The 104,324-nt window shown below is 43.3% G+C and overlaps 3 protein-coding genes across 7 annotated transcripts; 1 reads left to right on the forward strand and 2 right to left on the reverse strand.

Moving 5' to 3' along the window:
• Positions 1 to 3,798: 3,798 nt before the first annotated feature.
• Positions 3,799 to 23,930, reverse strand: APTX (aprataxin). Of its 4 annotated transcripts, none has more exons than XM_066615326.1 (9): positions 23,835 to 23,930; positions 20,728 to 20,844; positions 20,087 to 20,220; positions 18,142 to 18,188; positions 10,052 to 10,375; positions 8,225 to 8,284; positions 7,893 to 8,119; positions 4,735 to 4,838; positions 3,799 to 4,009 (listed from the first exon to the last, which is right to left on the reverse strand). In XM_066615326.1, exons 1-9 carry the CDS (start codon positions 23,846 to 23,848, stop codon positions 3,855 to 3,857), a joined length of 1,182 nt encoding a protein of 393 aa, XP_066471423.1. In that variant the 5' UTR covers positions 23,849 to 23,930; the 3' UTR covers positions 3,799 to 3,854. The 4 variants fall into 4 exon arrangements, with proteins under 4 accessions (XP_066471423.1, XP_066471424.1, XP_066471425.1 ...); XM_066615327.1 differs by lacking the exon at positions 23,835 to 23,930 and adding an exon at positions 21,855 to 21,946; XM_066615328.1 differs by lacking the exon at positions 20,728 to 20,844.
• Positions 23,931 to 24,128: 198 nt separating this feature from the next.
• On the forward strand, positions 24,129 to 39,227 carry DNAJA1 (DnaJ heat shock protein family (Hsp40) member A1). 2 transcript variants are annotated; one of them, XM_066614084.1, is made up of 9 exons: positions 24,129 to 24,261; positions 25,841 to 25,986; positions 29,045 to 29,222; positions 29,875 to 29,979; positions 31,626 to 31,853; positions 36,228 to 36,342; positions 36,762 to 36,877; positions 37,181 to 37,281; positions 37,533 to 39,227. In XM_066614084.1, exons 1-9 carry the CDS (start codon positions 24,141 to 24,143, stop codon positions 37,749 to 37,751), a joined length of 1,329 nt encoding a protein of 442 aa, XP_066470181.1. In that variant the 5' UTR covers positions 24,129 to 24,140; the 3' UTR covers positions 37,752 to 39,227. The 2 variants fall into 2 exon arrangements, with proteins under 2 accessions (XP_066470181.1, XP_066470182.1); XM_066614085.1 differs by having other exon boundaries at positions 24,169 to 24,308.
• Positions 39,228 to 39,970: 743 nt separating this feature from the next.
• On the reverse strand, positions 39,971 to 57,983 carry SMU1 (SMU1 DNA replication regulator and spliceosomal factor). Its single transcript, XM_066617216.1, has 12 exons — positions 57,757 to 57,983; positions 53,977 to 54,187; positions 52,200 to 52,352; positions 50,068 to 50,178; positions 49,081 to 49,209; positions 48,128 to 48,247; positions 46,029 to 46,145; positions 45,572 to 45,699; positions 45,356 to 45,482; positions 44,567 to 44,734; positions 42,376 to 42,528; positions 39,971 to 40,819 (listed from the first exon to the last, which is right to left on the reverse strand). Exons 1-12 carry the CDS (start codon positions 57,780 to 57,782, stop codon positions 40,721 to 40,723), a joined length of 1,542 nt encoding a protein of 513 aa, XP_066473313.1. The 5' UTR covers positions 57,783 to 57,983; the 3' UTR covers positions 39,971 to 40,720.
• Between the last annotated feature and the right edge of the window lie 46,341 nt (positions 57,984 to 104,324).

Raw genomic sequence — 104,324 nt, forward strand, 5'->3', positions numbered from 1 at the left:
TCCTTAATAACCCTTGGGTGGATGCCATCAGGGCCGGTGACTTATTGATCTTTAATTTATCAATGAGGTCTGAAACATCTTCTCTTTTAACCTCTATCTGACAACTCCTCGGTCAGGAGGGACCGTTCTGGCAGCGGTATCTGCCCGAGGTCTTCTGCCGTGAAGACAGATGCAAAGAACTCATTTAATTTCTCTGCCATCTCTAAGTCTCCTTTTATCTCCCCTTTCCCTCCCTCACCATCCAGAGGGCCAACCGCTTCTCTGGCGGGTTTCCTGCTTCTAACATATTTGAAGAAGCTTTTATTATTCCCCTTAATGTTGCCGGCCATGCGTTCCTCATAGTCTCGCTTGGCCTCCAGTATCACCTTCTTACATTTCTTTTGCCACAGTTTATGTTCCTTTTTATTCTCCTCATTAGGGCAAGACTTCCATTTATGGAAGGAAGCTTCCTTGCCCTTCACAGCCTCTCTAACTTGGCTGGTTAGCCATGCGGGCACCCTCCTGGATTTAGTGGAACCCTTCTTTCTTTGCGGTATACACCTCTGCTGGGCCTCTATTACTGTTGTTTTAAGCAGCCTCCATGCACTCTGGAGAGACTGGACTCTTTTTACCCTCCCTTTCAACCTCCTTCTAACCAGCCTCCTCATTTGAGGGAAGTCCGCCCGTCGGAAGTCAAGGGTTTTTGTTAGAGATTTGCCTGGTATTCTTCCCCCAACGTGCACGTCAAAACGGATCGCAGCATGATCACTGTTCCCCAATGGCTCAGTAACGTTTACATCTCTAACCAGGTCCTGCGAACCGCACAATATTAAATCCATTTGACTTGATGCTGCCATGTTATGTGACTGCATTTGGGGAACTGAACTTTTAACAGGCTACTACATGTACGCTTTTAACAATGATAGTCAATGGGACTTACCGCTGGGAAAATGTGGGTAGGATTGCTAAAAATTTTCCTGCTTGATAATGTCACTTCTGGTCATGACATTACTTCTGGTGGGTCCTGACAGATTCTCATTCTAGAAAGTGGGTCCCAGTGCTACATGTGTGAAAACCACTGCTTTATTGCATTACAAATAGCCTTTTGCATACAAACTGCATACAAAGGCCTTTTCTTTGATTAACCAACTAATGACAAAAGCCTTATTTATAATTCAACATGCTTATGTAATGAATGAGAATTGTTCAAGACATGTTTTTTTAATTTTTTTTGGAAGAACAAATGTTTATTTGCAGTTATAGTGCTAACTGTAAGCATGCAAATTGTCTCTTTGTCCAACCAAGTTACCAAAGAACTAGAAGGCTGCTAATGCAGCACACATTTTTAATACACAAAAATGCCCCACACAGCTTTATGAAGATGCTGTTATCACTGCAGCAGAAAGACCCAGACAGGATAATATCTTTAAAGATGAAGTCAAGACAGTGCAAGAGTGCAGGACTTGAATCTCAGAATTGTAAGGGTGAGCTGATGGGGCAATCCAAGTTGACCTTTATAGTCCCTTGGCTGAGCTTGTATGTAGATGTACATGTATGTACATGAAATGTATGTAGACATTTCAAGAAGCCAGATCTAACACAGGAAAGCCAAATGACACTTCAGACCCACGTTTGCACATGCAAATGCCTATGTGCACAAAAACCACATTGCGCCCTGGAGGGAAGTCTTTCACCTTCCAGCAAGGCATTTTGCCCTGGCACAGAGATTATGTGCAGCCAGACCACACACAAGATCCAGCCAGAACAATTAAGCAACAGATTATCATTCAGAAGTGTGTGCATGCAGCTCCTGGGACTGAAGCTCTTAACAGGTTATGCTACTTAAACTTCAGTGCCTGGGAGAAAAGATCCAGCCTTCCACAACCTACAAGAGCTGGATCTGGAGAAGCCAGAGCATGCTGGTTTGCCCAGCTCCTGCCTCTTCCCTCCCTGACTGCCAACAGCTGTTAATAGCCTGTTCTGGTGCACTGACTCATATTCCAGCCACCTAGCTCATGAGTGGATTGTGCCCTCTCTTGCAAGCTTGATAGTTAATTAACACTAAGGCTTAAAGACTGAAGTACCATTTAACTCAGGCAAGAGGAAATATGCAATTCTGTGAAAAGCTGCCTCCTTGTCTGACTCAGGACTTCAGGGACTGTTACGTGAAAATCCCCTTTTCCTTAGTTGTGATTTTATATCTGGTTGCAGGCCAAACTTCTCACAGGCCAAACTTCCAAAATCTGGTCAAGCTACAAGCTCATGGCTTACACAACCTCCACTTCCATGTGGTCACTGTATCCATTGTATTGTTTTAACCCAATCACTGTTTATGCAAAAGTGTCTTCTAATCCAATCACTGTTTATGCAAATGCATTAAACCTCAACACACAGGTCACAATCAGGTCAAGCCACAAGCTCATGGTTACAACAGCCACCTCTCTAGGAGGAAGAACATCCACCTCTCTAGGAGGAAGAAGTCTGGCATAGTAAATCATTGTTTAAGTGTCTCCTATTCATTGTATTGTTTTAACTCAATCACTGCTTAAGTACTCTATGCAAATTTGAACTGCTTTCCTGGGTTACTGTATTGTGTAAGTTCCCCCAGCTAGGAAGACAGTCATTTGACCCTATTGAATTTTGCTGATAATCCTTTCAATGTTTTACATATTCCAAATACCCCACTGTGTGTAGTAAGCAAGCACATTCAGGTCATCCAGGTCAGCTCCAGGTCTGGAAAAAACCCCTTTTAAGAGAGGGCTTCTGCCCACATGCTCTCTCTCTGGCTCTCCCTCAGCATCAGAGGGTCCTCCACAGGACTCTCCCTCCCCCCCATCCAACTGCTCTACAAGTCAGGTAACTATCTCGCGTCTGGGACTTTTTCCTTTCTTTCCCCCCTTTTTTTTCTCCCCTTCTCTCCCCATCTTTAGTTAGCAACTGGGTTTCGCAGACCAGGGACCCCTACAACTGTTCCCTTTCTAATTTCCTTGGATGCACCAAATTCTTTTCACATGCAACCACCATAAAGCTAGGTACACTAGATGCAAGTACTAGGACCAAGACTCATCATTTTTCATGTGCATTATGTTTACCTGTGTGCTTTTGTAAAAAAAAAATAATTTTATTAAAAGTTTTCTTTCAGTCTCCTCCTTAAGCTAAAAGGGAATTTCTCTGCATTATGCCATCTTGTTATCCAGCCTATGGTCCTGAAGTTTCCCATAAGGGCAGTGTAATTATTCCCCTATACAAAACAGCCCTTTTGGTAACAGGACAACATTAGATCCCAATATTAACTCAGTAACTTTTTCAAGAGAATCTATCTGCTATCTTTTCAGTCTGTTCTCACCTATACAATGAAATTACAGTGATGGAGCTCAATAATCACTTTTTTCCCCCTGACTGCTATGGATTTCGGCAACTCATGTCAAGGATGGAGGGGGAAGGCAATTACAGTAAGTCAAATGACAGAAGCAATCATTTAATTTCCATCTCCATACCCCAAATCCAGTTAAATTCCCTTTTAAAAATTTCCTCCTTTGGAGAGAGAGAGAAAAAAAAAATTGAGACTATTCCTTTTTGTTACTCCTCTCCATACACAAGCAACTGAGTCTTTTGTGTTCTGCTGAAAATGGTCAAGGGCATTGCAACATATGAAAGATTCTCCTATGTATTATATTTCTCCTCTGTGTAATATCCATGTCAAAATAGCCACCTGCAATCTATCACCCTAAGAAGAACTCAAATTTTAAATACATTCTGATACTTTTTTTAAAGTCAAGGTGTGATCTTTTTAATCCACATGTTAACAATGGAATTCAGTTGACCCTATAATCAGTAAAATTTTAATGAGCGTATTAGAACAGATATCCCACAAATCATTTTGGCCAATGTGTCCTAAGATGTTCCTTTAACTTAGGGATAGTCGGTTGCTGCTGTTTGCACACATGGCATTTCAGAGGCAATTTCAGGAGTTCAGAAATGTTGCTGCCCACATTTACCCTTCCTTTCTTCTTTATCATCTCAATCACCACTAAAGGGAAAGGGGAAAAGACAACGTATTTGAGAACAAACATTCAATAATACGCACATGGTCAAGCTTATTAAACACTGAAGAAATAAAAAGGCAAGAAAAATGCAGCTCCCCTCACTGGTGTGCCTTCCTGATGTTACCAGCAGATTCAGTGGCATAACTTGGATGGAGCCTGAGGGGCACATGTCCCAGACACTACGATGGGGGGCATGACTGTCCCCCAGGTTCCACCTTTGTTCAGTTCAGTAGGACCTTTATTGGCATAAAATACAGAGAAAGAACAAAACAAAACAAAAATATACATCCACCTTTGTTATGGAGGAGGTGCTGGTGGCTTTGCAAGCCCCATTTATTCTCCTGTGGAGGCTTCCAACCTCCACAAGAAGGAAGAACAGGAGAAGAAGAACAGGAAGGAGAAGGAACAGGGCGTGCGAAACTGCAGCAGCGAGTGCCCCGCCTTTGGGGAGAACCTGGAAATGACATCATGATGTCACATGATATTGTGCTACCACTGCCCAAGCGCCAGGGCAGTACGGTATGCCTCTGAGCAGAACTCACCCATTCCCTTATATGCGGACAGTGCACAGACAGGTGATTAAAATACACATGGCTGCTACCATCAGGGCTAGTTTGACCCTAATCCACATTTAGCAAACTAAAACTCCAAAAATAGATAATAGACAATCAGCAGTATGAGAAATCTGAGAGACAGCACAGAGTGTTACCTTGAGAGTCTACAAAGTATTCTGTTGTAAAAGAATTCCAGTTCCTCTTAGTTTTGAGCCACTCAGAATCAAAGTCCTGGCTGATGACATGAAGATGTAGGTGGCTGAGAAAACCAAGCAAAACATTAGAAGATGGCCTTTTCTTCTGATAATGGGCAACTTTAAATCACTGCAGATGCTTGCCTATAAGCTGACCCCACAGATAAGTCGAGGGCAGGTTTTGAGTCAACAATCATGGAATTTTCTATGACCCTCGGATAAGTCGGGGGTGGTGGTTTTAAACTTAGGGGGTGTCTGACTATAGTTTTGACTGGTTTTACCTGAGGCCAGATCCTGAAAAATAACCTACCACTAATTGTTACCTAAGAACTGTAGTCTCTAATTTATTAAAAACATAGTAAAAGATCATAAGATTCATTTTTATTCTTTTTAAATTCTGGTCTTCACCACCTTTTTGTAAACACTATCAAAGTAAGTGCACTGTAAACTACATACCAGTAAAATAGTGGTTCCCAACCTGGGATTCATGTACTCCCAGGGACACCCAACAGGATCTTTAGGAGTACTTGAAAAAGAATGGAATAATGGCAGAAAAAGGCAGGTTGTGCTCCAGAATGCCTTGCAAGACAGGAATGCCTTGCAAGGACCAGCAAGGCAGGAAGGGATGTAGCTAGTTGACTGTGAAAGCCCCACCAGTAGCTAGTTTTTGGTCATCAATTCATGTATGAACCAGTGATTGAAAACCAGCACAGTAAAAAAGCTGAAACATAATATGGAAAGTGATCAATCACCCAGAATTTCTCAGCACACTTCTGGTGCAAAACAGTGCAAAGGCAGAGTCTTCTGTTCTTCAAACAGATGAAAAGAGAAAACACAGTGATAAACACATGAAGTCTGGGCTTTCATATAGAGGAGATGAGGGCTTGTATTATTAATTACAAACATTTTACTAATATGAAGGGTACAATTTATGGAAATGGGCTGCCAAGGGATATGCAAGTGAAAAAGGTTGGGAACCACTGCAGGAGAACCATGAATCAAATCCACCTTTAAGGTGTCTGGCGTGTTAAGCCAGAAGCTCTACATACAACATACAACCCATAACACATAACTGGGAGTGTGCAATTCAATTCACAGTGGAGAGACAAGATATTTGCAACCCTTTTTACTCAGAAGTAGACCCACTGCTTTCCATGGGTGTTATTCTTAAGTAATGGTGCACTGAATTGTAGCCTGGGAAGGAGGATCCCATCCTGGTGTTTCAAAAAACAGACCTGCTTTGCAAGCATTTGCCAAGCAGAACCACTGCAGCAGAAGGAAGGAGAATAAAAGGTTAACTTTGGCTGGAATGTCCCAGGAAAATTACTATAGCAACTAAGGAGGTGCCGGCCTGAGCTGAGCCAAGAAATGAAACTTTTCAGAGTTGAAAGGCTCTGCCCTCTGATTGACCCGCAGATAAGGCAAAGTGATAATTGGACCTTGATTACTTGGCAAAAATTTCACATACTATATGTAAGTATCAACTCACTATATGTACTAATCTCATACTTACTACCATTTCTTAATAGAAACCCATCTTGAGGCTTTGGTAGCATGCAAACTCATTTAGGAAGATGTGTGGTGATCATAATTAAACTACCTGAGTTTATCTAGCTTAAGAAAAAATGCTGTTGGGATGAAATCAGTAAGCTCATGGCTCAAGACAGATCTAGATCTTCTGGATCACAATAGCACCAATGGTTTGGGGGCTCAAATTCCCCAACACAATAAGGGCCACGCCCATTATTATTATTCAATTTTTAATTGTTCCAGTAATTCTAGCATGGATAGTGGAACAAAAAGGAAACATGCCTACCCACAGTCATACTCATTTATTCTGCCTAAGGGGCAGAATTCTGAAAATTTCCTATTTTGTTCCACTGTCCTATATTTGCTACTGAGTTCTGCTAGTACACTCCTACCATTTTCCCCATAGATAGGTGAATAGTTTATGTAAGTGAATTTATTCCTACGTGGATCAGTAGATTGCCAAACACCATCATGGTGAAAGCCTATGCTTGATCCACAAATTGGGTGGTTGGGTCTGCAGTGGGCAAGACTCTGCAGGGTATCCTTGTGTAGATGGAAGATCCTTGCAATACACAAGCCTTTCCATCATAAAGCCAAGCACCACACTGATATGTTTCATAACAAAGAGTTTTCAAAATCTTGGGCTCATCCACAACATTATGGTAGAATCTATGCACAGAACTGAACTCTCATGGAGATAGTGGGTTTAAATAAATACAGGATCTCCAGTGTTCCCCCCTCTCTACAGGGAAAAGGTAAGAGCCCAAGGCTCATTCCCAACCCTACCCAGATAGAACACTGAGAGCCCACTACCCTCTGAACAGGCCCAGTCTGTTCCCAAGGTGAAAACTGCAACAGGTCTTTTCCTCCTGTTTTGAAACACAGTATATAAAAATATGTGGGGTGGTTTTTGACGAGACTCATGTAAGGTATGTCTTTAATTGTACCAATTGCCATTTTGAGGGCTTAAACCCTGATCATACACATACATAGTTTAGAATTGAGCTTTGCCGATTATAGTTGAATAACATCACATGAGCATTCCCCACTGCAGCAGACAGGCAGCAAACAAGACTATTCTGTCAAGTGTGAATTTACTGTAATTACAGCTTTGAATGTCAGTCTTGGGTACTCTTGGGTAGAGTCTTGAGACTCTACGTTCTGAATCAAAAGGGCCATTCAAGTACATTGCTTAAGCAACAGGGCAGAGCGTCAGCAGTAAACAACAACAATTAAAACTTCAGAGCATTCATTAAACTTAGAATAGTTACTCAAATTCACAGCAAAGGCAAAAATATAGTTTACGCCCCAGAGGTCCACAAAGTTTGATTGTGCTTGGTTGATGTGAATTCTTTTGGGGCACCTCTGCTACACTCCATTCCCCTTAGGGAAGCTGTGTAGGACAAAATAGGAGACCTCAAAGTAACAGAATATCCACAAGTGAGGCAGGCATTCTCTCATGTGGGCATGTGATGCCCACTGGCATTCTTGCCAGTTTCAAGGTTGCCACTGGTGACCAGATGGCCACATCTGTGGACCCCTGGTGTTTTACATAGCACAAAACAGTTCTGAACACAATCATGCATTACCTAAAGCTGGGAATGGCATGGTAGCCTAGTCTGAAATGCAAGGTGTCTTTTTCAGGGCACTGCTGGACCATCTTTTCCCCAGTGGCATGCAGGTGTTCCAGAAGTTCAAGGTGCTCCTGAGTCACAGCTTTCAAGCTGGAGATGGACTCCCATGGCAACACTAGCCAGTGATAGCGAGCTTTTGGATACTTATCCTTTATAACTACAGCCCTGTCATCTTTATAAACCTAGTAGAGACACAAAACAGCTTATGTCCACACTACAATTTTAAGGTCACATAGCATACAATTGCATACTGAAAGCTTCACTGTAACCCAAGATGAGATTTTTACCTGCATTTTTGGATCTTGCATAGAAACCTTTAGACCTTGACTCCAGTGCCCCAAGTATTCCTAAAGGAATAAACAAGAGGGTAATTTTAAAGGAACAACTAAGAGACTAAAAGCCAAATCCTACAGATATTTTGTATTCTTAGAAAAACAACTTCATTAGTTCAATGCAACACAATTCCAAATATGCATGCTTAAAACTGTGGCCTAGATATGGGGTGCTCAAACCCCAGCCCAGGGGCCACTTGTGGCCCTTGGGAACTCACAATCTGGCCTACAGGGAGCCCCCAGTCTCCAATGAGCCTCTGGCCCTCCGGAGACTTGCTGGAGCCTGCACTGACCAACAACTGCTCTCAGTGTGAGGGCGACTGTTCAACCTCTTGTGTGAGCTGTGGGACGAGGATGCCCTCCATTGCTTGCTCTTTTACATCTGTGATGCAGCAGTGGTGGTGAAGGAAAGGCTGGCCTTGCTTTGGGCAAGGTCTTTTATAGGCCTTGAGCTATTGCAAGACCTTCATTCATTCAAGTTCCATCTCTTAATATATTCATTTATGTAAATTTATTCAAATTTGAAATGTAAATTAATTCTTTTTTATCCTGCCCCCAGCACAATGTCAGAGAGATGATGTGGCCCACCTGCCAAAAAATTTGTACACCCCTGGCCTAGATCAACAAAACCATATAGCAAAAACGTTTTAGGAAGCACTCGGAGTTATGGATGCCTTCTGGAAGTAGACAAAACTACAACAGCAGCGGACCTCCCATAGACAAGATGGGGCAAAAGCCCTAGGCGCCAGCCAGTAGGACCCCGCAGAAGCCTCTCTGAGACCCCCGATGGCAGCAGAAACTGCTTCCCGTTTTCCGGAAGCACAGTATAAAGCATCGGGGAACTTCACAGAGGTTTCTCCAACGCAGGTGGAGATCACACGAGGCTCCATGAGCTTGAGGTGATTGGGGGGTGGTTTTTCGAGCGAGGGGGGCAGCGACAGCTCACGGGGGGTGCCATCACAGACCTTTGCCCCACGCACAGGGCTGGGGAGGTCCACTGTTGAACTGCAACATGTTTGCAACTCTGAAGTCACTTCCAGCTGTTGCTCCTGGGAACAACTGTAGTGAGGACATAAAAAGAGCCTTCCTGGATCAGGCCAAGTGCCCACCTGGTCCAGCTTCCTGTATCTGGCAGTGGTCCACCAGGACGAAGTACTCAAGACAAAAGATATTCCTGTCCTGTTGCCACTCTCTTGCATCTGGCATTCAGAAACAGGCTAGCTCTTAAACTCAGAGGTTGCATATGATCATCATGGCTTGTAACGTGCGGTGATGGACATTTCCTCCATGAATCTGTCCATCCAGCCTTTAAAGACATCTAGGCTAGGCTCTGCAAAGATACCTGTACTGGCTATTTCATGGTTTCTCTCATTAAAGATTAGAAACAATTGGTATGGTGCCTGATCCCTTTTCCATCCTGAACATGTGACTTGCAGACCCTAATTCAGAATGTCAGTTACTGAACCCACATTTTATAAGGTTTGGAAGAACAAAAAGGAGTTGAAACCCAACAGTCAGCCACCTATAGTAAGCTCTTTCTACAGATCCCTTCTTACAAATACCCAACTACAAATACTGAGAACATATCCACAGTACAAGCATATCAGTGTTGTCTCAGTCTTGCTATTATGGCTCCCCCCAAAGAATACTGGAAATTTTTCATGAGGGCACTGTTAAAGATATCTAGTACTAGATCTCAGAGAACTACATTTCCCAGGGGAGCAGAAATTGCTTTGCTTACTGTATTCATCCACCAGTTGACGCTAGTGTTTGTCTACTCACCTTTTTGCTGGAAGCGCTTTCATGCAAAGATGCAGAACAATTGCTGTCACTGAGCATGGAACATGAACTGCTGCCTTGGGTCTCCGTTTTTACATGTTTTCCATGCATGCTTGCCATATTGTTGTTTGCAGATTCGTCCGAAGGCCTTTTTTCACTTTTTGATTTCATTGGGTTCCCACTAATGCAGCTTCCCATTTCCTCTAGAAACTGCACTCTGTACGGGTACAGGTTATTAACAATATGGAGGATTTGTCCTGGCTTCAATTTTGTTTCCTGGTCCTTGCCAATGTTCACTAGATCAATACTGGTTGGATTGACTCCTATCTTCAAAGCAAAAAAAAAAAAAAAAAAAGACCAACAAAAAACATCAGCATCTGTCTCCGTTCATTACAGGTATAGAACACATCTAGGAAGTTTGAATCCAAGCATTTCTCCTACACACAGAGTTTTGCTAAAGAACTTGGATTTGTAAACCATTTTAGGTAATACAGACACATGGCTGAAATTGCCCCAATAAGGCAGAAAGAGCTGTAGAAGAAGAATGAGAACTTTATAAATTTCAAGATACAATATTACAGAAAAAGAATAGGGTTAGAGGAATGCCTTATTTCAATATTGCTGAATTAGGCATTTTGTACTATAAAAGACAAGTCTGAACAAATTTATAGCACTGACATTATCCAAACAGCAAATCTTACTGAAACCTTGACTAAAAGTCTATGTTTCTAAAATATATTCAATTTTCATAAGCCTCAATGAGGAAGGCTATTGTGTAGCAATGAGATAAAGAACTTAGTACCATATAAGAGCATTTCTGGCAATAGGTATGAAAAATAGGTTATGTTTTTCCTGTATGTTTAACACTGAAACCCAAACCAAGGTTGTATCAAGGTGCTACTTCACCCTGTGCTGGTTGAAAAATGTTAGTGGTGTAAGGACGGGTCTGATGCAGCTGCATCCAGCATGAGGACTGCTGAAATGTAGGTGCCATGGGCATCTAGTTACACATTTAGCAGGGTTACATATAAAGGAGAAAAATTGGCTGGCAAATTTATGAATACTATGTGATATCCCTGGATATAAGATACTAGATGCCCCAGAGGAATTAACACTTGGGTATATGATCTTTTTGCAATATGCAAGGATGATGACTAAATTCAGCTTATGATTACAGTACCTCAAATATGGGTTAATAATTGTGGAAGGATTTCATACAGAAATGTGAAAAAGCTGGTTGATTAGATTAGGGAGTGGCAGTAATTGAGAAAAATAAGCTAGCTAACCACTTTTCCAAATAAATGGCATTTATTTACTAATATCCACTGAAGTCATGGACAGGCCTATGGTTCTGAAAGTGCTGTGCAGAAGCAGAAAAATATTTTGGTTTGTTCCAGTCAAGAAAGAGAAGTAGACACTGCATTGTTTAACTGTTTCTTGCATTTATAGCTCTTTACATTTTTCTTACTCATGCAAACTGGGCAAGAGGTCTGGTCTAGAGGGTAGAGCCTCCGTCTGCCTGAAGATAACATCCACAAGGTTGCCAGTTCGAGGCCACCGGCACCGTGTGACCTTGAAGCAGCTGACAAGCTGAAGCCGAGCTATTCCATCTGCTCTGAGTGTGGGAGGATGGAGGCCAGAATGTGAAGCCAGATCGGAATAAAACACCTGAATGTAGTGGTTCTTGAAAGAGAGAACCTTCTTTCAAATTGTAAAAATCCCTATTTAATAAGGGATTTAGATAAAGCCTGCCTATGTAAACCGCCTTGAATAAAGTCTTGAATAAAGACCAAGAAAGGCGGTATATAAATACCTATTATTATTATTATTATTATTATTATTATTATTATTATTATTATTAAATGATTTTTTTTTTTACGTGAGAGGTGTGGTATTTCCTGCATTTTCAAGAGCCCACAAATCATGCTCTTCTAGCAGCACATTATAACCAGAGTAGGATACTGTATTCAACACATTCTCTACATCAACATGAAATCTCAGGTAGGAACGCAATGGTTGAAATATAATATTGGTCAGTTCACACATGTACATTCATCACATCATGACTGCAGCTTCAAGTGATGAAGTATATCTCTGCAGTTATACTTTATACGCTGCCCTTTCTTTTCTCAGAAAGTACAGAGAGGCTCTTGGGAGCCTTCCATTCAGGCACTGATGGCAGCTACAGCTACTACACTTCAGTAACTCTACAGCAGTGGGTGGTACAGCTGAGAGCAGACTACCTTCCTCATACTTCTGTAATTATTTATGAATACAGTTGTATGTACATGGCACATTACAAAAGATGAGAGAACAGGCCCCTATTCTGAAAGTCTTACAATCTAGAAAATACACAGAATGGAGAAGCAGAATGGAGATTAGAAAAGGGAAAAAGAGGCAGGAGTAAACAGAGGAAAAATACATACCACAGGGGACAAATTTTTGCCAAGTAATCAATCAGCAGGCAGAGTTTTTTCAATTCCTGTTTCCTCAGGAACAGTCCTGAGTTTGGTTTCAAGGGGCAGGCACCATGATCATTATAAGCAATGCAGAGATCATTAGAGGGCTGTTAATTTCTATGGTAACTGCCCTGGGAAATTCCAGCCAAAGTTAACCTTTTATCCTCCTCCAGAGAAAAGGGCTCAACCTCCTTCTGTTTTGAAAATGCTTGCATTAGGCAGAGGTCTGTTATTTTTCAACACCAGGATGTCTTTTCCATTTGAAACAAAGTCCCAGATTACAATTCAGTGCACCATTACTTAAGAATAACACTCATGGAAAGCAGTGCATCTGCTTCTGAGTAAGAAGTGTTGCTACTATGTGCAGCTGCACTTGCTCATCTCTCTGCTGTGAACTGAATTGCACACTCCCAGTTATGTGTTATAAGTTGTATGTTGTATGTAGACCTTCTGGTTTAACAAACCAGACACCTTAAAGGTGGATTTGATTCATGGATCTCCTGCAGTGGTTCCCAACCTTTTTCACTTGCATATCCCTTGGCAGCCCATTTTCATAAATTGTACTCTTCATATTAGCAAAATGTTCGTAATTAATAATATAAGCCTTCATCTCCTCTATATGAAAACCCAGACTTCATGTATTCATCACATATTCTTCACAACTAGCTACCCCCTTCCTGCCTTGCTGGCCCTGCAAGGCATTCTGGAGCACTACCTGCCTTTTTCTGCCATTATTCCATTCTTTAGGTCCTGTTGAGTGTCCCTGGGGGTACATGAACCCCAGATTGGGAACCACTGTTTTACTGGTATGTTGTTTACAGTGCACTTACTATGATAGTGTTTACAAAAACATGGTGAAGACCAGAATGTAAAGAGAATAAAAATGTATCTTATGATCTTTTACCATGTTTTTAATAAATTAGAGACTGTACAGTTCTTAGACAACAATTACTAGTAAGTTATTTTTCAGAATCTGGGATAAAATCAGACAAAACTATAGTCAGACACCCCCCGAAGTTTAGCCACCAACTTATCCAAGGGTCAGAGACAATCCCATGATTTTGGCTCAAAACCTGCCTTCAACTTATCTGTGAGACTGACTTATAGGTGAGTATCTGCAGTAATTATTTCAGCCATGCATACTTAAAGTAGAATATGGAGGCTAACATATGGAGGTGTTATGAATAAAGTAGAATATGGAGGTGTAACAAAAAAATAAAAAACAAAACAAAAAAAAGGAGTATTTTGAGAAGGGATTTGATGGGACAAGAGAAGTGGCATCATGAGGGTGTTCTGGGAAGCAGTTCCTTTAAGCCATTTCTGCCCAACATTGCATATACAAAACAGGGGTCAAATGCGTACACCTATGGGCATGGCAAAAATGAGTTAATAAGGGAGCACAAGGGAGAAAGGCCTAAGGAGCAAGGACGAGCAAGGACAGATCTGGCATCAGAATGCCAGGAGCAGCAATTAGGGCCCTAGCACCCTGGCAGAGCCCATCAAGGTTGGGCCTCCCCTGGGAAGGACTGGGCCTAGACCTGCTCTTGGAAGGGCAACTGAGTAACAACCTCTAATGCAATGGGAGGAGCCAATGGGTCAGGAAGCCCACAAGAGAGCCTCAAGGTAGTAGCAGCTGGCCCAAACATTGTGGGCAGCCAAAGCCCCATCTCTAAGACAAATGGGATGCAGACAACAACCCCAGAGGCTCTTCATGTCTTAGGACAGCTTGGAGGCCCTCGATATGCCCTTCCTCATCTGAAGCAAGGAAAGAGATAAAAGCATAGCACAGGCCCTTCTTCTCTTCTTCTACCCATTAAGAGCCCAAAGACCTGTCTGAGAGAGAGGGTGCCATGATTCTCTCCACATTTATAAGACCTGCTTCTGTCACCACCAAAATGCCACCTTCCTGAACTTTAAGAGAGCCTAATGCAAGGCACTTTGCTGAGCGCCCTGTCAAATCAGGAGCAACTTTTGATCAATGATCACAGGCAGGGATATGCTGGGATGGAAAAGTAAAGAAATAAGCAATAGAGAAATACCTTGGAAGATTTTGAAGATAAGGACAAGTGCAACATTTGGGACTGGACAGGAAGTCAGACTAGAAATATCATGGGATCAGAGGAAATAAGGTAGAAAAGGATTTTGGCAGACAAGTTCTTGATAGAAGTGTGGGGAGACCAGGGTCAGCCCATCCATGAGGCCAATTGAGGCACTAATCTGAGGCAGCAAATTGGCAGGGGCATAAATCTTGATATATCTACTCACCTCCACTACTTCTCCTCCTCTCGCTCTCTGGACTAGAAAAAGAAGAGCGGGATGGACAAAAGAGGGATGGATTCTTTAGCCCACCACTCTCATCACTCCACTTCTGCTCCATCCATACCAATCCAGGGAGTAGAAGGAGCAGAGGCAGGTTCATCATCAGAAAAGGGGGACAGAATTTAACACATTGCCTCAGGTGCTGTCTTGGCCCAGTCCTGGGGGAGATGTGAAAGACGAGAGAGGAGACTGCAGTAGTTAAGGTGAAAAACAACCAGCGCATCAAGAATTCTAGGGTAGAGTGGCAGAGCTGGATGACCAATACACAATTTATGAAGTACTGAAGGACAAAGGATGTGATGAGATCATCCTAGGACAGAGAAAAGCAGAGGCCAAACAGAGAATCCTGAGGGACCACAACAGAGAAATAGAAAGCAGAAGTAAGACTTCCCCTATGGCAGGGATAGGTAAACATTTTAGCGGGAGGGCCACATCATCCCTCTGACACTGTGTTGGGGGTCGGGGAAAAATAAATTAATTTGCATTTCAAATTTGAATAAATGTACATAAATGAATATATTACAGACATAATTTATATGAGCGAATGAATTTTACTGAGCTTATTTATAATACACATAACTATAATACAAGCATGTAGAATCACACAAGAATTATGAACTGTTTGCCACACACCTCTTGCACAGTGAAAACATACAGAACAAGTCAGAAACACATGGAGACATAAGTTGTTCAGAGACAGGGGGGGACAATAATGCCCAGGGAAAAGCAGAATACACACAGAGATTATAAAAGGCCTTGCTCTTACTCAACCCACAGCTCGCGTTTGGCAGTCATGATCAGCAGTTGAGGGTCAGCACGGGCTCCAACAATCTCCAAGGGTCCAGAGGCTCATTGAAGACTGGGGACTCCCTATAGGCCAGATTGGGGGACCTCAAGGGCCACAAATGGCCCTCGGGCAAGGGTTTGCCCACCCCTGTTCTAGATGCTTAAAGCAACTCAGTTTTTCTCTTTCAAAAAAAGGCACTGGGGTTTCATTATATGCATTTGTGAGTGATGTTTAGATAGGACTGAGTCAGAAGGCTGAGTTTGACATGACAACTCTTTTTGGCAATTGCTGTGTGGCAGTGGTCTTGTGAATTTGCCTCTGCAGGATGAGATTATGTTACAAGACATAATCAGTGGCTTTCTATACACAAGTTTTCTGAAACATGGTAAATAGGAAACTCACCATGTGGGAATAAATTCACAATAATAATCTTGCCATCTAAAGCAGGGGTTTCTAACTTTTAGGCCAGAGGGCCACATCAAATATCTGGCACGGTGTCGAGGGATAGAAAAATAAATAAATTTTAAATATAAAATTTAAATAAATATATTAGAAAGCCTCAGAAAGCCTAAGGCCTTCAATGGTGCAAAAACATCACTTCTGGTTTTTCAGGAAAACCAGGAAGTGATATTTTTAGGCTTTTAGAAGGCATTCTGAGGGGAGGCATTTGGCCTGCCCAGCCCAGCCCTCAGAACACACCCCAGACACAATTGGAGTACAGCTCTGGTCACATGTGGTTGAGCACACCAGAGGTTTGCAGGGGACCAGAGGCTTTCCACGGACCAGATAGAGGCTTGTTGCGGGCCACATCTGGCCCCTGGGCTGGGGTTTGGAGAACCCTGCGCTATGGGAAGAAAAATTAGAGAGGCAGAAAGTGAATTAATTGAGGAAGGAATCAAAGAGACACAGAGCAAAAAACAAGTCAAGAAGGAAAAATAAATTGAGGGGAGTTTTGTTTCCCCACTCAAAAATATAATCCTGCACCTGCTGCCTAAAATGGTAAATTCCTACAACAATTTTTATCATATGTTGAACTAAACCTCATTGGGAGCAAAGAAATTAGATAAATTCATCTCACTTTGGCTGCACTTCCTAGACTACTCAACAATTCTGCTGGACTGAGCTGGTCTTAGCAGTGATTAGGCAAAGGGAAACACTATTAAACTCTCTGTTACTTAGCAAGTCAGTAAAATAGAAGCAAACACACACAATGGGCTCCAGATGGCACAGGTTATTTCCACTCAATGGGAGGCAACTTCCATTTCCTGACATGTCAGACCAACTCATCACTTGCAAATGGCAAAGAGTCACGCAAGAAAAATCATCTTTGCTTATTTGAAATATTGCCTCCTCATTGAAATCATATGTTGGTCACAGAAGGTAAGGTTCTCCCTTGAACATTGGCTTCAACGACTCCCTTGTCAGCCTTTGGAAAACTTATTTTAGCCTGACTTACACATACATAACAAGAAAAAGGAGCCCCTCAGAGAAAAAGAACTCCATGGACTGTAATTGAAAAAGAAGCAAATCTTCCATTCCTCAGAGGCTTCTTCCTTCAGGTCAAGTGGCATATGGTTCTCTCGCTACCTTGGTTGCCTAGGCAATGACCTAGCAGAGTTGTGAGAATGGCAGAGAAATCTAAGCCAACGAAGGGAACAAGCCCAGCAACAGTAGATTTTTCTAACATTTGCCAATTGGTGGAATTTAGCTGACTAAAAGGATGTTTCATCCTTGCAGTGCCTGGTGCAAATCTTTCAAAACACAGGAATGAGCCAAGATGCACCATCCAATTTCCCACACGTTGTCAGGGGTAAATATAGCATTCACTTGCAGTTGCAGCCATTCCTACACTGTTTTCTCAAAGTGGGTGGGGAATGGGTAAAACAGCCCAACTGGTAAAATTCACTGAAGTACTGCCCTTCTCTGAGATAGGGCTATGTGAATTTTACAACAGCAATTAAAAAACCCAATGTATGTCCTCAGTATAATGCAAAATCAAGTAAATGTGAATATATTTGCAGGCTTGTATCATTTCCCAAAGTCTGTTTCTTTTTCAGTAGAATGTATCAGCAAAAGTTGTGACTGAACAGAGAAAGTACAGAAGCAGGAAAGTTAGTGACGGCTGAGGTAGAGATAAACTAGCTTCTGTCTCTGAAAGCCACATCCAAAGCTCTGTTAGATTTCCAAAAGCATAGCTACATTATACATTTAAACCAGCATCAAATTAGTTGAACTAGGAACTGTAATTTTGTGAAGAAACCAATAATTGCTTGTTAGAGGCAACTTGCTCCTTCACCAATGCATAGTTCCTAGGGAACCTTGGTTGGAAGGCATGACAGTTCAACTAGTTAGGGACTGCCTTAAATTCACTGCACAGACATGCCCTTAAGTCTTCAGCAGCCAGCCCAAAACCACAAAAAAGAGAAAAAGCAGAGACTGTGGACACAAGCATTTTATCCTTCTATTCAAGCTTTATGCCGAATGCCAATAAGAGTTCTAAGGGGACTAAGGGGAAAAAAAGAACATACCTGTTTAACCTTGACATAGCCTTTGTTGCAATCTGCTTTTAGCTGCACTGAAGAGAAAAGTGGCAAAAAACAAACAAACCTGTATTAGACCCACCTTGTGGTGTTGGGGGCAAAAGGGTATACTTGTAGGGGGTACTAAAAATCAGCACAAAAGAACAAAACCTGAAGTACAATTTAATTTTAAAATATAAAAGCACCAGGCGCCTGTCAATTTGTTCTCAATCCAGGAAATTCAATGTGACCCTTGCAGGCCTGGAAAATAAATGCAGCCAAGAATGAAACTATAACTAAGTGGAACAAATGATTGCTATATTTTACTGCTTTAATTATATCATACTCGCCAACTGTCCCAATTTACCAGGGAACAGTCCTTATTTTATAGTATGGTACCTGTTTGTGGAAAATCTATTTATCTGTCAGTAATAAAACCCTTTTTGCAGGTACCTCTCCATGACAAAACTATCCCCAGCTTGCCTTTGAGGGTGCCCTTTCAAAATACTATGAGAACACATGTGCACTAGAATTCTCCAGACTTCAGCCTCTCCCACAAACTTATGTGTATAAATGAATGCATACAGACACAAAATACCAGTGTATCACTTCCATTCTTCTCCACAGCAAATGTTGCTAACCACACTGAAATTGCAGCTACAGGTTATCCTCATTATCCACTGGAATTCTGTTCTAGAACTCCCAGTGGATTAAAAAAAAAATCAGTGGATACCAAATCAGTGGAAAAACAGCTTTAAAGACCCATTTCCTGGTTTCTTGCTCCTCTTGTCCTATTGGACCCACATTGAGCCAGACTTGGTCCCACCTGAACTCTCTGAAGGGAACCAGAGCTCTGCTCCCATCACCTCCAGAGGGCTTTCTGAAGCCTGCAGAGGCCGCGTGCATCCTCCTGCAGCATCTGCAGGCTTCAGAATGGCCTTTACAGCTGAAAAAACCACCCCTCCAGGCTTCTCTGGGACTCCCAATGCCTCGTAGGGCATTAAAAACATCCCTCTGGAAACTGGAAGTAGCATTTTTCAGCCGTAAAGACCATTATGAAGCCTAAAGAGGCCATGGACAGATGCATGTAGTCTTTAGGAGCTTCAGAAAGCCCTCTGGAGGCAACCAGAGCAGAGCTCCGGTACCCTTTGGAGGGTTTAAGTGGTCAAAAACAGCAGATTTACTTATCCGTGGTTTTTGGTATGGGGGGGGCACCCTGACTCACAAGCTAATGCAGGAGAGGCAAATGCAGAGTAAATGAATGTAACATTCAGCAGATAGAGAAGACTTTTCAGCAATATGTAAGGCAGCCCAGACAATGTTGTGAGAATAGATATTACAAATATGCAAGAGTATCTACAGTATTTCCAACTGGAAAACGCTGGAGGATATGATAGAATACTATTGTTTTAGCATTTGTATAGCAGTTGGGAGTGCAAACATATTATTGTAACCCACGCAACAACCTTATATTATCCTGATGTTATAAATTAGGAAGAGAGGTACTGCAGCGGAGAAGCTAGTGGCTTGTTTAAGGGTACCAAGCAAGTTCATGGCAGTGATGAAACACAAACTATAATGTCCTGCTTCAAAGTTTAGTCTCTTAACTACCCCTGATTTACCCCAGTATACTAGCCTTTCCAATGGCTATTTGCTGGCACTTCTTCTGCATCTTTTCCAGTTGTGAGCCCTTTGGGGTCAGGAAACCATTTATCTAGCTACTTTGTGAACTTGTTTTTTGTTGAAAATGGTACATAAACATTCTTGCTATTACAGTAATAATATCCCAGCAATCTGTCTGGCACCCGAGCATTTATGTCATCAGGCCAAAAAAAAAGGCAGAAATAGATTTACAGTGCAATTCTAAGCATACTTACTCAGAAGTAGGACAACTGAGCAAAATAGTACTTACTCCCTCATTTGTTTAAGATTGCAGCCTTAACCTCCACTTTACCTTGTCTTCGTGAACACTTCTTGTCTGTTATCTCTGTCTCCGGGCCACGCCCTATCACCACCACTTCTAAGTGTGGAAGCTTAATCCGCTGACAGCTTCTATCTTTGCTCACTAACCAGCATACAGGCATTGTGCTCAGGTAAACAACAAAACAAAAACAAAAAACATGCAGTTTAACTAATTAATCTTAGATTCTACTAGACAGAATGATCCAGAGGTTACAAAGGAAAAAATGTCTTTTATTCCAGCACAGTCATTAGATGTACTATAGTCTCAGTTTCAGTGCAAGACATCTTTAAAATTCAATCTCTTCACTTACAAATGGAAGAAAACAGCAACTTACAGATCACAAATATTCATGAGGTCAGAAACTGAATTAAGATACAAAATGTTTTAAAATATGATATACACTAAAACCTTATCAAAGCACTACTATCATTTATCTGGTAATAAATTATGACCTACCATTGAAACTAGTAGGTCAAAATAACAAGTAAATATGGTTAGAATCAGGCTGTAAACTGAAAATGCCCAATTCCATATCCTGCAACCACATAAAACATGAGTTTGGTAAAACAAAACATTTGTTTATATGCATCTATATTTGCATGAAACCCCCTAGAAAAATTGAATCAACTTACAGTTGTAGAATGTAAAGCGTTATGTACTGTAGTACAAGAAGCTGAGAGCCTGCTTCCCTGTGATAAGCATGAAAGTGCTGGTATCTCATACATGCACATTTAGGATTACTTGGAGCTCTAGGGGGAAAAAGAATAGATTGTTCTCTCCTAAACCAAGTTTAGTCCCTAGCTGTGAGCCATGGAGTAGAACTCCTTGTGTAATGAGTGCGTGTACTCCAGTAGTACAACATCCAAGCTACAAGTGTTTGTAGGAACCACTCTTTTGGTGGTCACCGTGGCCCAAAAATGATGGAGGGGTATCACTGATCAACTGGTTCCTCTTCTGTAACGGTGTCGCAAATAGGAGAGGTAGGGGAAGCAAGCTTAAAAGTGTGTTTACGTGCAGCTAGAATTTTGGACCAACTATCAGCAAACAACTGCTCCCAAAAGGAATTGGCTTACAATTTAAGATTATTCAAAGTTTATTCTGGAGCATAGGCATTGGTCCACCTGATCCTACACATGTTTGTTTACTCAGAAGTAAATCGTACCAAGGTCAGTGTACAAAGAACTGCCACCTGAATTGAATAAGAAACTAGAGAAACTCAGTCAGGCTTGAACCATAAGAAGAAACCTGCTGGATCAGACCAAAGGCCCATCTAGTTCAGCTTCCTGTATCTCACAGTTGCCTTAGGGAGCCCACAAGAGACCTGCATCCTGGGGCCATTCCCTTTCCCCTGGCCTTCTCAGGTAGCCTACTTCCAAAACCAAGAGGTTGCATGTACCCATCATGGCTTGGAATCTGCGATGGACTTTTCTTCCAGAAATTTGTCCAATCCCCTTTCAAAGACATCCAGGCCAGATGCCATCACCACATCCTGTGGCAAGGAGTTCCACAGACCATAAAATCAGCCCTAGTTTGCATGTATATAAAAAAATATATGCACATTAGAAAAAGTTAAAAAAAGACTAAATACTTTGTAAAAGAATTTTCACAGAAAAGTACACTGATGATGCAATTATGAGTTGTCATTTCCCCCTATTATCTCTTCACCCCTTTGATAAACCCACAATCATTTGTAAACTCAGGCTACAATCCTATCCACACTTTCCTGAGCATAAGCCCCACTGGCCACAATAGGACTTACATAGGATTGTGCTGCTAATCAGTTTGGGGCGTCACTGAATCTGAGCAGTGATAAACTCTACCAGCGGCTCCTTTCCATCTCTTGCAGCAACCCGCTTCCGCTCACCTGCACGCTGCCGCGACCGCCCGCCTCGTCTAAACATCTGTAGCCAATCGTTGCTCTCTTTGCTGCCCTGCGACCAATCAGATGCAGCCTATGGGTTCCATGTAACCACTGTAGCACTGGTCGGAATTAATCCCCAGTCTCCAATGAGAAAGAGGCTCTTTTGAGCTTCTAGTGCTTGACCTGAGTTTGTTTTCCAGGAGAGCATTCAAGGGAACGGGTGGCTATTTATTGCCTGGGGCTGGAAACCCATACTTTCCTGGGATCAAGTCTCATTGAACACAGTGCGACTTACTTCTGAGTAGACATGAATAGGCTTAGGCTGTGAAGCTCCCTTAGCTTATTATTTCAGTGTTTTAATTTAGATGCTCTCATAAAAATCTGAAGTAGGTCTCAAGCAAATTTGTTTGAAGGGTCTATTCTTATAATATCAATGTCATCCTTAAGCACTTTGTATTATGAATTTTTGAAGCTAAGCAGGGTCAGGTCTGGTTAATACTTGGATGGGAGACTGCCTGAGAATACCGGGTGCTGTAGGCTTATACCATAGTCTTTCAAGACTGAAGGTTGCCAGCCAATAGTGTAGTACTGGTAGAACATTTTAATTAAGGGTGCAATTCTATGTGCTCTTACAGCCCAATCCTAGGCATGTCTACTTGGAACTAAGTTCCATTATAGTCAGTGAGACTTACTCCCAGGTAAGTGTGGATCAGACTGCAGCCTTGTATAAGAGTCAGCTTGCATGAAACACTGGTGGATTCAGTTTTCAGGAAACATGTTTAGGATTGGGCTGTAAAATTATGTGTTGGCATCCTTCAGTCTCAGAAGACTGGTATCGCACTCTGAACAGTGGTTCTGGAACAGAGTGTCCTCTCTGGTGCACGAAGCCTGGGTAAAGTAGATATGGAGGACAGACTGTTTCCCATGCAGCAAATCCCCGCTCTCCATGTCACTGAAATGGTCCAATGGAAATGCAGAGGCCGATAAGGTTGGTTGGTTCCAGCAGGAGTTGCCAGAATGTGACTGTGTTCTGCCATGAACTGCCTCAGGGACTCTGGCTCTGGACTTCTTACTGAAGTAAGATCTTACATCATGAAGATCTTATATCATCTTATATCATGATATTAAGTAAGACCTTAAATGATATTAAGTAAGATCTATAATATTAAATGATAGATTACTTAAATGATATTAAGTAAGATCTTAATATCATGCAAAGGTCCTCCAGCTAGGTAGGCAGGGTGACCAGGCAGAGTACAATGAAGGGCAGAGTACCTATACCTTTAAGTATAAAGGAGGGAATTTTGGCAGGTGCTGAGCTTCCATGCTGAACTGCACCTGTTAAAATTCCCTCTTCCATACAATGGTTAAAGGTATGGCAATCTGTCCTCCATTGTATCTGGTCATCCTGTTTGTAGGTGACATCTTCAACCTAGTTTGTTAGAGCCCAATCAGCCAATGCATGTCTACTCAGAAATAAGTACCATTATAGCCAATGGCATTTATACCCAATAGGTGTAGAGAGTATTGCAGTCTTAGAGCCCAGTCATTCTATGAACATAAGAGCCCCACAGGATCAAGCCAAAGGCCCATCTAATCCAGCTTCCTGTATCTCATTACAGCACATAAAGAGCACATAAGACAGAAAGACACAACCTGCAAAACATCCTAGACATGTCTATTCAGAAATAAATACCATGATAGCTAATGGGGTTTACTCCCAGATAGGTGCAAATAGAATTTCACTCTCAGAATCCAAGCCTACGCATGTTTATTCAGAAGTAAGTCCCATTATAGTCAATGGGGCTTACTCTCAGGTAAGTGTGGCTACTCCCAGGACAGTCGTGTCCTATGCACAATGAACACAATGGGACTTACTTCTGAGTAGACATACTTAGGACTGCAGCCTTAAGGCATTCTTTCCCACACAGTAAGGAAACTACAGCTCCTTTGTGCGCTCCAGTCTAGCCTTCTTCTCGTTGCATTCTGGGAGTTGTAGGCTTTCCCTCCGCGCCGAAAAGGGGGCCGCGCGCGGCGCATGATGGGACTTGTAGTGCCCGGCGATGACGTCACTGCGCGAAAGGCGATTGGAGGGAACGCGGTGGACGTCACCGTTTCCAGAAAGCCGGCGAACGCCGATCAGAAAAGAGGCGGCGCTTCCGGGAATGGGCGGCGCGTTCTTGAATGAGAAAACTCCCCGGATGCTGCCTAGCCTGCCTGAGACCGGCTCGGAACTTTCCAGAAAAGTCGAGATCGCCTCGTGAGGGGACGCGGCCGGCGAGAGCTTTCCCGGGCGGCTGTGAGGGTAGATTCGTCCTGAGCCTTTTCCTCGGTCGACGGCGCGAGCGCGCGGTGAGGAGGGAAGGACAGGACAGCGCCCCCCCCTTCTTCCCGCCCGTACCTGCCGACGGTTGCGCGCGCGCGCCAGGCGGGGGGGAAATAAGCGGGGGGGGGGATGTGGCGCGCGCCTTGTCAGCTGATGAAGGGGGGGAGGAAGAGATGTGGCTGTACAGGCGGAACCTTCGTGAGGGGGGACGTGTGAGGCCGCAGAGCGAGGAAGGGAGCTGGGGGGGCGCCTCTGAGGGCTTCCAGGAAGGGAGTCTCCCCAGCGCGGGGGGGCTGTGAAGGTGTCGCGGGCACCGCAGTCTGCGGAGCAGGTAGTGCCAGGGCGCCCTCTTTGTGTTCTGCAGGACAAAGGTGGGGGAGGCGTGAGGGCTCCCCCTGCCATAAGGCCCATCTGTGGGGCCGTGTGGGGCCTAGGCAGACAAGGGGCCTTGTTGGGTCAATGAGGTGGAGGTTGTTCAACAATGAAGTTTTCAGAGGCGTTTCTTTTTTAAGGGCATGGAAATCCCAAGCATCCAAAAGCACACTGCCCTGGGAGCATGCCCCGTTGAACACAAGAGGACTTACTTCAGAGTAGACATGCTTAGGATTGCAGCCTTAGACGCTGCAGGGAGCTTCCTGTTCTTATAAGGCAGTGGTTCCCAAACTTCCTCTACTGGCTCCTCTCTTGTCCTATGGGCTGTTGGCTGCAGCTCCCCATTAGGGCTACAGTCCTATACACCAGTGGTTCTCAAACCTCTGGCACCAAGACCCACTTTTTAGAATGAGAATTGGTCAGGACCCACTGGAAGTGACCAGCGACCATTGTCATCGAGCAGGACAATTTTTAACAATCCTAGGCTGCAATCCTGCCCATACTTATCCAGGAGTAAGTTCCATTGACTATCATTGTTAAAAGCATATACAGAGTGGCCTGTTAAAAGTACAGATTGTAACATTTCCCCAAATGCAGTCACATACCATAGTAGCATCAAGTCTAATATATTAAAAATAAAATATTAAAACGAATAGGGTCTCACCTGAAATTGGCTCATGACCCACCTAGTTGTCTCAGCCCACAGTTTGAGAAACACTGCTATACATTGTATGACTGGCTGCTAAGGAAGCCACAGCTCACAGTTTGGGAACCACTATTGTAAGGGATCTGGATTAAGTGGGGTCTGTATGTCCCTTTTTAAGGACACCTGGCTGGCAATCCTGTAGGGCAGTGATTTTCAACCAGTATGCCATAGCACATGAGTGTGCTGTGAATGGGCTGCAGGTGTGCCATGGGAGTTTGGGGGAAGGGTCATTTATTAGTAGGGCCAATGGGGGTTTGAACCACCCACCATCAGCATGGTGTGCCTTGTCAATTGCCCAAAAACTGATGGTGTGTCTTGACAATTTTAGCACCTTGTCAGTGTACCATGAGATGAAAAAGGTTGAAAATCACTACTGTAGGAAATGCCTTTGTTTGGGAAACAGAACTCTGGGGTTTCAGTGATATGCTCTTCTTATTTTTATTGTTATCATTGCTCACATATGTTTCCCCCACCCTACAGATTTCAGTAGCAGCATGGTGAAGGAGACCACATACTATGATGTTCTTGGGGTAAAACCCAATGCCTCTCAAGAGGAACTGAAGAAAGCTTATAGGAAATTGGCATTGAAATATCATCCTGATAAGAATCCTAATGAAGGTGAAAAGGCAAGTATGCAAGCCCACACCACACCGAGAACATGCTGCTAACAGGCCTTGTGGAGGGTGCTAAATGTCACATGCTTACTTCCCTCGTGCTGTCATGGTTGTGAATCTAGAATTCTAGTTACCTCTAAACAATGTTTAACTGTTGCTTTTTTCAAATAAGAGTTGTTAAGGAGTGTTAAAAAGTTGGACTCATTCAGCTGTTCATTTTACGTTTATGGGCTGAATATTCCAGTCCCCATTAGTGATTGTGAGTACACTACATAGGAAGATGGGAATACTTTTTTATAGATGAAGAAGAGGAGCAAGGGTGTAATTCTGCCTAAAGTTCAAAGTGGTAGAGTCTCTCCACTGAAGCCTTCTGTTTCCTGCTATTTAAAGAACTGAATAGATGTTGAAATAGTTATTAGTGTGTAGATCAGAGGTTTTCAAACAATGTGCTACAAATGGGCCCTTCAAGTGTGTTGCAGGGCCAGAAGAGACGGATAGCAGCAGCATGGGAGAAGTGGCCACTTGAAACCTTTTGCAGCAGCACAAATAAAGCAGCCAATGAAAGAGCCACTTTGAGTCTCACGCTGGGCTTAGTGGTATGCTTGGCACATACCTGCACCTCATTCCTACAGTTCTCACCAGAAGCAGTGCAGTTCATGTAGCAATGGGCAGGAGGTCTGGTCTAGAGGGTAGAGCCTCCATTTGCCTGAAGATTAACATCCACAAGGTCGCCAGTTCGAGGCCACCGGCACTGTGCGACCTTGAAGCAGCTGGCAAGCTGCAGCTGAGCTGTTCCATCTGCTCGGAGCGTGGGAGGATGGAGGCCAGAATGTTAAACCAGATCGGAGTGTAACACCTTGAATATGTAGTGGTTCTTGAAAGAAAGAACCTTCTTTCAATTTGTAAAAATCCCTGCGTGGATTTAATAAGCCTGCCTATGTAAACCGCCTTGAATAAAGTCTTGAATAAAGACCAAGAAAGGCGGTATATAAATACTGTATATTATTATATTATTATCTCTTGGAGATCTGAGAGCAGAGTGCCTGATGTTCTTTGTGCTCAGTGCATGCAAGTGAATCGCATCCCTGAGGGGACCCCTAGGTTTATTAGATGTGGATAGATCTGTAATTTAAAAATGCAAGTTAGATGATAACGAATCATTTAATTACATTAAATGATTCATTGTCATGTAGTAATTGCATTAATTAAATTAATTTATTAATTGTAATGTAGTTGTTTCATATAACAAACACTGGCCTTGACAGTCTAGGTGGTTCAAGCAAGGTGGTTCATTACCATGTGACGGTACCATTCATGTTTTCCTCGTGCACAAGTATATTCAAGGAAGTACCACTCATGTTTTCTCACTGACAAGTATATTCATGGAAGTACCACAGAGGCTATTCACAGGGTGAGGGTGATGTTGTTGGCACTCTGCTCTTTCCTTGCCATATATACCTCTCCCCCACCAGCAAATTTAAATTAAACTGTGGCAGCAAGACCTGCATCAGCTGTCAACTGAGCTCAAGCTTTAAGCTGGAAATGGAAGCAAATAGCAAGAAAGACTTCTTTCCTTGCTTTTTATTTAAGCTTTGCTGAGTTCATCTTATGTGAACCCAGTTCGGAAGTTGTATGATTGTAATTATGCCGTAATTAAAAGTGGTATCATTAGTAGGAACCACTAGCACTGCTGGCCTCGTCCCCAGAGCTGATTGTCTTCTCTGGGCTCAATTCTTGTTGCTAGTGCTTAATATGTATCTCCCCAACATGTAATTAAACTGAATGTCTTTGATATTTCTTCGTTATGTAGGTGTATTGTTACTTGACTACCAGTGTTTAGCATGTGACATGTATTTTGAAATAGTCAGGTCATTAGTTGCTAATATGGAAAGGAAGGGCGGTGAGCTAATATAGCTAAATGGGGGGGGCATATCCATGGTTTCAGTTAACCCATGTGGCACCCTGTGGCACCCTCCCACATCTCCTCCAAAGGGTATTCTGAGCCCCACAGAGGCTGTGCGCATCCACCGTGGCTTCTGTGTGCCTCAGAACAACAGTTTAAAAGGGCTCCCCTGGTCCTCATAATGCTTTATAAAGGCATAAAAACATCACTTCCGGTTTTGACAAAAAACCGGAAGTTGCATTTTTATTGCGAGGCCCGCAGAAACTGCAGGTGGATGTTCACAGCCTTTGCAGGGCTCAGAATACACTTCAGAGGCGAGGGGAGCACAGCTCCCCTTGCCCTCACAGGGTGGGGGTAGGATGTCCCTTGTATCCGTGGTTTCAAGTAACGGTGAAGGGTTCTGGAATGGCACCTGCAGGGATGCTGGGGCATGCCTGTACAATGGGCCCTCAGTATCCATAGGGCATCTGTTGAACCCCCCCCCCCCCACGGATAATTCCATGGATAGTTAAATAGACAGGGAAGGGCTGCATGGCACCTCAGTTCTTACCTGGAGGCTGTGCCTGGCCCTCTTGAGGTTGCACCTGGCTTCCTTGGAAGCCTTCCAGATGTGAATGGAAGGCACTTAATGGTTCCTGCTGGCATACTAGAAGCTTTGTGTTCAGGAGGTCCTTTGAGGCCCTGCACTGTGGGCTTGGCATCCAAGGAGTTCCTGCTGTAATAAATGGCAAGTACCTGACTTCAACTTCCATTTATAATACTCTACTTCTTATTTATGATTAAGAATCCCCTTGCACAGTGTAAAAGGGAAATCAAAGCAGTGATACAGCTCCGTACAAAGTTTCTTCAAGGTGGTCTTTGCTTGTGAGAAGCTTTGTAAAACTTGAAACTCTGACTTTGAAATTGAGAAATTCAACAGCATGTCTGCAGCTTATGCTGAAAGCTTGTAAGGAGGCTGAAACTTAAAACTCCCACATTGAGGCCACTAGTAATTTAAAAGGGTCGGTCTTGTTCTTAAACTCCCTCCAGGGGATGCTAGAATATTTTCTGTCCGTTAAAGTTGATTATCCTAAAATTGATAATTGTGCAGTATTTGACACTTACTTGTGACTAGCTAGGCAAAGTATAATTTCATAAAAGTTTTGCTTCTTGATTTTTATCTTGTAGTTCAAACAGATTTCTCAAGCTTATGAAGTACTTTCTGACCCTAAGAAAAGAGACTTGTATGATAAAGGTGGTGAGCAAGCTATAAAAGAGGGTGGTTCTGGTGGTGGCTTTGGATCACCCATGGATATCTTTGATATGTTCTTCGGAGGAGGTGGAAGAATGCAAAGAGAGAGGCGAGGTAATGTACAGGGTTGAATTCTTTATTTGGATGTGAGCATGTAGGCTGGTTTTCTAAAGCTGATGTTGCTATTGCAAGCACTTGTTAATAATGTCTTGAGTGTCAAGATATTAACAAACTTCTGCATTCAGTTGTTTTTACATTCTAAAAGATAAAATTTAAATCCATTATAGTGGTTTCATCTTTACCAACTTGTCAATATTATTAATGTTAAATCTCAAGAGTATAAATGGTAAAACATTGGCCATAAAAAATGAGTTAACCATTGGGTTTGTACTTGATGTGTTCTATGTAGATTTCCAAACTAGCTGTGTAGCCTGATCTTTATAGACCTTTGTTTGGAAGTTCAGTGGGACTGCATAGGCCTGCAGTGTCTCAATAAATTGAAACCTCCCTTTTATTAAAGATAAAGGAAGGTAGATCTCCCTCAGGGCAAACCATGAATGTTTTTTTGTTTTCTTTGTAATGTCAAGTAGTTGCAATCCCAATTGAATAAAATTACTGTTTGGAGGAAGGAAACAGAATAAAACATCATGATGCCATTTACTTCTGTGGAAAGCAGAAACTCAGAGTTCCGACAAAGAAGCCATGAATTGAAATTACTGGGACAGATACAAGACCATTAGTCCTAAAAAAATGCCTTACCTTGTAGGTAAAAATGTTGTTCATCAGTTGTCAGTAACGCTAGAAGACTTATACAATGGAGCAACACGAAAACTGGCTCTACAGAAGAATGTGATTTGTGACAAATGTGAAGGTACGTGTCGCAAACTGAGGGGTGTTTGGGGTGCTCAGAGTTCTTGGTTCTCAAACTCTAAAGCCCTCAAGGCCCCCTGTTCAGTAGTACTGCCACCACTCTGTACATGCCAGTGTCTCAGTCCAGGGACACTGAGACCCTCTAGGCTTAATTTTATCCCTTGCAGGCACTGAGCGCTTTCTCCAATTAAAGCTTCAGTCCTCAAGTTACTAGACCTCAATCAGCACTTGGTAGCTTGCTGAACAGCTAGGCAGGATTCTGAACCTTTGTCCCCAACAGACAATGAAACAACTTAGTAAAAGAGATTTTAGTTTATTAAATACATAAGGTTACATAAGGCAGCAAATGCTAGAGGCATAAACATCTAGGAAACATATCAGCAATAAAATAATAAAGCTAGCTGGCTAGCTCTATTAATCCCTATCTCTCACCTGGGTCAGCTTCTCTTGTAGATCTTTTAGCTCCAGGCTACCTGTGAGGCCAGATGCCCATGTTGGATAATGGAGCTCACAGTGCACAGGATGTTGCACCCAAAAACTCTGTCCAAGAAGGGACCGGACCCACCCTTTGGGCCTCATTATTATAGTTATTATGCTAATAGTACTAAGGTGATTTCATACTTATTTAGACTGTGTATTGGAATCTCAGAAGATCTGGTGATGTAGATGTGGTATCAGCAGTGGCCCCTTTAAGGGTAAGGCCTGGGCATCTAGCAGAGTGTGCTGCAGAGCTGCAGCCACTTGAAGGCAATAGGGCCCTCAGGGATATAAAGAGTACCTGAGGCAGGGAGGGTTTGTGGATAGCAGAAGGAGGAAAGCTTAAGGAAGGACAGATTGGATTAATGGACTGAGGTATTGATGGCTATTGGACTGCTGGAACTGCTGATCCACACTGATTCACACATCAGTCCATGTGTGAATGGGGTTTGGAAGCTGCTGGAGCAGAAACTACTGGAGACACTAAGACTGGTGTTTGGCTACTGAGGACCAAGGGGGGGCTGTAGTGGCGGGAGGCTGCTGGCAGGAAGGAGGACTTCTGTAGGTTAAACTGGCGAGCTACCCTGGTGGTGTGATCCAGCAGTATTGCAGGGCAGAACCAGGGTCATTTTTGAGGAAAGAAGGGGAGCTAATTAGCTAAAAGTGGGCATAATTTTCCAGGTGGAGCTTAGACTGGGAATCTGGCAGAACAGACTGTCCAATCAGAAACTTTTGAGGATAGAACCTTCTTGAAGTGGGCCTGGTTGCTAGCCCTCTTAGTTCTTACCCCTCCCAACTGGAGATCCACAGCTGCATTTCATCAGCTTGATATGGTGCCATTCTGTCTGCAAAGGTGCTACGTTCCAGTGGGTTGTAATTCTTGTTGTCTGTCCTTTCTGGCCAGCAGAGGAGAAACAATAATCTTTGTGTTTGTTTACTCACATTCTTGCAGCTAGGAACTGCTAGCAACTTCTCCGTTACTCACTTGGTTCAGGCTCCACATGCTAACCAAGGCCTAACATGTACATATTCACGACAGTACATGCAGAGACCTGTATTGGAATGAATTCAGTCCCCCCAAAATCTAACTATTTTCAAGAGAAAATGACATTTGATGAAAGAGAATTGTACAAGTAATCTGAGATTTTTTTCTTTTACTCTGTTCTCTAGGCCGAGGTGGCAAGAAAGGTGCTGTGGAATGCTGCCTTAATTGCAGAGGATCAGGCATGCAAATAAGAATTCATCAAATAGGGCCTGGAATGGTCCAGCAAATCCAGTCTGTGTGTATGGAATGCCAGGGCCATGGGGAACGCATCAGTCCCAAGGACAGGTGTAAAAGCTGCAATGGAAGAAAAATTGTTCGAGAGAAGAAAATCCTTGAAGTCCATATTGATAAAGGTAGGCCTGTTGTTGGGGATTTTAAATATCAGGTTCTTAAATCATTTCTTTGGGAATTGGTTGGAACCCAGGTCCTCTCTCAGAAGTTGTAAATAAACTTATGCTACTGTGGCCTACTTCACAGCAGAAGTAGTTGGGAAAATATTTTAGCTAATCATTGGTGGCTACAATTGGATAGCATTGGACCAAAGATCACCTGGGGATGTGAAAGAATAGCAGGAGAAGCCTACATTGGGAGAAAAATAGTTCTAAGGAGAACATAAAGCAGTCATTCTTTCAGATAGCATATTTGGTGGTCCCGCACAGTAGGACAACAAAACTTGGCCACCAGCAGACAAGACAGGGATTTCTGACTACCTGAGGGACTTTTCAGATATGTAGAAAAATTTTTGTAAATTGAAAGATGTGGAGAAGAAGACACAACCAAGAATGTCCTGACAAGACAGGCTGACATTATCCTTCAGAAGATTCTGAATGTTGAGGATAGTTCAAAATCAGTTAATGGGAATGATCTGACTGAACCATCTGACTAATGGCTTAGAGCAGGGGTCTCCAAACTTTTCAGCATGAGGGCCACCTCATATTTCTGACAAGGTACTGAGGGCTTGAAAATTAATAAATTTAAATAATAAATTAGGAATGAAAAGGGGGGAATGGATTTTGAAAAGGAAAATTTTGGGAGAATGGATTTTTGAAAGGGGGAATATAAAAACCAGTATTTTGGGGGGAAAAATTTCCCCTTACAAACTTTATTTGGAGGGATTTGGGGGAGAATTTGTTGGAGAGATAAAGAGTTTAGGAACAACTAATGTGTAAAGTTGGGGAAAATCTGAGAAATTTATACAGAAAACATCCTTTCAGTATGTGTTGGATAGTTTGGACTGATTAGTCACTGGTCTGAATGTATCTGGAAGTCCTTCTCTTGTGTTTCCAAAGGATGAACAAACACACACACACCTGTAGTCAAAGTGGGGTTTTTGCAAACTAGTATTTTCCAGTTATGAAGAAAGATAAACATCATTTGAGGAGTGCTGGGCAGATTGGCCTCTTCACATCTTAACAACTGATATTGGGGGTAATGAGGTTTAATAGCTGCACAGAATCCTGGGAGAGGATTATTAGGATTTGTTTAGAACAGTGGTTCTCAAACTTCCAGGGAGATTTACTCCCCAAGTAAGTTTTTGTGGGGAAGGGGCCAGAGCAGCAAGTAGATCCCCAGGAGGACATTGCTGGGGGTGGGGTGGGGGGTGCTTTTTACTTACTATTTATGTAGTGCTGCTGCAGCCTCCGGGAGGTGTGGGGAGCCCCACACAGGACTCCCTGATGGTTGGAATGTTGAGACATAATCTCATGCAAAGCACTTCCTCTTTGCGATGCAATGCAGAAGTGCTTTGAGTGCAATTATGTCTCAATATTCCAACATTTGGGAACCCTGCAGAGGGCTGTGTGGGCCTCCCCACACCTCTTGGAGGCTGCAGCAGCCCTACATGAGTAAAAGTGAAAATCACCCCCCTTGCCCCCCTTAGCTGCGTTATTCTGGGATTGCCTTGTTACCCTCTCTCCTTCTCCTGCCCCTTAAAGGAACAGAGGAACCTTTATAGCAGAGGTTTTCAGGCTGGGGCATTGCGATGACCCGGCCTGATGGCCCTGACCTCTTTCCCCTTAAGGCAGTGGTTCTCGAACTTTTCCAGCTCCTGCCTCCCCTCATCCTTGTAGCCTTTGGCCATGGCTCCCTATTACAACACCTCACCTCAGTTACCCCCAAACTAGGGATGAAGGTGTTATTATTATTCACTAGAATTATTCACTAGAAACAAGGCTGGCAGCACTCAGGCTGCAATCCTAACCATACTTAACTGAGAGTGAGCCCCATTGAACAAAATAGGACTTATTTCTGAGTAGACCTGGTTAGGATTGTGCCCTGAGTTTGTTAGCAGCACACCTGGAGGGTTTTGGAAAGGGAGGGGGGAAGTGATGAATTTGCAGGAGGGGAAGACTTTGTTTTGTGTGTATCTGCTAATTGCAAACTTAGGATTCCAGCCAAACAGTCTCTAACCCCACTTTCCTGGGAGTAAGTCCCATTGAACACAGTAGGACTTACTTCTGAGTAGACCTAGCTAGGATTGTGCCTTTTGTCTTACAATAGCAGCCAACAGAGTACCTCCCCCCCCCCCAAAGGAGGCAGGAGGAAAGGGGGGAATGGCTAAAAAAGAATGGGGATTTTTATTTTTAATCAATTTTTGGAGACAAAGCCATCAAGAGTGGCTTTTTTCTTTTTTGAAGGGGGAGGAAAAAGAGAAAGGTGAGGATCCTGGGTTAAGCTGACACAGACCCCCAAGCCTATGTAGGTCTACTCAGAAGTAAACCCATTTGAGTCAGTGGGGCTTACTCCCAGGAAAGTGTAGAAAGGATTGTAGCCACATACAGCAAGATTACAACTCACCCCAAAGTAGATAGGGGCTGCTCACACACATACACCCAACATGCAGATGCCACCCCTGTTCCCCCCAGGCAAGACAGAGGGATGCAGGCTGGGGCATTTGGACACCCCCCACTAGGAGCAGGCTGGCTCCTTCCTTCCCAAGCAGCCTTGAACAATTCCAGGATGCCCAGGGTGAGTGGCACACTGGGAAATGTAGTCCTCAAATGTAGTGGGAAATGTAGTTGCACATGGAGAGAGCTCCATGATGGGATGCGGCACCTCTGCCTGCCCAGCCAGTCTTCTCTTCCACCTCCCCCATGTTTCACATGCCCTCCCAGCCTCATGCTGCCCCACCCACCTCATTCACAGCTGCAGAAAAGCAGCAAGTCAGGAGGCAGCACAGCAGAGCTCAGCAGCAGAGCAGCTGCTGGCCACCCTCCCCCCCAAGATGGGTAGCCACACCTCACTATGGAGGCCACCTCTCTTCCCCCCCCCCCCAAGATGGGTAGCCACACCTCACTAGGGAGGCAGGACGCACAGATTGAATACTTCAGCCTTAAGGGGCTGGGGCAGGGAGGAGGCAGCAATCCCTAGGATCACGCTGCTCAGGAGAGCTGCAGGGACTGGGATGCACTCATCAGTCCCTGCAGCAGCCTGTCAGGGGTGCGGGGAGCCCTGCGCAAGTGCCAGCAGGGCTCCCCAGGTCATCAGAAGTGAAAGTTGAGCAGTCACGCTCCACGTCTACAAACCAGAAGTGGAGCGCTGTAGCTTCACTTTCACTTCGAACAATCTGGCGAGCCCTGCAGGTGCTCACACAAGGCTCCCTGCACCCCCAACAGACTGCTATAGGGACTGGTAAGTGTAACCCAGTCCCTGCAGCCTTCCTGGTGGCGCGATCCTGGGGATCATGTCCCTGCCTTCCCCCAGACTTACCCCCAAGGGCTTACTGCAGGTTTCAAACTCCCAGAGTTTGAAAACCGCAGCTTTACACGAACTGGTGGGTTGCAACCCACCAGTTTGAGAACCACTGACTTCGAAGATTTCTATACCACCTTTCCCCAGGCTACAAGCCTGACATTCAAGCTTGGTTGGAGAGTTAAGTGCTGCCTTTCTGTTCTTACCTCTACTTCACCTGTGCCAACTCCATGCACAGGCCCTTGTCTCAGATGCTTAATCTCAAACAAATACTACTTCTCTGATCCTTCAGTATCATGACAGTTGTACCTATACAGCAGAATTTGATAATAAGTCCTACTAATGCATCAGTAAAGGTTGTGAAAACTTGGTGCCTAAAATATGGGCAACAGCAGCCATTTTCAATCACTGTGCTGTGTCACACTGGTGTACCGCAAATGGTCCCCTGGTGTGCCACAGGAATTTGGGAGAGGGTCATTTATTAATAGGGCCATTGGGGGATGTGAGCCCCCCATTGACAGCACAATGTGCCTTGTCAATGATCAAAAAACTGATGGTGTGCCTTGACCATTTTAGTGTCCTGCCAGTGTGCCATGAGATGAAAAAGGTTGAAAATCATTGAGCTACCTCAATGGTTCTCACACTTTTAGTACCAGGACCCACTTTCAGAATGAGAATGTCAGGACCCACTAGAAGTGATGTCATGACTGGAAGTGACATCATCAAGCAGGAAAAAAACAATCCTAAACTGTAATCCTACCCACACTTACCCAGGAAGAAGTCCCACAGAATGTTGTTGTTAAAAGCATATACATAGTAGCCTGTTCAAAGTGCAGATCTGTAACACTTCCCCAAATTCAGTCAAATACCATGGCAGCATCAAGTCTAATATATTAAAAATAAAATATTGAAATGGACAGGGACCCACCTGAAATTGGCATGCGACCCACCTAGTGGGTCCCGGCCCACAGTTTGAGAAACTGGGCTAGAGAATGTGAAATTCTTATGTTTATCTTCTTGCTGTGGTTTTGAAATAGGAATGAAAGATGGTCAGAAGATAACTTTCCATGGTGAAGGTGACCAAGAACCAGGGTTGGAGCCAGGAGACATCATCATTGTCTTGGATCAAAAAGACCACTCTGTGTTTACAAGGTAAGTTTTGTGATCACACTGCTTTTTGGAACTCTTCGATGTAGAGTTATACACCAGGATTTGTTTTAGATGAGTTGAGGGAAATGCCAAGGGGAAGCTACTGGTGAAGCAAAAGGGTTGAATTAAGAGTAATGGAAGATAGCCAGAAAGGGATAAAGAACTTAGGCTTGTAACAAAACTTTTAACTTAATAGAGCTTCTATTAAGTGTGAAGTGTGAATTACTATAAGCTTCTTCAAGAAATGGATGTAAATGGAAGACATCCTGGATTCAGAAGGGACCACCAGATAAACCAGTTCTTTTGACTAAGGACTCTTGGCAATCTTCCTACCCTTAAAGATGTTGGGCTGTGTTTCTGGAATTGCTACCTGTAACAGACAGCCATATGGTTCTGCAAATACTTCTCCTTTTTTTCTGCAGACGAGGGGAAGATCTGGTTATGTGCATGGATATCCAACTGGTTGAGGCACTGTGTGGTTTTCAGAAACCTATTGCAATGCTGGATAATCGAACCATAATAATTACTTCTCATCCTGGTAAGCTTGTATTGCTTTGAAAAAATTGATTTTCCAAAGGTCTTGGGCGTAGTGTTAAACTGATATAAAAAGTAAAGCCTAGTTTCTTTTGTATTCTAAGCAAGGTTTTTTCTATTTGGATCCACTTTCAGTGCTTCCTGCTTATGCACATTAAGTGATTGAACTATTTCAGATGGTATAAGTGTATAGTTGAAGTTCCATTTTGTAATATTTGTACTGTACTAAGAGAATTTATGTAATGGATAAAAATGCATAATTGTAGACTAAATTCTGTAGATGACCATTTTTCCTTTTGATTTCTAGGTCAAATTGTCAAACATGGAGATATTAAATGTGTGCTGAATGAGGGCATGCCAATCTATCGCAGGCCATATGAAAAGGGCCGTCTGATAATTGAGTTTAAGGTAAGATGCAGCTGTGTTCTTTAGACAATTAATGGAAAGCTGAGCTTTCTTTAGACACAACTCACTGCAGTATGGAAAGCTGCCTATACAGTACTGTGCTTTTAAAAAAACAAATCATGAACTGTGATTTGTATGAAAAATGTAAGTGTGCTTATTGCATGTGAGCCTTAACAACTGTCAAATCATATATTGTACAAATATAAAGGAATGTTGTGTAAGCAGCAACACTTTAAAATGTGTCTTAATTTCAGGTGATCTTTCCAGATTGTGGCTTCCTTTCTTCAGATAAGCTGGGTCTATTGGAAAAGCTGCTACCTCCAAGGCAAGAAGTGGAAGAAACTGAAGACATGGATCAGGTAGAGTTGGTGGACTTTGACCCATCTCAGGAAAGACGACAGCATTACAATGGGGAAGCCTATGAAGATGATGAGCACCACCCCAGAGGTGGTGTTCAATGCCAGACATCTTAGGATGGCTTCATGAATTCTCTTGTGCTGCTTACCTTGTATGTCAGTTGTGGATGAGTGAAGGACTAAAGTTGCTAAAGTCTCAAACTTGCCATTGTCCTTGTAATATTCAAACTACAGTTTTTAAATCAAGTTAACAAATTTAATTAGTAAAACTCTACACTTCAATCAAGTTGGATGATGTTTGTATTTCCATATGGCCTCCTAAGGAAACCAGAAGCCAATTTTGCGCTAGCTGTTATTTTGTGCATCGTAATTGTATTGTGTGCAAAAGCACTGGCTTAGTATTCAGTGATTTCTGTTTAGTATTATAAATTATATTCCCTCTTAAGTATGCACATGTATTTATGATTCATGTTAAGATGTGAAATTAAAGTTTTGTATTCATCAGCTCCTAGATATGATGTGTGTTGTGGCTGATTGAGAGTTCACAATGAACCTGCATGGCACTGTGCTTCTGTCTGACCTAGCAAGGGAACTGTTGGTCTTCATAGGCCCAGTTAGATTTATGCATAAGGAATTACTGTGACAAGGCAAGTGGTTTCTGAGGCCAGTTTATCAAGACTGAAGTTTCCTCCTATTGAAAGTTAGAAACAATCCCCCCATACTAGATCAAGCTCTTCAGTGCTGTATAGGATCCCCTAGCATAGCTAATGAATAAAGACAAATTCAGCCTGTGCACAGGTGTAAAGATGTTATTAGTACTTGTGAGTAGACACTTGACACTTAACAGTGGCAGCCATGCAACTGCAAAACTAGGGCAAAGGTAGAAAACTGCAACACAATTTAAATGGAAATTTTACCCTCTGAGTTTGCATAATTTTGCTTTCAGTGTTCCTAGCCAAGTCTTAGATTGCATGAGTACTTGCACAAAATACCTTGCTTGCACTGGGTGGCTCATTTTTAAACACTACAGGTGTTTAATGTTTTGTGCAGTTAGTTTCTAAAGGGCTACCTCCAATACTGGCCATTTCAAACTACTACAGAGTAGTATAATTTCATGTATAACTTACTGAAGGCTTCAGTTCATACAGGGGCTTTAATAACTGGGGGGAGGGCTTAATACTGATTCAAGTGCCTCTTTTAGGACTTAAATGTACTTAAGGTGACACTTGATCTTTCCTAAGAATTGCAGTGCTAACATCCCTGTTGAGGTAGGCAAGCCCAGCAGTAGTGCATAAGCTGTACATACGAAGCCAGTGTGCTTACAGACAGCTTAGCAGGTACATCAGTTCAGTTCCTCATATAGCTTCAACATAGGTCTTACTGTTCTTGAGGTCAACAAGTTCAAGGCCTTAATCTGTGATTTTTTTCCCTTGTCATTGAATCTTTGGCAGGGGGCTGATTTAAGTTGTATAGCAAAATCATGATCCATGTGATAAGAATGAGTTAGTACTGAATGTGACAAAGATGTCTGCGTATTGTATTTTAAACTGAGTTTCAACCCTTTAGGGGTAAAATAAATACATACTTCCAACAGCTTCATCTCTTTTTTGATCTGTATACTTATTATCTACTACAGGCATATTAAGTTCTGCCCTAGATGCAATCAACCTTCTGTAATAGCTGTACCCTAACACTGAATGTAGCATGAAACATACTGTACTGTTTCAAATCAACTGAACAAAACTAGCTTTGAACTAGGTGACTCTGCCTACTAAACTAATGACTATTTGTTGCCTATCTTTTAGTAAAAGCTTGGTTCACTTCAGATTGTAAAAGTCTGTTATAGCTGTGACCTGGAATATTTGGCCAGGTACGCTTATCCTCTCTCCTCACCATGGTTTCACTCCCACTAATCAGCATGTAGCTACCTATTAAGTAACTGACATATTTCAGAGATGTAGTTCTGACTACCTTGCCTCACACTTGCAGGCAATGTCAAAGTTATTGCTTGCCATGATCTTATAGGTGTTACTTTAGGGATCTGGAAATGATTAAAAGTTTAGGCTTATAAGAAATTAAAGCATTAAACATGGAATTCAACAGAACATTTAATCAGGAGGGTACATTATAAATTTTCTTATAGGCTTTTTTCATGTTTCCCACTCTTGTGACTTACAAGAACTGATGACTGTTGGAGGCTGAAACTTCACAAAAACAACTCAAACCACCACAAAAAAACTGCAAGGACTGGAAAACAAATGCCCCTTACAGGCTGAATTGAGTTTCTTAAGAAGGACAATTAGAAAGTTGCCTTGATACATAAGCCAGAAGTCTGGTTATCAATAAATTTTTTATTAAGGAAGAAGCAAACATCTTAAACTGCAACAAAACAAGTAGCTAAAAAATAAGCTGCATGTAACAAGTTAATAGTCATTCAGAGGGTTCACATAAGACTGGACACTTGTGAAAGGAGCTGGTTGAGACTGACTTGCACAGTAAGATGAACACCACTTCAGCTCTCAGCATTGCAAGGTCTATAAAAAAAATCAATGTTTTCTTAACTAAGGCAAATCCGTATTTTAAGGGGGAGACTCAAATGTTTTGCTTAGAGCAGAAAAAGTCATAGGAACATTGCCACAATTATTTTTAGGAACATAAGAAGGTACTCTTATAGAAGGAAGATTTATACTCCAATGTGAAACACACAGGGTGCCACTCAGCTAAAATTAAATGCTTCAAGTCCCCATGTCACATAAAAATACACAATCCTAGTCCAGATTTCTGCACTAATTCAGACTTGATCAAAAGTATTTTGCTATAAGAAATGTATGATTTACATATTATAGGCAACAAAAACATTTTATACAAGAATTGTTTTCTTCAACTAAACTGCTCTTGCTACTCAGGCTTGTAACGAGTATACTAACTAGCATTACACTTATCTGAATGGCAATGTCCCTTAGGATACCTGAATATCAGTTTCAGTAAGTTAAAACTACACATTTGGATGTCAAACAAAATGAAAACCAGACACTGCCCTTTGTTGCATTCAAGAGTCATGCACTGAAGGGAATTAAAAGTCAGTTCTATGGTTTCCATAGCTTCAGCAGCCCATCTTCACTATATGTAGCAATCAAGTTCTGGTGGGGATGGTGAGCAATACCAATGACATCCTTCTCATGTACCTATGTATCAGAAAAATAAAATAGTAGATTTTCTTCTCCCAGATCAACCCAAATGAAATATTTGCTACCTTCTCCCTCCCCAAAAAGTAAATTTAAAGATATCAAGACAATGCAGTTTTTCCACTATCCCATAAAGAACTTGCACATCACAGCCACACTTTAGTGTGAAATACATATGTTTGACTCAATTTTTCCCTACAACAGGCTTGAACACAACCACATGCAAGGCAGTCTGTGGAGTCATGAGAAAGGCTGGGACAGCATGAAGGCAGACCCTAAAATACCAGAAATACAGGGTGATTAAGGGCCAAATCCTATCCAACTTGTCAGCACTAATGCAGCTGCAATGCAGCCCTGGGATAAGGGAACATTTGTTCCCTTCCCTTGAGGAGGCTTCTGTGACTGCCCCATCACCACAGTATGAAGCACTTAACCCATTCGCATAGTAGCATCAGCACTGGGAAGTCAGGTAAGATTGGGCCCTAAGATCCCAAAATCAGTTCTATGGGGTCAAGGGAAACAAAATGAAAAAGGGCTAAAGGAAGTATCCTAGAGAGAAGCAAGGGCGAGGAGATGGTTCAGGTATGGGGACTTAAAAAGAAAGGCAGCTGTAAATGGTGAGTTTACAACATCCTTGACTGCCTGTCAATTTCTGGCTGGCACCAATGTTTGTGTAAGGGAGAAAAAAAAAAACAAAGCCCAATAGCATTGCCTGCAGGGAATTACCAAGCTTTTGTAATCTAGATAAGTTGATTTTTGTTAGATTGTGCACATGAACTATTATCATGCAAGGGCAAGCAAGATGGTTAAAGGTTTACATGGGTTAGTAATTTGTGTGGCTGTATCAGCAAGTTGTCCGAAAGCAAATGCCTGCATGTATGCTACTGTTTAATACCTAATTCTACATTACAACACAATTCTGTTTTTCTCAAAATGGCCAAGGGTAGACAGCCAATGCATTTGAATAACTGGCAGTCTGAATGAAGAGTGCTATTTTAGTAGCAGTACAGTGACAAGCAGATACATAAGGATCCAATTCTGAATAATCAGCAGGGAAGCCCCAAGTACATATCTCACCTTTAACATGAACTTACCACATGGCTTTAAGCAACCTACTTTCATTCTGAGGCCTTTTCCAGCAACATAAGAATGATGACACAGTTCATATTCCTGAGGTGACTATGTATGTACAGGTAAACACTCTCAGGGCTGTATCACTGTCAAGCATTATCTTCAGGATACTGTAGCCTTTTGTGGGACTGCTGCCTTTGCTAGAGATCAGACAACAGTAGTAACATAGGTTTCTGACCCAGGTTTTAGTTAATATGCAGACCCCATAGACTGCCTTCAACTGAATACAGTAGCTTGCTCAGTTGGGCTGCTTGGAAAGTTTCAAGCTGTCAGGACAAAGCAGGAGGAGCAACCCTGTCAAAGATTCCCTCCATCACTGAGAAAACAAGAGTATCTAGAGACAGAACACAAGCAACTTGCATTGGCATTACATCACTCAGGGCACCCATGCCAAGTTGCCTAGGAGCCCTTCATCAGCTACTCACCGTCAGAGTTCGCTCCAGCTTGCCAGTCACTGTGCTGAAGCAATAGAGCACAAAATCTTCACCCACACAGTAGATCCACTCGCCTCGGGGAGAAAGGGCACAGCAGACAAAGTCACCACCTTCCCTTTTACCAGAGCTGAAGCTTCTCACAATCTAAAAAGCCAAGGACATTTTAGAGAAGAAAAAAAATCAGCTGCCACTCTACTGTTAAAAATATTGTGGGGCTCTCACCATCACACTTCATGAGGGAAAGAGGGAGTGGAGAATAAGAGTTGAGGGAAGCTTTTCCTCTAAAGCAGGGGGACAAGAAATTCCCTAGGACTGAACACAGCCATCTGGGGGATTCACAGGGGGCAGGCTAGCCAGGAACCTCTCCCACCAGGTGAGAAAGGGGCAAAAGGAATGCATCATAGCTGCATTGGAGCTTCTGATATAGCACAGTGGCCAGTAGTGCAAGAAATGCACTGTGAAGGCACAGTTCAGATCGCATTTCTGTCAGGTGCTTGCTCAATACACTGTGTACAGCTTACTGATATGGTAACTCTGATACTGATGGTATCTCTGATACTGATGGTACTGTACTGATGGTACGATACTGTTGTACTGGCAGGCTGTGCAGCATGGCCTTTCCCAGTTTGAAGAGACACTTGGCCAACAGTCTGAGGCTAAGAGGCAAAGAAGGAAGACCCATAGCCAGGGAGACAGACCAGGGACAGACTGCACTTGCTCCCGGTGTGGAAGGGATTGTCACTCCCGAATCGGCCTTTTCAGCCACACTAGACGCTGTTCCAGAACCACCATTCAGAGCGCGATACCATAGTCTTTCGAGACTGAAGGTTGCCAACATGTAACAACAGGTGCTTGCTAGGAATGTCACTTTTCAGTCCCAGCACCCAAATCTGTAATACAAGGATAATACCAGCCAACCCTACAGTGGTATTGTGAGGATATATGACATAATACATATAATGCTTGAAATGTGCTACATAAAATGCTAATTAGTCATACTGGGAGCATATAATTATGGGAAAAGAAGACTGAGTGCATACTGAATGACAAATAACAGAGAAGGCAGTTATAGAGCAGAGGCTCCCAAAGTGTACATCACAACACCATAGGGCAGTGGTTCTCAAACTCTCTGGGAGAGTTTGAGAGCCACCAAGACTTTGTGGGGGAGTGGGGAAGGCGGTGGGGGGAAGGCAGCTTTTACCTACCAGTCCCTGCTGCAGCCTCCCAGGGGTGTGGGGAGCCCTGCACAACCACCCACAGGGCTCCCCAGCCTCCAGAAAGTGAAAGTGGAGTGACTGTGCTCCACTGCTGCAAAACCAGTAGAGCGCGATCGCACAGGTTTCACTTTTTGAAGGCTGGGGAGCCCTGTGGAGGGTTGCGCAGGGTTCCCTGCACCCCCAGGAGGCTGCAGCAAGAACTGGTAAGCAAATGCCAGCCCCTGAAGCCCCCTTAGTGACATGATACCAGGGATCGTGTCACTGCCTCCCCCGCCCCGCCCCGCCCCTCTGACTGGGGCATCGTGACACCCTAGTTTGAGAAGCCCTGCCACTGAGTGTCATGGCACACTCACAGGGGCACAGCAGGAAGTCTCCACTCGCACTCCTACCTGTTCCCCTGAACACCACCATCATCTTGTGAAATCTCACAAGATCCAATATGGCCACTACCAAATCCTGGATCTCAAAAGATTTCGTGAGATCCAAGATGGCAGTGACTGGCTAAGCCAGGAGGAAGAGTCTGTGGGGGTGTAGTGACCCAGGTAAGTTTGGGAACCACTGGTATAGAGGATTCTGAGCAAATCTGTTTTTCTTTGAAACACCACTCATTAAGGAATTGTGTTGCGTGAAACAACACTAAAAATCTGGTAGGTCAGACCACAGGTTGCAAGATGCCACAGACAACAGAAATAGTGGCTGCTGGGAACCAGGATGCATTTCTTACCTGGGCACTGCTGTGGATGTTAACATGGCTTATTAGTATTACTTTGGGACCTTAAAATATCAGTCACAGCAGCCCAATGGCAAATTTGTGCCATATTTAGTCACAATGATTTTCCAAAGGGCTCAGGGTGGAGGAAATGGTAGTTCCACCCAGTCAGCTAAAGCTATAGAATCTTCCAAGTCTAAAGGAAGTAAAATTCTGCTCTCAAATAGTTCAAAGCAATTAACTGCCAAACACATACTTGTCCCTGCATGTTCATAATGACCACTGTGTTTGATCTGTTGCAAACAACAAAGTGCTCTGGATTTTTAGGTAGTAGAATCACATTATTCACAGTGATGTCTGTCCCAGCGGTGCTGCCCAGTGACTTGAAGGTGTTACAACACTCTGTAGTCTTCATATTCCAAACCTTTGAAAAGAACAAGAGAGAAAGGAAGATCACGACGGATAAATATTACATAAGCCTGCTTCCAAGATGGTTTGAACACACACACACACACACACACACACACACAGAGAAAGAGAAACTGATACAATGTGTGCCTAAGTTGAGTGTGTGTACAGGGATGCACTGTGCCTCCTACCCTGGTCCATGCAACATATGGCTCTTCCTCCAAACACACAGTTACAAATGATGGACATTTCACTAGTTCAAAATAAAGATGAGTTTCTGAAGTATTTAAGAAGTTCACAACTGGAGACCAAGTCCTTCATTTCCAATATTAAAAACAAATACATATAGTCCACTAAGGTGCTCCTTAAATATGTTGCATTGTGTTCTAGGAGACAGCAGGCTCAATGGCCGGATTCCAGAGAACCCTCATGTTTATGATACCCCAAAGAGCTATAACATTGAAGATGAGCACGTGAGAAAGCAAAACACCTTCATGGAGTTTTATGTCACCTAGTTGAATGTTGGTACATTTGCTCCACTTCTGAAACTCCAAGCTGGTGAGAGGGATACTTAAAAAAATTAAATGGAGTGCACACTTTAGCAAAGCAAGCAAAACTTGCTGCTACCTGTACTGACCTTCACAGTGCCATCAGAGGATGCGCTGATAACATAATGTCCATCCTGTGTAAAAGTAGCTTCATTTACAAATGAGGAATGCCCACGGAATTCCTTGAGAGTCTTCCCAGATTTCAAACCATGGATCCTGTTTCACCATAAAAGCAACATTAGTGGCCCTTACCAGAGTCAGGCTGAATGACTAAAGCCTTAGCATAAAGGGATGCCCTCATTTACCTGATTGTCTGGTCAAAAGAAGCACTAAGAATCTGACTGCTGTCCTTGGAAAAACTCAGACAGGTTACGCCTTTACTGTGTGCTCTTTCAAATCGCCGCAAACACTGGCCACTCTGAATCTTCCACACCTTGGGGGAAAATAAACAGTTATTGACTGGAGTCATTGGTGGAAGGTGGTTGACATTTCCAATAACTGTCCAATAATTGCCTTAAATGATAGCTAGACAATCTAATATACCCCAAGGGTTATTCTTCTCTTAATTTAAGTCAGGACCAAGAGAGAAGTCAGGCAGGGGCCAATCAGCCACTGATTAGCTGCTGTACTAAAATGGAGGAATTCCCCAACAGAGGATTGAAGATAAATGGGCTAGTGATACAGAAGCAAATGGACAACTGAAGAGATATCCTGAATGTCCTGGATGAGTTTTCCTGGCCTCTAGTTTCCTGCACCACATACCTTGATCTTCCCATCTTGCGCCCCAGTAGCTAACATTTCAGTATCTCTGCTGAAGCACATGCACAGCACTGCATCATCCATCATCATAAAGTTATCTTGGGCCTGGTACTTTAGATCCTAAATGAAACAGAACACAAAAGTATCTGTCACCAAAAGAAAAACAAGAAAGCCTGCCCCCTCAGGAATAATTAATTCCGTGTAAAATTCATACAAAGGAGAAGACTAATTCTGAACCATACCAACTAACTATGACCGTCCTCACTTGTCAACATGTGGATTTCCAAGACAAAGTCCTTCTTGGGTCTGCTTTATGAGATGCTAGGGCTTGAACCTAGGACCTTATAATACATAGCATTTACCTAACCACTGAGTTACCTTTTCCTTCTTTAATGCAATTAATGAGTCTATCAAAGCTGGAAAGAACCAGATGTTACACAGCAAATGCAGGATTTTCAACTCCGTGTTTGCCTCCTAACAAACGTGCGGGCAGGAGAATTAGTACGGAAAAGCAGGAGGCAGGGGCACTGAACCCTCTTTCCACATGCTTTCCCCCACAAACCTTTCTCCTAGCCAGACTTCTTTTTATCTCAGTTCCTGGCTGGAGAAGGACATGCCTCCCATGTCTCTCCTTCAAATCCTCCCAGTGAAATAAAATAAACATAAGGCAAAACCAGTTGCATGAAATTCAGCAAACACTCCCTGGGTTTTTTAAAGCAATCCCCTCTCCTCCCCCTCCTGAGGGGGGGCCGTTGCCAGCTGTCCAGCTTCTTTCACAGGTGGGATGCTGAGCTTTTCATAGTCCAGCTCTATGCATTTCTACTCAGAAGTAAGCCCCATTGTAGTCATATGTAGTCACAATGTAGTCAATGGGGCTTACTCCCAGGAAAGTGTGGAAAGGATCGTAAGCTTAATCTCATGATTTGCTTGGTGGGAAGGCTTGCTTGTGATTGCCTGCATCATGGGGGGGGGGGAAATTAGGCAAACACTCCTTGGGTTTTTTAAAGCAATCCCCTCTGTTGCTACTACACCTCTGTGTGTGTGTGTGTGTGTGTGTGTGTGTGTGAGAGAGAGAGAGAGAGAGAGAGAGAGAGAGAGAGAGAGTGAGTGAGTGAGTGAGTGACTGCTCCACCTTGCTGCACATGTTCTGGTTACACAGGGTTTTCTGCCCCCCTCTTCAGCCTCTTTGCTGGCTCAGGGGCTCCAGGAATGTTACTGTTCCTTCGAAAGGGGAACCTCTTCCTTGGCTCCAGGGCTATTCCCTGCCTGGGCGAGGCAGAGCCTTTTTGCAGTGTTTTGGGTAGCCTGGAAATGGAGCGATGCCAGCACAGGGCAAAGGAGGCAAAGGTGTGTGTGACTTTCAGTACCCCCACCCCATTCTCGTTGAGACAAATCTGCAGATAAAAAATCTGTGGATAAATAGGCTGCACCTGTACTTACTGTGGCAGCAAGCATTCATCTCTGTTCCACTGCAGCCTGTTATAGAATGCTAGAGGGGGAATGCAAATAGTGGTAACCCAGAAACACTAGAGGAGGGAGACTAAGCAAGAAGCTTCCTGCTAGAGTTCTCTTAGCGCACAATCCTAACCCCTGCATTAAGGGCAATGCAGCTCTTAGGTAAGGGAGCAAACATTCCCTTACTTTGAGGAGGCCTCCATGAGTAACACCCAACTGCAGGATGCAGCACATGTCCCACTGGCACTGCTATGCCAGTGCTGGAAAGCACTGACATAAGGGGTTAGGATTGCGCCCTTAGTCTCCCTACTCTAGCATTGCAGATAGCTGCTTCTTGCATTCCCCCTCCAGCATTATCATAAGAACCTAAGAACAGCTCCGCTGGATCAGGCCATAGGCCCATCTAGTCTAGCTTCCTGTATCTCACAGTGGCCCACCAAATGCCCCAGGGAGCACAAAAGACAGCAAGAGACCTGCATCCTGGTGCCATCCTATCTATGGTTGAAGTATGCACACATATGAAACCATATCCCCCATGGATATGGGGGGGGGGGGGAAATGCCTGTAGTTATATTAAACTTGGAAAAGGAGCTCATAAAAAGTATTCTATGCAATTGTCAGTCAAGAATATCCACTCTGCCTTTTACCTTCCTGATTTTTCCAGTGGTGAAATTCCACACTTCAATGAATCCATCGACAGAGCCAGTAACAAGATACTGACCATCTGGAGAAAATCGAGCACACTCCACATGAGACTTCTGGCCAAACTGTTTAAAATGAACAAAAAAAAAAGATTTACTGCAGTGTTTGTTTCATAGTAAAAACCCTGCTGCTAGAATATAGTACTTTCCTAGCCTAGATACTTACGAATCTGACAACAGCCCTGTAAAATAAGTCTCAAATAACTCAAAAGGAGCAAACATTATTAAAAACCGACCCTTTTTTGAGTACTGGAAGGACCCACAATGCTTGGAAACACAGTGTGTACAATGTAAATCTGAATGAAAGAATTACAGTTGACATTTTACTGGCAGATGTTTAGGACGAGAATTTTAACTATTGTTATTCATGCTTTGGATACCAGCACAAAGCACTAGTACGTGACATTCAACAATGGAAACGTAGACAAAATAATACTGTCAGAATTGCCTGGCTTGGAATGGTAAAGTCACATTTTCTTTTCAAGTTCTGTTGCCACTGACTGGTAGGAGGAGCCACCCATCACTAGATGCCTTATTCCATCTGCAGGAGAAATGCAACATCTTCCCCACTCCCCCAAGCATTCTTCTGAAAGTATTAAACATTAATGAGTTCAAAGCACTGGAATAAAAGCATATACACACACCGTAAATTAGAATGCAACAAATTACTTTAAACACACTGGACTTGCACTTAGATTTTTACCATTTCTTCTTGACACAACTACCACCAAGACAGCACACAACTAACTTCCCCCATAACTCTGACCATGGGTCTGAAAATATCTGAGATGGCTGCACATCAGTGGCATTTAGATTTCTTTTCTTTTTTTTTTTTTTTAAGAACCTTATAGGGATTTGGGGCTCATTCCTCATATTGTAGAAAACAATTAGAGATGTACCTTGATATGCCTACTCAGCTGCGTGGGGAACTTTTCCTCTTCCACGTCTTTCACAGCTGCCTTGCCTCTGAACAAGTCAATTGTCATACCAGGAGGAAGCAGTCCCTGATGCTGCTGCCATTTCAGGGCCTGAGAAACCAGAGAGGGTTAGAGGAGCAGCAAAAACCACAATTATCTTTCTAAACTTGGAAAGCCAGAAAGGTAGAGTACAACTTTCCCTCAATGATAAAGCCTTGGAGGCCACAGTCATCCCAAAAACCTAAGTAATAGATTAACTATCCCATGAAAAGGCATATGCTGCCCCTGGTAACTTGATAACTGGCCCCTTTTAAGTGGCCCTCCTCTTATATTTAGCAGAGGGAGACCAAATGTCCCTATTCAGCCAGCAGAGTAACTTCCAGTGCCTGGTGCTGGTGTCTCCACTGCACCCTTCATTTTTGATTATGAGCTCTCTAAGACAGAGAAGCATCTTCTTATTCATTCTGCTATGTGCACTGCTCTGGAACTTTTCAATACATAAATACTCAACAATAATAATAAGCAATGTTGTTGTACAATGAAGCATCAAATATGCAATGTTTATTTGTCTAAATATATATTGCAGTATTTATATAACCTTTCTCACAGATTCAAGGCAGTTCACATTAGCAGGCTGGTCATAAATCTCATTTTTTGAAATGGGACTTTCTACAAGTATTGTTCTATGAGGAAACTCATCAAACTCTTCATTTCTCCAGATGTTTCCCTTTCGCAGTGCAGACATCTTTTCCTAGCTGCCTATCTCCCAGGCCTTCCAAGTTTCTGCAGAGAGCAGCTACAAATCAAGCCCAGGCAGGTTCTCAAGCTGTTATCACTCTTTCCAGCTGACTTCAAACACTCCTCTGCCCTCTCACAGCAACTTATCAGCTACGTGGTATATGTGCTTACATGTTCTTACATGCTCCCTTTAAAATTTCACACAGCACAAGTCAAGAAAAAAAATAATACCTGTCCAAGTAAAGCCATAAGACGAGACGGAGGCACAACACTGACTTCGCCAGCCAAAGCTTGGGCAATGGCAGCTCTCCGCTTCTCTTTGCTGCTCCCATCTGGGTATGCCTAGCAAAGAAAAATATGAGGACTAGTAACTTTCTTACTATAATACCATCACTTAGATCAATAATATTTTTCCATTTTTACACTTTACACTAATTTAATAAAAGTTGCATGTTTGAGTATACAGTGATTCAGACACACATGGGGCCGCTATATCTGCAGACCCCATATCCACAGATTGGGTCCGACCCCCCAAGCACACACATCTCCACTTCGCTCCCCTTGCCTCTGGAAGGGCTTCTGAGCTAAGCAGAGACTGAGGAAGTCTGTACTCAGTTAAGCTCAGTTAAGAGCTTAACTGAGCTCTTCCAGTTTCAAGGAGAATGCATTATAAGGCATTTAAAAGGTCACTATGGGTTCCTCCAAGAAACCAGAAATAGCCTTTTTTTAACCTGCAGAGCTCAGTCTCAGCTCAGTAGTGGCCAGGGGTGGACATCCTCGGCCTCTGCTGAGCTCAGAGGCCCCTCCGGAGGCAAAGGGAGCTCTGTTCCTCTCGCCTTTGGAGGGGTGGGTGGCCCCCTTGGAACAGGGGGATGGGCAATCATCCGTATCCACAGTTTCAGCTATCCGTGGGGGTTCCTGAATGCCCGTGGATAAGGGGCACGAGTGTGTAACACAGATTCTTCTGACTGATCTCAGTTTAGAGCTTTCTGAGTTGAAGAAACTTGTTGGAAGCGACTGGTCTAAAAAAATAATTATATTCAGGTTGAAACAAAAGAAATTATTTAACTTGCTAATGATAAAACTCTTCCCAACTGCCCAAATGCTGATTCACTAAAGAAATCTACTTGGACAGTAATCATGATTTACCTACTCAAAAAGGCAAGTTACTATGCCTGTTCATTCTGTTTTGTTTTTCCTTGGATAATGTGCTGTTTACAAATAAGGGCAATACTTTCCGATTCCCACCACTTGCTAATTCACACCACTGTGATTGTTCACTAATGCAGAAATTTAGGGCCCCAGGGGGAAAAATGAAGTTCTGAGAACTAAGGCTGCAACTGGGGCATCTACCAAGGGGTATTAAAAGAATCCACAACTATAACAGAAAGAGTACATAATTTTTTAGTTGTCCCCATAAGTCCTTTTATTATTACAAATATTAATACACTGCTTCTCTGTTAAATCCCTGTTCAACAGGTAAGGGAATGGTAAACTCTGCATTGCTAAGGAAATATCCAAAGCTGGCAATCCAATTAACACTGGATTGTTGGGGTTTTGTCTCTTTAATTGTGCAAAGGCAGCAAAAACAAAGAGAGAGATAGAAAAGGTCTCAGGAGAAGACAGACAGAATACTATTCACAGCACTGTTGCTGAAGCAAAACTGGGTCAGAACTGGTAGTGGCCCTGCTTCCTGGAGTGAGTGGGAGGGGCAGTCACAAAAGGTCACCCTACTCCACTGATGAAGAAAAGTTCCTCAAATGACAGCCCAATCCTGAGGTGCCCGGGGCGCCCAGGCTCAGCGGCACCGAGAAGGGCTGCCACCGGATCCTGCACCTCCTGGGCTACCGCGGGAGGCGCCTCAGGAGAAGGGGACTTTCATCCCCTTCTCCCAGGTAAGGTAAGCAGCCCTGCAGTAGGGCCGACCTTTTGGTCAGCAGTAAGGTAAAGGCACTCACGTAGGGCACGGAGACCCACGGACCCACCCACCTCCCTCCCTCCCCCCGGCAGGCCTCCAGCCCGCCCCTGGCACACCTCCTCCTCCCTCTCTCAGCCCCCGCCGGCCTCCCCCTCCCCGGAATGCCTCCCCCCTCTCCCAAACCCGCTTACTGTGCCATGGCTTGGCGGTCCAGGAGGCCGCTGAGTCGCGGAAGCTGAGTGACTGCCCCGCGCTGGCTCAGCACCAGTTGGTGCTGGGCTAGCATGGGCAGGAGCCGGGCGGTAAGGCTCACAAATGTGCCATAACAGTGCTCGGTGGGAAGGAGACATGCCGCTGAGCACAGGATTGGGCTATCAAAGAGTAAAGCTGTAAGCAACAAATTACAACACACATAAAGCTGTATTTTTGGCTAGCATAGGTTTACCTCACGTGGATCAAAATAGGACCGAGCCAGAAGGTTCTCAAGGTGAATGTACCGTTCTGGCTGGGTTTGCTTTAACATGATCATTGGGTCAGTTTGCCTCAGGAGGGACCTGGCAGCACCCAGCTCACGAAGCTCTATCAACTCTAAAACCACCTGAAATGTCAGAGAAACACACAAGGTTAATCATAAGAACTTCATATTCATTAACATAATTTCAGCATTTCTGGTTATTTAGAGCATTTTTGTTCACCTTCTCTGCTAAAACTAGTCTCCAGGGTGGCTTACAAATTCACCTGAACATTAAGACCCAAGCTGCATGCTGCTTAAAAGAGGTCTGATCTGGGTTTTTGAATTGGGATAGCAAGGGCTGTATGCCAGAAATCTTGGTATTCTCAATGAGTGTTCCAACATCACTGCAGATCGATCCAAAACAGCATTTGAGCTGGCACAGGCCCTCTGTGCCAGCTCACAAGTGTTGCAAACATGCTATAAGGCAAGTCTGTGCCAACTCGGGAATTTGGTGGGCTGGTACAGAGGCCCGTACCAGATCCAGCCCATGCTGGCTGGAGAAGATAAGTTTCTGCTGGGTGGCACAGAGCATGGGAGACGGTGGTGCAGTGGCGTTCAGGGTGGGGAGGTGTACTGGAAACGTGGAAGATCTGGTGAGGAGATAGGATGTGGTGTCAGCAGTGGCCCCTTTAAGGGTTAAGGCCTGGGTATTCAGCAGAGAGTGTGCTGCACAGCTGCAGCCACTTGAAGGCAATAGGGCCCTTAGGCATAAAAGCACCTGATGAAGGGAGAGTTTGGTGTGGGTAGTAGTAGGTGTAAGAGTGGACTGATGGGTAATGGACTTTGGAGTGTAAACTGTTGGAGACACTGAGATTGGTGTTTGGCTGCCACGCCTAAGACCTGTGGAGGACCAAGGTGATGCTATAGTGGTGGGAGGAGCTGCTGGCAGGAGAAGGGAGGAAGGTGGACCTCTGCAGGCTGAACAGGTGAGCTACTCTGCTGGTGGGGTGCAGCACTACTGCAGGGCAGAACTAGGGTCATTTCTGGGGAAAGAAGGGGAGCTAATTAGTATAAAGGACATTTTGGGGCAGGGGAGGTGGAATATGGGGAGGACTGGGTCAAGGAGGGGGAATTGTCGGCAGCAATAGGTGCCATATCCTAACCCCCACCTCCAACCCAGAGAGAGTCTTACATGGGCTGCTTGGTTTTGTGCCAGCTAAATAGCTAGTGCAGATCTGAGTAGCCCCATAAGACAGGCTGCAGCTCAACACAGGATAAAGGGAAAAACATCCCCTTACCCCAAGGTAATCTCTAGCCTGCTCCTAACCTCTGCGGTATATGGTGCAGGCCACCATTATCTGGCTGTACCAGTGCAGGTTAGGAATGTGCTCTAGATTACTAAAACTATGGTTAGTTAAGCCATCTCAGAAGCCTACTTATAAAGGGTCAAACTGGCACATTCTAACTCCCAGGCATCCCATCTGTGTGGACAGATGTACAGAATCCAGAACAAGAGCAAACAGAAGTCTTCCCTTCACAACATAAACAGACCATCTCAAGGGAGAAATAAGAATAGGAGTTGAAACAATAATAATCTGACCAGCACATTATAGCTGGAAAATATTCTTAGTAGGGACCAATTACATCTTCCAAGAGCTTATAAATAAGCTGCAAACCTACAGAGAAAGAGGAAGTAGGTTCTTATTCTTGGGAATAACAGACTTGGAAAAATCGCCAAAGAATATTACGAAGCATAGATCACCCTTACCTGTTCATATAGATCAATGAGTGTTTTGTCTGGCAGTTTCAAAGACTGTATAGCCTGCAATACTGTATCCCAATGGCCACTGTTAATGTCTGCCACAAAACTTTCAATGCTGTCCACCGTGTTCAGTGACACTGTAGTTTCCTCCTGCAGAGTGGCCAAGGCCCGATGCAGGCTGTTCTCCTTCAGGTACTGCATGATCAGCCGGATAACACTTTAGTAAAATAAATAGTAGAAACAGTTACTTATGTATACAGCCTTTTACTCTCATGGGGGGGGGCACATATCAACCAATGCATTCAAAATGCACTTTCTATCATTATCCAATCTGCTCCAGGGAAAAGCTGCAGAAGCAGGGCTTAGTAGCCTCACAATATAAAGACTTGGGATCATTGCAAACACAAAACATGGTGCAGCATTCACTCAAAGTGCAGCTGGGGCAAAAAAAAAAACTGGTTTTGCTGCTTAAGAAAAAGTTAGTACTTCCATTAACTGATGATCATGTTAAAAACATACTAAGCGTTGACTCTTATTGTCACACTAGGCATTGTACACCTGGCATTATAGAAGTTTAACATAAGCAGGTAAAGGTGCTACCTGAACAATATAAATAGATGCAGCTACCATGTATATCATTTCTGATTCTAACTTGTCCCCTCTTAAAAGAAAGCAGTGTTTCAATAATTTAACCAGGCAGCAGAGCAACTAAGAATACAAGCTGTGCAGTTCGTAGTTCACCATTTCATCTCAGTCACAAACTCTCCAAGCAACACTGGGCAATCTATTCTCTCATTCAGCCTTAGCCCTCCACCTGGAATATGGGGATAATACCCTGGTCTTTCATGCAAGACTGCTGAAAAAATTGATTCAGGTGTCTCTCACTATCTGCATCTTGGTTAATCGATTCCAATTTAACTGAGGAACAATACATACAAATTCCCCATGCTTACAAGGATCCTTAGATGAGATCTGGAGTTTGAGGAATCTCAAAACTACCACACTGTCCAGTCTTACTACCCACACAGAATCGATGTACCTCTTGCCAGACAGACATGCTGCATATCCAGTTCTGATTTTGCCATGCCAGTGATTGAAACCCCTCCCCCGTTCTGTTGCTCCTTCCTCCATCTCCTCAGCTTAAAACCTCACCCAGCCTCTACCACCATGCACCCAATCAAGCCCAAGACACTTATTTTTAAGGCACTGTAAATAAAATAAGTACTGCAAATGGCTGTTTACAAAAATTTAGTTTTAAGTTCAGTCCTCCCTACGTATAAATAACAGGAGTTTGGATAGAATTTTCATCTCAGAGACAGCAGAAGGGGGACCCCATGCTATTTTTATAAATGTTTTCATGAGTGAACAAGTTTAATATAATCTTCACTATGTGGAGCCTAGCAAAACATATTTCTTAAAGGTTATACAATAAAAATAATTTGCATTATAAGAATTCATAGTCATTTATATTTTGAAAACTGCTCAAAATAAGCTTTCGGGGATGGTTTCAAATATTTCAGTCCCAATCAGAGGCTATTCTATTATTTCTTATGGAAAAAAAAATCCCCACTAATCACAGAACACTAATATAGATAATGTTTTGGTATGCATTTCCACTGGATAAAAAGGACCTCCTGTACAACTACCAAGTTAACATCATCACATTAACAGAGAAACCAGGAGACTGGAGTAGACAAAGACTCAATTCATGCATCTGACCCTGGAACAGCTGGCATTTGCTTTCTCCCCCCCCCCCCCCCAAGTTTAGGGAAACTAAACATTCTGCATAGATGCGAGATCCTTTCTGATAACAATTTTTTTTCAGATTGTGTATTTTCCTTGTTCACCCTTTTATTTATTATTAACAGTATTTATATACCGCTTTTCAACTAAAAGTTCACAAAGTGGTTTACAGAGAAAAATCAAATAGCTAAATGGCTCCCTGTCCCAAAAGGGCTTACAATCTAAAAAGATGCAAATGAATACCAGCAGACAGCCACTAGAACAGACAGTGCTGGGGTAAGGTGGGCCAGTTACTCTCCCCCTGCTAAAAAAAAAGGAGCACCCACTTGAAAAAGTGCCTCTTACCCAATTAGCAGGGTTTCTCATTTCCTTGCTCAGCAAATCATATAGGCTGTTTTTATTGTGAACCTTTTAAGGGGCATGCACCCACACACATAAATCTGGCAATATTTAGTAAAATATTTATATCCTGGCTTTCTATGAAAAGCGCTATGAAAAGCACTATATGTCACCCTGAGCTTTCAGGTGAGGGCATGGGGCAGCAGGAAAATAAATGCCATTTATGTATATAGCGCCTATATGCATGTTGCTTTATGGAGAACACTGGCCCCTGTCTCAATCTAGATCTGTTATTTTCAACCAGTATGCCAGCAACACAGTGTGCCTTGTCAATTGTCAAAAACAGATGGTGTGCCTTGACCATTTTTACTATTGGTCCGTGTGCCTTGAGATGAAAAAGGTTGAAAATCACTGATCTAGACTGTGGTGCTGTTAATGGATAGTGAGAGTCAATGAAGGAAGCATGGCTTGGGAGGAAAAATAAGAAGTTCACTCTCGGATATTTTAGGTTTGAAATGCAGAGATATGAAAGAGATAAGAGTAGGGTTGAGAGTTCTGAGGCAAAATGGTAAAGTTGGGAGAGATCAACATTATGGATGATACTGAAAGCCATGAGATGTGATGAGATGACCCAGGGACAGTAAACAGAGAGAAAGCACAGGCCAAGAATAGATCCCGAGAGAGAGAGGCAGGTGGCGGTGGCAGCGGCGGCAGAGGAAGTTTTCCTTTATGGAAACATAACAGTGGTCGTGCTGGTAGAAAGATGACCAACAGAAGCCAGAATAACAGAATCCCAAAGCACAAAAAGAATCAAGCAAGGAAGGGCGATCAGTAGTATCAGAGGCAGGGGAGAAAGCAGAGGCTGATGAAAGAAATCAGAGGCTGGGTCCCTTTAGGGAGAAGGGCGGGATATAAATAAAGTTTATTATTATTATTATGACCAAGCAGAGAGCCAAGGACTCAGTCACGGGAAGACGGTGCCTATTTTGGCAAGGAGGGTTTCAGCTTGATGTGATCCAAAGCTGAACCCTCCAGGAGAGGAAAGGGGAGAGAGAGTGTGGGTGGTGCCTGTAGCAGAATTGAAGAATGACAATGTATGTGGGTGCGCGTTTTACCCGTGTATATGCTTGTGTGTAACAGTACACGTGTGTGTGTACCCTCATGTGTATGTGCATTCGCATGCATGTGACCACTATATATGTTTGTGTGTACCTGTACGTGTGTGTGTGACCAGTATATATGTTTGTGTGTACCCATATGTGTGTGTGTGTAGTAGTGTGTGTGTGTGTGTGTGTGTCCACACACACACACAGACAACTATCCTAAGGAGCATCCATATACCGCTTTCCAAGCGAACTGCTCCAACTGCGACCGTCTTCCAAAGCGGCTTGCAGCGCCCAAGGAAGAAAGGCGCTCGACAGCCCCGGCCTGTGCAGGGCTACTCAGAAGCGAGCCTCCCTGCTCCCTGGTAAGCGTGCCTGGCTTGTCCCCTCAGGACCCCCACGCAGTGCTGTTCCCGCCGCCTCTCCCGAGGGTGCTGGGGCGCCACCAGGACACGAGGGGCCTCCCAGGGGGCGCGGGGGAGGCAGAGGGTCTGTCTGAGGCCCGCCCAGGTGGCACGAGAACGAGGCCGCTGCGGCCGAGGACGGGAGGGGCGGGCGGGCACCGACCCCCGCGCCTTCCCCCTTCCCTCAGCGCACTCACTCCGAAGACTCGATTTCTATCGACATGTCGGCCCAACTGCTCGCCGCCGCCTCTCAGACTCCGACATCCGGGGACATGGAAACAATACGCTCCTTCCGCCCCTCCGCCATCTGCTTCCGGGTCGCTGCCTCCCCCGCCACACGTTGAAACTGGCGCGTATCGGGAGCGCCGGTCTCACGTGACGAGTCGCGCGCGTGACGCTTGACGTGGATGGCTTCGCGGTTGGGGGTCACGAGCCGTGAGTCCGAGTCCCCTGGCGACCGCAGAGTTCGAACGCGAAGCCGCGCCGCAGCCAATAGGAATGTGCTCCTTTGTGACGTCAGACGCCACCTCTCTTCTTGGCTTCTTCTTTTCTCTAACTCCCTCTCCATCCAGACTGAGATCATAAACTAGTCGTTCCCGTGCATGGGTATGTGAGGAAGGTTCTCTGACTTCCAGCCCAGTCCTGGCCACACTTTCCTGGGAGTAAGCCCCATTGACTATAATGGGACTTACTTCTGAGTAGACTAGGACTGGGCTGTTCAACAAGAGTCAGAGCCAGCATGTGTAGTGGTTAGTGTCACAACACCCCAGAGGAGACCAAGGTTCAGTGTCCCACACACAGCCACCAATCACACTGGCAGCACAATCCCATGCATGCTGCTCAGAAGTCAGCCATGCAGCACAGTTTATGCATGTCTACTCAGAAGTAAGTCCTACTGAGCACAATGGGACTTACTCCCAGGTAAGAGTGTACAGAAGACCAGCCTGTGCCCCCTCTGAGATCTGTGGGGGAGGGCCAACCGAAAAATTACAGTGTTCCCAAATAAGAAGCCTTACAAAAGTAAATCACAGTCAATTCATACATTTACTGAAACACAATTTAGCTTGCAGGTAGGGCTGCATGCTACCTTTCAGTCTGCACTGTGGGGCAAAATTAGGATGCAGCCCTGTGTACTTTAGAGTCAATCCTATTCAGTTCACCGAGTACTGTACATCTGAGTTATAATTAGAGGCAGGGCTTTTTTTCTAATGGAACGCGGGGACGGAGTTCCGGCACCTTTTTGCAGGGGCCCCTCCCCTTCAGAGGCATTAGCTGGGTAGGTGCTGGCACTGCCTCTACTGGGACTGACTTCTGAGGAGACAGCCATAGGCTTTGGCTTTGAGGCTTCAGTCCTCTCCACACTTTCCTGGGAGGAAGCCCCATTGACTCTAATGGGACTGACTTCTGAGGAGACAGGCACAGGATTGGGCCCTGAGGCCGCCATCCTATCCACAGTAAGCCCCATTCACTAAAGTGGACTTCTGAGTAGATGTGCATAGGATTGGGCTCTTAGGCTGCAATCCTAGGCACTGTCCTGGGAGTAAGCTCCATTGACGAGACTTACTTTAGTGTAGACATGCCTAGGATTGGGCTCTTAATCCTGGCAGAGATATATATCTGCAACCATTTTCACATGCTAAGGGCAGGTGAAAAGGGATTCTACGTGTGTACAACGTGCTGTCCAGCCTTGCCAGAGATCCTCCTCATCCTTCCCCCACAAGCGTGCCCTCTGCCAGCCAGCGTTTGCAGCTCCTCTCCAGCAATGCACAGCAGCTGCTCAGGGCAGCAGAGAACATACAATTGCATGCCAAGTGCCTTCCCAAAGACACAGAGTATTCTGATACCTGAATTAAACCATATTTAATCGCTTGTTTGCAAACGTAGCTGTTTCTATGTGCACCTAAGGACCCCACTCGTGTAAGAATTCCTTTTTTGTTCTTACTCCCACAGTTGCTTAGAGTAATTTTACTACATGGAACTCATGTAAGCCATTTTTCGGAATCCATTCACTGCTTCCTCTCCTTGAAGTAGTGCCACACTACATACTACACGCTACAAGTGCACCTGTACAGTATTTTTCCCCGGTATGTGTAGAAAAAGTAGCTAGGGGGAAGGGGATGTGGAGATTGACAGCCCAATCCTATGCATGTCTACTCAGAAGTAAGTTCATCTTTAGGGGGGAAGCACATAAAAAAGATTTTATTTCTCCAATAAAAAAAGGTTTAAAAATAAATAAATAAATAAATAAATAAATAAAAGATTAACAAGTTGTGAGTTCCTGCACCTTTTCTTTTACAAAAAAAGCACTGATTAGAGGTACTTGAAAACAGTGTTATTTATTTTACTTCGACTCAGGCGCTAAAAGGCACTCTCTTGTTCTATCTGTTCCAAAACATAATCCCTCAAGTTTACACTTATAGTACCAGCAGAAGCCCTTCCAAAAGTGTGGACTGTGCCACAGCCCAATCCTATGCATGTCTACTCCAAAGTAAGTCCCATTAGAATCAATGGGGCTTACTCCCAGGAAAGTGTGGACATGATTGGGTTGCTACTCTCCCCACCCCACACTGGCCACAGAAACACCAACTGCCCTGAAGGGAGGAGGAAGAAAAGATGACAATTTTGTGATGATTTCTTAATATATTTCTTATTGTATGTATTTAATTATTTTTATACAGTTTCTTGATTTCAGTTTTCTTGTATTGTTGTATTGACCCATCCAGAGAGTAAAAGGGTGGGGTACTGTAGCAGCACAAGATGCTGCTTTGGGAAGCACCCAAGGCTTGTTATGGCCTTGTTGCTTGTTGGGAGTGCAGAGCACTGAAAGATGTCGCAGTTTGACACTGCTTGGGAAGCCCACAAGGCCTAGGGCCTGGTGGCTTGCTGGGAGTACAGAAAGCAGATGCACTGAAGGGTTAGTAGGAACTGAAATAGCAAGGAATTAGAGTAAGGATGAGATGGCAGTCATGGATTCAAAGGGTATAATGCTGGCAGGAGACCTAGAAGCAGAATGCTGGGAGATCGAGAGAGAATGCGCTCCTCCCTGCTAGCCTGCTCAGCCTTTATTGAATCTTAAAAACATGACACAATACTATTACAACATTAAGGGTTATTAAAGGTTAATAAGATTATACTGGCTGCCTACTAGCTAGTTCTAGCTTAACCGCAATCCACATTCCTAGATAAGATTCTCCATAACGTCTTCTTGTTGACAGGCTATGGAGCTTCAGACTCAGCATATCACCAAGGCTAGGCCGAGTGTGCTCTGCGCGGGTGCAAAGTGTGCTTTGCTTTATTGCCAACATACCAAGGCTAAAACTAGCACCTCTGCATAAACACTACAGGGTACAAATATTGTAATTAAACCGATCACCAAACTGCTAGTACAAGCCTAGCCATGTCTACTCAGATTTAAGCCCCATTGTTAATTTTATGATGTATTTGTTGATTTGATTTATGGTCATTTTGCAAGCTATTTATTTCAGTACTTTCTTGGGACACAACCTATTAGTTTTCTTATTATCATTATCACTTCTAATCTGTTCTCTCAGTACATTAAGCAACAAACAAAACAATATAGCATATCAAATCACCAAGTATGACTGCAGGATTACAAAATACATAACTAAAAATACCTCCACGCTTTCCTAGACCACTTTCTGGAGTAGACCACACTTCCCTAGACCACCTAGGTCTCCCAGGATGTGGTGTTTTAGTGCTGCTTAAGCAGAAGCACACAGAAAGCCTTGGTGCGATGGCAATTGCGGGCAAACCCCCCTTGTTAAACGGCAAACCGACAAGGCTGCTAGTTCCCAGGCTGAAGTGTGACAATAGCTGATACAGCACTCTGAGAAAAGAAGCACCCATTGTTCTCACCCCTGTATGAGATTCTAATGTGGCTTTATCTGAGAACTGAATGTAGCTGTTAATGTTGCAAGTACAATAAAAACGCAGGAGGAGGCTAGTAGAATCAGCTTCTTCTCTCTCTCTGCTTTGAATCTAAAAGTCTGTCTCTCGTCTCTTCCTTGGCTCCTTGATTCTTTCCTGCACTTATTCAGCAACCTCGCCTGGGGGCTTGGTTGCTCCCCCAAGGGTCATTGCAACACAGGACTTTTCCTAAATCATAATGAGGGCTTGTAATTACTATAACTCAGTGTTTCTCAAACTGTAGGTTGGGACCCACTAAGTGGGTCCCCATTCATTTCAATATTTTATTTTTAATATATCAGACTTGATGCTACCATGGTATGTACTGCATCTGGGGAAATGTTACAGATCTATAACAGGCTACTATATATATTTTTCCAATGATAGTCAAAGGGGCTTACTCTTGGGTAAGTGTGGCTAGGATTGCAGCCTGTTAAATTTTCCTGCTTGATGATGTCACTTCTAGTAATGACATCACTTCTAGGTTAATGACATCACTTCTGGTGTGTCCTAACAGATTGTCATTATAAAAAGTGGGTCCCAGTGCTAAAAAGTTTGAGAACCACCGCTATAACCAACTTTTTCCACAGCCCCCTTTGCTCTAATAATGAAGCATATCTGAATCATAATACAGTAGTAGGTTCAGAACCCAATCCTATGCATGTATACTCAGAAGTAAGTCCCATTTGTTAAATGGGGCTTACTTCTGGGTAAGTGTGGATAGGATTGCAATCTTTTGCATCAAACTCAGGGTTACTAAACCCAAGTCAGTTTGACCTGGACATACGTGCAGAAAGGACCCGGTCTTTTAAAACTTGTGGGCAAAATTGGCCATCTGGTAAGAACACTTTGCTTATCTGGATATGCACCCCAATTGTTGCTTTGTTTGAATAAGATAAAGTTTTGTACACTTTGTCTAACATACAGGGGAGCTGAAAGCTACACTATTGGTTTCAGATAACTTATGCTGATCACAAAGATATCCACAAACTCCTTGGCAACCATACATAAAATCTAGCTTGAACACCTTGAACACAAATCATAATTGATTGTTGGCTTCCTGTAAAGAAGAAAGACTTTATCCCTGCAAATTGGAACTGAATTACAATTCTGAAGGTGACTTAAGGCAATCATCATAGGGATGTGTTCTGTCAGATTCCCAATCCAAGCCTCACTTAGGGAACTTATGCCCACTCTAAACTAATTAGCTCCCCTTTTGTTCCCCCAACAATGGCCCGTTATCTATGGCAGTACTGTTAGACTCCACCACCAGGGTAGCTTGCCTGTTTAAACTGCAGGAACCCCTCCTCCCAGTCCCTAAGGCAGCATCCTTCCAGGTATAGCAGCACACCTCAGCTCTCCTTTTGAGCAGTCCATTAGTCAATTAGCCAGAAAGTCAGTCCACAAGGCAGAGTGTCAAAGTCAGATTCCAGGTAAATCAGTCTCCTCTCCAACCTGCACTCCTTCTACAATCCACAAACCCTTCCTGCCTCAGGTGCTCCTTATATCCTTAGGAATCTCATTGCCTCTAGTGGCTGCAGCTGTGCAGCACACCCTTTGCTGAAAAGCCAGGCCTTAACTCTTAAAGGGGTCACTGGAAACACCACATTCTACCTCCTCCCCAGATCTTCCGAGGTTCCAACACTGGATGAAGGGGGAAATGTAAGGGATTCAGATTTCTTATCACTGAAGCATCCCAGCTGCCTTCACATCTAGTGCTACATTTGTCACACAGAAAGAAAAGAGGCTTTAGACTGAATCAGAGCATAGACCTTCAGGCAAGAGTATTCCCACACATTAGATTTTCAGAAATTAGAAATCATTAACAAGAACAGAAGTAATCTGTGAGTGCCATGTTCTTTTGTACATTTCCTAGCAATATCTGAAATTGTCAGCCATCACTGATTATAGACATGGCTAGGCAGACTGTTTGCCTTCTCCAGTAAGGCAGTCTTTGTGAGCTACATTTTCTGTGTAGTCTTTTGAAGCTTGACTGTAGTCCAATTGTTGCTCAGGTTTGTCACTCTTACATAATCCTATTTTAGCTATTTTTTTTTCTTTCTATATTAACACATCATTATTCTCTTTATTGAACACCTCATTTTTGCTTTTCCAAAGCTTGAACCCACATGGATGCACTTTTGTTACACATAGGGATGTGGAAGTGAAATTCCTCACATTTTATTTTTAAAAGAACCCAGAAGTACTGAAAAGCTCATCCCAGGAGGACAGATTTTAATAAAATTATTCCATGTAATCACTCTCAGCTAAGAATTATGCAATTTTTCAAAATCTAAGACCTCCAAGAAAGACGTTTTTATGTGTGTTTACAGGAAATGGCTTTCAGCATTAAACGCAATAAAGATTACCATATTTGTTTTTGGAAAAATAAAATGCTAAAACAAGATTAAGAGAATTTAAATGAACAAACCTCCCTGCCATAAAGATTTCTTTTTTCCTGGCTCTTTATTCGTGAGTTAACTTTTGCCAGTATGTTCATCCTGAATGGTTACAGATGTTTTTGTCAATGTTCTGTTACAGCTGTTGGCCCACAGCCTGAGCCTGAGCCTTATTTAAAGAGTGAATTAGCATTTCCTCTTCAAAACAAACTACAGAACAGAGTAGTAAAACCTTCAAGGGTGGCAGCAGGGCTGGCCAGCAATGAGGCTGAGTGAATGCTCATTTCAAGTGGCGAGTTTGGGGGGGGGTGGGTGGACTGATGAGGGGTGATCCGCCCCTCTGGCCTGTCCCCCTCTGGGCCATTTCATTTGGCTCTCTGATCCCCTTTCCACTTGCTGAAAACAAGTGGGAAGAGGATGAGGGCAACACCAGCCCACCTCTTCCTCCAGCTCTGATGAAGAAAACAAAAGTTATAGTTGCCAATGCCTTCTCACTCGTTGACTGCCTAGGAAAGCAGACTGGTGGGCAAGGAGAGGCAGAGCATGGCAGTCCAGAGCCTGCCTTTGCCCCACCCAGCCCCCTTACCTTTAGCTCTGTTGGCACTACCTTCCTGTGAGAAATTAACAGGATGGGTGGAGCATGATGAGCAGAGCATGCAGGATTCATGGAGGAAAGGATTCACAGCTGATTTATAATGGCACAGCACTTTCTTATCATTATGCCAGTGTCCATGGTGTGGCCATTAACAGAGGGGCTTCTGTGTCATGGGGCTGTTGTTGTGCTGTCATACATGGTGTTGCACCAGCGTATCTCAAGAATAGAATTGGGACTTTAATCCCATTTATTGAAAAGTGCCCTTTATATATTGGCTATCAGTATGAGGATTTTGAAGACAGCTGAGTTGTTTTTGTTTTTTTAATTTATATTCTAACAGTACCAATTTTTATTTTGCTTGTGGAAAAAAAACTTGATTCATAAAAAAATTACATTCTGAAGGGGGAGGGTATAATGATCAGCTGACTAGACTGGCAGCCCAATTCTATTGCTTACCAACAGCACTGATGCAGCCATGCCAAAAAGGGTGGAGGGAGGGCAATCAGACAGCCACAGGAGGTAAGCAAAAATATTTTGTACTTACCTTCTGGTGGGCTGCCCATTCGCCAATGTGTCTCCTTGGCCATTCACCACCTATTTGGATGGCATATATCTGAGGAGAAAAAAGGGGAGATTTTGAAAAGAGAGGATAAGACCCAGCTTGTGCCATTGCTTTCAGATCCACACCTCTTCTTCCCACCCCAGTTCTTCCCCCCCTCCACTTAGATATGTCCCCATCCTTGCCCATGGTACACCCACTAACTTACTGGCCACTAACTTACTGGCACTGGGGGTTCGGGGAGGCTACTGCCACACAGCTGGAACTGCCGCTCACTTATTCTGGCAGTGGCCAATCATGTACTAGAGCATCTTGTTTTGTGATACTCTAAGTCAGGCTATGCTGCCGGAACAGGAGGTCTAGCAATGTAGCCTGATTATGGGATTGGCCTGTTAAGCAAGATTTTGTAAGGTTGAGACCATCATATCTGCTGAGGATCATGGAATTTGAGTTAGCTTTCATTCTAGAGTGAAACTCTACGAACTCCATGATCCCCAGCACAAAATGTTGCTTCAGGTTATGTTTAGAGCATCATTTCCAGCTAAGGACAGGCTCCAAAAGATTTCTCCTATATCTAATAAGTCCTTTCCACATATCATTATGTCCTCTTCCTTCACAAAGTATGTGAACTGATGAAGCAGAGAAAGCTACACTCCCATGCTCCTAGTAGGAAATGATCACCAAGGAGAATGGTGTGTGTAGATTTCTATGCCCCCTGATTTAATTCAAGAGACATATAAATCCCCATGATCCTTGGGAGGAAATGAACAATAGCAAGCCTTCCTCACCACCGGTTACCTCCTCCCATTTTGCAAAAGTATTTTGCTTGGGCAGGAGGGGCGAATTGGCAGGAAAGCGGGTTATGCTTCACCCATTTGAATTTTTTTTAATGTTCCTGTGAAACACTTAAAAAAAACACCAAATGCTTTTCAAGGTTCACTGGGGCTGGGGAAAGTTCCCCATCACTAGACAGAGTTGCTTGTTTATGTATAATGATAACCAGGCTATATGGACCTTAATGAAGAACATTCACACTCTGTCTGAAATGAGAGATGGGAGTGGGACACCCCCTTCAAATACCACTGGTAACACAATCCTAAATTCATCTACTTGGAAATAAATCCTCTTAAATTGAACCCGAGTGACCTCCAAGCACATGTTGCTTAGGTTTTCAGGCCTTACGGAAAATATTTTGACACCTATTTGCTAGAATAAGGTGATATAAACTGTTTCCTCAGTCTTGTTACATGGTGTAATTTTTATGTTCTCAGCTGTCTGCTCACAGTTAATTTGGCTGACTTCAATGCAACTGCTTACAGAAGTGCTAACCAACAGGAAGAAAGGGTGCACAGTCTAATCTATCATCTGTTTGTTCACTGATGTCAAATGTCTCATTTATTGGCTGAATGGCACGGAGGGTGAACAAGCAAGGCAGAGTGCCAGGTTTTGCACAGCACTGCTGCCAGATTTCTGTGAAATGCTATTTTTCTCAAGCGTTCTCAGGCCTCCATGAGGGCTTTTTTTCTCATATCCTCCAATTGTGTTGTTGCTTTGCCAAATCCAAGGCCTTGTGCACAACGTTTGTAGGGATTTATGACACTCCCTGCAGGACTCTGTTCATCAGACAATAAATGAATAGTGTCTTTCCAATAACTCACATAACTTAATCCTCATTCATAGTTCAAATGTATTTGGAATTGCCATCTGTCAGATCTCAGCTGCTGGGAGGGAGGAATTCTGACTCTGCAGAACAGAATCAATGTTCCCAAACATGGGCAAGTGGCAACCCAAGGGTCCCAAACCAGCCCTCAGAGCTTCTTCGCTGTTCAATCAGAATGACCCTTCAAATCAAGAGCCCTGTATTGGAATTGCGGAAGATATTACCGAGGAGATAGAGTGTGGTGTCCACAGTGCCCCTTGCTCTGAGTAAATGCAGGATTAAGGTGGTAGCTGGAGGTGTGCTACACAGCTGCAACCACTAGAGCATAAGGAGATCCCTCAGGTATATAGGGAGCACCTGAGGCAGAAAGGGTTTGATGGGTTTTGAAGGAGTGCAGGTTGGAGGTAGGAGAGGAGACTGACTGACTGGGTTTATGGAATTGGATTGTGACTGGACTTTGGCTTTGGACTTTGATTTGGATACCCTGATTGATTGGACTGACCTACCTGGAACCTGACTTTGGACTGGAACTTGGCTTATTGGCAACTCTGATTGATTGGACTGGCTTGCAAGGCCCAGTGGATTAGGATTTGGCAAAACAAGCCCCAATCTCACTTATGCACCTCAGATGTTTTCACCTGAGTCAAGACACATGCAAAAGAAGGTCTCCATTACTCATGGTATGAACATCCATAGAAGGTTGAGTAGAGCAGAGCCGTCTCCTGTCTATGTGTCTCAGCTGCTTTCTTTGGGGAGGGGGTCCAGAATCTTACAGGCAATTAGGAAAGAGCAGCTGCACTGAGAAAGAGGAAGGCTTTGCCAAAGTATCTGTTGCTGTTCACACAGAATGGGAAGAGGGCAGAGGACCTTTTGAGACTTGGTTTTATGTGGAGGTGAAACCATGACTGGAGCAAATGTGGCTGCCCCTTCCAAGGGTTCTCAAAAAATACAGTTAGCATTTCTGGGCTCCAATTGGCAACCAATGGCAAGCAAATGAGAGCTGCACCTTAGAGATGGAGGATCAAGTGATTACCCCAGCATCATGCTACCCTAGCAATCCTCTAAAAGAGTTTGGAAACTGCCATTAGTGCAAAATGCAGCAGCTCAAGTGGTTATGGGGGTTAGACGATATGACTCAGTTGGACAAGTGCTTCAGCAGCTAAACTGCTGCTTCTGGTCCCAATTCAAAGTGGTAGTTCTAACCTTTAAGGCCCTCTATGATTTGGCTATCTGAAAGACCACCTTTTTCCATACATTCCAGCCTGCCCTCTTAGGTCATCTGAGGGGGCTCTTCTACAAGTGTCACCTCCATCCCAAGTGAGACAGGTGGCAGCTTGGGGGCAAGCCTTCTTTGTAGTAGCACCACAACTGTGGAATTCCCTTCCAGGGGAACTGAGATCTATTCCTTCATGGCTTTACAGCAAGGGCTCAAAACATACATGTTTCGTCTGGCATTTGATTATTTAGTGGATATTTGCCCTCTGTGCCTCTGAAATATGGCTGTGACTTGTCTGCTTCCCTGGACTAATTTGTTCCACATTGGCCCATTGATATTTGTTAGATTTTGCTCTGTTTTGGTTTATGTTTCAATATATAAAGTTAAAAATTAATGTTTTAAAGCCTTGTTTGATGTTTTTCTTTTTACCTGTTGTCATACTTTGTATTTTATTATACAGCTTTATAAGCTGTCTTGGGCATTTGCTTTGGCATGGGAAAGGCGGGATATAAATAAATAAATAGTCTAGGGGCCACATGTACAGTAGTACGCAATCTGATACCAGAAATATTATGCATACATTGTTTTTCTTGGAATTGAGACTATGGCAGGGATGAAGATAAAGCCTGCATCCATCTCTTTATTTACCTTTAAAAAACAAACACACATGGACCAAACTACACATTTAACTAACCTGTACAGTAGTTTGACCCAGAGACATTCGAATTCCATGTCTCTCTTCCTTTTCTGTCTTTTCCATCACTTTTTCTGCCCCTATACTTTTCCTTGCAGATCTATTAGTGTAGGTTTTAAGCCTGAATGCAGCACTCTGTTGTTTTTCTTCTGTATTTTTTTTAATTCAATGTTCTTGTACCCTGCAGCACTTTGTATTTTGTTAGAAGCTTGAAATAATAAATACTATTATTATAATAACTCAGTGTGCAATTATAAGCTTTATGCAGGTATCCATAAGGGAACAGCTAGGTTACATCAAGCAAAAACAGAGGAAAGAGACCAGAACTGAAGGTGAAGCGTGAACCAGTATCAGAAGATGCAGCTGCCCTTGCATGTGAACAGAAATACCTTCAAGATAAAACAGATAATTTTGCAAATGAGTTTTCAAAGTTTTGAAGAGGGCAGTTCTGCTTTGGAAGAAGCACTTCCCTAGTCTACAGTCTTTAAAGATAACCTTTTCTGAGTATACCTGACTAGCAGGGCAAGCCTATGTATATTCAGAAGTCCCATTGAGTTCAATGAGACTTACCCCCAGGTACAGCATCCTAATTAACTTTATAATTTCTCTGCTACTGTTTCTAACTCATGCGTATGAATTACTAGGTACATTTTTTCAATTTTGTTATATTGAGTTTGATCCCAAATACCATGTGTTCCTGCCTCCCCTCCGGAAGCGCCCGCCACTCTCCCTAAGGCCTCTCTTGAGAATCAAGGGATTTTGGGGTGAGTAGGATGAGGCACAAGGGGGGGGAGCTGTAGGCAGAGGGGGAACTGCCTAAAAGCAAGCAAAAGGCACCTTGTGTGAGCTGGAAGGCTGTTCTTCTGGGAACATCCACACAAAATACTAGTTTATTGTAAACTACTTTGAGTGCTATTTATTATTAACATTATTAACAGTATTTATGTACCGCTTTTCAACTAAAAGTTCACAAGGCGGTTGTGAACATTTTTAGTGAAAAGCCAGGGTATGCATTCTTTAATGAACAAAAGCAGCTAACAGCCCAATCATACTTAAGTTGCCCCATGCCAATGCAGTGGTGTCAGCATGGCTACGCTGCATCCTGCAGGGACATTTAGCAGGCAGGAGGTCTCCTCAGGGTAAGGGGACACTTGCGCCCTTGCCCTGGGGAAAGCCCCAACCAATCCCACGTGTCAACTCATACCTGTGCCAGCAATATCACTGGTCCAAGTTCATGTTGATCCATGTTGGCAGATCAGGCCTGGGCAGGGGAACAGGATATGGTGCACACCAGTGCACCCAATCCCGCCCTCTCCCAGGCCTGATCTGCCCATGCCCCACCACTGCCCCGTACCCACCCTCCCCATACTTCCCCCATACCTGTGCTGCACAGCATAGAACTTACCTGCTCCGGCAGGCATCCTCTACTGTGCCAGAGTGCACATGAAGGCACTGGCCTTCCAGCCAGCACACCTAACTGAAACGCCACTGCAAAATGTTTTATGACATTTTGCGATGGCTTCAGGGCCAGCCTTAGGAGCTGCAGGGCCCACTCCATGGCCCTGTCTAGGCCACTCCATGGCCCCTCCTACTCACCAGGATGAGCGACAGTGGCAAGGAACCTGGCAGCACCAGCACCACCAATGGGTGATTTCAAGCCAATTGAGCCCAGGGGTGGGACATATGGTGATGGCCACCCAGCAGCAACACTCTGCTCACCACGCGCTCCTCACAGTCCCTTGGAATGGAAGACTCCATGCTGGAGCATCAGCTACACAGCAAGGTACTGGCTTCGCACCACTCACCACTCACTGCCCACTCACTGCCCCAGTGCAAGGCTCCTCCAGGCACAGGGCCCAATTTGACCAAATTGATCAAACTGCCCAAAGGCCAGCCCTGGATGGCTAGCCCCAGTGAAGTGCACACTCCACAGGCAACCTTTAGATGGGATTTTGTCATTAGTTTATGGGATGCTCCGCTTTACTTAATGTGATTTATGCCAGAACTGACATTTTAATTTGCGTTATTTATGGACCCTTCAAGAGTTATCTGATATGTAATTGTCCGTTCTGTTCTCTTTAGTGGTTATCTTGAAGAACAAGTCTGGGGTTGTTTCAGTGGAACTTTTCTCCCTTTTTGTTTATCTTCCATACAATAATTGTTATTGTGATTCTTCCCACTAAGTGGCATCAGTGTTCTAATGTGGCATTTTAGGCTAACTCATTTTCTTGGATATTTTCTCCAATGTATGTTTCAGAACCTAAATCTATATTTTATATCTCACAACATAGGCACTGCAGCACCAACCTCTGAACTGAGCAACAGTTCAGTTGCTTTTAGCAAATTTATCCAGCATAATGGCTTGTACTGCAAGCAATGGCTAATGCACTAATGCTGCAATCATATGCATTATCGGGGAGTAAGACCCAGGGAGCATAATGAAAGGGGAAGGGGGAATTCTAGGAAATAACACCCCTTCCTTCCTCTTCCATTAGCTTCTCTAAGCTATTTGTTTCTGATAATGTTTTGCACACAGAGCATGCTGAAATTTAAGTCAAAGATTACTAAAGACAGAGCTGAAAAACAGAAAATCTATTCCACAAGCTTAGCAAAAGGTGGATTTAACACATTACCTTGGCAATACTGTCCAAATCATATTTGCCAAGGTAATACAAATGAAGTGACGGGGGAGGGGGGGAGAATGATGATCCTGAAGGGAAGGAGTAGGGAGAGAGTAGAAGGTACTTCACAATTCTCATGCTCATCAGTATCCCCCTGCAAATTCCTCCTTTTCACAGGGTTTTTTCCAAACTGGCTCATTCCCAGTCATGGAAAAAATTAGCTTATTAAGGCTGCTGGGGAGCTGTAGGGGAAACCTGTAGGGGAGAATTGGCAGGTGGGATAAGGGTTCTTATGCATCTATCAATCTATAATGTAATCAAACTACAAAAAAATCAATTAACACATTTTTACCTGGCCCACAGGTGTGCAAATTTGATCCCGGTTGTGTATATGCAACATTGGGCAGAAATGGCTTAAAAAGCAAATGCAAAAATATGATAGATTTTTTTTTTAAACTACTCAACACCTACCCAAATTTTGGATGCACAGAAAGTGCATATGAAACTATGGTTGGGACACAGGTGTCTAAAATATATTTTAACATTCTAAACCTAATAAGCCAATGTGGATTTTCCTATCTCTGGTTCTCCCCAAATAATGTTCCCCTTGCTTCTGCCTCAGCATTTTGAGGCAAATGTTGAGGCAAAACGGCTAGAGCTCAATAACCTGATTGATTAAGTAAGGGACATTTCGGGAAAAGACACAGGGAAGGGATGAAAGATCAGCCGTGTCAGGCACTGGCTGAGGGCCACAGCCATTAGACTGTCTAGGCTGACCCCTGAATCTTTAGTACTGGTGGAAGTGGTAGCATCCAATGTGCCATCAGTGTGTGCATGTGCTGCCAGGAGGGACCCAGTGCAGGCCTCCAGCAACTGTGCACCAGTACTGAAAAGACCAAAGGGTAATAAAAGTTATGGAAAACTTGCATGGTCCAGATGAGAGATATGATACCAGGAACTGCCTGCATTCCTGCTGTATTAGCATGCCCTGCAGTACAGAGTGTCCTCAAAAATGTGTATCACTACACTGTCTGCTTCCAAATGATGTTGCTTCTGATGTCAAAATGCCAAAAGGGAACAAAGTTCTTTACCCACAGCAAAATATCCAAAGTCCTTGTTAGGCAAGTCAGAGATAAAGTTACTAGTGATTTTTGTTATTCTAGACTGAGAGGGGTGCCATCAACCCGAGACTTTAACAGCTGCACAACAGGTAAAAATCCCAATAATAAAGTGTTTCCTATCACTCATGCATTGGGCAATGCTCTTCCTTTTGAATTTCTACCTGTCTACATCTGTTAATGGCACAGAAGAAGGTGACAATTTGAATGAGATCTCAAACATCAAAATTGAAACCAGCCAATCAACTCTGATGTTTTTGTTAAGCAAGGATGGTGTTGGGGTCAAGCACTGGCCAAGGCGACATCTGAACCTGTATTACCCATGGTAGTGGCTAATGTGGCATTACGTGACAAGCAGAGGGTCCCTTGGGGGAATACATGCTTTGTCCCAGGACCATGGTGACCAGACGTTCTCTTTTTCTAGGACAGGGGAGCCCAAACCCCGGCCCGGGGACCACTTGCGGCCCTCAAGGTCTCTCAATGCGGCCCTCAGTGAGCCCCCAGTCTCCAATGAGCCTCTGGCCCTCCAGAGATTTGTTGCAGCCTGCACTGGCCCAACGCAACTTCTCTCAGTGTGAGGGTGACTGTTTGACCTCTCGTGTGAGCTGTGGGATGAGGACACCCTCCACTGCTTGCTTTTTCACATCTGTGATGCAGCAGCAGCAGCTAAGGAAAGGTCAGCCTTGCTTTTTGCAAGGCCTCTTATAGGCATTGAGCTATTGCAAGACCTCAATTCATTCATATAAGTTCATCTTTAATATATTCATTTATGTAAACTTATGTAAATTTATTCAAATTTTAAATGTAAATTAATTCTTTATTTCCCCGGCCCCCGACACAATGTCAGAGAGATGATGTGGCCCTCCTGCCAAAAACTTTGGACACCCCTGTTCTAGGACATGTCCTTTTTTCAGCCTTGTGTCCTGGAAAAGAACTTAAATGTCCTCCTTTTCCCTGTGAGCAGGCAGCACATGGCCATCTTGTCATTAATAAATTATATGAAATAAATATAGATTTAAATTTAAGAAGTAATATAGTGTTTAAATTAACCACATGAAATCAATATACAAGTGTTTTTAGCTTTTGTTTTGTCATGTCCTACATTTTTCTTGGATGCCCTACATTTTGGGGTGCCTCATCCTCTTTATAGTTATGACATCTGGTCACCCTGCCCAGGACGCACAAAAATCTGGCACCATTGCAGTTCCTAAGAACATAAGGAAAACTCTGCTGGACCAAAGGTCAATCTAGTTTAGCATTCTCTTACTTTTACACAATTTGACAAACTGACAAAGAAGACATGAAAATAAGAGCCCCTTCCTGCCCCCAGCATCTGGAATTCAGTGGTAAGCTGCATCTGGGTATAAATTTAGCTCTCTTGTTCCTGGCCAGCAGATGCTGTTTTTGCCAGGGTTGGCTTAAAGCCAATTAGACCGATTGTTCCCAATTGGGCCCTATGCCTAAGGGGGCCCCTGCACTAGAGTAATCTTCTCTAATCTTTTCAAATACTCACAACACGTTGCATGTTTACTTGTAGGCTTACATGCATGCAATTTTATATTAAAATGTGCTTAAATCCTTTTGGTTCATTAACTCACATGCACTTTTTAAGCACACATTTTGATTGCTTTCCATTCTACCATTGAGATATAAAGTCTATAATGAATTTTATTTATATCTCTAAGATTCTACATACGTTGGCTGAGAACCTGGGGCCTGCAAAAAATGTTTCCAATGGGACCCGCCACAGCTCCTAAAGTCAGTCCTGGTTTTTGCAATTGGCATTAAGGATGGTATTTTGTGGGTGTCCCCCCCGCCCCGAAAGAATTTATCTTCCTCTTATATATCAAATATAGTCATCATTGGAGGGATTGATTGCTGGTTGGCAACACTAAATGGTTTGAAGCAATTATCACAGGTGTTCAACTAGTGGGTTCAACTAGTGGGTAGTAGAATCTCAAAACACATAGACAAACAGGCCTTGCTGAGGGAGAATCAGCATGGCTTCTATAAGGGTAAGTCTTGCCTCACGAACCTTATAGAATTCTTTGAAAAGGTCAACAGGCATGTGGATGTGGGAGAACCCATAGACATTATATATCTGGACTTTCAGAAGGCGTTTGACACGGTCCTCACCAAAGGCTACTAAAAAACTCCACAGTCAGGGAATTAGAGGACAGGTCCTCTCATGGATTGAGAACTGGTTGAAGGCCAGGAAACAGAGAGTGGGTGTCAATGGGCAATTTTCACAATGGAGAGAGGTGAAAAGCGGTGTGTCCTAAGGATCTGTCCTGGGACCGGTGCTTTTCAACCTCTTCATAAATGACCTGGAGACAAGGTTGAGCAGTGAGGTGGTTAAGTTTGCAGACGACACCAAACTTTTCCGAGTGGTGAAGACCAGATGTGATTGTGAAGAACTTCAGAAGAATCTCTCCAGACTGGCAGAATGGGCAGCAAAATGGCAGATGCGCTTCAATGTCAGTAAGTGTAAGGTCATGCGGCAAAAAATCAAAACTTCACATATAGGCTGATGGGTTCTGAGCTGTCTGTGACAGATCAGGAGAGAGATCTTGGGGTGGTGGTGGACAGGTCGATGAAAGTGTCGACTTAATGTGCGGCGGCAGTGAAGAAGGCCAATTCTATGCTTGGGATGATTAGAAAAGGTATTGAGAACAAAACGGCTAATATTATAATGTCGTTGTACAAATCAATGGTAAGGCCACACCTGGAGTATTGTGTCCAGTTCTGGTCACCGCATCTCAAAAAAGACATAGTGGAAATGGAAAAGGTGCAGAAGAGAGCGACTAAGATGATTACGGGGCTGGGGCACCTTCCTTATGAGGAAAGGATACGGCGTTTGGGCCTCTTCAGCCTAGAAAAGAGACGCCTGAGGGGGGACATGATTGAGACATACAAAATTATGCAGGGGATGGACAGAGTGGATAGGGAGATGCTCTTTACACTCTCACATAACACCAGAACCAGGGGACATCCACTAAAATTGAGTGTTGGGAGAGTTAGAACAGACAAAATAAAATATTTCTTTACTCAGCGTGTGGTTGGTCTGTGGAACTCCTTGCCACAGGATGTGGTGATGGCGTCTGGCCTGGAAACCTTTAAAAGGGGATTGGACAAGTTTCTGGAGGAAGAATCCATTACAGGTTACAAGCCATGATGTGTATGTGCAACCTCCTGATTTTAGGAATGGGCTATGTCAGAATGCCAGATGCAAGGGAGGGCACCAGAATGAGGTCTCTTGTTATCTGGTGTGCTCCCTGGGGCATTTGGTGGGCCGCTGTGAGATACAGGAAGCTGGACTAGATGGGCCTTTGGCCTGATCCAGTGGGGCTGTTCTTATGTTCTTATGTTATTATGGGTTTTGCTCACTTTTTAAGGGATGGTTAATAGAAGCATGGTGATAGATGCTAATTGAAAAGTTGGCAAGCCTGTATGAGGATAATAATATTGGCATATCTTACACAATTGTAGGAATGATCAGCATGATGTATGAAAAATGCTTTGCATGCTCAGTGCTAGGTATATGCTATGTATTATTACTCTCATTATTAGCAGTGAGGCTTGAGGGGGGAAAGAGGAACTATGCTGGGGGAACCCAACAGCCATTCACCTACTTGCAGTTGATTTTGCAGAATCATATCTGTTGCTCAAGAACTACACAACTGTTTTCCATATGTCATTTACAAAACCGGAGCTGCTTGAAAGAAAGCCCAAACTGAAAGCTGCCATGAGTCAGAAACAACGTCAAAGAGCTTCCAACAGACAAAAGCAGGTGGCAAAGCTAACAGTGAGATCTTGATAGGCTTCCTGTTTGCACTTCACATCCCATGAATTAACAAACACCCTTCCTATTTGAGATGGAATGAGCCCAGGTTGGGTGCCCTAGCCACCTGCCCATTGTCTGACGGCAGGTAAGGATCTCCAGGTGACTGTGCCTTGATGGATGAAATGCAATAGTGACATAACTGAACAAAGGACATTTATAATTAAGCCAACAGATGCTCTTGCCCTTGGCCCTGATTTGATTGAATGACTGGTATAGTGTTAGGATCCAGCCCACCTTGCAGGGAGAGAGGTGCCATGGTGGAAGGGAACCATTGTCTGGAGACCAACAGCCTAATCCTAACCAACTTTGCAGCACTGATGCAACTGAAATGCAGCCCTGCTGTAAGGGAACAAATACTCCCTTGTTTTGAGGAGGTCTCTGTGACTGCCCCTTCTATAGGATGCAGCACACTTCCCATTGGCATGGCTGCATCAGCAGTGGAAAATTGAGTAGGGCTGGGCTTTGAGTTCAGGAAGTCATATAAGGCATATGTTTCTAATTTTTCATGCTTATCATAATACTTGCCATTGTATTAAAAGTGCTGTGCCTAAACTGTGGCTAGATCATGCCTACAATCGATATACAATCACCATTCACAACCTTAGGACAAGCCCACTACATTCATTTAGCACCCATGGCCTTCTAGGCACTGGCTTTTGTTTTTCCATCCTCCAATCTTCCACAGATTAAAACAGAGGTACTCATATGTACCTCTAATACCCTTATTAGCACATCAAGAATTGCTGCATGTGCCTCCTTGCATTATTACGCATCAGTGAAGACCCTTTTTGGCCTACCACATGCTGTATTCAGTTACTCTTCCATAGCCTGTCATGCTCTGGCTTCTGAAATGCATATACTGAGTAACAGACCATAACAGCAGCTTTTTTCAAAAGATAAGGATACTTAATAGAATATTTAGTCTTACAATGGGTCTGGATGTGCTTATTAGCTGCAACCCACATGCATGCCACATTATTTATTACCTGACTAGGCAGTCCAGCATCATGATACTCATAATCAGAGCCACTGTGGTGTAGTGATTTTCAAGTAGGATTGGGACTTGGGAGACCTGGGTTCAATTGCCACTTAGGGCCCAATCCTATCCAACTGTCTAGTGCTGAGGCAGCTGCAATGCAGCCCCAAGGTAAAAGGAACAAGCATTCCCTAACCTTGAGAAGGCCTCTGTGATTACCCCCACACCACAGGATGCAGTGCACACCCCATTGGCATGGCTATATTGGTGGTGGAAATTTGGATAGGATTGGACCCAATCCAGAACAAATTTGCGCTGGCTTACCGCTGGCGTGCACTGTTGTTTGCAGGCCCTAGCATCAGGCGAGCAACGGTAATAGCCCAGCGCTGGCCAGTGCTTGGCTACCGCTGGACGGCCACCAGAGCTCCGCTGCTGAGTGGTTGCGGGGACCATGGGGGGACGTGGTTGTGGGGACCATGGGGGCATGGGGGGAGGCAGGGTGGAGGCATTTTGGGGAGGGGGAAGGCAGGTGGAGGGTGGGGAGAGGGCAGGGAGGAGGCATGCCGGGGGAGGGAGCAGGCAGGATCGGTGGCGCTTTGCTGCACCGAATCCAGAGCCTCTGCATCAGGCTCACTGCCCGACACAAGACTCTTGATTCACCACCAAACCCACCTAGGAACACCTATGGGTACAGGGTACTCCATTGCAGGGCTTCTCCGTTTACCCAGGGGAAAGAGATAAAAGATCCCTTCTCCCAAGGAGCTGCCAGCAGCTGCCCAGAGCACGCAGGATGTGGTGGCAGCCATTTTCGGTGCCACTGCAGTCCCGCGTCCCAGGCAGCTCAGGATGGGGCTGTTAGTCAAGTAGTCCCATTGGGTTACCTTGGGCCAGTTACTCTCATTCTACTGTGCCTCACAGGATTGTTGTAAGAGTGCTGGGATGGAGGGAGGGGAAGAACTATATATTCTGCCTTGAGCTCCTTAGAGGAAGTGTGAGGTATAAATAAGTCTATTCTTTATAAAGGACCAAAAATGGACACAGAACTGTAAAAACAAATCAGAAGTTTCTACCCACAGGCTCCCAATCTAATAAAAAATGGAGAGAGAAGCTGAGGGAGTTGAAGGAAAAGTGAAACCATGAGGGGGCTGGAGGGAAACCTGGCACAAGCTGGGAGAGAATGAGAGAAGTTAGAGAATACAAAAATTAAAGAAGCAAAAAAGGTAGTGCATCAACAGGAAATATAAGAGAAAAATAAAAAATTCTTTCTTAAAGTGAGATAGAAGGGCTCCCCAAATATTTAAAGGAAGAGATTCCCACACATAAGGGAGCCTTAATCTGAGCCAGCCCATCAGTAGAGGTATTTGTTTCAAGTGAGTAAGATAGGACTATTGTCTTACAGAACATAGAGCCTATTTTCTGAGTAAAATAAATAACATCATTTTTAAACACCTGTACCCATAGGTGCACCTGGGTGGGTTCAGAAGTTGGCCAGATCGGGCACCAGCCAAGGGCCCACACCCACCAGAACCCTCAGGATCCATTGCCCAATGCACATTATTATTATTATTAACTTCATTTTTACCCTGCCTTTCTCCCTGGAGGGACTCAAATCGGCTTACAACAAAGGTTAAAACAAATTTAAAAACATAATTTAAAAACAGATAGATTAACAGATAAAAGCATATTAACAACATATCATAAAAACAGTAGTCAGATAAAAAGTAGTCAGTGTTGCAGGGTAGAAAGAAGGCAACTCAAGAAATCTCGGTACTCAGGAGTGAAAGTTTGCAGGTTTTATTTCATTGTGAGCAATGAGCAACTCAAGGGACTTGTGTCCAAAGCATTGAGAGCAATTTCTCAATATTAACTGGACCCTTTATACCATTCTGTGTCCTTTGTTTGAAAATCTGAACTTCCCATTGGCTGAAGTTTGACATCATAGATGGGGCAAACTCCTAATAGGCTGTAGATAGGCTTGTTTCAGGTTACAGTTTCCATAAAAGGTAAAATTAAACAGTTAAACATATTGAATTACAAAGTTTTCAAAAACCAGTAGAGTGTGCTATAACATCATCTATCCAGTGCTGACCCATTGTTGACCCTTTTTCACATCCATCAATTCAATTAAAAATTGTTTTGACAAGGTTTAGACTACCCTCATTAAAGGAGATGACACAATGCTCAAAGACAGGTATGAAGACCAACATTTGGCAGATCTTCAGACCCATCTCTTTAGTGCAGATACAGTCTGCAATCTTGATACAGCCCTCTTATCTTACCTTTCTTCTGTGTTAATCCAAACATTGAACACCTGTGAAGCCTCTTTGCAAAACTAAAGCTTCTTTGTCTTTTCTTAAGACTTTTCTAAAATCAAATAACCCTTTGGTTCCTTAAGACCTACTTCTAATGACTATTATATTTCTTAATTCTACGAGTATATATAACTATTGTGACCTTTTACTTTGGGTACATACTTTGGTTTGGTATCAAGGGTCACTTGGTCTCCATATGTATACTTTTGCTCTACATTACAGTAAAAGCTACAGGGATACAGGCATTTAATTAGTGAGTGAATGTTTTTGCCAAGACATCTCTGTCTCTGCCAAGGTCGTCTGCCCAAAACTGGTATTTGCTTATCTGAGTTACATTCCAGACTCTGAGGCCCAAGCACATTTAGTCAGACTAGCCTTATTGCTTTTAATAAAATCAAGCAGCTCTTTACCATTCTGTGTGTTTCCATGCTTTAGTCAGACTTCTAAAATGATTCTTTCTTTGCTTATACTTATACTGGACTATCCAGTGACCTTACAGTCTAGTGTCAAGGGTCACTGTGCCTCAGTCAGGTGAAAGAGCATAGAGCAGCAAATCATAAAAGGATCAGGCCTGTAACCAGGTTTTAAAAAAGATATTAACAGATGTTAAAAAGATGTTTATAAGGCCAGGAACTCAGAAGGCTTGTCTAAATAGAAGGGTCTTCAGGCCTCACCAAAAAGTTTCAAGAGAGGGAGCAGTTCTTAAGTCAAGGGGAAGGGAATTCCATAACGTTGGTGCCACTACTGAGAAGGCCCTATTTCTTGCCGCCGCCCCTCGTACCTCCCTAGGTGGCGGCATTTGTAAAAAGGCCTTCTCTGATGACCTAAGAGGACAAGCCGGATTGTACGGGAGTAGGTGACACATCAGGGTCTCAGAGACAGGATTGTCAGCCCTAATAATTTTTTTTGACACAACATCATGTCATTAAATCAAGGAGCCCCTGTTAAATTCTCAGAGATTGTTTTCAGTAGTCACTTGGAGGTTAACACTGTTTCCTGGGGACTCCAGGCCAATTCTGAAAGGTTAGCAGTGCTAGTTAGGAGGCCCCCATGAGGGACCCAGGGTGGGTCTTTACCCCAAGGCCCCCAGCAACCTAGTGCCAGCACCACCTGCTCAGCATTGACCTACTGTGATTGATGGTGGCTCCCCAAGGCCTGAGGCAGATGTCCTGCTACCTGAGGATAGTGGTATTCATACAGTACAGTGGTGCCTTGCAAGACGAATGCCTCGCGCAACAAAAAACTCGAAGACGAAAGCGTTTTGCGATTTTTTTGGTGACTTGCAAGACGAATTTTTCTATGGCCGTGCTTTGCAAGACGAATTTTTTTGCTTTTTTTTTTTTAAATCGCACTTCGCAAGACGAAATGTTCGCAATACGAAACGACTCGCGGAACGAATTAATTTCATCTTGCGAGGCACCACTGTATTAGCAGCCATGCACCATCTAAACCAAGAGTCTCAGCAATTTTCTGCCATAGCACTAAAGCGATTATCAAATACCAGAAACTCAAGGACATACTTTGAATTGTCAAGGACCCTTTGAGGCAGGGCAGGATTAATGTCATTTCTCCTGCATGTGTAACGGTGCATGCTTGGTTCAGAGGTATTAACGTTGTGCCCAATTCTGCAGCTGACATTAAAGGTAATGGCAACACTCACAAATTACTTAACCTCAGTGAGAACACATAAGCCTTTGACAAAATTGTAACTAAAATTAACAAGGAACTGTGTGATACAGATCAAATTCAAATTTTGCTACAAGGAAACCCACATTCTCTGATCTTTCAATTAACTCATTAAAATTGGCCATATTTGCATACTTTATTCTGCTTCCAAAATTTGAGTTTTTGGACAGGTGGGGATTATCTAACCAACAACCAGCCCAGGGAATGGGATTGTGCTGGGCCCCTAAGGCACCAAAGACCATCCTGGTCCAACGGCGTTTCCATTCTCACTTGACAAGCAAACAAGAAGCAGCCTGAGAGAATTTCAGCTTCCATTCATTTTAATCAGAGAGAGTCAAAAACACCCAAAATTTATGTTCACCTAGATTTTTGAAAAATCTACATGCACCCTTTAGTGTTCCAATCTTTACCTAAATATTTTATGTACAATACACATCTTGATCTTGGAAGTCAATGTCATTGTTACTACCTGACCACATAATAGGGTTACTAACTCATAATTTTAACATTAGATCCAGGAGTGGGCTGGTGTGCAGAGGGAGGGATAGGTGGGATCAGGCCTCTTGAGTTGTTGGCCAGCGAGGAGGAGGAGAAAACCTGGAGTTTTTGAGCTGTTCAGGAGGCAGGGCCTGGTGGGTTTTGGTGAGTCAGGGAGGCCTAGCAGGACAAGGGCTGGGGCTGTTTAGAGAAAAATTCCTCTGGTTGAGGGGTGGGGATGGGGGTGTGCCAGGACACTTAAGAACATGCTGATGGCAAAAAGAGTCCAGGCACCTTTCTAGGGTGCGAATAAAGTTTGACTCCATGAACAAAAATCCTTTTCTGACTTCAGAGGGCATGTAAAGAGGAGAGATTGAGGTTGCACCCAGATCCTCTTCCACTGCCTTTTCTACAGATCTGGGATCTCGAGTGAGCTTCCCAGTGAGGAATGGCCTACCTGAAGGATCCCACAACCACCCACCTTGCCATGAGGCAGCTACAGTTTTCTGTGCATGCTCTCCCTGTCCTCTTCCACCCCTCCCAACTCTGAAATACCCGATAGTAGCATCTCTATCTCCATCCCAATGGAGACACTCGCTGGTATTGTCTGGAGGCATGCAGTTTGCCCCTGCACGACTTCCTGTTGCTTTAACGGAGGGGTGTCAAACTCATTTCATACATGGGGCTGAAGTTAGTATTCATGCTGCTGAGGGCTAGAAGTGACATCATTAAGCAGATGATGGCCAGAAATAAGCATTTGGTTCTCACATAGACACTCATTAGCTGCAAATGACAGAAGAGAAAACGTGCAAATCTTGCTCATGTTTTCAAGATATGAGACAGCCCAATTATTATACCGGGAGAACCCAATTATAACGAGGGGCCAGATAAATTGCTTCCAAGGGCTACATTCGGCCCACTGGCCTTATGTTTGACACCCCTGCTTTAGGACGAGTGATGTTGGCACTTGTGTCGCTGCACTGGAAGTGGGGGCATGGTGTAGCGGCACATTACTACTGAATATGCTTTGTTCCACAAAATGTCAACTACCAGAGTAGAGGCAAAAATAACAAATGGGCAGGTGAAATACCTAATGGTGACCCTACCAAAGTATTTGGGTAACAAAACATGCATTAAACCTAACAAACGGCTCAAACAAGCCTTCTTTTCTAGGGGTGCACCTACCTTTTATTTCCAGCCCCCTGTATCAGTTTGTGTTTTGTCATTCAGTGAACACAGGAATGAAGCAGCAGGCTGAAGCATCTCCCTTGTGCCCTGCTGAAAGTAGAAACTATGTAAAATCACTTTCCTGTATGGGACAGTCATTTGTATCAGAAACTGCTCTCCCATCCCCTGAGACTGCTGGCTCAGATTTGTTTAGAATCACTGAGCTTTCAGAATTCACCAGCTTTTATGGTTTCATAAAGAGCCATAACACACAGCATGCAGCGGGGTTTTGTTTGGCTATCAGAATGTTTAACTCCCAGTTCGGTGAGGCACGGTGACCCCAGATTGTAACCCACATGAAAAGGCCACTGGAGCAACACATAAGCATAGTGAAAAAAAAGGCTGCTTGGTGTTTAGAAAGAATCATTTTGCAAGTCTGAAGCACAGAGAATAGTAAAAGCTGCTTGATTTTATTAAAGGCAATAAGGTTAGTCTGACTGAGGCTGGAACTTTGGGTCCTCAAAGGCTGTGTTATATACGTTAGAATTTAGCCTAGAAAACTTTACCAGGCTGGAGATGTACATAAGAAAACGTAACTATTCTCTTATGCTTTAGGAGCAAAGGTATACTTATGGAGACCAAGTAACCTTTGATACCAAACCAAAGTACAGTATGTACCCAAAGTAAAAGGTCACAACAGTTATATAGAATTAAAACATAGAAGTCAAAATGTTTGATTTTAGTGAAACTGTTAAAGGAAGTTTAAAGATCTTTGCTTCGCAGAGGTTTGCAAAGGGCCCCACAGTGTTGTACTAAACCCAAGGGAAGAAATGCATAAGGGATAAGATAGGTGGCTCAAACAAGGCCATCCTAATTAGGATGAGTCTGAAGGGGATGTATGCCAAGAAATGGGTCTGAAGTTCTGCCAAAGATGAGGTCTTCACACCTGGGTTTAAGTGTTTTTGTGTTCTCTTTTAACAAAGGGACATGTCAAAGTGATTCTTAATTGAAATGAATGATGGGATTGAGAACAAGTACTGGGTAAATGGAATTATAGCGTACCCTACTGGTTTTTGAAAACTTTTGGAAATTGTGTAATTTTGGCTGTTTTAAGGTGAAACCCCACCTGTATGTAAATCAGAGCCAATCCGTGGTTTTGCCCGCTTATTGCCCACCTATTTTCTATCTTTTATGTAAATAGTATCTTATATATATCTTATTAGGAATTAGCCCCATTTATGATGTTAAATTTTCAGCGAATGGAAAGTCTAGATCTTAAGACAAAGGGCCAAGAATCGTATAAGAGTTCTGGACACAGTCAAAACTAGGTCCATGCTTTGGACACGAGTCCTGTGGACCAATTGTATACAATTCAAATAAAAGCCTGTGAACCTTCATCCCTGTGTACCGAGTTGTTCTTGAGTTGCTGCTTATCAGTCTTGCAACATCGGGACTAATTTCTAACAGGGGCTACATTTTTAAGGAGGGGTTGTTGGGCCCAGCCAGCCATAGTGGAGGCGCCCGAGGGGGGACATGATTGAGACATACAAAATCATGCAGGGGATGGACAGAGTGGATAGAGAGACACTCTTTTCCCTCTTGCATAACAGCAGAACCAGGGGACATCCACGAAAGCTGAGTGCTGGGAGAGTTAGGAGAGTTAGGACAGGCAGAAGAAAATATTTCTTTACCCAGCGTGTAATTACCGTAGATACCCGCCTAGAAAATATTTCTTTACCCAGCGTGTAATTACCGTAGATACTCGCCTATAGTATGTGAAATTTTTGCCAAGTAATCAAGCTCCAGTTATAACTTAGCCTTATCTCAGAGGGCAAAGCCTTTCAACTCTGAAAAGTTTCTCAAGCAGCAGGCAGGCACAGCTCCTTAGAAGCAATTTATTTCTACAGCAACTGGGAAATTCCAACCAAAGTTAACCTTTTATTCTCGTCCCGTCTGCTGCAGCCTGGTTCTGCTTTGCAAATGCTTGCTTGCAAATGCAAATGCTTGCAAAGCAGGCCTGTTTTTTGAAACACCAGGATGGGAATCCTCCTTTCCATTTGAAGCAGGCTACAATTCAATGCACCATTACTTAAGAATAACACCCATGGAAAGCAGTAGGTCTACTTCTGAGTAAAAAGGGTTGCAAATATATGCAGCTACATCTCTCCACTGTGAATTGAATTGCACACTCCCATTTTATGTGTTATGGGTTGTATGTTGTATGTAGAGCTTCTAGCTTAACACACCAGACACCTTAAAGGTGGATTTGGTTCATGGTTCTCCTGCAGTAGTTCCCAACCGTTTTCACTTGCATATCCCTTGGCAGCCCATTTCCATAAATTGTATCCTTCATATTAGCAAAATGTTTGTAATAATACAAGCCCTCATCTCCTCTCTATGAAAACCCAGACTTCATGTATTCATCACAGTGTTTTCTCTTTTTATCTGTTTGAGGAACAGAAGACCCTGCCTTTTTGCACCAGAAGTGTGCTGAGAAATTCTGGGTGATTGATCACTTTTCATATTATGTTTCAGCTTTTTTACTGTGCTGGTTTTCAATCACTGGTTCATACATGAATTGATGACCAAAAACTAGCTATTGGGGGGGCTTTCACAGCCAGCTAGCTACCTCCCTCCCTGCCTTGCTGGTCCTTGCAAGGCATTCTGGAGCATGACCTGCCTTTTTCTGCCATTATTCCATTCTTTTTCAAGTACCCCTAAAGGTCCTGTTGAGTGTCCCTGCCAGTACATGAATACCAGGTTGGGAACCACTGTTTTACTGGTATGTTGTTTATAGTGCACTTATTCTGATAGTGCTTACAAAAAGGTGATGAAAAACAGAATTTAAAAAGAATAAAAATGTATCTTATGATCTTTTGCTATGTTTTTAATAAATTAGAGACTACAGTTCTTAGGTAACAATTAGTGGTGGGTTATTTTTCAGGATCTGGCCTTGAGTAAAATCAGACAAAACTATAGTCATAGTTTTGACTGATTAAGTCAACTATAGTCATAGTTTTGACCCCCGTAAGTTTAACCCCCAACTTATCAGAGAGTCATAGAAAATTCCATGATTGCTGGCTCAAAACTTACCCTCGACTTATCTGTGGGATCGGCTTATAGGTGAGTGCCTGCGGTGGTTTGTGGAACTCTTTGCCACAAGAAGTAGTTATGGATCTTGCCTGGATGCCTTTAAGAGGGAATTGGACAAATTTCTGGAGGAAAAGTTCATTATGGGTTACAAGTCATAGTAGGTATGTGCAAGCTCTTGGTTTTAGAGGCAGGCTCCCTCTGATTGCCAGATGCAGGGGAGGGCACCAGGATGCAGGTTGTGCCTGTTGTCTTGTGTGCTCCCTGGGGCGTTTGGTGGGCCACTGTGAGATACAGGAAGCTGGATTAGATGGACCTTTGGACTGATCCAGCGGGGCTCTTCTTATGTTCTTATCCATTAACACAGGGCACATGAGAAACACATAATGAGAAACACAGGGCACATGAGAAACACATAAAGGTTTCTGCAAACCCTTGTGGCGTTACTAGCAACGTGATACTCAAGATAAAATAAATGACTTTTTTTCTTGTTACTTATCTCCAGGACTGGAAAAGTGTTTACTGCCAAATTTCAGTATTGCAGATTATTATGAACGATCCACTTCTGAACTCACCCCACTGTCTTGGGACTCCATCAGTCCCATCACAACCCTGGTGGGAGGAGCAGTCACTGGCACCATGTGGCCAACTCATGGCTGTATGTCTTATCCTCTCACTGCCATCAAGGCACAGAGTTGGCTTCTCCTTGCAGGATGTGGGTCTCCCTGCTCTTTGGCAGTGCTGGCCCTTTAACCCCAGAGCTGGACAGGGTAGAGTTGATGGTAGGAACGGGAGAAATAGAAAGAGCCCATGATGAGGAGGGCCTAGGTCTTTATAAGACACTCAGGGCGAGTGAGGAGAGGTCTCTGGACAGGCTACCTGAGGGCTGCTCTGTATTTGTGCCTCTGGAACTGAGACAAGCCCAGGGAAGGAGGAGGAGAAACTACCCCCTCACCCATCTCTCTCCCACCCCACTGCTGAATTTTGAGGCCTGACTGGGTGATCTTGGTTTTGGGACTTGCAACTCTCCTTTGTTTCTACCCCTCTTTCTTTGAGGCCAAGAAGGACTCATACAGCAAGAGGAGTACACCCCTCTTGTGGCATCCCTGCTCAGGTTGGAGGATGGAGAAACATACACCTAATAAAGAAGTATAAGGTTTCTAAGTAAATAATGCAAAGTCAGACCGGGAAAGATACCAAGGTCTTTGAGGGCTATAGCCTGCAGGGTAATAAAAAAGACATGAGTGTTGTGTAAGAATTGGTGGTAAGATTCTATAGGTCACATCTGGAGAAACTGAACTAGTACAATGTTTCTCAAACTGTGGGTCAGGACCCACTAAGTGGGTCATGAGCCAATTTCAGGTGGGTTTCCATTCATTTCAATATTTTATTTTTAATATATTAGACTTGATACTACCATGGTATGTGATTGCATTTGGGGAAATGTTACAGATCAGTACTTTTAACAAGCTACTATGTATTAACAATGATAGTAAATGGGACTTACTCCTGTGTAAGTGTGGGTGGGATTGCAACCTAGGATTGTTTAAAAGTTTCCTGCTTGATGCAGTGGCGTCGCTAAGGGTGTGTGGGGGGTGCAGGCCGCACCAGGTGACGCGCAAGGGGCGGTGACACGCACTGGGAGGGTGATGCACTAAAATTGCGGTGGTTAGGAGTAACACCATCATGTTATATACCGTTGGATGTGGAATTTGCAATACAAAAAACAGGAGTGAAATATCTTCTTGCTATCAAAAGTTATTGGCAAAAAACTGGAAAACAAAAAATGCATTAAGCCCAATGGAAAGTGAAACAGCTGTATTGTGTGTTTACTCGTGGGTAGGCAATGTGCCTTAGTTCGTCTGAAAGGGCAGGCTGAGAGGAATCCAACAACACGAGAATGGTCCTGATCCAGTGAATGTAGCCCCCCAAAAACACCTGAGAAGGAGGTCCCTCCCTTCAAGCTGGCAAATGTATTGAGCCCTATGGAAAAGGAAACTAAGCCCCATGGTCGCATTTACTTGCAAGTAAGCAAACGTGCCTTGGCTCCTGGGCAGGTCAGGCAAAGGGAAATGTGAGGCTACCAGAATTGTCCTGATTTGATGCAACTGGAGCTCAACAAATGCTCCAGAAGGCAGCCCCCCCAATAAAAAGAATGAAACAGAGGCTTGACAGGATAAGGTGAATCTTTTTCTGTTTTAGGCTGCAATCCTATCCACACTTTCCTGGGAGTAAACCCCACTGACTATAATGGGACTTACTTCTGAGTAGACAGGCATAGGATTGGGCTCTCAATAAAACCAGGTGGATCCTGATAGTGATAAGGTTGAAATATAAGAACTTAAATTGAACTGGGTACTTTGTAGGGGTGAAAATCTTACTGATTCTTTGGGGGGGGGTGTTATTGCACGCAGGCTACAGAGAAAATTCACTTGGTGAAACAGGGCTGACTTTCCCTTATTTATTTTACTTTAATTTATTTATAATTATTTTAATTTGCTTTATGATGGGTCCTGGACAGATTGTCATTCTAAAAAGTGGGTTCCAGTGCTAAAAGTTTGAGAACTGCTCCAATAAGGTGTTAGCAAGTTGACACGCTAGGGGGAGATGACACCAATAGTGACCAAAATCACTAAAACCACAGTTTGCAAAAATACCATCATGTTATATATCAATCAATGTGTAATTTCATGCAGAATGCAATGAAATATCTTTATTCTATCAAAAGGTACAGCCAAAAAACCAGTGGGGGTGGGGCGATGGTAGATCAGCATGCCCACCACCTAGAGTGTTGCCCTGCCTTCTGCATGGGGGTGATGCGCTGGCCTCCCGTACCAGGTGATGCGAACCCTAGTGACGCCACTGGCTTGATGTTGTCACTTCCGGTCATGACATCACTTCTGGTGAGTCCTAACAAATTCTCATTCTAAAAAGTGGGTCATTGTTGGAAGAGGTATGAACAAGATTGTGTGTCTTCTGTGTAAAAAAAACAAAAACAAATGCTGGTGCTAAATGCTTCAACTTATATACACCCCGGATACTGCAGTTATTTGCATAAGTTATCTTATTCTTCATTATATTATGTATTTTTACTATTCAGTATCATTGGTTTGGGAATTGCTATTCACAAAGAAAAGCAAAAAACTCTGCAAGACATGGAAAAGTCTCATCCTGAACCATTCAGATGTCCTGCCTGAGTTTAAGGTTTCAGCAAGTATTTCCCACACCCATATCTTTGCAGCCTTAATAGAAAAACAATACCATTGCGATGCTTTATTTCAGGGGTGTCAAACTCGTTTCATACCAAGGGCTGAACAGCATTCATGGTGCCTTCTGAGGGCCGAAAATGATGTCATTAGACAGGAAATGATATCATTAATCAGGTCATAACCAAAAATAAGCAGTTTCTTCACTTAGGGACTAATTAGCTGCAAATGACAGAAGAGAAAATACACAAATCTTTATCATATGTCAAGTTATGGGAGAGCCCAATTTTCATGTGGGCTGTCCTGATTGCAGTAACACCTCAGCACTACTCAGTAGCTGGGAGCCTGAGGGCCAGATAAAAAGCTTCCGTGGGCCGCATCCGGCCCCCGGGTCTTATGTTTGACACCCCTGCTTTATTTTGTATATGGTTAACTTGACGATGCACAGTTGCCCTGAGGTGATTTCTGGTACCATTTTTCTGGTTTGTAGCCATGTTCTTACATTCACATCTTAATAAATGTGCCGTGTTCCTATGGTTGCCAACTCTTAACAATCTATTCCTGGAGATATTGCAGATTGCTTCTTGTGCTGTACTGGGACCACCAAGGTTTATAGGAAGACCATCACAGCAAGTAGAAGCCTGACCCTAATCTAACCACTGGCCAAAGAAGAAGTAGCTCCAGAGAGCTTGTTTACCTCCTCTACAAGAGAGAATGTTCTGCTCCAACGGCCAGTCACTTTACCTGTGATTGCAGGGGCTAAGGGTAGGGCATTCTGTCCTATGTCAGCAGCTATATGTCAAAATTTAGTCAGCTTATCACTAACTGGCCTAAACTCTTTGTCAAACTATCCCTTACCAGTTATAAGGATGTGGATGTAAACAATGATTTCATAGATGCTAAAAATCTGGGTAATTACTGATTATATTTGAAAAAAACAAATCAGCAACTGAATTGTGCAGGATGAGGTGATAGCATTAAGCAGTAGATTCTGGACTGGTTCAACCCTGACCACAGGTCAGGAGTAGTGCTTCAGGGTGCTTCCCCATATAAACCCCCATCAGCACATGAAGTAAATTACACAGAGGAAAGGTTTAGTACAGACCACTCTCTAATGTATTGCCTTACATGCAGAATGTTTTTGTGTGGGAGGAAGATAAAAAAAATATGACTGTCCACTTGCAGTCTAAAAGTACAACAGTCAAAAATTATTTCAAGATGCTGAACTGCCCAGTCAGGTAATAAATAATGTGGCGTGCATGTGGGTTGCAGCTAATAAGCACATCCAGATCCATTGTAAGACTAAATATTCTATTAAGTATCTTTATCTTTTGAAAAAGGAAGCTGTTATGGTCTATTACTCAGTATGCACATTTCAGAAGCCAGTGTAGGACAGGCTATGGAAGAGTAACTCAATACAGCGTGTGGTAGACCCGAAAGGGCCTTCACCGATATTGATTGATTGAGACCTTTATTGGCATAAAATAATTTCCAGGGGGTGGAAACAATGGACAATATAAAATGCACACAATAAAAACATGAACATAATTAAAAAACATCAAACATTATACTACTGTACTCAGGGCACAAGATAAAGCATGTGAGGGGGGAATTATGGGTTATCCCATTTTAACAAATTATTGGGATTGAGAAACTAAACTCTAGCACAGTGTAACTCCTGTAGCTTTGTTAGCTGCATTAACTATTATGCACCTCATCAATTCATATATGTTTAACTTTTCAAATGAATAAAAGCGCTTTTAAATGGGCAAGGCTACAGTTCTGGAGAAGCAACGGGCAGTAAGTTAATATCTTTTCTAACAGGGTGAAGGGTTTTGCTGACCAGGTATGAGATGAATTCAGCAAAAATCAAGTCTACTGCAGTCAACAGGAAAATAGAAAGAGAAATAGAATGTAACAAACAAAGCATAAGAAATCCACAGTAGAAAATCATTACTTGGACAATTGTTCACCTTGTTAAGATCCTAGGCTGTATGAATAACTATTGGCACTCACTGCTGCATTTGTGGTTACTCTTTAGTGCCATGTCTAGTCTAATTAGGTACAAAGTGGTAGTCCAGGCTGAAGAAATTTGCCATTGTGTGAGGTTTCTGAGAAACACATATATCATAGATACATAGTCTGGCACAAGCGCAGTCTGGTTATAGTTGGCACAGTTGGCTAAGATTGAATCAGTACTAAAGGAAAACCAGAGAATGCCAACAGAAGTAGTTTACAGAAATAGTTCAATGACCATCAGGTTTTGTCTTCTGTGTAGGAAGGTGCCTATGGTTGGTAAATGTTGTTGTGGGCTCTTGCAAAACAGAACTTTCCTCTAGGTCAGACTCTGGAATAGTCGCACAACCACCTAGTAGAGCTGCTCTGATAATTTGGTCTTTAGTGCTGTCAGTTTACTCTCCTGCGTGATCTTAACTGTCACTGAAAGACCACCTCTGCTCTTACTTCAGTGTCAGCAACTTAAGATACTGAATCAAGGTCAGACAAAACTTCCACAACAAGAGCCAAATCTTCATTATTTTTTAGATTTTTCCAGGTTTAGGTAAAATGTCTTTGGTTTTTGTGGCTTCTTTGGTTATTTTCTGAAGTTTATTCATTTCAGCATCACAGAGCTTGAAATAAGGAAGGATCTGTACCAAGGTGAGAGCATTGTAGGTGACCATCATCACTCAAATCTCTGCTTCTCCCAACTGTTAATTCATGTTATTTTCGACATTTATCATGGAAAGTTCAGGGTCATCTGAAGAAACAATCACATTGGACCTTAATGTTCTTCTGTTGGTTGTAACAGTTGGTTCCAACAGGTGTTGAGGCCCCTCCACAGAGGACAGTCCTTTATTCTTTAAGGTCTCCTTTGACAGATTGTAAGCAGAAGAACTAGAAGTAGATGACTGTTTGATATCTTTGGGAGAAAAAACCAAATATACCAGTCGTGTGATCATAGTATCTTGTTCTTCAGGAGGTAGGAAATCAGATGAAGACAGAAGTTTAGCATCCATCTCATCTTTCATGCCAGGTTGAAAGTCAATCTTAACAAGTTCGTCATTAGGAATTAGGGGGGATGACTTAACCAGAGTGGCAGGAGGGTTTGAGAGTTTTACATTAGTCAGCTCCATTGGCGAGGATGGATCTAATGGTGCAGGTTGATCTAATAGACTCCATAAAGTTCCAGATTTCTCATTTGAAGTCCACCTTGGATTTTCAATTGCCTCTTTATGGCCCTTTTCTTTCCTCTTGAAATTTGGAAGAGCAAGCTTCTGCAATGAGGAATCATAAAAGTGTCGTTGCAGCCTGATCCCAAAGCCAATTAACTCAGGAGCCTGCACAAAAAGCAACCTTGGAACACTATTCGTGTGAAAGTAAAGGAGAAAACGCTCCTGGCTTCCCATGCTGGGCAGTCTTTCCAGCTTTTGGAGATCTATCACTGAAGGAGCCTTCCTGAGAAGAAATGCAAGATGTTGTCTAGCCCTCCATTTGGTGGACCAATCAATGTGTTTCCCCCTATAGGGGGAGATATTGATAGCTAGGCTCTTTGTGTCATAAATAAGAGTGACAGTCTTTTCCAGAAGCTGACTGTAAGATATTACCATCTGGCTGCACATCGGGAGAAACCCTTCTATTTGTAGATCTGCTCTCCCTATCACACACCGAAGGTTTCAACAAGTTGTCTGGCTCAATGTTTTTATCCTTCTCCTGGAGCAAGTTTGTAATACACTCAAGCTGAGTAGTTATTACCTGAAGTATCTCAGCCATGAGGAAAGACTGGTGTATTAAAAAAATCAATATCCTTATTTTCCCTAAGTTTATTAATGCTTGATAAGCAACTAGCCACCTGGGTAACATTAGGGGAAGTTTGCCTTAAAGAGCCCGGAGTCTCTGTGAGAACAGCCTCCATATGGTCAAAGCTGTTCTGCTTCTTTAATGGCGACTTTGCTGGTATAAAGAAATCATCAAGCTTGGATTGTTTGCTTGCTGGTAATAACTTTTCTCCCTCCTCACCCTCCTGAAGGTAGGTCCTCTTCTGTCCCATGATACTTCTATCACTTTGTTTTCAGTTGGAATAACTTACAATTAATTGTCTGTCACGTGCCTTAGAGTCTTCAGACGAAGATTGTAGCCAGCCGCAAACTCTTATCACTGTTTTCCCTGTGTTGAGGTCATTCCGGTTTTTTTCTGTTCCTCTGTGCTATTCTTATAAGACAACACCTGGCAGCAGATGAAAGAAGCTTCTTCTGCTCTTATTAAGGAGGAAAATAATATTAAAAAGGTCTCATTGCTCTCAGAGCTCCTCACGGAGCATCTGTATCAGCTACAGCCAGAGCCTAGCCTTCACCGATATGTAATGATGCAAGGAGGCACATGCAGCAATCCTTGATGTGCTAATAAGGGTGTTAGTGGTACATATGTGTGCCTCTGTTTTAAACTGTGGAAGACTGGAGGATGGAAAAAAAAAACAGTGCCTAGAAGGCCATGGGTGCTAAATGAATGTAGTGGGCTTGTCCTAAGGTTGTGCATGGTGATTGTATATTGATGTAGGCGTGATCTAGCCACAGCTTAGCATGTAAATCCTTTTGTTTTGCGAAATAGTGGGTAGAGTGTTAGACTATGACCAAAGAAACCTGGGTTCAAATTTCCTGATGAAAACTATGTATTGTATAGGTCATCCTGTGTTCATTTGTTTGTAATGCTGCTAGGAAGTAACGGAAAACTGGTGGGAACCAGTGGTTATACTTCCCACTGCAAATTTCCCTCAGGCTTTCTAAAAACTCTTCTTCTCCTCAGCTCGAATGCCAGAAAAAAGGCACCTTTGGTTTGAGGCGGCAAGCACTTTCCAAGGACAACCAGCAGAACAGAGAAGAGAAAACCATCCTTTGAGCTGCTCATTCATTTTCTCCTACAAATGTTCTCCCGGCCCCACATCATGTGACCTCAACAAATGTGGATTTGGGAACACGTGCTTGCTGAGATGACAATTTCATTCTCAACCATCAGTGTCATTGTGTGACCTTGAGCCAGTCACTAGCACTTGGTGTAATGCATTTCATAATGTTGCGGCGAAGATATAGTGAGCGACTCCATGTATTGTACACCATCTTGAGTCTCTTGGAAGTAGGACTGCATAGAAGTGTATTTTAACTCATTTCTGCCCAGCCCACAGGTTTACACATTTGATCCCAGTTGTGTATATGCAACGTTGGTCAGAAATTTTTGAAGAATAAGAGAGGTAAGCACTTGCTTCAATCACTAACTTAAACATTTCAAACTTGGCTTGATTATGTCCAATGTATTTTGGGCAGGGGGGGGTTTAATACAAAAGGCTTCACAGATTTGGGAGTTATGCTTCAAATATATGTATTTTAGAAATGTGTCAACAGCATTTCTATTTTGGTACTCAAGGCAGTGTTCAGAGTAAATACTAAAACTGCAAAGCTTAAAATAAGACAAACACAAATATTAGGTGCCCCCTTTCATCTTAATGTATTAACCCAACCTTACCACCATCAAAACAATGCTTTTAGATGAAGATGAGACAACAATTTGCCTCTCCAGAAACAAACTAGCGATGCAAGAACAGACTGAACAGAACTGGGGCAAGGGATTGTGGCCTTCTGGGATAAGCACTGTTGGAAGCCCCCTAAATAATGGGGGCACACTGTTCCATCTGGAACCACAGCAAGGGCAAAGAATTAAAGTGTCTCTACAACTGCCACAGTTCTGCAGGGTTTGATTTGCACCCACTTTGCATGTTCTTTTAAGAAAATAATCCAGAAACCGAACTGTCAAAACATGTTACACATAACCTGTAGTTTAGCTCTCAGCCCAACAAAACCTGGAGAGGGAGTGGCTATGGAAAAATCCCACTTACATGCACCTTGAAGTTGCATGTGCAGCAGTTGAGACAAACAACTGGGACTCCAGGATGCAGGTGCTGGCTGAGCAATTCAAGTACTCTGTGCACTCAGTAAGAGTTATGTAACCAAATTTTGGTTTAAAAAAGTCTGGCAAGCAGGCCAGATTTCTCTGACTTGTCACTCATAAACACAAATCTGACAAGTAGACCAGAGATTTAGAAACAAATATATCTGTACAGAGCAATTTTTTTTCTGGGTCTTCCACAATCCTTCAACTTCCAAGGCTGACAGAAGTGGGTTTTAAACTGTAGATTTTTCCAGAGTAGAAGACAATAATGTAATAATAATAAAACCATTGCAGTACACATCAGTGGGCATCAGTTATGCAGGTGTGCACCACTTAACAATGGGGATACGTTTGCCAATCCTCATTGCTATGTGATAGGTCCTTAAATGAACATTCCACCCAATCTCGTGCCTTTGTTGTGTAAAAAAATATTCCCTGCCCCATACTTGCTGGCTGCACAGGCTACTGGAGACGAATTGCCTCTTCTTTGCATTAAGAGCCTCTTTGTTCTGTAAACGGACACTATGCTGCAGGCTATGGGAGACATAATTGCCTCATTAAGAATCTTTGTTGTGCTTTGACTATCATCATATATGATATCTGTTGTTATGTGGTCTGTTAAGTGGCACACACCTGTACAAGTCTGTCTATGACAGACTGTGTTAAGGTTACAGGTGTTTGTATCACTTATGAGAGGATTGTTACTTCCCAGTCTTGTCCCAATGTGAGCAGGTTGCAAGAAAACACTTCAAATACAGCAGAGTACTTTCAGCAGTTGTATTGAGCAAGGGATATCACATTCAGAGTAGTCCGTTAACAGTCTAATAGTCAGCACGGAGAGCAGTCAGTTCCAGTATAACAAATCCAAATCAGTTCCAATAATACACAGTCAAAGGTTCAGTCCATAAGTCAGTAATAACATATACATACAGTATCCAGCCTCCTCAGTCACAGGCAGCAGTCTAACAGTTCCTCTATCAACTCCCCTACTACTGCACTTAAGGCTCCAGCAGACTAAGCTTATGTAGTCGGCTCAGCCAATCAGTATTGGCTTGGTCACACCCAGGGTGTGCCTGTCCCAGGTGCTTGCTGATTCTGCTGAATCATCCCTCTACACCTGCTCCCTGAACCAACTTGTAAGCTGTGGTTCTGCTTAACTCAGAACACAAGCTGACAGACTGAACATCCTCTAACCAGATCAGAGAAATCTGGGTGCTGATACTGAAATGTATGTTTAATTTTGCAAGAGTTTCTAAGGACCCTATTGAAGATTTGGAAGTATCTTGTAATAGAGTGTTTATTGTCATTGACAGAGTACTCTACACACTTCTGAGAATCTGGACCAAGGATCTCTGTCCAATTAAGTGGTAAACAACCAAAAATGTGCTTTGATCTCTCAGTAACGTGCTCTGGTTTGCTTCTTGGAACTGGATCCTGGTCTCTCTGCCAGGTGGATAATGAATTTCTGCCATATAGGTGACTGGCAAGCAGCCTAATTATTTTCTGCCCAATTGCACAGTGGAAAATGTTATTCATAGCTGACGTTCCTCCCCATGTTCTCATATATATGGCCACAGGTGACAGTTCCTGACATTTGCAAACTTTATGTGCAGCTAAACAAAGGCTATTCTTGTTTGCCCAGACCATTCTAGGATCTTTATGTCATTTTCTGCGTTTCATTCTTAAATGCCAGTATCTTCTGGTTTGCATTAACCCATTTCTGCCTGGCCACAGGTGTACACATTTGGTCCATGTTGCTCATATGCAGTGCTGGGCAGAAATGGCTTAAGTGATACCAGGACTCACATGCTTATTGGTGAATTTATAGAATGTAATTGATTTTGTTGACAAAAAAAAAAAAGTTTGGCTGATTAATCAGCAATGGGAAATTTTAATTACCTAAACTTGGGCTTGAGAAAACTTCAGTCATTTTTTAGATTGGCTATTTTGTTTCTGTTGCGTTACTGGGATATTTCGTGTGCAGTGATCATTTTAAAGTGCAAGAGCTCATCCTGGCACCCAATCATAGGCACTACCCATTACACCAGCCATTTTCAACCTTTTTCACCTCATGGCACATTGACAAGGTGCTAACATTGTCAAGGCACACCATCCATTTTTGGTAATCAACAAGGCACACCACCTCACCAGTAAGGACCTCACATCCATCAATGGCCCTCTTAATAAATGACCATCCCTGAAACTCCAGCAGCATACCTGCAGACCATTCATTGCACACCAGTGTGCCGCAGCACAGTGGTTGAAAATTGCTATATTAGAAACACACTCTCTCTGTAGATATGAATTTTACTTTTAAAACCAGGGACGGTCTTAGCCAGGATAGCTAAATAGACCTTCCATGTGTGGTGACAGTATACCTTTGAATCCCAATTCTGGGAACAAATGAGAGGGCTATTGCTTTCCTGTTCTGTTTGCAAGTTTCGTGGAAGCATCTGAGTAGACACGATTTGGAAACAGAATAATGGATTAACTGGAGCTTTGATTTGATCCAGCAAGATAGTCCTTTTGCAGAGGGCTGCATTCCAACATGCCGCTCAACATTATGGAACACTTTGAAATGGAAAAATCATGTTCATAAGGTCTCCAGCTTTGTTTACTGATTTTGGTAATATATATGCACAGCATTAAGCAGCTTCAGGCGATATTGCTATTCTCTCCCACTTGTATTCGTGCTCAGAGTCTTAACTACTCCCCATGTTTGCAGCCAGGACGGAAAGAATTTTCCACTCAAGACAGATCTGACTAGAGATTGTGGAAGGTTTTTGTTTTCCCCTACAGCAATGTAGGACAGTGCACAGGACTGTGGCTTATTTGCAAAATTCATGATTCGCTCTAGCACCTTCCAGAGCAGGGCATGCTTGTTTCTCCTGCTCTTTGCTTGAGATGCACCAGAAAAACATGGACTAAAAATGCCCAAGTACAGACAATATGCTGCTCTCACAGCTGGGAACCAAATAGATTATCTGCAGGTCCATTCTTCTCCTTCAAGTGCCTTGCAAAACACTATGTCCATCACTGTGACTAAATTATGAATTAAACGGTCGTAATCAGAGTTGTGTGCATTCGCTTACTTTTCATAATTTATATATGGGATGAAAATCCCGAACTCCCCCTCCCTTTCTGGGATGCCTCAGGATCTTGAAGGGCTGCTGGGTTACCTACAGCCTAATCTTAACCAGTGCCAATAAAGCCCTTGAGGAGGCCTTGTGATTGACCCCCCCCCCCAGGATGTAGCATGCACTCCATTATCAAGGTTGCATTGGTGCTGGAAAATTAGTTGGGATTGGATGAAGTAGGTGAGTTTGCCCCATGGTGGTTGTTTGCAGTTCTTCCTCCAACTGACCAGTAGCACAGAATCTGATTTGGAGCCAGCTCACTAGACTGTAAAGCCCATCTGATTCCCAAAAACAGGAAATTCCAGGGGCCCAGGTGATCCCAAGTATCCAATCCACAAGTAAAGACTGGTTAATGCCCACAGATTACAAAAGCAGGGTTACTCTCCCTCCCTTTGCACATTTCCCCATTTCAAGCAGAAGATGCACCAGCAAGGGTTACTGACCAGCCTGGCTAGGAGTGGTTGTCAGGACCTGCATCCTGAACTAATGTAAGTACTTAGGGAAAGTATCCATTATGTACCCACTAATGGGTACTTAGTACTTAAGGGAAAAGTACTCATTAAGCTTTATGTTTTATTTTCAATTTTCTTGTCAAACTCTGTGCCAGCTTTTGCCTAAATGTCCTACTTCATTGCCCATGCAAGTTGCTTCATCTCTGCAAACACCTGGTTCTCTGTTTTATTCTCCTGTCATCACCTGGTGTAACTTTTAACCTCTTTAAACTTCCTTTATTGTACCTATATCTGCCTGGTCACAGTTCACTCAAGAACCAGCTGGTTTGCCCTATTTAGCCAAACTTTCCATCTTCTGACTTTCTAATCTGGAATGCATTCCAGAGGTCCGTATCTGAACCTGGCTATGAATCTTGGTTCCCCCCTCCCCCCAGCTAAAATCTTTTTGTCCCTACCATAAGAACATAAGAACAGCCCCACTGGATCAGGCCACAGGCCCATCTAGTCCAGCTTCCTGTATCTCACAGCGGCCCACCAAATGCCCCAGGGAGCACACCAGATAACAAGAGACCTCAGCCTGGTGCCCTCCCCTCCCCTCCTCCTACCATACAAAATGGTTTCTCTGGGGGAGAGAAAGGTGCTATAGCATAGACCAGGGGTGTCCAAAGTTTTCAGCAGGAGGGCCACATCATCTCTCTGGCACTGCCAGGGGGCGGGGAAAAAAGAATTAATTTACATTTCAAATTTAAATAAATTTACATAAGTTTACATAAATTAATATACTAGAGGTAGAACTTATATGAATGAATGAAGGTCTTGCAATAGCTCAAGGTCTATAAAAAGCCTTGCACAAAGCAAGGCTGGCCTTTTCTTTGCTGCTGCTACTGCATCACAGATATGAAACAGCAAGCAGTTGAAGGAGCCCTCATCCCACAGCTAACGTGAGAGGTCAAACAGTCGCTCTCACACTGAGAGCAGTTGCGTCGGGCCAGTGTGGGCCCAGCAAGTTTCCAGAGGGCCAGAGGCTCATTGGAGACTGGGGTGTCCCTGAGGGCTGCATTGGGAGTACTTGAGGGCCGCAAGTGGCCCCAGGGCTGGGGTTTGGGCACCCCTGGCATAGACAAATCCCACCCCTGGCATAGACAAATCCCACATGATCTCACATCCCACATGAGCTCAGACCTGTACGATTACCAAGTGGTGTGGTAAAGAGCCATGTTGCAGAAGAATTAAGGTAACATTGGAAGGAAGCCGCATTTTCAAGTAGAACTGCTTGTCCTGGAATGGGAAAGGTCAGCTCCAAATTTTCCAGTTGCCATTCACTTCTGTGAGTAACAATGCATGAACAAAAATAGCCCTCTGGAGTTCAAGAGAACAGAAACTTATGTACTCCATAAATTTCATGAAGAAATTAAGGGATGAGTGGGGTAGGAAAAGCATAGAATAATTAAAGCAAAGCAGAAACATTTTGTCTACTTAAACACCAAACTTTATTATTTATATGTCTTAAAAATGCAGTAATTTGTAAAGACAAAAATCAACCCACAGCACCTCTGGAATATCTTATCAAATGCTGTCCTGTTGAGAACCCTTCCTCTTTTCCCATGAACATATTTTAAGGCACTTTTGTCAACATCTTTGATGCTGAGAACTAAAACCTGTTCTCAGATAAACACATGTGGTTTCTATGGCAGTTTTCCTGATTTTCACATGCACGCACATACAGCAAAGCTATTTGTTTATGTGCAACATAAAAGTTGCTTGCATAGTATATATGCTACAGATCTACAAAGAATATTGTACTGTTCAGAACTCAGCTTACGCTAGGCTCACAACAAACATATGAATTGGAGAGGAGCCAGTACTAGACCCAATTTGAAATATTAATGTAAATAATCACTGAAACTAAGCACACATCAGGGTCCTAGGGCCTGTTCACATATTACATACCAAAATTTCTTCCTGGAGAGACAGATGAAATGTGTGGATGCCCCTTTTCAACCATACCAATGCAAGGGGGAAAAAATATCTAACTCAGGTGGTAGGGCAGGAAATTGAACAGGATATTTCCAGCTTCCACAAATGAGCTTCCCTCCCCCTCCCCCCCCAATCTAGATTCTAGGAGATACTGTATTTAAACAGACAATACAACCTAAATCAGGAGTTTAAAACACTGGGGGGGGGGGGGAGAGAGAGCCCAAAACAATTGTCAAGAGTTCTTCACAGTAAGTAACATCTGAACAGGCTCCTAGTTCTATAACATTTAACCAGTATCTGTCTTTTTTTTTTTTTTTTAAATTCCCCACTGGCCTCTAAAGGCACTATTTCTAGAGTTATTGTAATGATCTCAAGCATGAATTCAAGGATCCCATTTAAGATGAGGAGAACAAATACTCCTCTAGTGACAGACATGTAATAACCCACTAGCAAAAAGCTAAGCATTTGGCTCAATACATTTAAATAAATAAAGTTGCAAATCCAATATTCATGACTTTAAGACTAACCACAACAAGAACAAAACAGTGACACATACACACATCCCATAAAACAAAGGATTAACCACTAAATCAAAATAAGGAGCCTTTCTTTGTGTGCCTTTCCCCTTCATTCCGTCACACTGGAATAAGTTACACAAACCAGAAATGTTTCATTTTGAAAAACCCAGAGCTTGTTTGAATTTTGGTTTTGTTGTTTTAAAAGAACAGAAAAATCCGTACAATCCGGCTCGTCCTCTTAGGTCATCAGAGAAGACCTTTTTACAAGTGCCGCCGCCTAGGGAGGTACGTGGGGCGGCTGCAAGAAATAGGGCCTTCTCAGTAGTGGCACCAACACTATGGAACTCCCTTCCCCCTGACTTAAGAATGGCTCCCTCTCTTGAGACCTTTCGGCGAGGCCTGAAGACCCTTCTGTTTAAACAGGCCTTCTGAGTTCTCGGCCTTTTAACATCTTTTTAACATCTTTTAATATTTTTTACAGGCCTGATTCTTTTATGACTTGCTGCTGCTCTATGCTCTTTTTACCTATTTTTTACTCTGACTGCTGTTTTTTATGATGTCTTAATATGTCTTTATTTGTTTTTAAATTATGTTTTTAATATGTTGTAAGCCGCCTTGAGTCCCTTTGGGGAGAAAGGCGGGATAAAAATAAAGTTATTATTATTAAAGTTATTAAAAGGAAGGAACCCAGCTGCACCCCTTTAAACCAATTTAAGTGAGAGAGACAACAGCTATGCCATTATTCCCTGAGTTAAGAAGGGAAGATCACTGAGAAAGCTGTGCTTCTTCAAGGCACTTACATGAGGTGCAGTGGCTCTGAAAAAGAGAAGGGGGTGCAGGAAAGATGAAGCTGCCCTGCCAGGCATAAGCTCTGATCTGGGCCCCAGTGATTGGTTTCATGTTGTCTTGTCTGAGGCTACAAACATTACTGAAGTGCTGATCAGTCATATGAGTAGGTGACTACTGGGAACGTGACCAAAAAGCAGTACATATGTATTAAAAAAATAAATATTAAAAATGTAGGGTTCCTAAGCAAACATCATAGATTTTGAAGCTCTGGGGATAAGCATTTCAATTTGGTAATCTAGGTACCCTACAGTCTTTCACCTTGAACAATGGGGGGGGGGGGGGAGAGATGGAACACACAACATCTGAACTGGCCCCTGGTTTCAATGGTATGCAGACACTCTTAAGATCACAAATACAGTTTAGCCTTGGAGATGCTGATTTGGTCGCTACAGGGACACATGATATAAACTAAGAATGAAGCTAAGTACCAGCTCATCAACAGAATGCACAGGCAACCTCACAAAGATGGCTTATATAAAAACAAGTGCATAAACCTGCTCTTTAGTCTGGTTTTAAGATGACTTTGCCTGCAATTTGCACTAATGGTGTTAACAGGCTGCTTTATGGTACAATTAGTTTTTATAGATGCCCCCCCATAATATTTTATTAACATGTTGCAACAATTAAAAAACACACACACAAATTTCAAGTTTTACCTACAACGCTGCAAGAAAAATAAATTTTTGTCTGACATTTATACAATATTTAGGCTTTTACAATAGTAAACGTATATTGAGAAGATATTTTAAAGTGTTGAGGCCACAATTTCAAACTGTTTGCTACTCCTTACTGAGGAAGAGATTGCACTGTAACAGCATGAGGCAAAATTAAACTACATTCACATGTAAGGCAATCTGGTCATGATACTTCGTTTATGCAGTGCCAAGAAGTTAAGGCATTTCACTGAGCAATAACATTTTGTAGCCCTATTGACTTCACTGGTGGGGTTACACCACTGGTCATCAGCTGACCTTCTCTGCTATGATCTGCAGAGGCCAGTGTGACCTTAGGTTGGCTGGCTGAGCAAAAAATAGAAGTGGTGGACTCCATCTCTCCCTTCTCTCTGTAATAAGATGCTTGCATACAGGGTCTCTAGTGTGCTTATTCAGTGCGCTCCAAACCATTGAGTTATCTGTTGCCCATGTCTGCCCATCTGCAGGCTTTCTATGGCTGCCATTGTCTACAAGCAGAAATGCATGATGTTGGTGCATGAAATTCTGGCATATCACACCTGTTCTAGTTGCGTCGTAAAATTGCAAACTGGAAGCAGAGAGAAGCTTTCAGGCAGATGCCACCTTAAAATCCAGGACGTCAAACAGTCACACATATCTTCTCTGGAGCACTGCCTTAAAGCAGTATATGCCGCCTTTAGCACAGTCAATCAGCTTATTGCTCAAATCATTGCTGCTTCACTATACCTGGAGCCTCATCTCTCATTGTGTTCTGAGAGAAGTCTCATCCTAGTATGAGAGCTGAGTGGTTAATTTTTTTGGTCACTTCCCCTTTTAAAAAGGGGAAAGGTGGAATAAAATGTTTTAAAATAAAATTGTTTCTCACATAGTAGGCAGCTCTTCTTGTTTAGAGCCACTGAAGGGCAGTCTCTATTAAGCTGTCCCTACAACAGGGATAGGGGCTCAAACAGCTAGTTTCACCATCCCCATGTTCCTGGGAATGAGGCTGCTACATAAGATTCATCTTCAGTTGAACACTTTTGTGTCAGACTAAAGGAGGTTTTGGCTGGTTGGGTTTCTTCCTCATTCTGTTATATCTAGCTGCTAATTTTCCCTGCTTTTCTCTCTCAAAGCAGTCAGGGAAAATATATTGTTGGAAATAATATTTTTGTCTGTAGGAACAGCTTGGGGAGAGAGCCCTCAGTGTTCTACATGAGCAGAGCAGACTGCTTGCCATGTGAGTACTGTAATGTAGTGCACAGCACAGACTGAAGGGTTGAAACAGTTGTGGTGTATACCATTTGTGTATGCGTTTCACAGATGCCCTGCCACATTTAAGTACCCTACTATATGAGTTAATCCATGTGCATGGGCATACTAGTGATTGGTGCCCATGCAGATACGCTGCTAGCGTACAAACATTACCAGTGAGTGAGTAAAATAATGTAACAAACTTAATGAAATGTATAGAGAACACCACACTTGTAACTGTTTTGGCCCTGAGTTTATGATTCATGTGCACCTCTGCCCCTTCCCCTCATCATGGGGAAGAAGCACTGCATAATCTGAGTTATACTGTGTCTATTTGAACCTGGTACCCCCCCCCCCAATTACCTAATCCAGAGGTTCTCAAACTGGGGTGTTGTGACACCTCAGCTAGAGAAGCACTGCAGCAAT

This window comes from Tiliqua scincoides, chromosome 2 (assembly GCF_035046505.1).
Source record: "Tiliqua scincoides isolate rTilSci1 chromosome 2, rTilSci1.hap2, whole genome shotgun sequence".
Lineage (NCBI taxonomy): Eukaryota > Metazoa > Chordata > Lepidosauria > Squamata > Scincidae > Tiliqua > Tiliqua scincoides.

Excerpts from the sequence above, each read along its gene's own strand:
- APTX (XM_066615326.1), bottom strand. Across the intron at positions 10,376-18,141 it reads GCTATGTCAAGGTTAAACAG|ATAGGAGTCAATCCAACCAG; the intron begins GTATGTTCTTTT and ends TTTGCTTTGAAG. Across the intron at positions 4,010-4,734 it reads ATACTTTGTAGACTCTCAAG|TGGTGATTGAGATGATAAAG; the intron begins GTAACACTCTGT and ends CTTTCCCTTTAG.
- DNAJA1 (XM_066614084.1), top strand. The coding sequence starts at position 24,141 with ATGAGAAAACTCCCCGGATGCTGCCTAGCCTGCCTGAGACCGGCTCGG. Across the intron at positions 29,980-31,625 it reads GATTTGTGACAAATGTGAAG|GCCGAGGTGGCAAGAAAGGT; the intron begins GTACGTGTCGCA and ends TCTGTTCTCTAG. Across the intron at positions 36,343-36,761 it reads GACCACTCTGTGTTTACAAG|ACGAGGGGAAGATCTGGTTA; the intron begins GTAAGTTTTGTG and ends TTTTTTCTGCAG.
- SMU1 (XM_066617216.1), bottom strand. The coding sequence starts at position 57,782 with ATGTCGATAGAAATCGAGTCTTCGGA. Across the intron at positions 52,353-53,976 it reads TCATTGATCTATATGAACAG|GTGGTTTTAGAGTTGATAGA; the intron begins GTAAGGGTGATC and ends CTGACATTTCAG. Across the intron at positions 48,248-49,080 it reads AGCTGAGTAGGCATATCAAG|TTTGGCCAGAAGTCTCATGT; the intron begins GTACATCTCTAA and ends CATTTTAAACAG.